Genomic DNA, 128,795 nt, shown 5'->3' with positions numbered 1-128,795 from the left:
TAGCTCAAAATCAGAAAGTATGTTTACTCCAGCTTTGTTCTTTTTCAAGATTGCTTTGCCTATTCAAGGATTTTTGTAGTTCCATCTGAATTTTGGGATTGTCTTTTTCTATACCTGTAAAAAATGCCATTGGGATTTTGATAGGGATTGTATTAAACCTATTGATGACTTTGGATAGTATAAATATTTTAACAATATTCTTCTGATCCACAAACATGAGCTATCTTTCCATTTATTTGTGTCTTCTTCAGTTTCTTTTGTTAGTATGTTACAGTTTTCAGTGAAGAGATTTTTCACAACCTTGGTTAAGTTTATTCCTAAGAATTTTATAGTTTTGACGCTCTGATAAATGAGATTGTTTTCTTTATTTTTTTTAGATATTTCATTGTTTCTGTATAGAATCACAACTGATATCTGTATGTTAATTTTGTATCATGTAACTGTTTTTGTGGAATGCTTAGGATTTTCTATATATAAAATCAGATCATCTGCACATGGAGATAATTTTACTTCTTTTTCAATTTTGATGCGCCCACGCTCTCTCCCTCCCTCTCTTAAGAATAAATAAATAAGATAAAGATTTGTCAATATCATTTACCTTTACAAAAAAACAACGCTTAGTTTTATTGATTTTTTTTCCTATTGTCATTCTAGTCTTTATTTCATTTATTTCTGCTCTAATCTTTATTATTACCATCCTTTTGCTAACTTTGGGCTTAGTGTGTTCTTTTTCTAATTCAGTGAGATGTAGTTAGGTTATTTGAGATCACTTTTTGTCTTAATATGGGCATTTACTGTTACCAGTATCCCTCTTAGAACTGCTTTCGCTGCATCCCATAAGTTTAAATATACTGTGTTTTCTTTTTCTTTCTCTCTCTCTCTCTCCATCTCTCTCTCTTTCTTTCTCTTTCTCTCTTTTCTTTCTTTCTTTCTTTCTTTCTTTCTTTCTCTCTTTCTTTCTTTTTCTTTCTTGTAAGCTCTACACCCAACGTGGGGCTTGAACTCACGACCCTGAGTTCAGGAGTCACATTTTTAATTGTCTCAAGATACTTTCTGATTTCCCTTTTGATTTCTCCTTTGACCCATTGGTAGTTCTGGAGCGTGTTGTGTACTTTACATGTATTTGTGAAGTTTTCAGTTTTCCCCTGTGTTACTGATTTCTGATTTCACACCATTGTTGTCAGAAAAGACAGTTGACATGATTTCAGTTTTCTTAAATTCGTTAAGACTTGTTTTGTGGGCCAACCTATGATCTGTCCTGTAGAAAGTTCCATGTGTGATTGAGAAAAATGTGTATTCTGGTGCTGTTGAATGTTCCATATATGTCTCTTAGGTCCATTTGGTCTATAGTGTAATTGAGGTTTGCAATTTCCTTATTAATTGACTGTTTGGATGATCTTTCCAATTTTGAAAGTGGGACATTGAAGTCCTCTGCTATTATTATATTGCTGTCTACTTCTTCCTTCAGTTCTGTTAATATTTGCTTTAAATATTTAGGTGCTCCAATGCTGGGTGCATATATGTTTACAATTGTTATATCCTCCTGATGAGTCAATACCTTTATTACTATATTGTGACCGATTTGTCTCTTATAGTTCATTTTGACTTCTGGAAGACTGTAGTTGGGGGATGGGCTAGAGCCAAGTATAGGGCTCTTCCAGGACCTCCAGTAACACAGGTAGGAATGTCTCCAGCGGGGTCCCTGTGCCAGCAGACCTGCTCATGGACTATGGCTGAGACAGGCTGGGATCTCAGTTTCATGGCCCTTTCAGAATCTACCAAAGTTTGGTAGACTTATCTCCAGGACCTCCCAGAGTGCAGCTGAGATGGGACAGAGCCAATTCTGGGTCCATTTCAGAGTCCATAACTGGGACTAAGATTTGTATACCTATTACCTGACATATAGAGGGGCATTACTTCTTCTGGGCCTCTTGGTATACAGTGCTGGTGACAGGACAATAGTCACATGGGGCTGTGGCTAAGTTCTTGAGATTATGGAACTGTTTCCGGGTTTGCAGCCAAGACCAGGTCTGGGAACCAGATGTGAACCTGCTCTACTCAGTCCTGGACTGCATGGTGTGTGTATGGGATAGGGGTTGCTCACAATCTGCTACCTGGATTTCAAAGTATCTTTCATCCATGGATGAAAGTGCCAAAAGATTATTGTTGAAGAGGGGGATACAAGTGACGGACACCCTATTCAGCCATCTGACCCAATAAATGGTTTTAATTAGGGGCTGAATATAGATATCATCTCAGACACCACACTGATAATGGCTGTCTGGTTGGGGCTCTGGGAAGGTTTCTGAGGTTGTTTCTGGGCTTAGAGGGAGTGCCATGATCAGTTAGCAATGTCTGCCATGGACGTGACATAGGGGAGTGGCAATACAAGTGCCATGTATTTGTCATCCTGATCTGTAACATAAGCCTCAGCCAGTGGGAGTAGTTGTAATTTTCTGCTGGGTCATGCCCTCACATGGCCTTGGCAGGCTATTCAGATGTCTTGGTAGCAGTTGGTAGTTTTGTTGTTTACTAAACTAACTTAGCACTAATTAAATTTGTATTTTAAATAACTAATTAATGAGCATTTTGTACACATGTATTTGGAGCTCTCATGAGGTGTTTAAGTTTTTTAAATATATTTTGATGCCAAGAAAGATGGGAAATCTATCAAGATCAATGCAAGAAATACATTTCTTTTAGATCAAAATATACTACTGATTACCTTAGTTCTATTTTTTCCTGAAACTTTGAAAACATTCTCTCTTCATTCTTAAAACATTCATTTTGGAAAAAAAGGGAAAATCTTGGTAATAGAAATTACACATGCCATGACATATAAAAAGCCTCACAATTATTTTTTTAAACACTACAGCAGAATGATTTCTCTGCTGAAATGAATGCCTCCATTAACATTAAACATTCAAAAACCATGTGCCGGTAGCCTTGCCTCTTTCCCAGAGCCTTGCCCTTTTATGCCTTCAATTTCTGGGTGGTTGTTAGCGTAAAGACACCATCTGACCCTCTATAATCCCCAGATTGCATTTCAGTGGATTGCAGTTGGGCAGAGGCAGAGAAATATTTTTTTCAATTTTAGAAGCCTCCATCATACCTACAAGTATTTTCTGAAGTGATGCTCGTTTGTGTTACATGGAAACATTGGCTGAGCCAAGTCAAGGACTGTCTGGCAACCAAAGACAGTGAGCAATGGCTAAATCGATCACTTGGTGTTGTTTATCAGGGGAAAAACTGAAGCCAATGGTGTGAAATTTGTTTTAAAGCATTTAGCATGTGACACTTTCGTTAACTTAAAAATAGAACCCACAAAGCATGTGAAGTATGTAGGGAATGACATTGGTCATAGGATTAGGGAGCCAACCTCACTGTGACTAAAAACAATGGTGGTGGTCAGGAGACCACAAGTCAGTGCCCAGTTGTAATTCTCCTAATAGGTGGGTGGCTGTTTCTCCTTTGTGGATGGGTTAAATTTATCTGAGCTCGTGGAAGAAAACATGTGTTTTCAAATAGGGAATTCTGTAGACAGTAAGAACTGTATTGCTAAAAAGATTTCATGGCCCAGTGAAAATGGTTTACTGAGGAATGGAATATGAACCAGTGAAGCCAAAGAGCTCTGAAATTATCCTGGGTATCGGCTGTGCCTTAAAAACCGGGAAAACAGCACCTGACTCGCTTCTGGTCATCTGTGGCACTCTCGCACCTCTGATTCCACGCTTTGGTCTCGAATCATGATCGCTCACCAAGGAGAATTGATTGGGACTTGGAGTCACAGCTTGAGCTATACTACAGTATAGTTGGCTCTTTTGAACTACAATTGGTTCAAGTGTTTTCAAAGTTGTCACACAACCTCCAGCAGCCTTGTTATGCAAGCTGACACTCTGGTTTCTCTCCAGGCTGCATACAATTGCAAGGTGATGATATCTGTGTCCTGAGAGAGTGGGAGGCAAAATTCCCTTGTGTAAGCTCTGTTCCACACCAGAGACTCTGAAAGAAAGGTCTGGTCCAAACGTCAAGCCAGAGAGGGGCACATATGAGTTGTGGCTTTCTTTGTGTTCCTATTGACCTCATAAATTTAGGAAATTGTTATTGGTAAGCACTTGTGATACTTTGATAAACATTATATGTATCTTCCTTTCCTCCCCAACCACGTAAGTGGCTCATAGGTTCGCTTCTTAGTTCACTCACACAAAATCCTTGATAACTTTGTGTGTGCACTGAACAATGGAAATACATAAAGAACGCTGATAGCCCTTGTTCTTACAAAGCTTTCTGATGCATGAGACTTTGGCATATCTTACGTTAAAAAGAATGCAAAGGAAAAAAAAGGAATGCAACAAACAACCAAGTAAACCTTTATTCTTTTTGCTTTTTTAAATTGAATTATAATTCACATACAATATTGGTTTCATGTGTATAACATACTCATTCCATATTTTATACCTTATGAAATTATCACCTTCAGAGGTCTAGTTACCCTCTGTTGCTATACAAAATTATTTCATTCACCAAGTAAATTTTATATCATCTTACTAATAGTTATCTTTTTGATGTTAGAATGTCCTCTCCCTTTTACGCAGCAAAGAAAGAGAAAAAAATAGGTTAATGGAAAACATTAGTTTGGTTAACTAACTACTGGCATATCCTGCCCAGCAGCTTCCCAGCCCCTTACTGGTAATCCCTCTGGTCAGACTGCAGTAGCAGATGTTAGCATTCATGAGAGGTAACAGCGTATCTCAAATATAAAGATGAGCACACACACACACAAAACACTGAACAGATGAGAAAACTAACAGGAGAGGAAGGCGAAATCATGAAATGGAGGAATTAATGCATGGAGAAATAGAGTTAATAACAGAGAACCTTGCGTCCTTGAAAGAGTACAGTGTGACACGTGTTCTGATAGGGGTAGCACAGGTAGCTGAGGATCCAAAGAGGAAGCATCCTACACAGACAGAGGAACAGATTCAGGTTCTTTGAAGAGATGATAATGAAGCTGGTTTGTTGGGTTTTTTTGTTTTTTTTTTAGATTGAGGGAAACTCAGAAAATAGGTCACAGAATGTATTGCAGGTCAAATGTGTAAATGAGGAAGAGTAAGACAGAGAACTTGATAGGAAATTCGAAGAGGTTAGGATTCCTGATTTTGAAATAATCTGCATTAATCATAATTGACATGCGTATAGTTCTTCACAATTTTCTACATGCCTTTCATCTGCAACCTGTTACTTGTACACATTTGATAACATTTAACAGATGAAAAAAAACTTCACTTAAGGAGAAAAAGCAAGGGACACCCAGATTGTGCAGTCGATTAAGCATCTGATTCTTGATTTTGGCTCAAACCATGATCTCACAGTTCATGGGTTCAAGCCCTGCATCAGGCTTTGCATTGGCAGTGTGGATCCTCCTTGGGATTCTCTCTTTCTCCCTCCCTCTCTGCCCCTCCTCTGCTCACATACTCGGTCTCTCTCTCTCTCTCTCTCTCTCTCTCTCTCTCTCTCAAAGTAAATAAACTTAAAAAAAAAAAAAAGGGTAAATGGTTTGCCCGTGGGAAAGAGCTTATAAGAGATAAGCTGCAGCCTTTCGATACCCAACTAATTGTTTTTTCTACTTTACAGCTGTCTCCACCTTGTGTTAGCTGGCATAATAGAAAGTGTCATGTATAAGGCTGGCTATGGAAATAGAATGAGATGGAGAAAGCAACCGCTGGTGTGCTCTAAAGAAAACAGGATTTTATCATTGAACCTGGAGTTTTCATCTGAATTCTGGAACGCCTACTAGAATGTTTTCAAATGCAACAGAAGGGACTCAAAATTTTAAAAGTTAGCACATTCTTGCCACTTTGAAGTTGACTTGGGAGGAAGCACAGGTGTGAGAGAAAAACATTAATGTCCAAAGTTGTTTACACGGCTATTTTACTTGGGTCTTGCACTGCTGCTTTCTTTATTAACTAGTATTAATATGTGCAGTAACATGCTATGACTTTGCTCAGCAAAGAATCATTGATGTGGTTATAAATCTAGCACCACATGTAGGGGATGTCTATTGTATTTTTGCCAATCCAGCCACTATTTCTTCTTCTCCAGATAGCAGCACACCAGTAATTCTTGGGGCAACATCCTTTTCCTCACTGGATGTGACTTTTTGTGGAGTGCCCGGTCAAGGTGCCCCACCCTCCCCATGGCGTCTAAGCTAAGATAATCACATGCCCATTCTCTGGAATTTTCATCTTAAGCTGAGAAATCAGAAGACTGAAATTGTAGGGATTCTTGTCTGCATAAAGGCACATGAAAGGCACTGCTGCTTCGTTCCTGCTGACTAGATCCCTGCAGCCCTGTCTGATCTCCCCCCGAAATGCGTTCAGAAACCATTCACTTCTCACCACTGATACGATGGCCTCTCTGGCTCACACTGCCATCTTCTCCCTTACGGGTTTCTGCAGCAGCTTTTTCAATATCTCCCTGCTTCCACTTTTGCCCCCATAAAAATCTATTCTCCTTGTGTATTCAGAAGGATCTTCTAAAGACACAAATCATCTTATTCCTTTGCACTTCTCTTGCAGTGGCTCCCATTTGCATTTAGAATAAAATGTGAACCCTTTACCATCTAGATGTTACCTGACCCCTGCTTACTTCCCCAGACCCACTCCTATCACTCTTGCCCTTACTCATTAATCTCCAACCTCACTGAGAAAAGAGAGGGGAGGGGAGGGGTCCTCTTAGGAGACTATATATTATTGCGGCAATCAAGCAACCCTCAATCAATGAAAATTCGTTACCATTCATTCAACATACCAGTTCTGAGCTAGGCAGTGGGGATAGCAAAGCAGATGAAACAGACATAGTCCCTGATTTTACATCGCTTGTATTCTAATGGAGAATAGTCAAATTGAAAATATTTAACAGAAGCCACCATAGGTTAATGGTTGCTCTCAAAGAGACATTGCAGAGATGCTTGGATGAATGGCAGAACCGTTTAAATAAGTATACATCCTACCGAAAAGACTGTAGATAAGAAAATTCTCATTTGGACTTGTAAACGTTAGCGTGTTCATTCAAAAAAATCATGTTTTATAGCTATTTATAGTCACATTTCATACACAAGTATACGTAATGGTGTTTTTATATTTGTAGGAAGAAATCATTCGTGGAAAAATACCACTACTTTGAAAGTAGAGTATACATTCCAAGTATTAATGGTAACATTTGAAAGACAAACTTAATTTCTCTTAGAGGACAATAGACCCATTAAAAAAAAGAAACTGAGAAAAACACTTTAAGAACACACAGTGAGTGTAGGGGCAAATATGATTAATTACATGATCAAACTGTTGGGTTCTCCCCAATAAAGAAAGCCACAGGTTTTTGCAAAGTGGGATTTACAAAATCTCACTTACATGGCCAAAAAGATAGGAAACATTTTTTTAAATGTTTATCTCTTTTTGAAACCGAGCATGAACAGGGGAGGGATAGAAAGAGAGGGAGAGAGAGAATCCAAAGCAGGCTCCATGTTGTCAGCGAAAAGCCTGACGCAGGACTCAGACCCACAAACTGTGACATCATGACCTGAGACGAAGCGGGACACTCAACTGACTGAACCACCCACGGACCCTGAGATACAAAACAATATTAACAGAAAAAGTTACAGCATTTCAAACACACACACACACACACACGATATGTTAAGAGTAGTTTTCTATTATTTCAATCTTTTATTTCTGTTGATCTGTAGTTCCATTTTTTTCTCTAATACATGTGTATGATTTATATAATTAAAATCAATTTAATTTTAAGCGAGAAAAAAATTAATTTTCTCCAATGACCATATTCTTTAGCCCTTTCTTTGGAGAGTCATGTAAGAGGAGGCTTGTTTGTACCTTAGTAAGATTTGGTAAAATTGTGGAGACACTGAACGTGGTTTCAGGTTATGCTTCTAAAGTTTCCTGAAGCTCTGGCCTTTTCTCCAATGTCCTGGATGCTTCTTGAGTAACAGAATTGTGATCTCTAAATTTCTCCTTGCATTTCAATCAACCCCAGTGCCCTTTGTCTCGTATCCTCAGGTGTTTGATGCCACCAATGTTGCGGTTCTTTTCTCCACGTGTAAATGGCCTGGCTTCACCTTTTGTTTAAAGTTTTATTTATTCATATATTGAGGTGAAATGAGCATTGAGTGAAATGCTTAGATCTTAGATGTACAAATAGGTGAGCTGTGACAAATGTATTCCCCAGTGTCGGCAACAATGCAGTCAAGATAAAGCTGTCACCCCAGAAACTCCCCTAGTGCCAACTTGCTGGTCAATCCCCACCCTCCAAAAGCAAATGCTCTTTTGATTTCTGTCTCCAAAGGTTTGCTTTACTAGTTTTTGATCTTTTTAAAATATAATCTTATCGCATGTATTCTTTGGTATCTGGCTTCTTTTGCTCACCTGATGTTCTTTTTTTTTTTATTTATTTCTTTATTTTGAGAGAGAGAGAATGCTCACGCATGCACTTGAGCTAGGGAGGGACAGAAACCGAGAGAGAGAGAGAGAGAGAGAGAGAATCCCAAGCAGGCTCACGCTGTCAGCACCGAGCCTGACTTGGGGTTTCATCCCACAAACCGTTAAGATCGTGACCTGAGCCAAAACCAAGAGCCAGATGCCTAACCAACTGAGCCACCAGCTGCCCCACTGATGTTCTTGAAATTCGGTCCTGTTGCTATGTCGATCAGCAGTGGATTTTTATTGTTTTGTGGTCTTCCTTTGTATCTATGTTTACACCACAATTTGTTTATCCATTCTTCTGGTAGACTTAATACCCTCAACTTTTTAAACAAGTGACTTTTTATTTTGTAAAATGCAGGAAAAAAAGAAATAGGATCTTTTTTTTCTTCCTGTATTGGATATGTTTATGTGAGATTCCAAACGATCTTCATTTCTTTCCACTTGTATTTAAATTTCAGGTAGTTAAGATACAGTGTAATATTAGTTTCATGTGTACACTATAGTGATTCCACACTTCCATAGAGTACCCCGTGCTCATCACCACACTCTTTAATCTTCGTCACCTATTTCACCCAATCCCTCAACCACTTCTCCTCTGCTAACCATCAGTTTGTTCCCTATCGTCAAGAGTCTGTTTCTTGGTTTGCCTCCGTCTCTGTCTCTCTCTCTCTCTCTCTCTCTCTTTTTTTAACCTTTGCTCATTTGTCTTGTCTTTTAAATTCCACACGTGAGTGAAATCGTATGGTGTTTGTGTTTCTCTAACTTATTTCACTTAGCATACTACGCTTTAGCTCTATCCACATGGTTGCAAATGGCAAGTTTTCTTTTTTATGGCTTACAATTCTAATCATGGAATAATATTCCATTGTAGGTATATGCCACATCTTCTTTATCCGTTCATCAGGCACTGGAAACTAGGGCTGAGTCCATAATTGGGCTGTTGTAGTTAATGCTGCTATAAACATCGGGGTGCATGTATCCGTTTGAGTTAGTATTTTTGTATCCTTTGGGTAAATACCTAGAAATTCAATTGCTGGATCATAGGGTAGTTGGATTTGGAACTTTTTGAGGAAGCTTCATATTGTTTTTGCCAGTGGCTGCACCGGTTTGCATTCCCACCAGCAGTCCAAGAAGCTTGCCCTTTCTCTTCTTACTCACCAACATTTGTTGTTTCCTGTGTTGTTGCTTTTAGCCATTCTGAAAGGTGTAGGGTGGTATCTTCCTGTAGTTTTATTTACATTTCCCTGATGATGAGTGATGTTGAGCATCCTTTCATGTGTCTGTTGGCCATCTAGATGTCTTCTTTGGAAAAATATCTATTCATGTTGCCTGCCCATTTTTTACTTGGATTATTCATTTTTGGGTGTTGAATTGTATAGGTTCTTTATATATTTTGGATACTAAACCTTTATCAGATATCTCACTTGCAAATATTTTCTTAATAAACAATAGTGGGCACATCTTTATCATCAAGTTACTTGCTTTACATATTTTTCACTCAACGTTTTTTCAGATAATTTTTAAATTGTGGTAATAAGCACATAACCTAAAATTTATGACCTTAATCATTTTTTATCACCTTATTCATTTTAAAGTGTGCATTCAGTAGTGTTAAGTATTTTAACATATTTGGCCATCTCCAGAGTTTTTCATCTTACAAAACTGGAACTCAGTATCCACCAAATAGCTCCCCACTTCCTGCTCTCCCCAGTCGCTGGCAACGACCATTTTACCTGCTGACTCTATGAATATGACCACTGAAGATGCCTCCTATAAGTGCAATCATACAGTATTTGGGTTTTTTTGTGACTGGCTTTTTTTCACTCAGCATAATGTTTTCAAGTTTTATCTATGTTGCGGGACATGACTTTCCTTCTTTTTGGCTGAATAATATTCCATTAGATGTATATACCACATTTTGCTCATCTACTTACCTGTTGATAGACATTTGGGCTGGCTCAATAGCCCCCTTTGGGCTATTGTGAATATGCCTGCCATAAACACTGATGTGCAAATAACACCTTGAGATCCTGTTTTCAGTTCTGCGTATACATCCAAAAGTGGGGTTGCTGGATCATATGGTAATTCCATTTCTCATGTGTTGAGAAACCGCCATTCTGTGTTCCATAGAGGCTGCGCCATTTTCCATGCCCATCAACATTGCTTCAAGTATTTTTTGAACAAGTCACACATCATAGTTGGCATTGAGGTCCCAGGTTACCTTTCCTTTTCACTCCTCTCTCTCTCTGCCCAAGGACAGCCATTCCCCTGAATTTGGTGCTTCTCTTGCCTGTGTATCTTTTGATATTACTCTATTGACTTTTTGCACCCATTAGTATGACTAAGATGTCTACTGTCACTCTGAGTCTTTGTTATTCTGTAGATAATGACTTTTCTCTCTCGTGGCTTCTTTGGAGTTCTCTAGTTTTACTAGTTGTCTAAGTATGGCCAGATGCAGATGTTTTAAAATTGCAGATGGTTTTAAATGCTTCAAAACCTATTTTGCTCAGTATTCAGAAAACACTTTTATGCAGAGGATGTAAGTCTTTCTTCAATTCTGGAAAATTAGCGATAATTTTCTTTCAGATGCTGCTTCTTCATCATTCTCTCCACTGTTTTATTCTGGAATTTCTGTTAAACAAATGTGGGAGCCTTAGAATCATCCTCTGTACCTTAGCTCTTCTGTAATCCTACCATACTCTGAACATGTCAGTTCTATGTTCCCATTCAAAAATGCACTCTGTGTCCAGGTCGGCTTTATCCTACTCATTGTATGGTTTATTCCCATAACCATATTATTTATTTCCAAGATTTTTATTTTTTATATTTTATTGTTTGATAATTTATAATTATTTTGAAAAAAGTTCTATTTTCTTTCTCTAAACATATTAAATAGGATTATTTTAAAAGTTTGTCAAAATCTATAAATTAACTTAATCTGGAGTGAACAAATTTTCAAAATACTGATTTTGCTGAGGTTCCCCCCCTATAATTTGACTCCCTGACCCATGTACTTATTGTCTTCCCCTTAAAAAATATTGCCTCCATTCTTTTTTTACACTTTATTTTTTTTATGTAAGTATAATTAATCTAGAATGTTCTATCAGTTCCAGGTATAACCCACTCTTAAGTTTTCACTTAAACATAGTAAAACAGGGGGCATGCTAGCCCTTCCATGATCAGGCCTGTATAGAATAGTCTACATTTTATTTTTTTAATTTAATTTAATTTTTTTAATTTACATACAAATTAGCATATAGTGCAACAATAATTTCAGGAGTAGATTCCTTAGTGCCCCTTACCCATTTAGCCCATCCCCCCTCCCACAACCCCTCCAGTAACTCAGTTTGTTCTCCATATTTATGAGTCTCTTCTGTTTTGTCCCCCTCCCTGTTTTTATATTATTTTTGTTTCCCTTCCCTATGTTCACCCATTTTGTCTCTTAAAGTCCTCATATGAGTGAAGTCGTATGATTTTTATCTTTCTCTGACTAATTTCACTTAGCATAATACCCTCCAGTTCCATCCACGTAGCTGCAAATAGCAAGATTTCATTCTTTTTGATTGCCGAATAATACTCCATTGTATATATATATACCACATCTTCTTTATCCATTCATCCATCGATGGACATTTGGGCTCTTTCCATACTTTGGCTATTGTTGATGTGCTGCTATAAACATGGGGGGTGCATGTGTCCCTTCGAAACAGCACACCTGTATCCCTTATATAAATGCCTAGTAGTGCAATTGCTGGGTCGTGAGGTAGTTGTATTTTTAGTTTTTTGAGGAACCTCCATACTGTTTTCCAGAGTGGCTGCACCAGCTTGCATTCTCACAGAATAGTCTACATTTTAGTGATAAAAATTGACCCCTATCAGGATATCATTAAAATAGGGTTTACTGTTTTTCTAATCATAAAAATACATGTATCCTTGCAAAATATTCAAATAATTTGGGCATGTTTATTTTATTTAAGTTTATTCATTTATTTAGGGAGAGAGGGGGGAGCCAAAGCAGGGGAGGAACAGAGAGAGACGGAGAGAAAATCCCAAGCAGGGTCCATGCTGTCGGCACAAAACCGGGCACAGTTGAACACAGGGCTCGATCTCATAAACTGTGAGATCATGACCTGAGCCAACATCAAGAGTCAGATGTTTAACCATCTGAGCCTCCCAGGTGCCCCTAATTTGGAAATGTTTAAAGAAGAAAATAAGGATCCCCATTTCATATTGGTATAGATTCTGCCAGGCTTTTTTCTATGTTTATATATAAAATATATGTGGATTATATTTACATGCTTTTTAAATTTAAAAAATTATTCCACTTAATATTAGGCATTTTCACGCGATAAACTGTAGACAAGATTCCATAGTAAAACAGCTTTATATCAATTTTTAAAACAGGTTTTGTGGTATTAAGTGGTAGGAATAGGATATAGTTTAATTAGTTCCCCATTGCTGGGCATTTAGGTTGTTTCCAGGTCACTGTAATAAATTTTGTGAACACATTTTTAAATATCGAAAGTTGTAAGGATCTTTCAAAATAAAATATGCTACCTAAATGTATTGCACTATTCTTAATTTTTGTTTATTTGGGAAAGTACACGTAACATAAAATTTACCAGATTAGCCATTTTAAGTATATCGTTCAGTGGCATTACGTACAGTCACAATGTGGCACAATCACCCTTGCTTGGTGAATGTACGTGAATGCGTGAATGTACTTAAATCTGCATTGTGAGTCTGCAGCTTGATTGGAGAAATCTTTTTACGGCAAAATGTGTTGTAGACATCTATCAAGAAATCTTAAGCCTGGGGCCCGTGGGTGGCTTAGTGGGTCAAGTGACTGACTCTTGGTTTTGGCTCAGGTCATGATCTCAGAGTCACGAGACTGAGTCCTATGCAGGCTGTGGTAGGCATACAGCCTGCTTAAGATTCTGTCTCTCTCCCTCTACTGCTTGCACTCTCTCTCACTCTAAAAAACAAAACAACCCAAAAGAAATCTTGAGCTTGCTCTCAGTTTTTAATTTTTTTTTTTTAGTAACTCTGCCTTTGAGAATGTGGACTTTAATCAAAGGAGTTGGGGAATGTCATGTTGGTGAAGCATCCAAAAAGAAAATCTTGACATTGCCTGTTGCATTTACACATGCCATAGAAAAGTATGAATGGGTTGTTTTAAAAGACACTGATGATTGAAGGGTTAAAGTATTTTGTTCTGCATGTCTGATCAGACCTGCATTTATTTTTTCCCTGTTTTAGCAGGATACTCATGGCCCAAATTAGAAGACTAAGGCAGTTGTTCTGAAACTGACTTAAAGATTATCTGGGGTTATTCCCTGTGTTTAAAATGTAAACGCAGCCATTTATTTGTTATTCTGGAAATGTGGAAAAGGCTGGATCAAAAAATGAAACATGGGCACCTGGGGGGCTCAGACGGTTAAGCTTCCGACTCTTGATTTCGGCTCATGTCATGATCTCACAGTTCCTGGGATTGAGCCCAGAGTCAGCACAGAGTCGGCTTGGGATTCTCTCTCTCCCTCTGTCTCTGCCCCTCTCCTGCTCAAGTGCCTGTGTGCTCTAGCATGTGTGCACTCTATTTCTGTCTCAAAAATAGATATTTTTAAAAAAATGAAAATAAAAAGCATTGGTAATGCCTCCCCTCGGAGTTGGAACATTTTAAAGAATTTTTTTCCGGCCTGTTTTCCTATGGAAACACGTATATCCTGTTTTCTTTCTTTTATGTGACCTGGTTAGATCAACATGTCACAAAATGAATTCTGAGGAACATTACTCTTATAATACGTCCTGTGCTAAAAAGTTTTTTGTGGGCATCAGTTCAGAAAAGACAAATACCTTCTCAGTCGAGAGATTCACAATTCCCATTAGGGAACAACTTGGGGCTAAGTAATCTCTCTAGCTTTCTTTAACCCAGCCTTCTCCAGACCAATTTGATCCAGGAATCCTTACAAAGTCAACATTCTGATTGAGTGTTTGGGTTGATGATGATAGCACTGCTGTTGATGGTTATATGACTTGGAACCGACCAGTGGTCACCATTTTTAAGTTGCACCAACTAGCAGAACAATTGCTGTCTGTGCTGTGTGACTGCAGTCTACCATGAGATGTCACTTCTGCGGGACTGAATAAGGAAGTAACAGAGTACCAGAGGACACTGCTTAAGAGCCCCGAGTTGAGAGGCAGTCAGTCTTTAGCTCAAGTGCCTATGCCTCGGCTTCAATATTCGTAAAATGAGATTCACAAAAGTATCCATCTTGCAGTATTAGTAGGAATCATGTCCTCACACCCTTCAGAGATAGAATTAAGTCATCACTGAAATTAAACCGAAATCCGATGAATTTAATTTCACAATTTTGAGATCGCTTCTAAAAACAATTAAGATAAAATAGTAAATACCCTCCTGTAACTCGAGCAACTCTGGGGCCTGGTAAAAATCAAGACAGGTTGGGTATTTTGGCTGTAGAGAAACAAGGGCCTCCCAAATCTGAGTCCATCCTGAGGCAATGCAACCGTGAGTCAGGCCAATTTGAGGAGAGAGCTAGCCATTTATTTCGCACTCGCAAAATCTTCGGGCAATTTGCAGCCAGCGAGCAGAATGTTGGCGATCCAGATGAAATTGCACAAGAGAATAGCATGCCACAAACAGGACAGAACTGATTTATTTAGTAACACTTGGAAACCATTTATAGAAGTCAGGTTCGTTAACACCTAGGGCCTGGGGCTGTGGGAGGATGAGCCTTATCCACGGTGTTCCCCATCCCCAATGAATGTGGGATGGAAAAATAAATGGATCAGAGCAAGTGCTTCCTCTTACCATCAGGACTTTTCATAAATGTAGCCAGCTTTACATCTTTCTTTTTTTTTTTAATTTTTTAATATTTTCATTTATTTTTGAGAGAGGGAGAGAGAGCAAGAGAGCAAGCTCAAACAGGGGAAGGACAGAGAGAGAGAGGGAGACACAGAATCCAAAGCAGGCTCCAGGCTCTGAGCTGTCAGCACAGAGCCATGCGGGGCTTGAACCCACAAACAGTGCGATCCATTGTCAGACACTTAACTCAGCCATCCCGACACCCCTACATCTTTCTTTTACATGTATTCTATATACTGTTTGGAAAGAATAAAATTGAAAGCCATTTATTTCTCAGTCTTGAACAATATTTCTTAGGGATTGGGCACTTTCTAGGCAGAAAAAAAATCCATACAATTTATTTGTGAAAATGTAATCATAACTAATGTTAAGTGTTTACCACAGATTGTGTCTTTCAGGTTTTTCAAAAATCCTAAAGTAGGTACCTTATATTATCCCACTTTTACAGATGAAATAACTGAAGCACAGTGGCCCCTGGGTGGCTCAGTTGGTTAAGCATCCAACTTCCGCTCAGGTCATGATCTCATGGCTCGTGAGTTCGAGCCCCGCATCGGGCTCTGTGCTGACAGCTCGGAGCCTGGAGCCTGCTTCGGATTCTGTGTCTCCCTCTCTCTCTGCCCCTCCCCCACTTGTGGGCATGCTCTGTCTCTCTCTCTCTCTTTCTCTCTCTCTCTCTCTCTCTCTCCAATAAATAAAAAACATTAAAAAAGAGAGAGAGAGAAAGAAAACTGAAGCATAGAGCCGACATGACTAGTGTAAGTGAGGAAAAAAATATTTTCTTCCTACTTTCAAGGTTCTCCAGCTACAACCTTGTAAACTGACAAAAGACAGATTAACAAAAGAAAAGCATACAAATGTACTGAATGTAAGTTTTACATGACGAGCCTACAAACGGAAATGAAGACCCCAAGAAACATTAAACCTGAGTGATTTTATGTTAAGTTTAATGAAAAGTAGAAAATGATGGAAAAACAGCACCCGACAAAAGGATATGAGCTCAAGGTAGTAAACTGGGGGAAATCTAGCAAGTCTTGTCAGTTTGGATTCCTCTTGGAGTCCTTCTGTCTTCTGAGATAAGGGTGCTCCTTCCCTTTGGGTAAAGGGAGATCACCTCTCATGGGAGGGACTTCTGACCTGTTGGGGGCAGGGAGGAGGTCAGAGAGTCCCTCCTATCCCTGCCTTTTCGCAAGCACCTTCAGGTTAAACTATTCCATATTCCCAGGTGCTGTGTTTTGGGGTAGTGCGTTGTGAACTTCATCGAATGCAGTTCCTTAAGCTCTCTGAGCCTGATCTGTAAAATGGGTGGCTTGCAATAGCACCGTGATTCCCAGGCTTATTGACACATCACATTCACCTGGAGAGCTTTCAAAAAATACAGATTCCTGAACCCAAACCAGAGAAGTCTGAATCAGTAGCTTCTCTGCGGGCCACAGGGCGTCAGTGCAGTTAATAACCTCTGCCAGAGATTCTGATCTCCGATGCCCTACCTGACTATAAAACTGAGTTGTGGCACAGCTGGCTGCTCACTTTTGGTATGGTGGTTGGATTCTGATGTGAGAAGCTGCTGAGGTGGCAGCCGCGCCACATCATTAAGAGAAAGCACGGCTAAATCATCTGTGTGTCAAATGAGGCTAATTACACCAGCGAAACCCTCTCAGTCAGCATGTGAGTAAAATGCACCCTGGAAGCAGCTGGGAAAGACGTACTCACTTCCTAAACTCATTCAGCAAGACTGAAGGTAGCTGAAACAGTACCCTTTACAGCAGTTCCTAAATCTGCTTTTGATCATCAAAAACGTTTGGTCACCAGAACGGAATTTCCATCTGAGAGCTTATAAGCCACAATTTCAGATCGTTTTCCTTGGGAGAGCTTTATATTTACATGCAGATGGTGTTTTTCTGTTTTCCTTATACACAATCCCATCTAAAAGCCCTTTGCTTTCTGTAAAAGCAACAAGATGTTTTAAAGCCCTTTTGTTTATTGCCATTAATATAATGGTTTCTGTCACTGAAATGGTTTATAAAATGGATTAAACTTAAAATTGCCTTTGTTTTTCTTTAAATGTTTCTGTGGTGATCCATGAAAGATGAGACTAGTAATATTTAACACTTGTTGAGGGCTTGCTCTGTACCATGGACAATCCTACTTAATTTACGTATCCGTATTTAATCTCATTTGTTTCTCTCAATAATTGCATATGGTAACTATTTTCAGATCCTTTTCTTAATGTTTATTTATTTATTTTGAGAGAGACAGAGAGTGACAGCACACAAGCGAGCAGAAGGGAAGGGCAGAGAGGGAGAGAGGAGAGAGAGAATCCCAAGCAGGCTCTGTGCCATCAGCTCAGAGCCCCACGCTGGGCTTGATCTCATGGACTGCAAGATCATGATCTGAGCAAAAACCAAGAGTTGGAACTCAACCAACTGAGCCACCCAGATGCCCCTCAGATCCTTTTTATATGATGAGGCAGTTGGGCTAAGTAAGTTGTCCAAGAGCACATCGTTACTAAAGAGTTCAGCTGGAATGTGAATCCAGCCGGCTGTTGCCAGATCTTCCTCTTTCATATTTAGACCAGTATTCCCCAAAGTATGCATTTTAGAAAGTTATTTGCACAGGATATTAATAAATGATTCTTGGGGTGGTAGCATGAATTAGGTTGGGAAATACTGGGTTAAACAAGTTGGTTTATTTTGTGCGTGATTTCTCCGAGGCTTCAAAAACCCGGGTGCTGTACAAATCTGTAAAAGGCAAAAGCAGAATTTCACGTTTCCCAAACTTCCTTGAGCACAAAACTCTTCTGGGTCAAGTGTCTTTAGACCACTGTCAAACTAAGTCTATGAAATAATGGTTTGCAAATCAGTTATGTGGAAGCTGGTCTACTTCCCTGCCCACTTAAGCTAAATGTATTGGTCCCTTTTATAGGGATGATGGGAAGACCTGCAGGCAAGAGGCCAACAGTGTGTTGCCACTATGTGCCTGTGTTCTTGACTTTACAAGTGATCATTCCAGTAAATTGGTAATACCTTTCTTGGGAATAATATAGCCACGTCTATGAAAAGCTTCTCAACCTTGGGGGTTTCAAAATAAATCCCTGGGATGGGAAGAAAACATTAGAACATCCATTTAAAACTTCTCATGTTTGCCTTTTTTGCATATGTTTTGTTAAATAGTTGTATATGTGTGTGTATATGTGTATATATGTATATGTCTGTGTATGTATATTATATACATGAAACATGCCAAAAATCAAGATTTAGAAATATGATAAATATATATATTTATATTTAAGAATATTTAAGCAGGGGCGCCTGGGTGGCTCAGTCGGTTGAGTGTCCGACTGCAGCTCAGGTCATAATCTCGCAGTCCGTGGGTTCGAGCCCCGCGTCGGGCTCTGGGCTGACAGCTCAGAGCCTGGAGCCTGTTTCGGATTCTGTGCCTCCCTCTCTCTCTGACCCTCCCCCGTCCGTGCTCTGTCTCTCTCTGTCTCAAAAATAAATAAACGTTAAAAAAAAATTTTTTTTTAAAAAGAGGTTAGAGTGGGAGAGAGCCAAAGCATAAGAGACTCTTAAAAACTGGAACAAAATGAGGGTTGATGGGGGGTGGGAGGGAAGGGAGGGTGGGTGATGGGTATTGAGGAGGGCACCTTTTGGGATGAGCACTGGGTGTTGTATGGAAACCATTTGACAATAAACTTCATATATTGAAAAAAAAATTAAAAAATTAAAAACATTTTTTAAAGAATAATCATATATATTATAAATCTAATATCTATAAATGATAGAATAGTAATATATATAGCTGGCAAATAATGGAATATATATATGTACTGGAGATAATTTGACAAATTATTGAGCAGATCACTTAGTCATACGAAAAGCCTTTCATTTCTTCGTATTCTTGGACCCAGCCATTTCATTTCTTAGAATGGATTCACTTTATCCTAAAGAAATAAACTTACATGTGTGTAATGATTTAACTATATGAGATGTTTACTAAAGAACTCCTGTGCTGTGAGCACTGAAAACAATTCAAACAGTGGTGCCTGGGTGGCTCGATCGGTTAAGTGCCCAATGTAAGCTCAGGTCGTGATCTCATGATTCATGGGTTCCAGCCCTGCGCCAGGCTCTGTGCTGATAGCTCAGAGCCTGGAGCCTGTTTCAGATTCTGTGTGTGTGTCTCTCTCTGCTCCTCTCCTGCTTGTGCTCGCTCTCTCTCAAAAATAAATAAATAAACTTGAAAAAGAAAAGAAAACAGCCCAAATATTCGACAGGTGGGGATAGGTTACATAAAGTATGGTATATCCATATAAAAAGTCTTAACAGACTGCTATTCAAAATTATGGTGGCATGTAGGTGGTTCAGTCAGTTGAGCATCTGAGTCTTGATTTCGTCTCCGGTCATGATCCCAGGGTCGTGGGATTGAGCCTCCTATTGGGCATGGAGCCTGCTTAAGATTCTCTCCCTCTGGCCCTCTCTCCCACTCCCATGCACTAAATACATAAATAGATAAATAAAGTAGTAATAGTAGTAGAAAAAATCCTATGGAAGAAATCCTGATTTTGTAGGTTAAAAAAAAAAAAAAAAGATGACAAAAGATTATTTAGTTCATATGCCTGGAAGAAAGGAGTGGGATGATGAACCAAATGTTAATAGTGGTAGCTCTTAGTGATGCCCTAAGGGGAAAATTTTATTTTCTTTATACTTCCCTGTGTCATCTTAACTTTTGTACAATAAATGCACAAATAAGCAACAAATAAGCATTAAATGCTTGACTAAGGATTCCATTCATAAAGTCCCAAAGTTGGAGATTATAGAAGGGTATACAGTAGCAAAGTCTTTCCTAGCCCTGTCTCCCAGACAAGGAGCTCCTCTCTCCAAAAGTATGGAGGGTAATGGTTTCTTGTGTATCTTCCCAAGGATCTGTTATGGTGATAAATTTTTTTTACCCTTTATCATACAAATAACTGTATACAAAAGTTCTGTACTTTGCTATATTAAGTAAGTCTGTGCACCTGTCGCTTCACCCACATCTACAGTCTATGTGTAGGATCCAACTCCCAAGAGTGGAATTGCCGAGTCAAAAAAATGTGCATTTGTCATTTGGGTAACTATTGCCATATTGCCCTCTGAGATTTAAAAACAAAAAATCGTTTCATCGTTTCTTCCAGTACTGGAATGGTTTGGGTGTTGTTTTTGTTTTTTGTTTGTTTTGCTTTGTCTTTCATTTGTGATCCACTTTAATTTATCCCGGCTTGATGGATACTTAGTAAGAAAAACAAATCATGTAAAATATTAAACTCCTCACTTAGAGGTGGAAATTCAAGTGCTGGTTGCCCCCATCTGTTTGATCACAGGATCTAGATGCAAACAAGGACAGCTTGCGAAGGTTCAGCTTACGCAGGGAACGAGGAACACAGCCAGACCTCTTCTCTGCTGTGTGCAGGGTTGCATCCAGAGTCACACTGTAGCGAAGAGGGAAACCCTGAGAGCTCCCGTTCCACCTTCAAGTGAACTTTTCACTTCAACAGAACTCAAGTCGCTGGTTGGATCTTCCTTCCAAAATACTGTAAGTTGCTTTCATCCTCTAAATACAAAGAAGCGGTGTCCCCCTGTGGGGTTGGGGTATGTGTTTATGGGCTGGCGTGCGTTTGGCTATGACCGTGTAAGAGCACACGGGAAGAGCGCTAATTTGATTCCTGTAGAGGTTGTCTAGACCGGTTACTCACTGGCAAACCTAAGCAGCTGCACTGAAATGTCAGATGGATTTGCACAGCTGACTCAAGTTGCCAAAATGAGAGCGGCAGAGTAGTTCCATAAACTGACCCTATCCAGTCAAGCCCTGCTTAATATAGATACGGCATAAGCTTAGCTCCAGTCACCCCTAGCTGCTCAGCACACGCTGCTGGGATTCTCAGGGGGGAAAAAAATCTCTCAAAGCAGCGTTAACCTGGATTGCTTGTTCACTGGGGGAACTCCTTGAGAGTCGATGATTTTGAGAGTCTTTGGTTATTTCTCCTTCTCTAGTAACACAGAGAAATATCGAGAAAAACAATCATGTCAGAACACAGCAGGAATTCAGATCAAGAGGAACTGTTTGATGAGGAGATTGATGAAGATGAAATCTTGGCCAACTTGTCCCCTGAAGAGCTAAAGAAACTGCAGTCGGAAATGGAAGTCATGGCCCCTGACCCCAGGCTTCCTGTGGGAATGATTCAGAAGGATCAGACCGACAAGCCACCCACGGGAAACTTTGACCATAAATCTCTTATGGATTATATGTATTGGCAAAAGGCATCGAGACGCATGCTGGAAGACGAACGTGTCCCTGTCACCTTTGTGCCATCCCAGGTAACCAGGGATTTGTGTACAACAGAGAAACGGCTGCCTGGGCCTGAGCGACAGGTGTCCATGTTGCAACTGTCATTTCTCAAGACTCCATGTTTTTCTCTTGTTGTGTTGCCTCTTCTAGGTTAAATCCATAATGTTTAATCATATGCCAGATTGAAACTTCCTGAAACACTTACATGGTAGAATTGGGAAGAAAAAGTGGTAATTGCTTGTCAATGTCTCTTTTTTTTAAAAAAATTACTATGGGGTTCACCGTGTAGGAAAGCCTGTATTCTGCAGACATGATACTTAATGAATTAACTCATAACCCAGAAGCATTTGTCCTTGACTCTTTTTTTTTTTTTTTTTTTTTGGCTCACAAGCTGTTTTAAGAAGCTGGTGAAAACTCTGTACCCCTTCTTCTGCATATGCATTCATATGCAGTATTTCACGTACAACGGCCAAGGTCTTAAACCCCTCTGAAGACCCACCACACAACTTACAGTTAACCAAGTTAAATAACTAAAAATTCAATATTAACACAGCTTATTGGCTATCAGTAATAAGTTTAGAGACTGATAGCTATGACAGAGTTGTTTTAAGGATGGTTCTTTCTTAAATATGTTCTTTATATGAAAACTAGAATTTATGGTTGAATCTATGAGACGATTGTATATTAGCATACTTTTTTAAATATTCCACTTACAAATGACATAGAAAGAAGAAGACAGAGATCCCCGCAGGTAAAGTCTCTTTTTGTTATGCCTGCTTATATAGATATCTTGTCTCATTGCTCTTATGCAGGCTGTAATTAAGGAAAGTTATAAACTATCTTCATGGTTAGGAGAGTTTAAACATGTACTAAACTTAAGAAAATAAATTGCTTGCTTGATCAGATTCCAGTTTCAGGTATAATCTCCAGATATTTTACAACTGTACTAGAAGACAATTCTATGTGAATGTGAATTTCAGAAAAAGAAAAATAATTGAGTACTTTGAACACTTTGTTCCCTTGGTATAATTTAAACAGCTTGATGATTGGCTCCCCCTCCTGGGAAAGATGAGAAATGCAGTGGTGAAGGCTTTAAGTGGTTTTAGGATAACTGTTGTCAGTTGTGACTTCCAACCAACAATGTTAGAAGCGATAAGAAAGTTACTGCTTGAAAATGCTACATGAGCTTTTGAAATGACACCAACGAGTTACACATGTGGTATAGGAAAGCACCCTGATTGTTGGGCAAGAATCTAATAAACATTATTGATTAAAGGCTGCCATTTTCTTTTCTACATTAAGCAATTGTTGCTAAATATCTAAATAATCCAGCCCTCTTTTGTAGCTGGCTCTGCCTCTAGATACATTGTTTCAAAAGAAACTGACTAGCAAGCCTGTCCTTGGAGTAGCCAGGGCAGTTACAGAGCTGAGGAGACCAAAAAAGAAAAAAAACAAAAAACCAAAAACCCAAGTCTAGGTCTTTGATATATTTCAAAATACCAAGGTGCTCTCATTTTCCCCACAATATGTTACATTTTCAGGATAAGTATGTGATGTACACATTATATTAGGTTAGCAAGAATTTAAGGAATGCAAATTTTGTTGAAGGCAATAGGTAAATTATCCTGTAACCCAGGACTATGAGTACAAAAATGCCTATTCAGCTATATATAAAACCAAGAGTTCAATGTATTGATAGATAAGCCTGTGAGGTTTTCACAGCAAATCATTTTTGGGTCACTTCCAGAATTGAATACCATTTTAAAAAACAATACAGAATCTGAAAACAAAATTAGGTTTCAGTTTAATATATGGGATGGGATAAACACAACCGAAAAAAATGTGTGTTTGTATGTGTAGTATGGCTATAAAAATTCATCTTTATTTAGGTTATATTTGCTTACAAAATGAGTATGCATACTTTGTTTTAAAAAGGAAACCACTCAAACACTTGAGAATTATAGAATGTAAAAAGTAAAAATCCCCCAAATGCTTCCCTTCCCCAGTTATCTTTTTAAAAATTTTTTTAAATGTTTATTTATTTTTGAGAGAGACAGAGACAGAGTGTGAGTTGGGGAGGGGCAGAGAGAAAGGGAGACAGAGTCCGGAGCAGGCTCCAGGCTCTGAGCTGTCAGCACAGAGCTTGACGCAGGGCTTGAACTCACAAACCACGAGATCATGACCTGAGCCAAAGTTGGACGCTTAACCAACTGAGACACCCATGTGTCCCTTCCCCAGTTATCTTTTTCTTTTTCTTTTTCTTTTTCTTTTTCTTCTTCTTCTTCTTCTTCTTCTTTATCTTTTTCTTTTTTTTTAAGATTTTATTGTTTGGGGTACCTGGGTGGCTCAGCTGGTTAGGTGTCTGACATTAGCTCAGGTCATGATCTCACAGGTCATGGGTTCGAGCCCCACATCAGGCTCTGTGCAGACAGCTCAGAGCCTGGAGCCTGCTTCAGATTCTGTGTCTCCCTCTCTCTCTGCCCCTCCCCTGCTAGTCCTCTTTCTTTTTCAAAAATAAAATAAAAACATTAAAAAAATATTTTATTGTTTAAGTAATCTCTACATCCAATGTGGGGCTTGAACTCACAACTCTGAGGTCAGGAGTCCTGTACACCCCCCCCCCCCTTGATGAACCAGCCAGGTGCTCTTCCCTTCCCAGTTAGCTCTCTTTCTAAGAGATAACTACTAATTTGGTAAACATTACAAGAGACTTTTTTTCCCAATATTTTATAAACTTGATATGTTGTATATGTGTTTATATACGTATACACATACAAACGGAATGCTATACATACAGTTCCTTTGTTTTTTTTTCCCCACTTCATAATAAACCTTTTTCTTATTTCTAGTAGCTACTGCTCTGCTTCATATCTCTCCACTGCCCTGTGTTCTAACCCTCCTAAAACTCTCTTTTAGGTGGACATTCAAGAGCAGCATGAAGAAGGAGGCACAGGTAATAGACACGTGTCCCACTATTTAAAAGAAAAGCTCAACAATGAAATCACAGCCAATAAAAGAGAATCGAAAGGCAGCGACGATGTCCAAGAACCAGATGAGGAAGATGGTGAAGAAGATGAAGGAGATGAAGATGATGAAGATGATGAAGATGATGAGGATGATGAGGATGATGACGATGAGGATGAGGATGATGAGGATGAAGATGGCAGGGAAGATAAAAAGCCGCAAAGAGGAGAGGAAGGTGAGGGAAAGGAGCAAATCAGAAACGGTGAGAGCCGCTCCCCCCAAGTAGCTAAGAAAGCATTCGAAGAACAGAAAGACAGGCCAGAGGTCCAAGAAAAGAGCGAGAAGAAAGTATCAAAATTAGATCCTAAGAAGTTAGCTCTAGACACCAGTTTTTTAAAGGTGAGTGCAAGGCCTTCAGGAAACCAGACGGACCTGGATGGGAGCTTGAGGAGAGTTAGACAGAATGATCCCGATATGAAGGAGCTCAATTTGAACAACATTGAAAACATCCCCAAGGAAATGTTACTGGACTTTGTCAACGCAATGAAGAAAAACAAACATGTCAAAACCTTCAGTTTAGCAAACGTGGGCGCTGATGAGAACACCGCGTTTGCCTTGGCTAACATGTTGCGGGAAAATAGGAGCATCACCACTCTCAACATCGAGTCCAACTTCATCACAGGTAAAGGAATTGTGGCCATCATGAGGTGTCTCCAGTTCAACGAGACGCTCACTGAACTTCGGTTTCACAATCAAAGGCACATGCTGGGCCACCATGCCGAAATGGAAATATCCAGACTGTTGAAGGCCAACACCACCCTCCTGAAGATGGGCTACCATTTTGAGCTCCCGGGCCCCAGAATGGTGGTAACCAACCTGCTCACCAGGAATCAGGATAAACAAAGGCAGAAGAGACAAGAGGAACAAAAACAACAGCGACTGAAAGAGCAGAGGAAGTTGATAGCCATGCTGGAGAACGGGTTGGGGCTACCGCCCGGAATGTGGGAGAAGTTGGGAGGACCCATGCCGGATGCCAGGATGCAGGAGTTCCTCCAACCTCCTCCTCAGCCTCCCAACCCCCAGGCAGTCCCCTTCAGTCGGCAGAACGAAATGATGAAGAAGCCATCACAACCTCCGAAGTACAGGACGGACCCTGACTCCTTCCGGGTGGTGAAGCTGAAGAGAATCCAGCGCAAATCTCGGATGCCAGAGGCCAGAGAACCCCCCGAGAAAACCAACCTCAAAGACGTCATCAGAACACTGAAGCCAGTGCCGAGAAATAGGCCACCCCCGTTGGTGGAAATCACTCCCAGAGATCAGCTCTTGAATGACATTCGTCACAGCAATGTCGCCTACCTTAAACCCGTAAGTAGAGGGAAAGAGAAATGGGGAGCAAGCACCAGCCAGTGTATCCCACCTCTATTCCCTGCTCGTTTTTGTTTTTGTTTTTGTTTTTAATGTTTGTTTATTTTTGAGAGAGAGACAGAGTGTGAGTAGGGGAGGGGAGGGGCAGGGAGAGAGGGAGACGCAGAATCCGAAGCAGGCTCCAGGCTCTGAGCTGCCAGCACACAGCCCGACGCGGGGCTCGAACTCACGGACCACGAGATCATGACCTGAGCCGAAGTCGGACGCTTAACCGACTGAGCCACCCAGGCGCCCCTCCTTGCTTGTTTTAATGCGAGGACATTCTCATAAGTGTGACCAACTGGAAGAAGCCCATCAACATTACCAGTGGACCTAAATTACTAGCTGTCCTCTTGGACATACATACATCTGTACACCTTAGTAATAATAATACTAACAGCTAACATTTATTAGGTACTTACTATGGGCCAGATTGATGATCTGAATTATCTTATAGGGCTAGCAACCCTATAAGGTGTTATTAGTCTCCACATGTTATTAAAAAGAAACTGAGGCTTAGAGAAGTTAAATACCAAGTATAGGAGATACAGGTAGAAAGTGGTAGAATTGACGCGGATACCCAGTTCCAAGTTGAGGATGAAGCTTTTATTTGCCCCAGCCATAAAGTGGACCTTCAGAGATCTTGAGGAACCTGTTGCAGGAATAAGTAAGAATGAAGCCTAAATCAGGCCCCTTATTTGTAAATAACTGAGGGCTTCCACAATGTTTAAAGATAGTTGGTACTTTTTTTTTTTAATTTTTTTTTTTAACGTTTATTTATTTTTGAGACAGAGAGAGACAGAGCATGAATGGGGGAGGGTCAGAGAGAGAGGGAGACACAGAATCGGAAGCAGGCTCCAGGCTCTGAGCCATCAGCCCAGAGCCCGACGCGGGGCTCGAACTCACGGACCGCGAGATCGTGACCTGAGCTGAAGTCGGACGCTTAACCGACTGAGCCACCCAGGCGCCCCAATTGGTACTTTTTTAGTAGATGAAGAGAGACTACGTACAATTGCATTTATATATTCTTCACTTTTTAGACAGCCAGACAAATGGCAAACTTCAAGTTAGTGTCTCCATGAATTAATGGAGTTTTAACTACTATTTCAGTTTTAATATTTACAATGATTCACTATTGTTGCTGCTGATACATGAAAGTATTTTATTCCTTGCAGGTTAAGTTGAGGCAATAATTTTTTTTGGTCATTACTATGATAGCATTTATGGAATCTGAGAGGTGTGTGTCCCAAGGTCACGGGTAGCTGATAATTAACTGTATTATTTTAAAATTTTTCTTTTTTTTAAATTTTTGTTTATTTTTGAAGGAAAGAGGCAGAGTGTGGGTGGGGGAGGGGCAGAGGGAGAGGAAGACACAGAATCAGAAATGTGCTCCAGGCTCTGAGCTGTCAGCGCAGAGCCCAACATGGGGCTCGAACTCACAAACCGTGAGATCATGACGTGAACTTAAGTCGGTCGCTTCACCGACTGAGCCACCCAGGTACCCCAGTTTTAAATCCTAGTGTGTAATTCAGCCAGAATAGTCTGTACATGATTTCATCATAGGGAGCCTCAATTTTTTCAAGATGTGTTCTACATATGTATGTTCCTTTTTTCCCATCTGCTAGTAATGCAGAATTGACAACATTCCATTCCTCCAAATCAAAGATGACTTTCCTCTGTGTGGTAGGATTCTGGTTCTTCCTAGGGCAGAAGCCAGGGTGAGAACACTAGAGGTCCCATGAGGTCAGGCAAGAGTTCTTTGCCTGCCCTTGGGTACCACATCAAGACTTGCTGCACCTGCTCCTCTCCCCGGCAGCCAGACCTCTGTAGGGGGTGGATTGGGCTGTTGTTTTGAGAGAAACTAGCTCTGTTACTGTGCAACCAATCATTGGCAAAGCATCTGGGAGCTGCCTGGGAGGCTGTACCATCAGAAAATAACAGTCTAAAAAGAGTGAAGGGAAGTCTTTTTACAATCTACATTAGAGGTGGCCTGTGGATTCAGAGTAGAAGAGATAAACAAGTTCCAATGATCATCTGACCCAATTCCCTGCCTTCCCAGGGAGTGTTGTAGTGAGCGAGTCTGCTTTTCCTAGAGTCTGTTTCATTCTACCCATTCACTTATTCATTAATGCTACACATATTTACATAGTACTTTTTACATGTCAGGCACCATCCGAGGGGTCAGGAATACTGTGGTGAATAAGACAGGTGCAGTCTTGGCCTCATGGATCTTAGGGTCTTGGTTTTGTAATTTCCATAGTCAGGACACTCTGCCTTTTGGTCAGCTGAAACCAATCCAACTCTGAGTTCAGATTCCAGAACAGAGGGCAATAAAATAAATTCCCAAGGATACTTATAAAAGCGCAACACCCTGCTAAGTACTACACTTTCCCCTTTTGATCGATTCTAGGAAGTTACCAGTTTTAAGCTGTGTTTTGTTTTTACGGTCCACTGAGAAGGAAACATGCTTCAAAGTAAACTCTGACATGATTTTTGAATGATGCCCTTGCACGTTGGCCTCTGCTTGGAAATGTCTTTTATCTGCTCCAACGGATTGGCAATTCCGCCTGCTTTCCGCTGCCTGGTTTGGCCAGCAATAGGTACCTCTTTGCATATATTTAAGATACAAAATGTCACGCAACTTCATCCACATAGTCCTGGAAAATGCTCTGCAAAAATGTGAAAATGCATCATTCCACTGACAAACCTTCACTCCACTAATGTCCCTTTGCTCCCCGCTGATCAAATTTTGTGCTTTGCTACATGCACGATAAATCTCTGCTTTCATGATGAATCATAGCGTGATCTTAAAAGCTATTCTTGTTATTTTGAAATCATTTTAGGCTTGCGGAAGTTCAAAAATAGTGCAAAGAACTGGTACATACCCATCACATTTTGTCAACTTTGACATTCTTCAAAAGCTACTCTATTTATTAAGTTTCATTTAGGTAATCTACACCCAATGTGGGGCTTGGGCCCATGACCTCGAGATCAAGAGTTGCTTGCTATCCCCGCTGAGCCAGCCAAGCATGCCCAAACAGTCTTTTGTTTAAAGTAGGCTCCCCACCCAGTGTGGGGCTTGAACTTGCGACCCAGAGATCAAGAGTCGCATGCTCTACTAACCCAGCCAGCCCGTGTAGTTAATGGAAGCGCTAATAGGGTTCAAGGCCATGGTGTGTTCGTGCTTGTTTGCGCAACCAGCTATTGTAAAACATCATGGCATGCAAGACGCTTTCTGGTCTGGGGACTGTGGAAATGTCACTGAAAACGCCCCTGGTGATGGTATCACAAAATCTGAGCAGAAAGGGATCTTTTTAGCCAGCCAAAGGAGACATCACAGCATTCATTTTGGAGAGCTTAAACTAAAGGTTTTTAGGTTTTTCTCCCCACGCTTGCGTTGGTAGATAGAGATGCCCTCCAAACCCCTGGATTTTCAAATAGGAGGTTAAGATGAAAGAATAATTTTGAAATGTGATTTTTTTCCCCGTGTTCCTCACTGGAATCTTGAGTGTCCAAAAGCATATGTACAAATTATTTAGTATTATTATTTAGGAAACTTGAAAGGGAAAAACAAGACTAGCTCTTTTCCTCTCGTGGACTTGGAAATCCTCTTTTTGCATTTGCCAGAGGAGATCTCATCAAGTAGTCAGTTTGTATTTTTTAATCTTATTTTTTTCATTTCAATGCCTATTCTGTCCCCATGCTTGCTTCTGGCCTGGGAACTTTGAAATGAAGTTGCTAGCAAAGAATAAAAGAAAACCTGTACACTTGCTCGGCTTAAATGCTACCTCTTCCAAGAAGCCGCCCATTTAATTCAGCTTAAGAGGAATGTATGTGTTCTGTGGGCCAGGGATGGAGAACTGACAGATTGTCAGCCAAGGCTCCAGGCCTATATTGTTTGGCTTGAGTATTGTTGTACAAAATTTAAAATACCACACAATAACATCGAGACATCTGGCACCCCTGGAAGCCTCAGATCTGGCCACAGTGGGCTCGCATTTGCATGTACTAATCAGGTGGATCTGGGATTGGCTTCTCCCTTGAGATAGATGATGGACTCTTGAGTCTTTCTGTCTCCACCATTCCCTACCGCCTAATACCTGGCCTGTTCCACTCATTTGCATGACTTAGTTGGCTCCAGTAGAGTTTTTTAGGTTCTTCTCTTCTTGTTTTTAGCTGTGCTTTTAAACTCTCTGTCTTGTCTAGCAAAGTGAATTTATTAGATAATCACTAATTCCTTTCCCTATAAGTTAATAACTAGTCAGTGTGATACCAGCCCAAAACAAAGATGTTAGGCTTATACAGGCTTATCCTTCCCTGGCAAATGTATGATTTTTTTTTTTTTTTCATCTTGAAAATTTTGTGGACCACTCACTGCCTACCATCCCAGATGGGTCTTTGTACTTCTCCCTGAAATAAAATTCCATCTGCGACAACAATTTAATTCACCGAGGCTAAATGCATTTATATCTTACACAAGCTTCAGTGCCAATCGGAAAAGGCGTTTTAGGGGCGCCTGGGTGGCTCAGTCGGTTAAGCATCCGACTTCAGCTCAGGTCACGATCTCGCAGTCCCGTGAGTTCAAGCCCCGCGTCGGGCTCTTGGCTGACGGCTCAGAGCGTGGAGCCTGCTTCCCATTCTGTGTCTCCCTCTCTCTCTGACCCTCCCCCGTTCATGCTCTGTCTCTCTCTGTCTCAAAAATAAATAAACTTTAAAAAAAAAAAAAAGGCGTTTTAACATTAACTCAGTTTCACTTTGGGCTCACCTATGTATTTCTGTATTGCTTCCACTCAATTGCCTAAAAACACAGCTAAATTTCTCCTTCGGAAAGACTTCAGTTTAATAATATCCTAAGCAGCCTTTGTTAGCCAAAAGTCTCAATGACGCATTGGCAGTTGTGATTATAAGATGCAACATTATAGACTCTTGAGTCTTTATCTTTATTTCTAGCCATTTCTTCTTTGCCTCATTAACAAGATCTTTTTTCTCTTTAGGATTTCTGGATTCTCTCCTTTCACAATTTTCTCCTTCCTATTTTTATCTTTTCCCTTTGTTTCAATTGTCACATAATCTGGGACACTCCCTGGATCTCTCTTTCCCCTTAGATCACTGGGGTTTTCTTGACTACTTCGTTCAATTTGTCCCCAAGCCAAGCTCTTGAGTTTAGATCTACTTGTGTTTCTGGTTCCCAGTGTTCCATGCTCTCTTCCTTCTCTCACGAGTTCAGGTCTAGAGCCCCCAGCATTATCTTCAACAACTTTTTTCCTGCCTTATTGTTTTTGCTCCTTTAGAGGATACCTCTCTATACGAAAAAGCTATGTCACATCTCAAACTCCCCTAGAAAGAGCCTATGCTTACAGAATTACTTAGTCTAAGAGCTGCCATTTCCTAATACCTAGTGTAGAAAAGAATCTATGGTATACAACGTTTCTGAAGTCTGTGATAGTGATTGTTAAAATTTAGCATGCATCAGAATCACCTAGAAGGCTAAATACGGATTGCTGAGCCCACCTCTGGAATTCCCCATTCCATAGGTTTTAGATGGTGCCTGAGAATTTGCATTTCTGTCAACTTCCTTGGCGATGCCGATGCTACTTTTTTTGACGCCACACTTTGATGGTCACAACTCCGTGACCTCCACGACAAACCACATCTTTTAACAGTTCCCCTAAAGGAACTTCCTTCCTTGCCTCTATACCCTCTACTCAAATGACCTTTAATTCTATTTCTATCTGTTGAAATCTATCCCAACAGGCTTGACTCAAATACGACTTCTTACAACAAAAGAAACCAAACAAGTTACCAGTAGTGAATACTTTCCCTTTCTATTTCCATTCTCCTTAATCTGCACCTCTCTTACTGAATCTCCCACATTCTGCTTCAGGTTCAGCCCTCCTAAGTTACAGTATAGGTCTCCTAGGGGACTGTGAATTCCTCAAACTAGCCTTTCCTCTTCTCTGTCCTGGATACCCACTGAGTTGTTGACTGAGAGCAGGAATTCACATCCATATGCCAAGTTAAATAACCCCTACTGAGATGGATCTTCTCTTCTGGCCCAGTCTCTGTGAGTGTATGTATGTGTATGCCTTATGTAATGCTCTCCACACATACTTTTCTTAAACTAGTTTTAACCAACAAGTAAAGGGGGGAACAGGACCCCTAACAGTACTACATGCTGATTCTCATGTGTTTGTAAGTTTTAGGTATTTATAACAGCAAGACTAGCTATCTTTTCCTTTACAGTTTCTGTCTTTTGTGTTCTGCTTAGAAATGGCTTCTTTTGGAGATTACTAAGATACTTGCCCATCTTTTATTCCTGCATTTGTAGTTGATTTTTTTTTAATTTTCTAATGTTTATTTTTGAGGGAGAGAGAGAGAGCATGTGTGCGCGTGAGATGGGGGGGGGGTGGCAAAGAGAGAGGGAGACACAGATTCTGAAGTGGGCTCCAGGCTCTGAGCTGTCAGCACAGAGCTGACGCAGGGCTTGAACCCATAGACGGCAAGATCATGCCCTGAGTCAAAGTCAGACGCTTAACCGACTGAGCCACCCAGGTGCCCGTGTAGTTTTTGGTTTTAAAAAAAGATTCCATATTACAGATGAGTTAAAGGGTTAAATTTTAGAAGTAAATAGAGAGCAAAAAGCCTCCTTTGTTATTTCTTTTCCAAAGAGCTGACCAATGACAGCTAACCAATGACTCATTCTTTTTCACAGTGAATTGCCAACGTGGTCATATTTTAAATATATCAATATGTATCTGGGTTTACTCTGTTGGGCCAGTGCCACATTCTGCTTTTTAAAATATTTTTATTAATTTGGAACCCTCCCATGCATAACATTATATAACATTATGTAAATAATAACATTATGTAAAATAATTTTTTCCATTCAACAATACAAAGAACAGGGGCGCCTGGGTGGCGCAGTCGGTTGGGCGTCCGACTTCAGCCAGGTCACGATCTCGCGGTCCGTGAGTTCGAGCCCCGCGTCAGGCTCTGGGCTGATGGCTCAGAGCCTGGAGCCTGTTTCCGATTCTGTGTCTCCCTCTCTCTCTGCCCCTCCCCCGTTCATGCTCTGTCTCTCTCTGTCCCAAAAATAAATAAACGTTGAAAAAAAAAATTAAAAAACAAAACAAAAAAAAAAAAACAATACAAAGAACACACTGTTCTAGTTATTTGTTGCAACTTTGTAGTCACTTTAAATACTGGGCAGTGCATTTTCTGCTCACTGGTGTTTACTGTCGGTGTCTCCATGGTTGAGCCCTACCAAAGTGCTGTCACAACTGTCGCATCCTGAAAGTCTGACACCAGGAGGGAGAGGGCCAAAGCACATGGAGAACCCCTTGGTTTGAAGGCTGGGCAGGCAGAAGCAACCCATCAGAAGTCTCCCCAGGAGGCAGGATGTTGGGAAATTTCCAGCCAAAGGTCATGGGCAGAGAACTGCCTGTAGGAGGGGCCATAGCAGATGGCCAAGATGGCTCATCACGCTGGCAGGTGGACATGGGGAATAGGAGGAGGAACATTCTTAATCATTATTGTACAAACTCTGAATGTCCTCTGGAAGGTACATGCATGTGAGGTAAGTCACCCTCCTAAGATGTAACACCACTTGAAACTGTTTAACAACTTGCCTTGTATTTAAGTTGTTCCTATGAAGCAAAACTAAAATAGCAGTCAGACTTTTGCTACTCTTTTGTAATTTTTTTTTTTTTTTTGCCTTAGGGCTTCTCCCAGTGATGTTTTATTTTTAAAATTTAATTGAGCTTCAAATTAGAAATGCATTTCAAGAAGGAAAGACCAGTTTTTATTATTTTTTATTAAATTTTTTTAAATGTTATTTATTTTTGAGAGAGAGACAGAGACAGAGTGCCAGTGGCGTAGGGGCAGAGAGAGAGGGAGACACAGAATCTGAAGCAGGCTCCAGGCTCCAGGCTGTAAGCTGTCAGCACAGAGCCCGATGCAGGGCTTGAACCTGTGAACCGCAAGATCATGACCTGAGCCAAAGCCGGATGCCTAACTGACTGAGCCATCCAGGCGCCCCAGAAAGATCAGTTTTTAAAAGAATATATGTTTTATACTTTTGTGGTGGTATTTTTTTGTGGTTAAGGCTTGGGTACTGATATCAGGCAGATCTCGATTCAAATCCTGCTCTGTCACTTACTAGCTGCGGGGCAAATTGTTTCTCCTCTCTGAGCCTGTTCCCTCCTTACAAGGCTATTGTATGATAGCCTTGCTTTTGAAGTGTTGATCTTGACTACTAGCTTGTATTATATCCCTTCATCCTTAAAATAGCCTTGTCTGTTAGACACATACTGTTACTGTCGTTTTACAGTGGAGAAAACGCATGTTTAGCACCACACAGCTAGGAGTGCCAGTATCAGGATTTGAACCAGGCGGATTCCAACATCTGCCCTTTTGTTTTTATAATATGCTTCACCATGTGCTTCAAGCCCTTAGATCAGTCCCTGGTATCAGTAAATGCCCACTGAATGGTGATTGTGGTTGTTACTGTTGTTTTATTATAATCTGAGTGGCTCTCTGGCCCCAATTTCTCATCCATTCTGTAACTTTTCAGACACATAGTAAGTTTTGTCATTTTTGCTGTAAAACTCTTGAATTTCCAAGATTAATTTTTTTTCTCTTTTCTTCAACTACTTCAATCCACAGGTGCAACTGCCAAAAGAGCTGGCATAAGTGGCAACAGAATCATCTAGAAGAGCAAGGATTTGAGATAATGACTCTCGTATCAGAGTTCGGAGACTCTTTGAGCAGCATACTTCTGGAGCCAGGTGGTGGAAGCGGGAATGGGCTGACATCTGATAGGAGCATTTTGTAAATGCAGAGGCAAAATAGGGGCTGAAAAGGGAGGAGGAGATAAGAAAATTACTATTCTGGGACACCATTCTCTATGTCCAATCAGTTTGCGTGACTGAGATAAAAATGCAGTCACGCTTCCAGCAACAGAAGTTTCAAAGAGGTTTTTGTTTTCGTAAACGTTTGTTTTGCTTTCTTCTGGAAAATAACAATAAATACTATAGAAGTGTTAAGTATTTCTCCCTCCATCTCCTGCTGTAATTCATTGCATGGTATCTTAAAGGGCACAAATCATGTTTCACTCTCTGGATATGTGAAGGGTGAATTGGGCTCCAGGACCTGCTGATGCTTTGAAATGGAAGAATGGTGAATGAGCTCTTCTCTGGAGAATCATGTGAGGATTTTCAGTCCCCAGCCCTGTTTAGCTTGCTCTCTTGGTCATTCCCCTGGTGGATCTTACTTCAGAAAGGGGTGTGTGTGTGTGTGTGTGTGTGTGTGTGTGTGTGTGTTTATCTGTGAGGAGCAGAGCAGTTAAGGCATAGGACATGGAGAAAATAGTGTTTCCAGGAAAAGTAATGGGAAAAACAAACCGTGTATGTATACACACACATAAATATACATACATACTCATACACGCGTATACTTCCCTGTTTCCATATGTAGAGGGAGAAAGGCAGAGAACATGTTAGTTTTGTTTTGTTAAAAGTTTTGTATAAATAATGATTGATAAATTTTTAGTTTTAGCTAATATATATAAAACATATACATATATACACACACATATATGTGTTTAGTCTATGCATCTAATTTGATCTTGTTGCTCTCCTCAAAAATCTTCTAAAGGAAATTTGCTACAGGGTTAGCTTTTAATTTCTTACTGTATTAGTCAAGGCCCTCCACTGTCTGTTTCCGATTTAGTCATATTTGCCACAGATTCTTTATGCTCCTCTTGATAAGACATCCTCATGCACAGCCTATGCCTTTGCTCTTGTTAGCCCTTCTGTAGAACACCTTCAAAACACTTCCCTCCTGCTCTCCATTACAAAAGGCCTACCCATCTTTAAAGACCAGATCAGGTCATAATCCTCCATAAAAACCTTCCAGACAACTCCAAACCCAGTGTTCTTTCCTCTTTCCAAGTTCCTAGAGCCCTTAATTATCCATTCTAGTCACTAGATGCATAGAATCTGACTTCAAAACATTTTTTAATGTTTTTTTATTTTTTGAAGGTGGGGGGAGGGGCAGAGAGAGAGGGAGACACAGAACCCGAAGCATGCTCCAGGCTCTGAGCTGTGAGCACAGATCCCCATGCAGGGCTTAAACCCACCAACCATGAGATCGTTACCTGAGCTGAAGTCAGACCCTCAAACAACTGAGCCACCCAGGCACCCTTAGACTCTTTTATATAGAAGTGGCGTGAACATTAGAAATTAGAAAACCACACATTGATGCCTTTTCTCTCTTCTTTACCCAAGTGAATAGTTAGTTGTGCCTGCCTTCTTTCTCCTTTTATATAATCATAGGTGGTACATAACAAGCAAAACAGGCTAGGAGAGAATAGGCCTAATTGGGAAAGTTAAAAAATAACATTATTTAGAAGGACAGACCATGGGAAAGAAATATGGTGTTTACATTTTTTAAAGATAGTTTAGTGTGTGCAAAAGTATCCACATTTGAATAGCTGTAGTTTCAATCAGGTTTTACAATAGCCAGTGGCTGAGAGGTTTTTTCCTCCAATGTTACTGTTTCTATAAAACATCCTTGCATGCAAAGCAGGTTAAGAAAGGGCTACTGTAAATAAAACTTTGTGTCTAGCATATTCTACATCGAGAGGCTAAATGCTGTTGGGCAAAGTGCTCTAAACATGTTTAAAAGCTTACTGTTAGTAGTTGAAACTCTTGAAAGCCCGGTGCCTTTGTTTGTATAGCCACAGTATTAATAAAGTCAGGAATTTCAACGAGTGCTAATAGTCCTAAAAGAGGTGTTTATTCTTAGATGTGCCAAGGGAAAAGAGGATTCAAATTCATAGCTTACTGCTTCAGTGCACAGATTTTGTTAAGAGACAGGTAAAGCAGCTTACTTACACTTTTTCCATCAACTGACTCCTACCCTAAAAATTAGGTGAAGATTTTAACTTCTTCAGTGTCCTCTGGAAGGTATGCACGTAGATAAGTCACCCTCCTAAGATGTAATATCACTTGAAACTTGGTTTTTTCAATTTCTAAAATTTTATTTTTAAATAATCTCTCCACCCATTGTCAGGCTCGAACTCACAACCTTGAGATCAAGAGTGGCATGGTCTACCAACACAGCCAGCCAGGTACCCCTTAACTTGTTTTTATTTTATTTTTTTTAACGTTTTATTTATTTTTGAGACAGAGAGAGACAGAGCATGAAAGGGGGAGGGTCAGAGAGAGAGGGAGACACAGAATCCAAAGCAGGCTCCAGGCTTCGAGCTGTCAGCACAGAGCCCGACCCGGGGCTCGAACTCACAGACTGTGAGATCATGACCTGAGCCAAAGTCGGACGCTTAACCGACCCAGCCACCCAGGCACCCCTTTAATTTGTTTTTAAAATGCAATAATATATAGCACTTACATGCTACATGTGTATATCGTTATTATTCTAGAATTGACCACCAACCGTTAGTAATTATAATGAGTATAGTTTTTATTTAAGTTGTCACTTTTTCCAAATAGATTGCATTCTTTCTACAGAATTCATGTAGAAAGTGGAAGGGGCTAAAGTGTGTCAGGTTTAGAACAGGATCCCATTGGAATTCGATGTTATTCAGCTAGAAATTAATAAAATGTTAAAGTTTTATTAAACAGTACCATAGTCCCCACCTAATCCAGTGGGGATATGTCCTAAGACCCCCCCTTGGATGCCTGAAACCGCAGATAGTACAGAACCCCCTATATATACTGTTTTTCTCCTGTACATACTAGGAGAATGTTTAGCTTCTAAACCAGGCACAGAGATTAACTACAAAAATCATAAACTAGAACAATGATGCTGTAATAAAAGTTACGTGAATGCAGTCTGTCTATCAAAATTAACTTATTGTACATACTCACCCCTCCTCTGTGATGACGTGGGATGAGAAATATTCTACGTGATGAGATGAAGTGAGGGAATGTTGTAGGCGCTCTGATGTGTAGTGTTTAGCTACTGTGGACCTCCTGACGATGTGTCACAAGGAGAATCATCTGCTTCTGGACTGAGGCTGACAGCAGGTAACTGACGTGTGGTGGGGGGACCTAGCGTATTTGAAACACGAGCAGAGCGGGTCGTGCAGTATAGCACATCCTCGTTGTTTAAAGGGTTGTCACCGAGTCTCCCAGATATTTAGCACAGATGTGCATTAATAAACAACGTCTCTCACACACAGAAAATCTTTGATAAATTTTATTCTCCATATTTGGGTAAGGGTACAAACTCTAGACCATGGCTGTGAAGTCACGGTGGTAACGCTGTGCTAGAGATGATGGCTGCAGGTTGGCTGAGGAATAAAAATGCAAGAAAGATGGGAATGGCATATGCAGTTGCTTCTTATCTTAGGATGTACAGAGAGTCTCTCCAGTAAGTACCACTCCAGTTGTCTTCATAATTCAGTGTTAGGGAAACCCAAGTGTTTTCTACCCATCTATGAAATCACCCAATTGGCAAGCAAAACATTTTTGTATAACCTATTTCTAAATACATGAGAAATAAAAGGAAGAAAGTAAAAGGATATATAAACTCATGCTGTCGTAATTCTAATGCCTATCTGTAAAAACATGTGGTCGTAACAATTGCTATCTAAAATTTTCATGATTTGCAGAAGCCGCTGATCACTCCCACGTTCATGTCTTTTTGCTTGGTCATCTAAAGATGCTTTTCAGATTTCAAAAGATTAGCCATTATTGTTCTCTTTGTGCCCCTAAGGAATTAATAAAATGCACATTGATTTCCTTCCTTCTCAATGTTCCAGTTAAAAGCTAAACAGTGAAAAAAATACAAGAAACATTATCTTGGACACCTTCTTGCCATAACAACAAGAAATATGCAATATAAACAGAACTCAAGTTTTATTTTTTTGTTGTTGCTTTTTTTAACAAGACTGTCAAGAATAATACAGGTTCCGTAGCTCTAACCTCCTTAAAGAAGATGACATTTAATTTGCAACAAATACCTGCTAGTGAAAAGGCATTACTAGCATTTTAAAAATTTGTAAAAACTTGACAAAATATCTCCTAAACAGCAATCTTTCTATTTGTAAACAAAATAAAAACAACTGGTTTATCCAGTTTTCACTGCACGTCAAACGGGTGGTAAAGTGATACAGATCATCTTTGATTTTAAAAGAAGAATAATAAAAGCTAAACTAAATTAGACTCCACATATTACAGTCCCAGGGAATATTTTTGGAGGAGAATGATGCGGGTGGGGGCGGGGGGGGGGGAGGAGGGTGGTGCTTAAAACAGGCTAACACATGACATCTATTTTAACAGTCTTTTTTCATTTACTCATATTGCCTTGATACTTTACAATTATTTTTTTTCCTACAAGTTAACTGTACTGTTGCTGTACAATCCATAATTCTTTTTATTTCTCTAAAGAAGTAAGTGTGATCCATTTCCTATCAGTTGCATAAACACACTTGAAACTTCAGGCATAATAGGAGGGTAGATTCTTTCAGTTTCTGAGGGCTTCCCTCTGTCACATCAGAGATGTTAACAGCTTGGCCTATACATGCATGCTGCCAGAGATACTTGGGTGGTACAGGCACCTCCTATTTCAAGAACACAAATGGAAACTAGGTCTGCATAAGGACAAACCACACCTGGATGTCCGTGGCAGCCCTTATATTTATTCCTTCACTTTGCTGATATAGTCAGCGAATTTGGAGACATTTTCTTCCTGCTGTTCTAGGGCATCTAGGACAATGCCCATTGGTGTCCTCTTCAGGCCTATTCCCTCCATTTTATTCTCCAGTTTGTTCTTGAGGTTCCGAAGTCTCAATGACGCGTGGATGAACATCACTACAGAAAAGAGAAACATGGTTAGCACGGAAGCAACGGCTCTTTGCCCATTGCAGCCTTAGGCTCCCCATCTTCACACTTTGGGTCAACTGCCACGGTTAGCTGTAGTCCAGTCTGGTTCTCCAATTTACCCAAGTCCTCACATGGATCCTTGGACTTGATATAAAGCTGTTTAAGTCATATATTAAGTGTTCTTTGTGTGTGAAGGAAAACACAGCAGGCAGGACTGTCATCTGCCAACCACACCTTCTCTTTTTCACGTCCATATTGTTACCTTTTTAGCTGCCACTTAAATGGCTTGAAATTCAAAGTGAATCAGTGTGATTCCAATTTACATAAAAACCTTACACAAAGTTTTCGAGAAAGGAATTCATGCTCAATTCAGGGATTATCAGGGATGATCAGGTGAAGTCCTCCTTGGAGGCACCTCCTGAGGCATTTTTCCAAAGTGATGGATATAGATGTATAGATAAAAACTAAAGGTTTTACACATGCCAGGTACCCTAAAGTTTCCCGAATTTGCTTGATCATTTAGAATTACTCATGTTGTTTATTGAGAAACATTCCCTGGTCCCTCTCCTGGACCTCCTGAACCAGAACCTTAGAGGGATGGGCCTGGGATCTGTATTTTAAATAGGCATCCCACGTGATCTACCAGGAGCGATTTTTCAAACTGCTGTGTACATATAAATTGCCTGCAGAGCTGTTACATAGGCAAATCCTAGGTCTCCACCACCCAAAATTCAGACCAGTAAGACTGAGGTAGGTTTCCACAATGTAAAATGCTAATATTCACTCTGGATGAATCTCATATAGGTGATCTTGGACCATCATTTTAAGAAACACTGGTGTGCATTTTATCTGGAGGCTCCCAATCTAGACTGGCCATTGGAAACATTTGAGGAGCTTCCTAAAAATACAGGTTTTGGGGAGGAGCACTGTCAACTCACAGACTCAAGATCTCTAAGGGATATGGCTGGGAAATTTGTGCTTTTTACAAGTGTCCTACATGATTCTCAAAATCATCAAGGTCTGGGAGTCACTAATCTTGTCTAACTTCCTTATTTTATAGATGAGTGAACTACAGCCCATATAGGATACCTGGTCCAAAGCACACGGCTGGTTTCCAGCATGTCTAGGAAGAAAAATCTGGACCCTTGATCTCTACCTATGATACATTTCATTACACTGGCCTGTCTCAGGCCCTGATGTAGAAAGGCACTGAAGTTAACAAGCTGTGTGTCAAAGCAGAATCTTTGAAATACTGAGCCTCTAGTATATAGGGTAAATGTGAGGAATATTTTTGAAAGTCTTGACTTTGCTGATTGAAATATTTTTTCCAATAAGGTGTGGGATCCATCTATAAATATTCTGGGCTTAATCTCACATATCCCCAAACAAGCAACTGATTTTATTTAATGGAAAAAATACACATGTGAAATGCTATTAATAAGTTAAAAGACTGTTCTTGTCACTTAATATAATCGAATTTTAAGTAGATTTCTGCTGATGAGACTGGAACTATATCTGTTTTCTATTTCAGGTTTCGAGTGTTTGGGATCTCAGCAAACAATGCATGTAAAATTTAGAAAATATCTAGTTCTCTTCACCAGAACTGGAATACTTGGTAACTATATTCTGGGCCAATTATTCTTACAGACTTAGGAAAGTTGGACACTAAACACGATATACTGAGTAACTAGAGAGTAACTAGTTTACTTCCCAATGAAATACATTCATTCTTGCATCAGTATGAATGCATCAGTATGAATGCATCAGTATGAATGGCACTTAAAGATTGAGAACAGACTTGAATATCAGACCAATCTGGAGGTCAGTGGAGGCTGTACAACTTTCTTGCTGTGCGACTTGGGATTTGTACTTCTTTTGTTTATTGTTGTAGCCCCAGAAGAGTGTCTGGCACAGAGCAGGCACCCAGTAGACATAAATCTATGGACTTACTGCACCATTAGCCTTGATCTGCTGTTTCAGAAACTTGGGGTAATTTTGCAGACATGTCAACATGTGGAAGAAACAGGGTAGGATATTCCCAATGAACAATTGCTCCTACATTTTTTTGTTTAAGGCACAAGAAGACTGAGGTTCACTTACGCAACAAAGGAAAAGTGATGCCAAACACAAAGACCATGACTCCCCCGAACATGGATATGAGGAAGTAGCTGGCCAACATGACCACCATGACAAATGCTGTGGGGTACTGCTTCTTCATCCGGCGGAGGATGTCTTTGTTGTGTGCTGCCCACACAAACCCCGTGAACACCAGCACCACTACAATGCCTCCAAGGATCATGTTGAAGGGGCTCAGGAACCTGGAATGCGAAAAAATGAGGGAGCCTGGGTCAGCAGTAGTGGGAGCAGGAAGGGAAGATCAGAAAGGTAAGGAAGAGCAAATCAGGTGTTGAGTACTTACTCGGCATTCTATCTAAACTGGCTCATTTAATCCTCATAACCCGATGAGGCAGATGCTATTAATTTATTTCTCAAATGAAGAAAGTGAGGCACAGAGGTGAGAAAACGGTGGAGCCAAGATTCACACTTGGGTAGTTTGACTCCCACCAAAGCGGTCAGTCCGTCTCATTAGAGGTCCACAATTTTCAAAGACTCCCCCCCCCCCCCCCACCGGCCCCAAATCCATACATGGCTTTTATTGCATCTGTAAAATATCACAGATAAGTCTGAGGACACTGTATGTCCCTGCAGCGTGATGTTGACATTTTCTGAAATGTCAACAGTCCTATGGCCGAGAGTGGTCCTCATTCTCATAGTAATGGTAGCGAAGAGCTAAAAGGCCTTTTAAAATTTAAAAGAGACCGCCTCTTTTTTTTTTTTTTTTAATGTTTATTTATTTTTGAGACAGAGAGAGACACAGCATGAACGGGGAAGGGGCAGAGAGAGAGGGAGACACAGAATCGGAAGCAGGCTCCACGCTCTGAGCCATCAGCCCAGAGCCCGACGCGGGGCTCGAACTCACAGACCGCGAGATTGTGACCTGAGCTGAAGTCGGAGGCTTAACCGACTGAACCACCCAGGCGCCCCGAGACCGCCTCTTTTGAAGGGGCTGTTTCACTTTCATTATCTCCTGGGCTCTGGTGCACATCCAGTACAGTGCTCACATATTTTCTGAGCTCTGCAGGCTTATTCAAATCCTCATAGGAGTTGCCACAACAGACGCAAGTCATGTGACGGCCTCCGTGGGCCAGATCCAGCCTACTGTCACATATGTGTTTGCATTGGATGGTGTTTACAGAACTTTTATTTGAATTGCGCTGTTCAGAAAGTCCATAAAACTTGGGATTTCTAACTTCTCCTATAAACAAGAAAATTTAACAACAGTAGGCCCACTTTTCCACATGTCAGCCACTGGCTGGAGCACCTTCTCTTTCAGATAGAACAAACGCTCTCCAATTAGCTCTTGTCCTCCCACCATCTCCTGCATTTCTGACACAGAGGCCCCCATTGAGCTGCCATCGATCGTTGTTTTTCTAACAGCTGCCCTGCATTCTCTCTTACATAACCTGCCTGGCCCATGGAGGCATTTGAGTATATGACTCTTGGCAAAGAGAATCCATTATAATTCTTTAAAAGGGCTGAGAGTATCATTAGGGGATGGGTTATCAATGGAGATTTCCAAGCACAGAGCCTCTGGCTTCATTGTTACAGGAGTCAAAGGTTACATTACTGTTGATAATAAAGAAGAAAACTTAGATCCAGTATTTCATAAGAGAATGACTGGGTGTTACAGCCCCCACTCTTAACCAAACCCACAGTGAATACAGAACCCTGAATGTGACATTTGTGATCAGCAAGTCCCATGAGCTACTAACTTCTTACCCTCACAATAGGCTTGATGCGTATTTTACTTGGGAAGGACAATGAGGGTCAGTGTGTTTTCATCATGCTCTGAATATCAACATGACAGATTTGGAAATGAGGGACAGAAGCAAACGGGGCAATGGAAAGTGAAGCCAAGAGCTTACTTTCACTGAAATAAAACAGACGAAGGATTCATACTCAGAGCAGGATTCATATTCAGGATAACTAAGATTCTTTTTTTTTTTTTTAATCCCTTTAAATTGTAGCTCTGATTCTACCTTCTGAAACATAAAAGCTATCTGAAATAGTTTCAGATAAAAGTATCATATGCCTTAATGGGTGAAATTGGGGGTATAATCAATGTGAAAGTGCTTTGGAAAAGTTAAGAAGGTCTATTAAAATGCATGCTATTAAACAATGGTAAGAGTAGTATAGGAGTACATAATTTAAAGTTAAATCCCATAATAGTAAGTTGCTTATTTCATTCAAAACTCTTGCAAATACTTATCCTCCTACAGGCCATAAATCTCTTCCTCAGAATAGAGTCTACAGAAATAAACAAAAATGCCAAGATTGAGTTGTAACAATATTCACAGGAGTGGCATATGATTAAAAAGTTTTAGAAATAACGTGTATGGCCAACAATTGCCTAGAGGTGGTATATACAGCTATTTTAAATAATAATAAAAGAAGACACTAATAATATATTGAGTGGGCAAAAGCAACTGTAATTCTGTTAGGTGGAGATAGATATATACGTGTGATAGATATATATACATATATAGATATATACATGCGATAGATATATATACATATATATGTGTGTGTATATATATATGTATATATATGTATGTATGTATGTATATACATATAGTATAGCTCAGAAGTAGAAAGCTTCATAATTAGTATATTATTTTGTAATTAGAAATAAAATGAACATGCAACAAAGGAAAATATAAAAATATAAAAGCAACTGCTCCCTGATCCCAACCCAGGCTTGGCACAGGCTTGCTACAACAGCCTATCTTTACTTCCGTCATCTCTCCAATAACATGAATGCTATTTAAATTGATACTTCATAGCGAAGCTCTTCCTTCTCCGACCCAAACCTTGGTTCCCTACTCATTCTGCAGATCTTCTTCTGGCCAGGGTTCACCACCCCACTCCTCCAGGCTTTTCCAGTACCCAGAACATGAACTATTCTGTCTGTCTTTCACCACTTCCTTATCATCTGGGGGCCACAAGTCACTCTGTACTTTTCTCTCTTTTAAAATTTTATCTGGGTTATGCCCTATCTGCTGATTTAAGCCCAGAATCTGGGAAAGACAATTATAGGCCTGGAGAAAGGAAGAATTAGGACAAAAATAAAATCTTTTTCAGCAGGCGGTGAGGAAATGGAGTGGAGAGGCCCAGGAACTGTCACCGATTAATAAATCTCATTCCTAGCTCTCAAGAGATTCCAGAAGAAATTATCCTGAAAGACTACATTGGTTATACAGGGGTAGTAGCATCATGGGTAGCTTACACCCATTTGTTTATTAGTTTCACCCAAATATTTTTCAGCTGTAAAGAAAAGCAAAGATCCACATTAACTCAAAAAACTACAGTGGAGGGTTCAAGTTAAAGGAAACACTTTGCATAAAGTGCAAATAAAAGATGGATGGTTGGATGGTTGGTAGCAAAGTAGCAAAGGTATCCTACTCAGTTCTTTACAGAACACCTATTAAAATGATTCATGAGGTGAAGCATAAAATAAAGAGTATGCCAAGCTTTGTCTATTTTTCTCTGTTGAAGTAAAATAGGCATCTATGCTGAATGTCTAAATAAAACCCAGGACAAAGAACAACAAAAAATCCAGGCCTGACTCAAGCAATTCCAAATCTGCTTGTCACCTGTTCCTGTTCTTCATAGTCAAGGGAAAAGAACAGAGCACAGAGCCCTATAGAACTGGTTTTAGCTTACAACACGCCCAGCCACACAGTCTATAATTAGAAAGTAACCAAGTTTCCAAGCTGGAAAAAAATGAACAAAGTTACTCGGAGCAGAAACGATTTCCCCCCTTCTTCTGAAGTGCCATTCCATTCTAACAAAGAGTAAAATTTGTACCGCTCCAATGCCTTGGCGCCTCCCTGCACTTGGAGGAAAATAAAACACCTACACCACCCTCTAGAGTTTAATTTCATTTTCCAATGAGTGCAGGAACTGGGGAGCCAGTTCTTGTCTGAGATGAGCAAAGCTTTTAGTCAACAGCGGGGCTCTTAGTCACAGTGACCCACAAGAAAGCCCAAGAACCTTTAGGAAAAAAAACTTCCATAAATATGCTACCCCAGCTTTCATGGGCACAACTGCCACTGGGCTCTGATGGTGGAGTTTCACTTACAGGTAATCCCTGAAGGAGGAAGGGAGGGAGGAAGGAAGGCAGAGCGGTAGAAGGGAGGGAGAAGGACAGAGAGGAGTGGAGAGGACAAAGGGAGAGGACAAATGTAACTTTCTGTCCTTGGTGGAAATGGGACCTAGTTGAACAAGTCAAAAGCATTCAGTATGTTTTCCTCTTGTGGGATAAAAATATATACCTATATGCATACACATCCTATTCCATAAGTAAGTCAGTAAATAAATAAATGTAATGGTTAAAAATTCTAGTGGAAACATCCACGGTTGTAAAGAGGTTTACAATCCCATCACAGAATCCTGTAGCAGCGCGTTCAAAAATAAATCAGTTCAGTCCCGTTGCACAGATGAATAAACCAAGGCCCAGAGAAGCGAAGAAACCTATTTCTAGGGGTCTAGGGGAGAGAAAAGGGTGCCAGCTGATGTAAGTGTGACAGCAATTCATACTATAACCCGTTGTGCATTGTTGAGCAGCTTCAGGAACCTCCCCCACGCCTTCTCAGTATTCTTCCAGTTGGGGTCAGCAATGAAGCATCGTTCTGGGAAATCCCGTGGCATTCTCACTTCTCTCTGAAAGAAGGTTGCTGTAAGCAGATGTGGACACATGTCCTCAATGTACCAACATGAATCAGGTAGCTATAGCTATGGTTTTAGCACAAGTCCCTGAAGGGGGAAGAAAAATCTTGGCTGGTCACAGAACTTCAGAGCTAGGACACATCTTGAAAAATGCATCTCATTCTACATATAAACAAGCTAACGAACGGACAGGTTAGTAAGTACGTCCTCAAACCCATCAACTATAGAGTTGGCGATAAAAGTTTACCAAAACAGAGGTTCTCAGATCGAGTCAAGGGCACACCTGGTGACTCCTGTCACACTACAATGCCAACAAGAGTCAAAAAGGCAGTGAAACACTTTCCGGGCAGGGGAAGAAGCTTCGCATCGAGTTCCAATTTTCTAACCCAAAAAGCTATTTTTGTAGTTTGGTTCCTGAGGAAGCCTGACTCACCAAGAAAGGGAGGGAACAATTTACTCACAGTGGCTCTCTCTAAATTGGTCATGTTTTGCTGTGGTCCTGAAACAGCCAGAAGAGTCACTGCAAATATGAATCCACCCATCCATTCTCTTGCTTCTCCTTGCTCTTAGAATAAAAACACAATTCGTTACACATTCTCCAAGGCCCCACAGGGTCTGGCTCCTGCCTGCCTGTACCTCCAGGGCTGCTACACACAGTTGTGTAGTTTGAACCCAGCACACGGAGGCGGAGACCCAGCTGAGGTAAGCAGGGGGGCGCCAGTCCAGGCCACAGTTCACTCACTACACAATCTAGCTTAGACTGCATCTGCCAGGAGTAAGGGGTGTTTTTAATAATGAGTATGAGGGGACCAAGGGCTGGTAGCCCGGCCTGTGCTCTCCTCGTACACCGCCTCCTGATTCCACACCCCGTCCTCTGGGGTTTCTCGAACTCGCCCTGGGTCTGGCCCCCACAGGCCTGCACACAAGCCATTCTTTGCCTGAGTCACTCCTACTGCCTTCAACTCCCAGCCTAATCCATCTCGCTGACCACATGATAGCACCATAGGCCTCACTTTCATTGCCCTGATCACAGAGGTGGTTTTACATTTACCTGACTGCGTGTTGGATGAATGTCTCGCACTAGAGATGAAGCTCTCTAAGGGCCGGGACTGTAACGTTGTCTCCCTGGCACCTGGTACAGGGCCTGGCATACAGTAGGTATTCAATACGTGTTTGTTGAAAGAAAGAAGAAAGGTAAGTAAGGATCTAGCGTACTTTCATGTTATTTAAAAGAAGCCCAGGAACTTTCCATGGCCACGAGTGAAGCGATGGGAGATTTGTCTTGGACGAATCACTCTTACTCTCATTGTACACTAAGTATTACTGGAGAAATAGTCCCTGTCTTTGTACCTTCACAGAGTTGTGATGAAACAAACAGAGGAAAAAGAAAAACAGGAAAGTTTATGTGAATGCCCGTGCAGGTGGGAGTTCTAATGATCATGACATGTTCGGATGGGGTGACAGGGCCCTTTGGCTGGCCGGCAGGAGGAACTTGGTAAGTCTTGCCACGAGTACGGCTGGGGGCCAGGAGGGAGAGTGGGGTGGCGCAGAGGGAGACTTGTACTCCCGCACACCTGTCTATATAGGCCCCTCTTGCTCTGTGACTCCTCTGATAACCCCGAGGGTCTCCCATGGTTGCTTTAGCTTCCCTACCTGGCTTCCATCTTGGCAGGAAATATTTCTGACTATAAAGTATAAATGGAAAGGTACAAATCAGTTTCGAGTCAACACGATCAGTGTCGCCTAGGCCTAATAATCACTAGGCAAAGGAGCCTTCAGGGCACTGAAAGTGGGATGGGAGCCTGTCTCTTTTGTCACAGAAAGGGCATAGTAACCTAACGTTGAGATTTTCTTAACCAATTGAAGTAGGAAGACCCATAGTATTTATTGCATTCTTGCTGTGTATGTATAGCTATTGCATCCTGGGTACTTGGCAACATGAAACTAAACATTCACATCCAAATGATCCATCGTCTTTGCAGCAGTTGGCATGTCAAAAGTATTCACAATAAGGGGCGCCTGGGTGGCGCAGTCGGTTAAGCGTCCGACTTCAGCCAGGTCACGATCTCACGGTCCGTGAGTTCGAGCCCCGCGTCAGGCTCTGGGCTGATGGCTTGGAGCCTGGAGCCTGTTTCCGATTCTGTGTCTCCCTCTCTCTCTGCCCCTCCCCCGTTCATGCTCTGTCTCTCTCTGTCCCAAAAATAAATAAAAAACGTTGAAAAAAAAAATTAAAAAAAAAAAGTATTCACAATAAGACATATCTTATGAACCTCCATGTTTTCTTTTGTGTTTATGAAGCTAATGGCTTATTTTATTTTTAATAAGTAACAAATTGGGCCTGGTTTAGAAGCCATACATCTCATACTTCCCTCAGTGATGCAGCTTCAAATAACAGCGTACAAGGCTCTGATTAGATGGCCACTAATCCCTTTTAAACGTTGCATCACGGCAAATTTCTAACATATACAACAGTAAAGAGAATAGTATAATGGACTCTCGTGTATACTAATCATTGCTTTCAGCAATTAGGAACCTATGGTTACCCTCACAACAAATAATGCTTTTAAGCTGCAGTAGAAAGATATTTGTTTACAAACTGTTCTTTCTGAATCCTTTTAGTAAAGTAAATTAAATCGCCTTCACATGGCAGGTTCTTACAGCGCTGGCTGAGGAGGCTGGGGTTGGGCAAATGCAAATGAGTCTGGTGACACATAATCTTCCATCTTACAAGTAGGCTCCTGTCCACCTCCCACCAACACCCAATTTCTGCCTTCCCTTCTGTTTCTCTGAGGGACGAGCCACACTCACGGCACACTGAAGCAGATAAGTAGAAGCAGGAACCAAAGCCTCAGTTTCCCACTCCGGATGGACTTTCTGCCATCTCGGTGTCCCCATTAGTGAAGGCTCCATCTAAGAGCAGGGTGAGAAATCCTATTTATGGTAAACACTTGCAGAACAGAGAGGCAGCCTGCAGCTTTTGTCCAAGATCACAGGCTTGAAAGTGTTCTCTGAAGTAAGAGAACAAGCCCAACGCAACAGACAGAGGAGGATCTTACGGGTATGTATTCTGAAGCTGAGTGATAAAGGAGAGAATTCATTTGCCCAAAAGAAAAACAATAAGAAATTCCCAATAGTGCTGCACAAATTTGGTATTAAGTGGATAGGTCAAGTTCATCTTTTAGAACTCAATTTCTTATACAGAGGTCTTGGCCCCTACTAAGTAGATTGAGAGCTTTTGCCTTCTACAAAAGGGGCCAGGAATCCCAAATATGCTCATTTGCACACTTATCCAGAATCACTGTAAATCCTAAAGTAGGAAAGGAGACAGAAACAACCAACCCCCGACTGATGGTGGTGGGAGTGTTTTTTTTAAAAAGTGTGTGGGGAGAAGCCAAGAACAAGGTTGCATAAATGGTGTCCAAGGATTTAATGAAAGACAACCCTTATTAGATGAAGAATTTTGAGATTAAAATTTTATTGGGTGTTGACAGACCTCGTAAAGTTCTGTACTCATAAGAAGCACATCACCCGTCAGGGAAAGACATGCCAACATTGCATGTGCATACCTCAAGTGTAGATAAAAAGGTATGGGAGAGCAGGAGAAGATGAATTCTAGGAGGATTAGGAAGGCAGGGTGGAGTTGTATTCCTGCTCATATCCTCAGGGCCTAGACACTGTATGACACGGAGTAGGTGCTCAGTAAATACTTGTTGAACTGAGTAAAAGACATGTCAGCTGTAGGTGAGGAAGAGAAAATTATAATTACCCTTTCCTCTGTCTACATACTCAATGCCTTTCCCATTTTTAATACCTGAGTTTTGAAATTTGGCATCATAATGTACAGGAGAAATGAGATAAGTCGGGTTGAAAAGAATCTGTTTGGGGCACCTCGGTGGCTCAGGAGGTTAAGCTTCTGACTTCAGCTCAGGTCATGATCTCGCAGTTTGTGAGTTCGAGCCCCGGGTCAGGCTCTGTGCTGACAGCCTGGAGCCTACTTCGGATTCTGTGTCTCCCTATCTCTCTCTGTCCCTCTCCCACTCGTGCTCTCTCAAAAATAAACATTAAAAAAAGAAAAAAAAAAAGGAAAGAATATGTTTGTGTAGGTATTTCTGCACACTTGCTATGCTTGTATAAATATTAATTATTATGTGTGTAGTTTCATCTTGCAGCCTCTAGATACTACGCATGATGAAGGTAGGGATCACAGATTCTTATTCTGCACTGTATCTCCTAGCACAGTGCCTGAGAAGTCAGTAAATGCTTCATACTCTGTGGAGTGAATGGATAAAACAACAAAAATAAGAGTAATATTGTAGCATTGGTGTTGAAGCTGATTAATCTCAAAAACCTTTCCACCAGGTTTTGGCATAAAAGCACTGCAATTGATTTCATCTACAAATGTTTTAATACATTCCAACTCAGAGCATCCCAGGGCTCTCTTACCCTGATCTTCCCTTACCATCTAGAAACTTGGGGTTTTCATCCTTGCAGCATTGAAAGGTATAATCCATCTGACCATTTTTTAATACCAAAGGCTGTAGCCAGAAGGCTTAGAACGTATTATAGGACCACACTCATTCCGAAGAGATTAAAGCAATGCTCTTTTCAAACAGAAGTACCAGCCTTCCAGAAATCCCTTGCCATTTCAAACAACGGGTAGCATAAAGTGGCAGCTGCAGGTTTCACCCTCTGGTAACACCTCCACAGGCCACATGGTGGAGAGGTGCTTCAAGAAAATACAGGCTCATTTGTTCAGCGGCTACACGGTGCTGTCTTAAAGGGGAGGCCTGAACGTACACAAATGAAAATAAATGAGCCTGTTGGCTACAGATGCACTGGAGTCATTTATATGTTTGAATATTCTGTGTGTGGTTGGCGCTTCTGATGCCATGCCAGGAAATAAGAGTCCCGATGGCAGGGGGGATTTTGTGAGAATAAGACAGGCCAATAATTACAAATGTATGAGAGTCAGCTGTTCAGATGAATTAGGTTAAATAGGAGATGCAGAATATTTGCAGGATGATTTAACAAAAAAAGTACTTCATATCAATAAAAGAAGCTACTATTTAATAGCAGTTTTTGGTTCTAAGTAGCCACATGAACTCCAGCCTTTACATTGGTGAAATTGGGGGTTCGATGGGATCATTACTTCTCAACTTCCACTTGGGGATGTATATCAGAAACTACTTGGGGAGTTAAGATCCTGGACCATTCCAAAAATGATATATGTAGAATTTCTGAAGTTAACACCTGCACATATGGGTACATTTATTTAAATTTTCTCAATGTTTCTTTTGAACCAGACCAGACCAGTGCTTCTTAAATTTTAATGTGCCTATGAATCATCTGGGAGTCTTGTCGAAAAGCTGGCTCTGATTCAGTAGGTCCCAGCAGCTGGGAAGAGGCCTGAAATTCTGCATTTCCAAACTCCCAGAGTGAGAGATGCTGCTGTTCCATGGCCCGGAACAGATTTAGATTTCTCCAGCTCCACTCTTTTGGCATTCTATTAAGCACAAAGCAATTTCCATCCACAATCAGACTGTATCCCATACTGAGCATTTAAACTTCAAGTGTAGTTAGGTGTTGCCTTTGCATTTCACTTTGAAAATAGAGGCAGAGACTTGTATTGCTGTGTGTGAGGTAAGAAGAGTATCTAGGGGTTCCTGGCTGGCTCTGTCAGTGGAGCACTTGACTCTTGATCTTGGGATTGTGAGTTTGAGCCCCATTTTGAGCATAGAGATTACTTAAAAAAAGAATACTTAGTGCCAAGATGTATCGTGTCAAGGATGGAGACGGTAAGTTAGGTCCTCTTCAATCTTGATTTTAAAAATGCAAAGCCACTTTCAGCAAAATACACATTTCCCAGCTTGTTATTTATGCTATTCCTTTTAACCTCTTCTGAAGTGATGCCTGAATCTCAAAAGGAAACTGAAGTCTTCAAGGAAAGCAACCCAAGTGTTTACAAGAAGCACAAGTTGCAATTATGTCAAAACCACTGAAGTGTATTCATCCTCTAATACTTCTAAGAGAATACACAAGTTGTCAGAATTTCAAGTATACCTATAACCTAGAATGTAATATAATAACAGCAGCTAATGTTGAATTGTTATCACTTGCTAGGTCTTAATGTACTTTATATTAACTAAAGTCATACAATTCCTATTTTATAGGAATTCCAGAGCAAGTGAACTTTTGAGCAGAAAACTAAAAAAGCAACTGCCAGAATTCTGTCAAAAAATAAAAAGTCTGAGTCGGTGGAATCAGTACAGTCTTCCAGGCAGATTAATAAAAGAATGATAGCATAACAAATTTAATAAATCAAGGATAATCATCAAAGCCGTGTAAGTTTCAAATCTGCTCCATTCTTAGGTTTGAAAAGTCAGAAGCTGGGAGCTAAAACCAAACTGTTTTGCTAAGTAACTGCCAAGAACTCTGTTTTTGTAACTTGTTATAAACCAACTTATTTAGTGAAGGTGATCACTAAATTATCATGATTTTCCTGGCCACAGAAACTTGAGCAGGTGTAGTTCAAGGCCAAGGTTACCACCCCTGTGATTTCAACCAGGGGTGATTTTGACCCCCAGGGGACACCTGGAGTGTCTGGAGGCATTTGTGACTGTCACAGCTGAGAGCCTGGTTGCTAGTGTCATTCAGAAGGTAGACAGCAGGGATGTTGCTAACTGTCCTACAATACACAGGACAGCTCTCTACAACACAGAATTATATGATCCAAATTGTCACAGTGCTGATGTTGAGAAAACTTGCGGGAGAGTATTTCACCGAAATTCGACAAGGGCAATAGGAATTAGTGAAGAGCTTGACTTCTGATCTTTTCTAAATTGAATGTTTTACACGACAGTAATCCTGACCAACGGGTAGCAAGTGCTGTCAGCAACGACCCAGTTGGAATCACTTTAGGAGCATCTCCTTGCTATGTACTAATGTGCTGCTGTATGCTTCAAAATAATTTGTTCCATTAGGTAGGTTAAAAGCTGCCCCCGTGATTACGTTGAGGCCTTCTGTTCATTTATTTACATTTGCATTCACCAACTAAGCATCTGCTATATAGTAGGCCTCAGGGATACAGCGAATAAAAATAATGATAACCACAACAAGAAAAAGAAGAAATAATCACACACTAAACCCACGGTCTCTGACCTCAAGGAATTTATAGTCCAGAGTAGAGACAAGGAAACAGACAACTTAAAAGCCTGTGAGGTAACTACCAGGAAAGATAAAGGCACAGGTGTGTGGCCCAATTAACATAAGAGAGTGAGGGGAAAAGGGAAAATATTTCCTCAAAGAGATGGTACCAACCCTGCATCTTGAAGGAGAAGCAGGAGCAGGTAAGTTGGCAGCTGGAGCTTGGGTGGATACAGCTGCTGGGGTAAAGATGCTGTCTACGTGTTTCAGTAATCTCCATGATCATACCAAATGATGAAAAAAATAATAAGTAACACTTGTGGAACAAAAACTAAGAGCCGGACACTATTCTAAGAACCTTGTTTGTATTAACTCAGGTAATCTTCATAGAAGCTCTATGAGGGCAGGTATTATAATTAGTCTCATTTATAGAGGAGGAGGCTGAGGACCAGGCGTAGTTCAAGTCCACGCTTACAGAGCTAATGACTGGCAGCTGGGATTTAAAATTCACTTAATCTGGCTCTGTTGCTTGCACTCTTAACCGCTACTTTCTACTATTTGAAGAGCCAGGAGATAGGACGCCTTCAACAAGGGCTGTTAGCTAAGAAACTTACTCAAAACTAATGTGCTAGTTTAGTGCTAGAGTAGATCTACTGAGAGGAAGTCACATGCCTGGTAAACCATGCTTTTAGAATGAAGACAGACCTTATTCTTTTTTTTTTTTTTTTTTTCATATGGAACACTTAACAAATTTGCACGTTGTCCTTGCACAGGAGCTATGCTAATCTATATATCATTCCCATTTTAGTATATATGTTGCTGAACTGAGCATGAAGACCAAACTTCTACCCATGGATTATGAGGCCCTGCCTGATCAGCCCTCATGTACAGATTTATCTCTATCCTAATCCCTCTTACTGTCCATTTTTACCAAGGTAGCCCTTTGTGTCTTCTTTGGAGCTAGATGATAGGTGTTTGGTTTTCCTTCTTCCTTTCTGCAATCCGCAAGAACGGGCTCTCTCCATCCTCACCCAAGCCAGTTTTCAACACAGGAGCATTCACAGTTGAGGCTGGAGCCTTCTAACAATGCCCTGAGGCCCCTCCTTACTCTTAGGGGACAGAACACCCTTTGAACACGGTTCCTTATCCAGTAAACACCCAGGTGACATTTTCACACACACTGTACCAAGATGTCATAGGAAACTATCAGACGCCTGTAGAGGATCCAGATAAACAGCTTCTAATACTGCTCTGACCCACCCATCTACTGACATCATCAAGAGAGGAGAGTTCTCTTTAGAATGAGAAATGTTCCAAAATCAACTAAGCTCTCTGACCCTGAAGATACTTGGTTTCTTCCAGGTTTAAGAGATTATAATTCTAAACCTCATGACTCATAAGAAGATGGCATAGTAGTTAAGAGCACAAGACTGGGTCTGTGACTTTAAGCAAGTCATTTATACTCTTTGAGCCTCAGCAACAATAATAACAACGATAATAATATCATGTCATGTCACCTCATTGGGTTGTACAAAATAATACAGGTAAATTACTGAACAAAGTACCTGGTACACGGAGACCTCGATAAATGGTTGCTTTTGTTGTTATTAGATTATAAAGAAAGAAAAAAGTCATTTGTGGAAAAATTACCGAATGTGTGTTTGTGGACACAGAAAACAGTCAAGGATCATATACCAAATTTTTACTGCAGTATGGAGGAAATCTCCTATTTTACACGCATGTAATTTTCAAAACAATTTACTTCTGGCCTGCATCTTTTGTATGGCTTTAAAAATAAGGTCAATAAAAAATAAAGATGGCTCTTTTTCACTTTTATCTTCAAAAATGTCACTGCCAACCAACATATCCTATTTGAAAAGGAGAATGGGAAGGCCAACACTCCAAACTGCCTGAATTAGTAGGCTAAGGCACCATAATGAGGGAGCTATATTTAGCCAGGGGGCTGGACCCTGACCTTCACAGTGAAAAATGGATTCCATCAAAGCCTGTGTCTGGTCTGGGCAGTACACCTCTCTGAAAAGCAACAGTTTTCTTTGAACATTTGATGAGTCTGGGTCAAACTTTGCCCGATTAACAAAGTTTGGGGGCTACCTCAAAAAAGCCTCACCTCTAGATCACCAGACAAAATGTCTGGATTGCTTCTTTCCCAAGAGGGAGCAAAGAAAAAGAAAGCAAACCAACGGATACAATCCTATGTACTATTTGGTTTTTGTTTTAAAGACATTTTTTAGCATTCTGACAAAGGAGCCTCAAGCATAAGGTTAGGGAAAGGTTCTGGAGGCAGCTGCCTCAGGCCTCTTGGCAGCCACCCTCCCTCAAAGAGGGCTCAGAACCTGTGCCCTCCACACACTAAGCCATTCTCAGAGTTGGTGATTCCTCAAGCAACACAGAATGAGGGCCTGTGTCACTGTCTACCAAATCCCACCAATGAGCGTTCTCTTCCGCATGGGGGCAACTACTCTGAACCACATCTGGAAATTGCGAACTCTCTCTCTCCTCTGTGCTGGGTACTTGGTCCTACGGCTGGCTTCTCAACAACTGCCACCTGTCCATCGGCTAGAATTCACGTCTGATTGATCTTGTTGTGTTCCGAGCCTGGCACAGAGAAGTGACTCAATAAGCCAAAGACCAGCAAAGCAACTCAAGAAACCACCCTCTTTGGCCTTTCCCACCCCCGCCAAGTTTGGCTCTCTCCTCTTTCTCCCAGGCCAGCTTGCACTTCCCCTCTGTAATGGCAAGCGCGTTCCTTTATAAAGTCTGAGGCTGCCTCTTTAAAGGGGCGTAGAATCAGTCAGATCTAGAATATCACCATCCTCCAAAAGTAAGAGAAGCATTTCTTAAGGGGTAAACTACAAGAAAATGTGGTTTCTAGTAAAGCAGGTGCGTCTGCTGGAAGCTGTGGAATTCTATGTAACACAGAACACTTTCAGATCAGGCACTGAAAAGGCCTTGAATACACCGACACCAGGAAGTGAAAGCAGCAAGAGTGACCACACCTGACAGCTCCTGGATGAAAAAGCAAGAGAACCCCATTCCTGGGGTCAGCGCAGCCGTCACCCCACACCGGGAGATGCGTCACCAGGGAACACCCACCCTCTTGCTCCCAAGCTCAGATTCCTTGTACAGTGTGGCGGGCACTACGCAGAGAGATCGACAAAACACGTCCCTTCTTTGGTACCCTTTTTACACTAACACCCCAGAATGCAGAATCCGGATCCACACCCCGTCGCCCAAGTCTCCCAGGGCGGCGCCCATTCCCTCCAGCCCCAGGATAGGGTTTCACCACCTCCCTCTTTCTTATTTTTACAAGACAGGGGCACTGCGAACATCTCCTTCAGCAAGTGCCTAATCAGGGTACAGAGAGGAAAAAAAAAAAAGTCATTTTTCTTGTCCGAAGCTGGCAAAATGTCCTCACCCCTAGGAATCCCCCCACTTCTGGGCCCGAGGCGCGGGATGGAAAAGGGGACCACAAGACGGCTGCGGCCTCGCCCTGACAAGTTTCCACTGGCTTGACCGCTTGCGCTTGCCAGGGCGGAGGCTGGGTGTGGAGAGCTTTTCCACATCCAGGGATCTTGTGCACCGGAGTCCCACAGTACCGCCCTCGATCGGTGCCCCGGAGGGGGACCCCACTTACCCCACAACGGAAATCATCATGGCAGCCACCACCAGGTAGTTGGTCTGATAATAGAGCAGGTTGCTCACCACGCGGTTGTTCCATTTGGAAATGTCCCTGAAGTCCGGCCGGGCAAAGCGGTCAGAGCCAGGGAAGAAATCGTCCCAGGCACGGAGCGGAGCGAAATTCACGTCCATGTCTGGTCTCTCAGCTTCTTGTTCTTCCCCCTCTGGAATCTGGCGGCGGCGGCGGCGGCAACCGATCAGCTGAGCTGGGTTGGAGTTGACAGCCGCTCTGGCTCAGTCGGCTCTGAGGTTGGTGAGCAGCGGAACGAAAGAAATTGGGAGCGGGCGGGCGTTTTTCCTCTTCTTTACTTCTTGATTGGCTCTAAGAGGTTGGTGGTTAAAGGAAAAGTGGGGTCTCGCGGCAGAGCCAGGGGCAGAGTGCAAAATAGAGATGAAATGATAGAAAGAAACCAGCGGAAGTCCCCAGGCTGAAGCGAGATGGCAATGACTTCCCTACCAGTCCGAATACACACAGCCTCCTTTAAAATATCCCTTTTGAGTCTTTAACCTAAGAATGTTCTAGACTTTAAGGAAATTTTTTGCAGCTGTTCAGATGCCAGTCTAAGAGAAATGGAATGGAAGGCAACTATAGTGTTACTGAAGATGAGCTGTTTTTGAAAACTAACTAGTTACTAACCTCTGCACATCTGAATGCAATTCTCATGCTTTCTGTTTCACCATGAGTCACTGAGTGAAATCAGATTGGCAAAATGGGAAAGAAGGACGTGTAGAATGGAAAGGCTGGCTTGTTTTTTCACTTCTCTCTCTCTCTCTCTCTTCTGCAACTCTGTCTTTTCTGGACAAAATTATTGAACTTCTGTGCTATTCTGATACTGCAGTCACTCGAGTCACATCAGCCTTGAGCTGGGAGGTCATTCACATTTGAAAGCAAACAATGGTCTGCAGTGACCAATAGTGTACAGTAATCGCTTACAATTAGATATTACTGCTATTGTTATTAATAATAGCACAGTCCATGATTCATATGTATGGTATTAATAGTGCTTTAACCTGATTTATTCTCAGTGCTTTATTATGAACATCCTCTGATTTTTCTCTATCTTGCAGTTTTATTGGTGTGGCTGTATCTGAGTAGGCTTGATAGGGCACTAAAAGTTTGAAAACTTCAGTAGGATGCCAACAGATAAATTTTAAGTCCTTTCAAGGCACTATAAAAACACTGTGGGGGATTTTTAAAAAGGTAAGAAGAATTCAGCCTTGCCCTGCCTTCAGGGATCTTGCAATGCAGTGGAAACTAACTTAAATATATTACAGTAAGAGGAGTGCACCGTAGAGATGTGCCAGACCTTGGTGATCAGTTACAGGAAGTAGGAGGGTGTGGAGGAATTCCCTGGGGCTTAAGAATTTCAAGAGGCAGCACTGTGGGCTAGCTGAAAAAATGATCTTGGTCGTGACCAGCATACCAGCCCCATTAGGACCCTGCACCTGTTGGAGAGATCAGTGAGCATTTGGAGCTGTGACCAAGACCCTTCCAACTGCTCAGGACTGCATGATCATAAGCTGTCACATGTCTTTTAGTAATAGTATGATTCCTCATTGATCATAGGCAATTGATATGCAGTAAACGTTTGTTCAGCATATATTTATTTATTTGTTTAGGGGCACCTGGCTGACTCAGTTGGTGGAGTGTGTGACTCTTAATCTCAGGGTCTTTAGTTCAACCCCCTCCCCCCCCGCCCTCGACATTGGGCATGGAGCTTACTTTATTTATTTTTTTTAATTTTTTAAGGTTTATTTATTTTTGAGAGAGAGAGAAAGAGACACAGTGCGAGTGGGGGAGGGGCAGAGAACGAGGGAGGCACAGAATCCGAAGCAGGCTCCAGGCTCTAAGCTGTCAGCACAGAGCCCGACGACAGACGACGCGGGGCTCAAACTCACGAACCGTGAGACCATGACCTGAGCCGAAGTCGGACTCTTAACCGACTGAGCCACCCCGGCGCCCCAAGCATGGAGCTTACTTTAAAAAAAGAATGAATTTGTTTGTTTAAACCTCCAAAGAGGTTTAAAAATAAACAACAACAAAAAAAGCTGGATATGACTGTATTTACCATGATTTCCTTCTCCCTCTCTCATAAAATATTAATCATGCTTCTCTCTCTGGCTGCATATGATTTTTTTTTCCACTACACATTTCTACCTTTGTCAAAATCATTTCAAATAAAAATGGACAGATGTGGAATCCTTAATTTATGTCAGGTACTATTTGAAATGCTATTAGTAGCAGCTTTTTGCCACTTTTCATTCAGGGGGTCAAATTCAATGTAAAGGTTTTCCTGGGGCTCTTATGTCCACACTTATGCTTCTAGACAGGGCCACCTGAATATTTATCTGTCTGTATACAAACCACAGTGGATAGTCTAATAGTTTATGATATATTCCATTCCAATGAAAAAAATCTGTTGCATGTCTGTTACTTTCATTGCTGGCTGTCTCTAATTGGTCAGTCTGAGCCAGTGGGAGTGCCTGGTGTCATGTACCAAAACACCACCACAGGAGTCTAGGTGTTAGATCCAAGGCACACAGATGCCGGGCTAGATGCCTCTGCAGACCTCTTCTCCATCCAGCAGCACCCTGTTCCTGGACCTCAGCTTCCTCCCTGTGAAATAGGTAGGTTTGGACTAGGTGATTTCCAAGGCACCTGTTGGTTTCTATTATCTGAGGGGGCTGTGGTGTTTGCTGCCACTAATCAAAAGATCTCCTGAAAGTAGCATTGCCGGGGTCCAGCCCACATGAGCCTGTTTTGAAAAGCACCGGTTTAATCTCAGTGGTTTCTACCTGTAGAGTAGTCTGGAGGGGGAAAAAAAGAGCTTTCTGGGTTGATGTTGAGACACCTGACCTGGGAAAGTGGCTGGTATCTCCTGCTACTGACTGTGGACTGTGAACTCTGTCCTCTCCCATTTACTGCCTGGCACTAATTTTCAGCTCAATGAATGCTATTAAACTCAACCTGATTGGGGAATAATAAAGGACAAAGAGGAGACAATATCATGATTTATTAACAGCAGCTACATTTACTGAGTACCCATTAGGCTATATGTATTCCACGTCAGTAGTTCTCAAACTTTATTTTGAATAGAATCATTCAGGGCCTTGCAGAAGGTTGGGGGTGAGTGTGAGAACTTGCATTTGTAACAAATTCCCAAGTGATGCTAATATGGCTGATCAGAGATTATATTTTGAGAACCATTGTGTTTTATTCAATTCTCAGTCTTACAAAGTAAATATTTTACAAATAAAGACCCAGAAGTGCCGAAGGTCTCATAGTTCATAAGTGAAGAGTTAAGGATTTATTATTTTTTTAATGTTTATTTATTTTTGACAGAGAAATAGAGTACAAGCGGGGAAGAGGCAGAGAGAGGGGGGACACAATCCGAAGCAGGATCCAGGCTCTGAGCTGTCAGCACAGAGCCCAAGGCAGGGTTGGACCTTACAACCCTGAGATTATGACTTGAGCTCAATTGACTGAGCCACCCAGGCACCCTGAGAGTTAAGGATTTAAACTGTATTCCTGAGTCTATATCTCATTTTTCCAACCTCCCGCTCCAAGAAAGGATACATATATGTATGTATATATACATACATATATGTATATTTTAATATAATCTTTTTGTATTCATTCAAACACACATGTGCGTGCACACACACGCGTGCGCGCGCGCGCGCGCGCACACACACACACACACACACACACACACACACAAATGTATCTATCCATCTATCAGTGTATGTCCGACTGTGGAAGAAAATAGCCCCAAATTTTATTACCGTTTATCTTCAGGTGATGAGATTATGGGTGTTCTAAAGTATTCATTAATTTTGTGGTTTTTTTTCCTTTGTACTTTTCTTTTGTCTAAATATATATTTTGCCCCCAAAAAAGTGTTTTTTCAATTCAGTTCCATTGCCGCTTAACTTCTTATCTGACAGAATGATGTGACATTAAAAGATTACCACTGATATTCACAAAGGAAGAAAATAATCTCTCCATCCCACCACTATAAACCGATTTAGATACGTTTTATTCTTACAGTGAGTACCCTTATGCAAAAATGTTTCCTGAAAAGTAAAAAGTGAAAATTACTCCGATGCTTTGCGTCAGGGAAAAGGTCAGGCGTATGAAGATGGCTCTTTCAAAGAGTTTTTTCATAGAATATACCATTTTATATAATTGTTTATTAACATAAATTGTACAAACATATAATGTATTATATGTATATTTTTACTCAGCATAACATTACACACTGGGTAAGATTTATGTAATTAAGTGTAGTTAATCAAGATTATAATTACAAGAAAAGGCTTTAAAACCCGTCGTAGCCTCCGCGCAGTCAGCCCCACCCCTTCCTCTGGCCCCGCCCCAGTGCCCCTTTCCGCCCCATTGCCCCTTTCCGCCCCATTTCTTTCGACCGCGTTGACCCCGCCCCTTCGCGTCGTCCCGCCCCTCCGCCCCGCCCGCCGTGAGGGCACCTGGGAAGAGGCGGAGAACAATATGGCGGATGGCGAGGAGCCGTAAGTACTCGGGCTCAGCAGGCGTGCCGGGCCGGGCTGGGTTGTGAGAGAGCGCGGCGGTGGGCGGTCACCGCCGCTACCCGGGGTCCCCCAGCCCCCCGCCCCGTCCCCTCGCCCCCCCATCCCCTCGCGGCGCCCAATGTGTAGCGTGATGCTGACCCTTCTTTTATTCTCTCTTTCTTTTAGGGAGAAGAAAAGAAGGAGAATAGAGGAGCTGCTGGCTGAGAAGTTAGTGCTGCCGGGAGGCCGGGGCCCTCTCCGGGGACCCCCGCCTCCCCCGACCCCAGGCCTAGGGGACCAGCCGCAGCGGGCCCGGGGGGCTGGGAGGGGGGCACCCGGAGCGCAGGCCGCGCGGCCTCATCCCCTGACCCCCATCCCGCAGCCCCAGGGGCCTGGCGGGCCGCTCCTCGTCTCAGTCTCGGGCGGGCGCCGGGCCCGGGGTCTACCGCAGCAGGTCCTGCACCGGCCCGCCGGGGTGGTACTTGACCAAAAGTCTTGCGGAAGGACCCTTGAGCCCCAACCCCTCCTCCACCCCAATTGTCAAAGCCGTGACCTTGTGAAAAGGGAATCTTTCTTAAACAACGTGAAACGGACCGTAGGCCTGTTTGGCCTTTCGTAAATACTGAGACAGTAGTATTAATTGCAAACTTTTTATGAGAACTTTATGCATAAGGTATTGCAGTAAGCACTTCAATCATTTTTGCAGAATAATTGGTTCTAAAAGGAGAGCGTTGATTCCAAAGAGCTTATTTTCCCCGGATAAGTTTTTATCAGATACTTAATTCTGTGCTGATGAGACAGATTTAAACAAAATGTTTTCCACCCTGGCCCACACCACTTAATGTTTCATCTCCCTACACGGGAGGGGAGGAACGTACTCTTGCAGTGGGTGTGGTGAGTTAGTAATTTCTGTGCCAGTTCCCGGTAGCAGTGCTTTAGAGTCTCTACGAATCTCCTTCGGAGAGTTTAATTGCAATTGCAATTGGACTGGAATATCCAGCTTAATTTCACATTCCTTCCCATCTTTCATTTCCTTTCCACTTTTGTTTAAAATGACAGTTAAGAATTGAATGCTTACTATATGCCATGCATTTTACTAAGTCCTATATGTGGATTATCTCTTTATCCTCGTTCTGACCTTAAGATGTAGCTACCACCTACACATGAGGTTTATGGCTGTTAGGTAATCTGCTGAAGGTCACAATGTTGTGGAACCAGACCCAGCTGAAATGTGACATCAAAACCTGTGGGCTTTATTGTTAGGCAGTACTTATTTGTCCCTTCGTAAAAATTGGGTATTACTAATACATTTGAAGGTAGCAACTGTGGGTTTATAGGAAATTTGAAAATTAAAAATAATCAGAACCAAACATGTATCTTGCATAGAATAGGAAATACATTTTGTATTTTGTTAGAGGAGTCCCTCTCTACTCAGTTGTATGTTCTAAAAAGTTTTTAGATAGTAATGCATATCTGTAGTGTAGTTGTAACCCCAAACTTTTTTTGTGTTGAGTGGAAACAACACCTCATAGTTAAGAGATTCTTTCTTGAAAATTGGGACCTCTTTCAGAGAAAAATGTGTAACAGTTCCTGTCATCAGAAATAATCATTAAATGACATCTTTCAAACTTGGAAATGACACATGAATTAGATTTGGAGCATCACACATCTGAAAGTGGTGTTTTTTTGTTTTCTGTTTTTCATTTTCCTGGTATAATTGTGTTGATGGAACAGACTTGAGGGGTTTGCAGTAATCTTTTATAAATTCCAAATGTAGAAAAGCCCATTTCTCACCAATTGACCAAAACCCCAAATTTGATCTTGGTTTGCTTTAGGATCCCAGAAGCACGTAGAATGATATATTTCGTCAAACGTGCTGTTCCTAATTTGAAATAAACTATATAATAGCCAAGGGAAAATTTAAAAGCATAAGCCTAATCATACTGATACTTCCCTTTTTATTTGAGCAGGTCTGGTGTGGTTACTTTTTCATTTGGGGAAACCATAATAGTTGTAGGTGTGGCTTTTTCCTACTGATCTTTGCAGCTGAATTTACTGTGTTCTGTGCAGAATGGCTGTTGATGGTGGGTGTGGGGACACTGGAGACTGGGAAGGTCGCTGGAACCATGTAAAGAAGTTCCTCGAGCGATCTGGACCCTTCACACACCCTGATTTCGAACCGAGCACTGAAGTGAGAAACGTTTATTTTTAAGTAACTCCTCTAATAGTTTTATGTTTCAAAAATAATAAAATGCTTTCTTTCTAATTTGCTCTTTAATAAAAAAATACTAATACAATTGTGTAAGTTATCTTGAAATACTAAATTGAATATTTGCAACTGATTTTATTTGAATGACAAATATTTAGTAGTTTTCACATTTCTCATGTAATGTGTTGAAAATTCTCAAGAATAAAATAACTTTATAATCTGAATTAAGATTCTAAGTTATACTTCACTTAAAATTACAGTTTAAAATGACTTCTGAGACACATTCCCCATTTTAGTCCTACTCTGAGGAATTAAATTTGATAGAGATATACATGTACTTGCTTAAATTTTGAAATTTAGTTGAAATGCGCATCTTAGAATTGAGTATAATTGCATGTTAAAAATTATGACTGCTCTATAATAGAGGAATAGAATTTTGGACTGGGAGTGTTTAACTTAAGGCAAGTATTCAATTAGATACAACTTATTTTTTAATACAAGGTAGAGAATATCTTCTTTATAGTTAGTTTTTATGTCCTTTGTGTTTATAAAGAGATGTTGTTGAAATAGAAATATTATGCTATTCCTAAAATTAAGGTACAGACTCTTGGGTTTCAGTATAAATTTTCTCTCCTTTCATCTTAGAATTGCAAGTATTTTGAATTTCTTTGGATAATCTACCTTTTATTTTTTTGCCTGATAATTTAAGATACTGGTGTTAAATGATTGTTTTAAATTGTATTTCTGCTGATGTACAATTTTCTAAGAGTTTTATCCATTTTTTTCTTTCTGTTTTCTCTTTTTTTATAAATACCATTATTGTTGTTCTTACCTTTTTAAGACCTTTAAACACCTTGTGCAGTGCTTGATCCTCTGTTAAAGTTTTTACAAACTTTTCTCTTCTTAGGAAGTCAGTTAAATAAGTAAATTTGCTGTTTTCCATCCCCTTTCAGAGTTTAAAAAAAAAAAAAGATGAGTCTTAATTAACTAGGTATAGTAGTTTTTCTTGTTGGACATGAACTTTTAATTTCATAAAATGAAAATGAATTTAAAAACACTAAAATTGAAACCCGCTGAAATCATTGGGATTATAGAATTTCTGGTTCTACCTTGTTCATGAATTTAAAATAATTCATTGAATACAAAGTCTGCTCTTTATCTTCAGTTGCTTTTTTCACGGAAACATTAGAAACTTTTATGGCGATTGCTTTATTGATGGTACTTACAGTTATTATCAACCAGATTTTAATAATGCCTTTTCATTCTTTACAGTCTCTCCAGTTTTTGTTAGATACATGTAAAGTTCTAGTCATTGGAGCTGGCGGCTTAGGATGTGAGCTCCTGAAAAATCTGGTAATTTATACATATATGTATGTATATATGTATATATATATATATATATATAATGTATTTTTTTCCTCCTTGTGATAATTAGTCCTTTATCTTTTTCTGTTCTATTACTAGAAAATTTCTTTATTATGATTGTTAATCTTTTCTCCTGAGACTTTGTTAGATAAATTTAGCAGGTCAGATTAGAGATAGTAATTAAAATGATGATATAACTGTGGAACTTTTTACAGTCTAAAGTTTTCAACTGTAAAGTCATTGATAGAAATTCTTCTGTTTTCTTCTCTGGTCTTTATTAAACAAATCTTTGTGCTTCCTCTTGCATAGCAGTCATTAATTTCAGTGAAGTAAATAACAAAACTGGTAATTCCTATTTTAACATGTAATTTCAAAGAATTATTTCTTCTTTTCCTCAAAATAACCCAATTAGGTGGATAGGATATTGTCCCATTTTACATATAGGGAGAACTGAGGTTCAGAGATGTTAAATGAATTGCCCAAGTTTTTCTGAAGAATAGTGATGTGCTTGGAACCTAATCCAGGTCATTAAATCTTAGTCAAGTGTGCTTTTCACTGAGCCATTAGGTCATTACAGGACTTAATCAAACAGTAATTTGTGATGGCCATAAAATAGTAAACTCATGAAATTTCAGAGAGCTAAGCCTTTTTTTTTTTTTTTTTTTTTTGTCAATTTGTTTTCACAGTATCATCTTAAAAGAGGGTACTCTGTAGTGAAGCTATTTCTGTATACTGGTTTGAAATCCATAATATGTGACTTGAGAGTTTCGTTGACTTTTAATAACCACAAAGTAGCTTTTTATAAGGCCTTATTGGCTTATTTAACAAAAATGGTGAGGGGAAGAATTGATTTAAAGGTGTTGTGTGTCAGGTGTTCGTTGGTGTGTCAAAAATTGGAAGTGCTAGAACAAACTCTTAGACAATGAGTAAAGTCACATTCACTGGCCAAATGAAGGACTTAAAAAGTTGGTCTTGGAGCTACAGTTTAAATGTAAACAGCCATATACATTTTGCTAAGAAAACACTAATGTCACTCCTAGTGGCACTGCAGAAACTTAATGCGCTTCATGGTACTTACTCCTGTGCTCAGTTCTGAAGGGATTGTGGGTCATCATGGTCTATGTCCCTAATGAATTTGAAATTTCATTGGAGGTACAAGTCGTACACAAAATAAATAGAATTATGTATGATGTACTATGTGATGTGGTGCCAAAATGACAGTACTTTCTTAAACATAAAAACCCTATTGCGGTACCAAGGAGTTCTAGAAAGGAAGGATTTATGGAGGATGGGTAGTGGTTTTGGTAGGCATTGTATGCAAAAATCTCCTAATGCTTAACTTTTTCTCTAATGAAGCTATTACCTGCAAATGTGACATATGGTAATTTTAAATGTAAATTAATTGGAGATTAGATCTAAGGAAGTCACCAAACAACTTTGATGCCTTGTAATTTATTGTTGTAATAACCTCTTAATAGAAGAAAACTAAAGCTTTTACATTACCACTTGTTGCTTTGCTTATTTCAGACATAAATACCTAAGAGGTATACATGGTTTTTTGAATTGACTATAAGCCTTCTAAAGACTCATTCTAAAAAAAAGGCTATGACATTAATATTAATGATTGATCAATAGTTATTTAACCTCTTCACCCTCATATGCCAGGCATCATTTTGGAAGCTAAAGATACAGCCTTGAATAGTACTGACGGGTGTTTGTATTTGTGGGGCCTATGTTTTAGCGGAAGGAAAAAGACAAGTAAAATACATAATATATCAGATGGTAATAAAAGCTGTGGGGAAAGGAGGAATGCAAGATTGATAGCTTGGTAGATAGCCTGGTGAGAATGGAAGTGGTTTACAAAAAGGTGTTATTTGAGCAAAGGGGTGAGCAAGAATTCTTTAGGCAGAGAGAACATTTGGTGCAAAATCTGTCAAGTGGGAGCATGACCGTTACTTTTTAGGACAGCCAGGAGGTCATTATAGCTAAATCAGAAGTGGGAAAGGGGGAGCATTTTCCCATAGGGTATCAGAGAGGTAGTGGGAGGTGGAGGAGCTCAGAGTGAATATTACAAAAGGCTTTACAGGCTACTGTAAGAACTTTGCCTCTTACTGTGCGTCAGGAAGTCATTGGATGGATTTAAGCAGATGAGTTGACTTAATCTGACTTTTAACCTGGTTCACTGTGTCTGATATACAGAGAAAAAAGCTCAAGGAAGAACAGAGCAGGAAGCTGAGAGGCTGGTTAGAAGGTTGTTGGAGTCACCTAGGCAAGAGATGACAATGACTTGGAACAAGATGGTAGCATTGGCAGTGGTAAGAGGTGGTCAGGATGATGAACATGTTTTGAGATTGGAGTCAACAGGGTTTGCTAGTGGATTAGTTTGGGGACATGAGTAAAGGAGAGTGAAGGATGACATGAAAAGCTTTTCTCCTGGGAGGATGGAGTTTGCATTCACTGAAATGGAAGACACTGGGAAAAGAATAGATTTAGTGGTGTTGGTGAGCAAGGATGAATGAGTTTGGTTTTGGAAACTGTTAAGTTTGACAGGTCTGTCAGATGATGCTTTATCTTCCAAAATTGCCTGGGATCACAAGCACTAACGAGAAGTAAGCACAAGGGCACTCCACCTTCTGGCCAGTAAAGTAGGGGGAAAGCTCCTGAGTGAGATGAACTGGAAACCAATTTTTAGTGTTCAGATTTCTCATGAGTGTAGCAACCAAGTGGAGAATGTATTTTAAAGAGGAGGAATTGGTTCATACCCTGTCACATATCTCAGGTGGGTATGATTAGAGAGACTGAAAATTGTCATTGGAGGTAGCGACATAGGAGTCACTGGTTACCTTGACAAGGGCAGTTTTCTGTGAAGTGGTGGTAGTGAAAGCTTGTTTAGTATAAGTGTGAGACAGGAATATGAGAAAGCAAGTATGGACAGCCCTGGAGGACATCTTGCTATCTAAGGAGGGGCCCAAAAGTAGGAGAATTATTGACACCCGATTTAATCTATTTCACTGACCAAGACCAGAAAAGCATGGTTAATTATTGAGACTTGGTTTTTTTCGTTCTGTTGCTTCTGCTGATAAATTTGAGCAGTGGTTGTACTGTTAGAATATGTGGCCTTATTGAAATGCAACCATTTGTTGCTTTTCCTTAGCTTTTTTGATGGCTTGTTCTTGACTCAATACTTCAAGGACACTCCTTTTACATGTGCTGTGTACGTATGTGTGTTGGTAATATGTAACTATGTAATAGTTATTTCTGAAGCACGACATACTTAATGTTATGTAAACTAAGATAAAGCTTGTAGGAATATTATTAACAATATTCTGAAAAAGAACAGCAAATTCAATTAATTAGTAAGACTAGTAAAATTAAAATAGCTGGCAACAGCAGCAAAGCAACAAACTTTACAAATGTGTTTACGGGATTATAAAACCGCTGCAGAAATGTCGAGTTGTTCTCTTTTGGTTGCAGACTATTTAAAGTTGAGTAGTTACACATTTTTGACCTTTACAAGAACTCTGAGTTTTATGTACCTTGTAAGACTCTTTAACCACTGAATACAATTATGTAGAATTTATTATTGAGCATTTATAAATTTAGAACTACATGAAAACAAATCTTAAAATTTCAAATGTGAGGAAACTTCTGCTTAATTGGATTTTTTTTATTCCCACAGGCATTGTCTGGTTTTAGACAGATTCATGTTATAGACATGGACACAATAGATGTTTCCAATCTAAATAGGCAGTTTTTATTTAGGTAAGTTTTAAGATCTTAGTTTAAAATGCTGATAATCACTTGAACTTGAGTACATTACAGTTTAATCATCTTTAAAAACTATGAGAGGGTCACACTCATTTTATTTAAAAAATAACTACCACTCCCTTTTTAGGTAAAATTTTGCAAGAAAATTTGAGCATTCTGGTGAAATTAGTTTTGTAAACAAATACATGATTTTGTTGTGTTTTTTAAAGAGATTTCCAAATGGTTTATGTGATTCGGGAGGTGATTGTGTTCTGAAGACGTGGAGTGCAGCCTTTTTCCTCCTGTTGATTTCATGAGAGAATAGTAGCCAGAATATTAGGCCCTAATGACATACATTGGTGGGAATTTATAAGCCAAGAGTTGTATGGTGACTCTGGGGCAATGAAGTTGTGACAGAGTTGGAACTTTGTTAATAGAAAGAAAAAGAAAATGGACAGTTAAGGAGAGAAGACCCAGGAACAAAGGGGTAATTACCTTCGACAAACATGAAATACAGAAAGCGTCTAGAAATGGATTGTTAGAAATGACTTTAAAAACTGGAAGTAGGCCATATATGCAGTCCTGAGGAAAGATTCATTAGTCAGTTTTACTATGTAGCATTTAGAGATTTGATTAGCTTAGATAGAAGTATCATTGATCAAAAAATTATACATATGGAGAGATAAGGACTTTCTATTTTTCTTTCTAGGGATTAGATTACTAGCAGAGAGTACTCAAATAGTTGTAGATATGCCGAATAAGCTTAGGTTAGCAGAGAAGGTAAAATTAAATTTTTGGATAGGCCTAAAACCTCTCTCTTTGTGGAAGATATTAAAGAGATTGAGGGATGGGTTAAAGTCAAGTTAAGGAAGTGCTGTAATTGCGATGTAAACTGTACATTTAACATTTAGGCCTTATCTTTTTGTTTATTTAGCCCTTGAAATTATCCTTCTTCACAGAAAACTTTGTGGATCCTTCCCGTGTGACACATTCTTAGTACATGAATGCTCTAAGAAAGATCCCATTGAATTCATTGGTTAATGATGATAGGCCATGACCTTTAGTTTGTAGCTAAAATAATGATTGAAAATCATAATGATAGTTAACATTTGTTGAGTACTTAAGATGTAGTAAACACTTTCTAAAGTCTTTATATTACCTCCTTTAATCTCAGAGCAGCCCTCAGGGCAGGTCATTGTTTTCCAGAATAAGCAATTAGGCCAGGGTGTCCTGCAAAGTTGATACCTGTATAAAGCCTTTTTGTTCAGAGGGCAGTTTTTAGGTGGAGCGATCTGATCCCCTAATTCTGGAAAGGCAAATTAGCAGTTTCTACAGAAACTGTCTAGGAGTTTTTTTATTTGGGTTCTACTGTGGAAGTGCATATAATCCACAACATTAAAGAATCAAGTTTCCTTTATCCCTTTTATCTAAAGAGCTCTGTCCAGAGTAGTTGAATACAGTACTGAAATCAGGTTCCTTGATTTGTACAGTCTAGTTCTAGGACAAAGTCAGAATAAAACTCTTATTAGAAGTTTTGAATCAAGAAAAGCACACTGCTTTATTGGAGAGGAAAAAATTGACCTGTTAAATTATTTTTCTTTAAAATTCCCATTTTAGGGGCACCTGGGTGGCGCAGTCAGCTAAGCGTCTGACTCTTGATTTGGGCTCAGGTCATGATGTTAGGGTTTGTGAGATTGAGCCCTCCGTTGGGGTCAGCATGGAGTCTGGTTAGGACTTTTTCTCTCACTCTCTTTCTCTGTCCCTCCCCCACTTGTGTTCTCTCTCAAAAATAAATAAACATGAAAAATTTAGACTTCTAAAAAGTAAGTAATAAAAAGTAATTTTTATTAGGAACATTGATTTTTAAATTTTCATTTATTTTTAAAGTATTCTGTGCTTATATATGAAGGAATACAAAGATATAAGAATATGGTCTCTTTCTTCCAGGTGTTCATAGTCTAATGGGTATGATAGATCTCTGTGTATAATGAAAAATATGTTGTGAAAAAGTAGTAACGAAGCTCTTACTATGCATGTGTGAGGGAGTGATTTATGTCTTTGAGGAGAATAAGGAAGTAGAAAGAAGATACCATTCGTACTGAGATTAGAAGAGAGAATTCTTTGTGTCCTTTTGTATCTATAGCTATGGTTCTTAACTAGGAGTTACCTTTTTAGGTCTTCTGTTTTTAGCTTCTTAAAAATGTTGGCAATATTTGCAATTTTAGATAATGGCTTTGGCATTGTCTCTTCTTCGAACACATGCATATGACTTCTTACGGGACATAAAATTTCCTATTTAATCAGCACACATGGGAAGAAGGGGATAAACGAAGGTTCTTGTATCCCCAGAATAAATCTCATGTATATTTCAGCCACCACCTCCATAGTAGCACCTTGAGGTTCTGGGGTTCAGGGCAGATTTGGAATGCTCTGAGTGTGGGATAATATTTTACATTAGGAAATGCCAGAGTGAAAAGTGGCCAGGAAACATGCCATTGTTATGCTTTATATGGAAAAAACAAAAATAAAAAACAAACACTTTCTATTTTCATTTAAGAAATATTTGATTAGACTTGTCAGTGCTTGTGAATTTTACAATTTTACAGTTGTATTGTAAATACAATTTGGAACATCAGCAAGTGTTGCCATTTGGTGTTAGTGTTGAATGCCTAATCACTCATCAAAAGTACTTCGATAAAAGTATTCCTTCTAAATATCCTCTAAATAAACTCACCATGAATATTTTTTATGTCTGAAAGTAAATTATATAGATCATCTAGATTTATATGATGAATGATAATTTAAATATAATTTTTCCTGTAGGCCTAAAGATGTTGGAAGACCTAAGGCTGAAGTTGCTGCAGAATTTCTTAATGACAGAGTTCCTAATTGCAATGTAGTTCCGTATCCTTTTGACAAAAAGGTTAACTTTCAAAAGCATTTGTTTTTTATTATAAAAGAGATGTTTAACATAGAGAATACAGATAAGCAAAAAAAAAAAAAAAAAATCAGCAGTAAGTTTATTACTGAGGTATCTGCTGGTGACGTTTTGTTTTATATTGCTTCCAATCTTTTCTTTAAGGTTATATAAATATTTTTTGCCCTAATTTTTAAATTAAGCTTTCACAGCCAGCGCCATTGTTTATTTTGCATTATTGCCCTTGATTTCAGTTTGAATTACATATCTCTTTTGCTAGACTGTAAGTCCTTGTCTGGCTATAGTTAATGTTTATATCTCCCTAGAGTAGCAGGCTGAATAGACAGTTACTGTATTATTAACCAAATGGAAGGTGTGTCAGAGTAAATTCATTCTTAGAAGAAATATCTTTTAAAAAAGTAGTGTTCTGTAGGTTTGGGGACCGTTCAGTATTTTATAGAAATTCAGGAGGTGAGCTTTGCTATTTGAGAAATGCCACAGGATACAAAATGAACAAAAAAACCAAATCTGTTTCTCTATACTAGCAGTGAAAATGTAGAAAGTGAAATTTAAAATACAGTGAATACCATTTACAGCCACTCAAAAAAAAGAAGAAATACTTAGGTATAAATCTAATAAAATAAGTATGTGACTTATATGCTGAATACTGCAAAATGCTGATGAAAGAAATCAAAGGTCTAAATGAAAGGAAAGGTGTTCCTTTTTCAAGACTTGGGTGATTTGACAGAGTAAGGGTGTCATGTCACCCTACATATGTACACAAGTTTAATACAATTTCTATCAAAATCCTGTATTGTTGGATTTCGTTGTTGATACAGATGAGATTCTAAAATGTATATGCACAGGTGACGGGACACTTAAAACAATTTTGAGAAAGAATACAGTGTGAGGAATCACTGTATCATTTCAAGACTTAATACAGCTACAATAATCAAGACTTTGTGGTGTTAGCAGAGAGAGACACACATTAGTAGAACACAGAAACCAGTAATAGCCAGAGGCAAATACGGCCAATTGGTATTTGACAAAAGTGCAAAACTAGTTCAGTGGAGGAAAGGATAATCTTTTCAACAAATTGTGGAGACTTGATAACCGTATGCAAAAAAAATGAATCTCAACTCAAACCTCAAAATTGAAAAAAAAAATAACTCAAGATGCATCATAGGTTTAAGTATACAATGTAAACTAAAACTTTGATGGCCGTCCGTGTACGAGAAAATCTTTGTGATGTAGGACTTGGTGAAGAGGCCTTAGACCACATCAAAAAAGTGTGATCCATAAAAGAAAAAAATTTGAACTATATCAAAATTAAAAACTTTGTTTTGTGAAGGGCCCTGTTAAGAAAATGAGATGTAATTATGAGAATGGGATATAATTATGAAGTAGGTATCTGACAAAGGACTTGTCCAGAATAAATAAAGAACTCTGAAAATTGAGCAGTAAGAAAACAATGCAATTAGGAAATGGACAAAAAATGTGAAGGGACATTTAACTAAAGAAGATAGTTCAAAAAGCACATGAGAGTATGTTCATCGTTGCTAGCTATAAGAGAAATCCAAATTATGACCACAATGAAATATTACTACATACTTGACATAGCCAAAGGAGAAAATAATAAAATCAAATCCTGGCAAAGCTACAGAAAAATTGGGTCACAGATACATTGCTGGTGGGAAATGTAAAATGGTATAGCCATCTGGAAAATAGGCTGTTTCTTAAAAATGTGAATATATACTTTCTGTATAACTCAGTAATTTCATTCCTCGGCATTTACTCTAGAGAGACAAATACTTAGGTCTACATAAAAATTATTCTCGAATGTTCATAGCATCTTTATCTGCAGTCTGCAAAAACTGGAAACAATCCAAACATCTGTCACTAGGTGAATTGTTAATACTGGTATAACCATGCCGTGGAGTAATACTGAGCAATAAAAAGGAATTAAGGAAACATGCAACAAGTTAGGTGGATATCAAAGGCAGTATGCTGAGGGGCACCTGGAGGCTTGGTTGAGCATCAACTCCTGATTTCGGTTCAGCTCATGATCTCGCAGTTTGTGAGATCAAGCCCTGTGTCAGGCTCTGTGCTGACAGCAAAGAGCCTGCTTGGAATTCTCTCTATCCCTCTCTCTGCCTCTCCCCTGCTCTCTCATGCGCACCTTCTCTCAAAAAAAAAAAAAAAAAAAAAAAGACATGGTGAATGAAACATGCCAATCTCAAAACATCATATATTGTATGTTTCCATTTAAATAACATTCTTCAAATGACAAAACTACAGAAATGAAGAACAAATTCCTGATTGCCAGGGATTAGACACGGATTGGAGTGACTCTAAAGGGTTAGCAGGAGGTAGAGCGTTGCCTTGATGGAATAGTCACATGTCTTTATGGTGGCAGTTCCACAAATCTACATGTGTTTGAATGATAGCTGTACATACTCATTTTTATCAATGTCGTGTTTTTGGTTTGGATACTATGCTATAGTCTCTAAGAGGTAACCACTAGGGGAAACTGGATGAAAAACACGGGACCTCTTTGTACTAGCTTTGCAACATTCTGTGGATCTGTAGTATTTCGAAATAAAAAGTTTAAAAAGGCAAATACAGGCCCCTGTAGGGAAAAGGATGAAGAAGAATATGCATACTGTTAGATCTGTGAACTTTGAGTATTTTGTAGAAATCTAGGGCATAGAATTTCTTAGTGTGGATCCTGGGTCCCCCTATTGCTGTTTCTCCAGTGTGTGCTCTGGTTCTCTTATGACCTCCCTGTGCTAGCTGCAGTTTATGCCTCCTGTTTGCCAAGCATTCAGAAGGAATAGAGGCCTGAATGGGTGAGGGCTAGAATTGAATTTGTTTTTTATAGCTTTTATAGTCCAGAATAAAAAATCTAGGACAAACATAATTTATATTGTCCCGTTTTTCTCCATTTTGCTTTTTAAAAATATATGATGGATTATTATAATTTAGAGAAGTATAATATATATTATTAAATAGAAAATTGCTCCGTTAGAAAACTTAAAATATTTTGTACACGTGTGCTGTTAAAATGCTACCTACTATGATTGATTAACACCAACAGCCATTTTTGAATGGGGTTCTCTTTGCAGCATCCAGACAGGGAAGGACTGCTGATAGAATTTTGTAGGGTAAAAAAGAGAGAGACTTGGAAAACTGACTTAAATGAGAGAAGAACAAGGATTTGTTCCTCCCCCCCGCCCGCCCCACTTACTCCCAAAATAACAAATCACATTAGTACCTGAAAAAGCTATTGGAAACCTGGTTTTTTAAAATTAGCTTCGCAGCAGTAATTCCTATTTTTAATGGAAAATGTTTGATATATAACTTCGTATAAATTCAAGGTGTACAAGGTGTTCATTTGTCCTAAGTCTTGTAATCGTGTGCCTCAATGGGAACTGTAATGCGTGTTTCCTTCACTAAAATCCATATTGCCTCTTTGCTTAGGGCTAATGGTGTGTTTGGGGCTAAAACACACAGTCTGCTTTCCCAGGATGTATGGTTTGATATTAAAACTGAAGTCTAGTAGAGAGTATAACAGAGACATAAATATAATATGGGAGTTCAGAGATGAGAGAACTAAGTAGTTAAGGAGAGGAATGTTTAGAAAAGAGGTGTTGTCATGAATTAGGATTGTGTTCATTTTGTCACATTCCCCGGAACATTGAAGACTTATGTCTTGTTAAATACATTTATAATTTGTTCCTTATGGCATTGTTAAATTCACTTTATAAATTAAAAACTTAACAGCTTAAGTTCCTTTACTTATATCCAGACATTTCAACAAGATTCAAGATTTTAATGACACTTTCTATCGACGTAAGTTGTCCACTTGAAATTAAATTCTCACTAAATTCTTCCTGTATTTTATTGCTATCTATTTGAAGGTTGCTAGCTATTTGAGGGCTGTTTCTTCATTTGTTTTCATCTCTTGGTGTTTGCTTTTCAGTAAGGTTGACTGAACAGAGAATGCCACTGTTGTAATTCTTAGTTGATATCATTAGCTGCATTTTTATTTGTTGTCTTGAGTAAAGATTACTCAAGAATTAGGAGCTGTGTGTGTTTGTGTTGTAATAAAAGGCAGGGCTTTATTGTTTCTTAGAAAGTGTGAATTATTTTGTGCAATGGCATTTTTAAAAGCTAAACTTGCTTTTTCTTCCATAGAATTTCATATAATTGTATGTGGACTGGACTCTATCATAGCCAGAAGATGGATAAATGGCATGCTGGTAAAAACTTTAGTGTTGTTATGATTCTTGGAAGTTCTTGCTGCTGCTTCTAACATACCAAAAATTAGAATACCATATCATATTTTTGAAAAATCATTTTAATTTTCACTCAAGTAGTTGTGCTTCATTATTTATTGCCAGTCATTAATTTTCAGGTGAGAATATAAATTGCTAATATCATAATCCCTTGATTTGATAATCTAGTGCTCAGTAATGTGATTGACTTGTGAAATTACTTGACAGCATGTTATCTTTTTTTTTAATTGTTATTCCCCTCTCCTACCTTCAAATAATTTTCCTAGATATCTCTTCTAAATTATGAAGATGGCGTATTAGATCCAAGCTCCATTGTCCCTTTGATAGATGGGGGGACAGAAGGTTTTAAAGGAAATGCCAGGGTGATTCTGCCTGGAATGACTGCTTGTATTGAATGCACACTAGAACTGTATCCTCCACAGGTAATCAAAAAAGCACCTGCATTTGCGTTTGTGTTACAGTCTCTTGGGGGGTAGAGTTAGGATTAATTATTAAATCTAGTTCAGTATTTAGGATTTTTAATTACGGGTGACCATATTTTAAAAATCATGCTAAGAAGAAATATAAGAAATTATGGTCTATTTCTAGAAACATAGGAACCAAATATCACAGTTTGATACTATTCTCTTTTCATAATTCCTTTGTATTCATTTTTTCTTTTGGAGAGTAGGGATCAAGGGCCAATTCTAAAGTTATATGTTGGGATAGAGCTATACCGTGTTTTCTTTGGTTTTTGCCTGTGATTGTTCCGGGGAAATAAAGATACCAGGGATGAGAATGATCCTTCCAAAGATGGGCCTCTTTAAGCTACATACCCACTTTAAGGAACAGTTAGAATTTTGATTTAAAAGTAAAAATGATTTTAGGGGCACCTGGCTGACAGTCAGCAGAGCCTGTGACTCTTGATCTCAGGGCCGTGAGTTCCAGCCCCATGTTGGGTGTAGAGCCTACTTAAAATAAAGGTTAAAAAACAAAAAGAAATAATTTTATTAGTGTTTACTTGGGATTGATTTAACTCTGTGAATTTGCTTTTGTCTTGGTTTGTTTTATACCGTCATATTTAAATATGCAAACATAATGAAGTGCTCATATTTGAGAAATTATTTGGCACTTTTCTTCTCATGATCTAACAAAGCTTAAATTTTGTACATGTAGGGCAAACCTATTGTTACAGGAAGATGAATCTAAGGCAGGTGACTCAGATGCTCTTTTAGTTTTAGAATTATTAGTGGTATAAAATGTTTTGTTTTTATAAGAGGAAAGCTAAGATGAATTAAAACCTACTATCTACTTTTAGGGAGCAGTCCTAATTAGAAGTTACATTTTAAAATAATTCATTGTTTAAAATCCACTAAAAAAGGTAAACTGTGCTTTCAGGTTAATTTTCCCATGTGCACCATTGCATCTATGCCCAGGCTACCAGAACACTGTATTGAGTATGTAAGGATATTACAATGGCCTAAGGAGCAGCCTTTTGGAGGTAATAAACTGAATTTCATAATCCGGAATTATGTAAGATATATATTTGTTTATATTATCCGTTTGTGTAATTACATTAAAAACAAGTTGATTTAAGTTTACATGTTTCTGTCTTCCTCTCCTGCTTATTTTTTCTTTTTCTTTTCTTTCTTTTTTTTTTCCCCACTAACAGAAGGAGTTCCATTAGATGGAGATGATCCTGATCATATTCAGTGGATTTTCCAAAAATCCCTCGAGAGAGCATCACAATATAATATTAGGGGTGTTACCTATAGACTCACTCAAGGTAAGTCAGTGAATTGTCATGAATTATAACCTGGGGATGATCCCATTTTCAAGGGTTGGGATGCTCTGAAAGAAATAACGGATAAATGATTTCAGATAGTACCAGCCATTTGCGGCTCAAAGTACCATGGAAATAATAGTTTCCAGGTGTCCCAAATTTGGTTGGAAGGAACAGAGTTTGACAGAATCCATACTACTTATTAGCTAGAGGAATTTAATAAAATCTTACTGGAATTGGAAGAGGCCCTGAATCATCCAATTTGAACCATTCATTTTATCTTTCACTGAAGAGGAATGTGTCACATCCTGGGACCATCTATGTCACATTTGGATAAGACTGTCAAGACAATTATTTTGTGTATTGAGCAGAAATCTCCATCTTTAGTTTGGTCTGAGCATTGCCCCAGCATACACCATAGATAAATCAGTTCCCTTTTGAGTAATAGCCTTTAACATATTGACAACAGTTATCATATTGCCTGCAAATCACTGTCATCAGCCTTTCTAGTTCCTTCAAAGCTTTGACATGTTGCCTGATGTTAAGTTCCCATCGCGTTGTTTTTTCTAACCATGTTCCAGTTGTCCATATTTCTCTTAACTATCTAGGGTAGAATGCAGCATTCTAGGTTTGGTCTTAAAATAAACTTGTGATAATTGGTGCAGTCTTAGAGGAGAGCAGGGTTTTTTGTTATTTCTTTGCTTGTTATTTATGTTGATGGTATACTTCTGGTTCTTTAAGGTTACTGTCTACTAAAATCTGAAAGTTTTCCTACATGCAGTTGCTAAGCCCCATCTTCCTACTATAGGTTTGGCAGTTTTTTGGGGTAGTTTTGTCTTTTAATACACAAGTGTAGGCCTTTACAAGTTTATTCTTTAAAAAATTTTCTTAATGTTTATTTATTTTTGAAAGAGAGAGAGAGCATGAGCAGGGGAAGAGCAGATAGGGAGAGAGAGACACAGAATCTGAGGTAGGCTCCAGGCTCTGAGCTGTCAGCACAGAGCCTGACATGGGGCTCAAGCTCACGAACCGTGAGATAATGACCTGAGCTGAAGTCAGGTGCTTAATCTACTGAGCCACCCAGGCACCCCTTTACAAGTTTATTCTTAAACCTGCTGTTACCTCTCTATATGTGCTTTTATGCCTGCCAGGTTGTCTCTTTTTTTCCAGCATCTTTTCATCTGTTGTTTTGATAATCATTCTCTATCTCTTTTCCAAATAGTTAAAAATTTTTACAAGACTTAAGACATCCAGGTGGCTAAAAGACACATGAAAAAATGCTCAACATTACCCATCATCAGGGAAATACAAATCAAAACCACAATGAGATACCACCTCACACCTGTCAGAATGGGTCAGATTAACAACTCAGACAACAGATGTTGGCAAGGATGCAGAGAAAGAGGATCTCTTTTGCACTGCTGGTTGGAATGCAAACTGGTGCAGCCACTCTGGAAAACAGTATGGAGTTTCCTGAAAAAGTTAAAAATAGAACTACCCTACGACCCAGCAATGCATTGCGCTACTAGGTATTTATCCAAGGGATACACGTGTGCTGTTTCAAAGGAGCACATGGACCCCAATGTTTATAGCAGCACTGTTGACAATAGCCAAGTATGGAAAGAGCCCAAATGTCCATCAACAGATGAATGGATAAAGCAGATGTGGTATATATTATACGATGGAGTATTACTCGGCAATCAGAAAGAATGAAATCTTGCCATTTGCAGCAATGTGGATGGAAGTAGAGGGTATTATGCTAAGTGAAATTAGAGAAAGACAAATATATGACTTCACTCGTAAGAGGACTTTAAGATACGAAACAGATGAACATAAGGGAAGGGAATAATAACAGGGAGGGGGGACAAAACATAAGACACTCTTAAATGCACAGAACAAACTGAGGGTTGCAGGAGGGGTTGTGGGTGGGGGGATGTGTTAAATGGGTATGGGACATTAAGGAAGACACTTGTTGGAATGAGCACTGGGTGTTATACGTAGGGGATGAATCACTGGAATCTACTAAAATCATTGTGCTATATGCTAACTGACTTGGATGTAAATTTAAAAAAAAAATTGTTTTTAACAAGGCTCAAGTAGCTGAGAACAGACATTTGAATCATACTTCTGGTTAGGCCCTTTTAGGTTTATCTCATTCTTTTGATCAGGCTTTCTTGAGTACTTGTTATTTCTTTGTCTTATTCACAAGGATGTCATGAAAGACCTTTCCAACTGCTCTGCCGAATCCTGGATATACTATCTTCCATGTTTCCCTGGGTTACCTAGTTACTTATCACAGTAACTGAGTCCAACATGACTTAACTCAGTGAACAATCTTAATGCTCAGTCTAGTGATCACTGCTTCCTAATGTAGGTACTCACAGTTCATCCTTCCAGAATTTTGTTCCAAGTTCATCACTTAGTTCACTAGAAAAAAGGCTTTGCCATCTTTTTGAAAATCTGTTTCTCTTCTGTGATTATTTCCTTGTATTTACTGAGGTCCTGGTAATGTCATTTAAAAATTCTATTACATGCTCCTTAGTGCTTCCTGTACTCCCCCTACTCTAACCATTCCAACCTGCTGTGTGTTCTTTTTAAAAAAAATTTTTTAACATTTATTTTTGAGAAACAGAGACAAAGTGCATGTGGTGGGAGGGGCAGAGAGAGAGAGGAAGACACAGAATCTGAAGCTGCCTCCTGGCTCTCAGCTATCAGTACAGAGCCTGACATGGGGCTCGAACCCACGAACCATGAGATCTTCACCTGAGCCCCCCAGGCGTCCCTGCTTTGTGTTCTTGAACACACCCAACTCATTCCCACCCTGGAGCTTTAATACTCCTAATTCTTTTTTTTTTTTTTTTTTTTTTTTAATACTCCTGATTCTTATACCGGGAATGTTCTTCTTTGGATCTCCTTAGGGTTGGCTGCTTATCCCTCAGGTACCAACTTAACCGGTTTACTCCATCATTCAACTGATAATGACCTCGGAGCCATTCACTATCAATGTTCATATAATTTCTCAGAAATAATGGTAGTCTTGTTTTCCTATGCAAAGAATATTTCATACTTAACACTTTGATACATCCTTGCCCTGGAGCCTTTGCCCTTACTATTTATGAAAATGCTCTTTCCACAGGTCATTGCATAGCTAGATCTTTCTTCTGCTTTAGGTTTCAGCTCAAATTAATGACCTTCCTGAGGAGGTCATCCCTGATGATCTACTTTAATGGACCTCTTCCACCATTGTCAACTCTACCATATACCTTGTTTTACTTTCTTCATAAAGCTCTTCAGTGTATGAAAGCAGAAGGAAACTCTGTAAAAGCAAATACATGTTTTCACTGCTACTCACGTAGAATGGTGTCTGGCATATAGTGCACATTTGGCAACAGTTTGAATTAAATGACTTAATTTTGTCCTGATCAGGAACTGTAAACTCATTTCAATATGCAGCCTCTTTCATCCTTCCATATTTAGCAAGGCTTGGTGTGTGCTTTTGAGCCTGATGATTGAGAGCCTTGACAAAGTACAGAATCAAAATTGGAAGTAAAGGGGGTGGGGACAAGAAGTGAGGAGTGGGCGATGAGAATCATTTTGGCTCTTATTGGGCAATGTGTCTTACATTCCTCACTGTGACTACCTGTTCTTCCTTTCAGTACATCCTGCTGTATGTGGTTCACTGGAGAGCTTCTAGTTTAACCATCATGAAGTTAGTTCCTCCCTACTTCCCCTTCTCTGAAATTATATGTATTCATACAGTCAGAGTTAGCTTTTTAAAAATTAATTAATTTTAAATTTATTTCTTTTTAAAAGTTTATTTATTCTGAATGAGAGAGAAAGAGCACAGGAGAGGCAGAGAGGGAGAGAGAGAGAACCCCAAGCAGGCTCTGCGGTCACAGCACAGAGCCTGCTGTGGGGCTTGAACTCATGAACCATGAGATCATGACCTGAATCGAAACTAAGAGTCAGTCGCTTAACTAGCTGAGCCACCCAGGCACCCTAAGTTTAGCTGTTTATTTATTTTGAGAGTGATGGGGAGAACGTGTGAGTCAGGGAGGGGCAGAGAGAGAGGAGACATCAGATCCCAAGCAGGCTTTACACTGTCAGCACAGAACCTGATGTGGGGCTCAGTCTCACAAACCGTGAGATCATGACCTGCGCTGAAACCAAGAGTTGGTCACTTAACTGATTGAGCCACCCAGGTGCCCCCAGAATTAACTTTTTAAAACAGGTTTCCAAACTTTTTCACTGTCTTTGCTCCATGTCTTCTTAGATTGTTTGGCCTTTTTCTCAGTTTTTTGAAACCTGCCTGCACCTAAAGTCTGGGAACACATTTTTAAATTCTCCCTCAACTCCCAAGATAATATGGCTACTTTTTTCTGAAGTTTTTGTGTTCCAAAATGAACAATTCAGATATAGTTAGGGAATATTTATTTTGTACTTAAAAAAATGGTAGAGGGTGGGGCTTTGTTCATTCCTAATCTGTGAATACTGATATGCAAAACATGAGACAGAAATAGAGTACAGTTAAATATTTTGCATAGTCCATATTATAGAGGGAAATGAGACGATGAGGGGCAGTTTCTCTGTTTGTTGTAAGTTTCAGGGAATCAATAAAACTATTGTATGAGGAAAAATTAGTTAACTCTTGTTCTTTATACTTTATTCACACTTCACTGAGGATAGTATAGTAAACTGTAGCAGTTAAGATTATGCCCTGGGGAGCAGATACAGGTTCATATGCCACTCCTATCACTTTATTAGATGTATAGTTGTGGATATTTGTCTCAACTTCATTTTCCTTACCTTTAAAATCAGAGTGATAAGACTAATAACAAGGATGTTATGAAAATTCTGTCGTATCTTAATCTTCATACTGTACCTGAAATACAATAAACACTCTAATTGTGAGCTGTATTATATTGTGTCTTTTTTATTTGAAGCTTAGTAAAGAGTTTTCTTTGATACTGTAACTGGTTTAAGATTCTGAACATACAACAAAGTGATGGGAATGTGAAAGAAGATCATTTCATTGTTAAACTTAAGTCTATTTTCTGACTTGAATGCCTGAAAAATCAAGTTGTAGAAAATGATATTTAATAATCAGATTGTCAAAGACACTTTTTAGAAGAAATGACCGTCTTTTAATCAATATATTTTTCAGGAGTTGTAAAACGAATCATTCCTGCAGTAGCTTCTACAAATGCAGTCATTGCAGGTAGGGGAAAATGGCCATACTTAATTTTGTTTTCTTTCCTTTAGTTTTGATTCATTAAATTGACATTATTGCAGCTACTTGATTTCAGAAAACTAGTATTTTAGAAATTTGGTATCTTCTTAGGGAGGGAGGGTGTAACAAAACTGCAAAAAAGAACAAGCTATTGGATCTGTACATATTTTGTTTTAAATTATGTCATAAAGTGCTCTGTTGTAAGGGGATATTATATACCTTTCCTTTTTTTTAAAAATTTTATTATTATTTTTTTTAATGTTAATTTATTTTTGAGAGAGACAGAGACAGAATGCGAGTGGGTTAGAGGCAGAGAGAGAGGGACACACAGAATCCAAAGCAGGCTCCGGGCTCTAAGCTGTCAGCACAGAGCCCGATGCGGGGCTCGAATTCACGAGCTTTGAGATCATGACCTGAGCCGAAGTTGGACGCTCAAGCGACTGAGCCACCCAGGCCCCCTATATACCTTTCCCTTTAATCGGTGTAACAGATTGCTCATTAATCTAAAGAAGAGGAAGGAAAACATGCAATGCTACTCTCTTACTTGGATTATATAAAACAAATATACAATTTGTTACTTTCTCAGTGTTTTAAAGAGTGTGTGTATGTATATATCTATATTTATCTGTTTTTTAATCAATAGCCTTAAATGTTTATCTGTTCTGATTTATAACTGACTTTTTAAAAAACTTATAATTTTAAATGTCTAATTTTCATTGAGTTGAGGCACCTTTATTTTCTCCCCTCTTCAGCTGTGTGTGCCACTGAGGTTTTTAAAATAGCCACAAGGTAATGGATTTCATTTTTTAATATCTATGTAAATCTGTATTTTGACTTGGCTCAATTGTATAAAGATGAACGTTTTTTCATTACAGTGCATATATTCCTCTTAATAATTACTTGGTATTCAATGATGTAGATGGACTGTACACGTATACATTTGAAGCAGAGAGAAAGGTAAGTACTATTACACTAATGAAAACTTGTTTGATCATGCATAGTTTGATGTTTACGTATTAATTACTGGTTAGAAATATGAGTGAAATTGCCCACATCCTATGTATTCTTTAACTTCCAGAAACCTACTTACTATATATCTTTTGCAGTGTAGCCCAAAATAAATACTGTGTAGCAAAATAATTTAGGAAAACAGGTCTATTATGAAAAACAGATTTTAAAGCATGAAAATTTATTTGTAGGAAATATTATAAAACAAGTTGATTTTCATTTCATATTTATAGATTATTATTGGTGTGTATGCCACTATTATATATTATGTTTTATGTGTTTAGGAGAACTGCCCAGCATGTAGCCAGCTTCCTCAAAATATTCAGTTTTCTCCATCTGCTAAATTGCAGGAGGTTTTGGATTATTTAACCAATAGTGCATCTCTGTAAGTGTTCTGGATTTTTGTTTTATTATAGAAATAATTTTTCTGATTTTAAAACTTTAAAAACTAGAATTGTTTTTTAAGAAGTGATCTTTGATTTTTTAATTTTATTTTGTTTTCCCTATCATAATTTAGGCAGATGAAATCTCCAGCCATCACAGCTACATTAGAGGGAAGAAATAGAACACTTTACTTACAGGTAATCAGTGTTTGGTTGTTTTTTTGTTTTGTTTTGTTTTTTTGTTTTTCACAAAACTATATTACAAGTCTTTTTTCTCATTATATTACAAGTTCAATTTCATTTAATGTGCTTTACATTAAAATAATTTTGTTTTCTAGTCAGTAACTTCTATTGAAGAACGAACAAGGCCAAATCTCTCCAAGACATTGAAAGGTATTTTAAAGATTAAAAAAAGAAAATGTTTATTTATTTTGAGAGAGAATGCATGAGCAGGGGAGGGACAGAGAGAGAGGGAGAGAGAAAATCTGAAGCAGGCTCCGTGCTGTCAGCACAGAGCCCGATGGGCTCAAACTTACAACTATGAGATGACCTGAAACTAAATCAAGAGTCTGTTGCTTAACCAACTGAACCACCCAAGTGTCCTGAAAGCTATTTTGAATGAATATATTTACTAATCATTTTCTTCTTTTTTTCTCTTGGTAAAAGTAATGAATCCTTATCCTAGGTAATGCCTTTAAACGATGGTTTCATTATAATTATATCTTTAGATATGATAATAGAATTGTTCTTTCAGTAGAATATTAAAAAAACTCGAAGAAATCAAAGATAGTATCACCTTGATTAAAGAGAATTGGATTTTGATGTTTATCTAGACCTTAAATGTGTACTTTGTATGTGTGTGTGTGTTTTGCTTCTGTTGAGATTTTTTTGCTTGGGTTAATTATACTTTTTCTATTATAGAATTGGGACTCGTTGATGGGCAAGAACTGGCAGTTGCTGATGTCACCACACCACAGACTGTACTATTCAAACTTCATTTTACTTAAGGAAAATAAATCTGCACATAATAGAAAACTGATGGAAATATTATATATTACATGTATGCTAAGAAATTTAATGTCATTTTTAGCGTTAGTGTTGCTAGAATTTGACTTTTTTATATAAAGAACCACTCTTTTTTTAAATTTTTAACTTACCTTGAAGACAGAATTTTGGGGTTGGTATTTGTAAGCATTTTCATTAATAATATGGCAAATGATATCTGGAGAGAGAGATAATGAGCAAATGTATTTCTTTAGAGGAGGAGGCAAACACTCTGATGCGTGACTTCTGTTATTATGGTCACAGAACGCATTCCTCATTTTTCATTTGAGCACCCCCATATAGAAAAGATACCCCTTTAAAGAAAATTAGAAAATAAAGTTTTAAATAACATTAAACATTACAACCTGACATCTAGAGCATATTGAACATAGCCTACTTCTTGCTTGATTTAATATTCATTTAATTGTGGTTGTCCAAATGAATATTAATTATTGCAAAGGTTACCGTGTCCATAATAATTTGTAAATGGTGTAATAGCTGAATACCTGTGCATGGAAATGGGAACTATTTTCATGTTTACTTGTAGTGCCATAGAGGCCAATATGCACAATATTAAAGCCAAGACATGGATGTTTAAAAGAATCTAATGTTCAAACAGTTATCACTGATGCTTTCACACTATTTATTAATAAAATCATATATTGTCTACTTTTCTCACTGAAAATTTTTAAGGTATATTAAGGATAGTAAGTTCCATAGTGATGTACATTGCAATAATTTTTAAATGTGTAGCAGGATTACTAATACAAAACTTTTATGGTACCACAAGAAATAGCTACTGATTTAATTTGCTCTCACATAATAATGTAATGAAATGGAATCTTTTTATATTGTCCTTAAAATGCCCTTTTCTTCCCTAAAAAATTAAGCCTTTAGACAAAATTAAGTGTAAGTATTGAAAAATTAGTTTTAGTGTCTCAATGTGGGAACATGCACTATGTGTTTTTCACTTAGATGGCAGTGTTCTATTCAAAAGCTTTATGATTACATGTCACTAGGTTAAATTTTTATTTATTCTTTTTAGCTCCATACCAACGTTTGTTTCATTATAAAATCATATAATGAGATACATAGTTATAGGTACTTAAAAAGTTACAGATTCAGGGGTACTTGGGTGGCTCAGTCAGTTAAAGCATCTAATTTCGGCTCAGGTCATGATCTCAAGGTTCCTGAGTTTGAGCCCCACATTGAGCTCTGTGCTGGCAGAAATAAACATTTTTTTAAAAATTTAGAAAGTTACAGATAAAGTTTGAATTTCGGAATATGAAGGGACTAACATTTAGCACCTCCTTTACACGGGTGCTCTAATAATTCTCAGAGTAGCCTTGTGTGAGAAGGTGTTAATATCTACATCAGAGAGCTCAATCCTTTTAGAAAGTTTACATCATTTATCCCAAATTGTACAATTCGAAATCTTGGAACAGCGATTCCAACACCAGTCTGCCCCCAACCTCCTTCTCAGTCTACTTGTTTAAGCTGTTTTAAGTTAGTTACCTGAATTATTTAGTACTACTTGTGTAGATCACTAAATATTACGAGTTTTAACATATAAATTTTTACTGGTTAGATGAAACTATTGGAAAATCATAAATAACTTTTCAAGGGCAAAGTTTAATTTTGTTTTAAATTAAAAAAAATGGCTTTAGGACATAGTTGCTTGCAGTGGGATAAAATAAAGGCGGGAAACCTAAATAACCACATTAGGGAGATAGAAGAGGTTTAATAGATTTGTGGCAAATTGGAGTGAAAATTACTTTTGTAAAGTGGCAAGTACCACAGCTGACTGTTCACTCTTGGTATCCATATTTTTCAAAGTCATCTGGAAATCGGAATTTTTGTATGGAATCTGGCTTCAAATGTTGACAGAATTTTGCGTTTAACATTATGGAGTCTAAATCCCTTAGCCACTGACCGGATTAGGTAGGCCACCAGTTTCATTTTTTCTCATAACGAAATGTTTGAAGAGTGAATGCAGAAAAAGTTGTATTTTAAATAGTATGCACAACACACGTTAATCGAGTAATAGTTTTAGTGCTTTTCAGGTTTGTTTTGAATGGGGCGAAGTGCGTACTTGTGAAGGGGAAGTTGTGCCTCAGAAATTCAGACTTGTAACACCTTCAGATGATAGCTTTTTACTTAGGTCATCAGGTGGGCTGGACCAGGCCTTTTATACAAAATCCAGTATTTTCAGGCAAACCCAAACCCAGGGTTTCTCAGGTCCAGTTTAACACAGGACTGATTAAATATCTGAGACAAAGCGCTAATGGAAGGGCGAGAGCCAAAGTTTTGTTTGCAGTTGTTTTGTTTTGTTTTGTTTTTTAACGGTTTATTCATTCTTGAGAGAGCAAGCGGGGGAGGGACAGAGAGAGGGAGATACAGAATCCAAAGCGGGCTCCAGGCTCTGAAATGTCAGCACAGCGCCCCGGGGCAGGTCTGGAACCCACTAGCCTAGAGATCATGACCTGAACAGAAGTTGGTTGCTCAACCTACTGAGCCACTCAGGAGCCCCTGTTTGCAACCCTTACTGGCAAGACGCTTTTAGTACCTGAGCTATTTTCTAGGAGTGAAGCCACGTGAAAAGTAGCATTTCCTCCCGGAAGAAGCTACCTCTGCTGGCAGCCACAGAGCTGCTGGTGGCTTAGGATTTGCGCCTTACGCTCGTAAGCACTATCAACAGAAATAGTTCCGCGTTCTCCGTAACTAAAGGGAAGCTTCGGGTACCGGATGTGACGTCTAAGTTCCTCTTTTTCTTCCGTCTATTGACGGAACTCTGGGCTCCCGGATTTGGTGGTTGTGTACGTGGAAGGAGCCCGCGCATGCGCGGCTTGGGCCTTTTCGTCTCAGCTGTGCGCGAAGGGCCGAGGGTAACATCCCGGGCTCGGGGGGGATTGTCAGAGTCATGGCCCGCCGCTGACCGGGCCCGCCGTTTGGGGAAGGGGGCGAGGCCGTTCCGCAGCACCCCTCCCCGGGCCTCAGGCTGGTCGGCCTGGCCCTCCGCCTTCCCGCTTGGTGCTGCCGCCGCCACTGCCGGCTGAGGAGGGGAGATGAGTTGGTTCAACGCCTCCCAGCTTTCCAGCTTCGCGAAGCAGGCCCTGTCCCAGGCCCAGAAGTCTATCGACAGGGTCCTGGATATCCAGGAAGAGGAGCCGAGCGCCTGGGCCGAGACCATTCCGTACGGAGAGCCGGGTAAGGGAGAGAGGGGCGGGGGGTCCCGGGGGGCCTGGGCTCGCGGAGGCATCTCTCCTGTGGCAGGCGAACGGACGAAGAGGTGTAGGCAGCGCTCCTTCCCCGCTGACGGCGTTCTGAGCGAGTTCTCTCTCCCTAGCCCGTCCACGAATGCTCGTTTGCCTCCAAGTGGGTCTTTGTTGTTTTCCGGAGGGAGATCCCAGCCCCGGTTCTTCCGTGCCTGGGGCCCCGGGTGGGTCCTGCCGTCCTCGGAGGCGCGGGTGGCGATTTGTTGGGCTTGTTCCCCGCCCTCGTTCGACGTAGCTAGCTGCAAGCACGAGCAGACCAGAAAACTGGGATTGCTCCGCGCTCCGGGCACTGGGGAGCCGTGACGTGTAGGAAATCAGCAGGGACGGGAGGCACCGTGCCCAACGCTTAACGAGCGCTCCGTGCTCGGCAGCGCGGAATGTGCTTTTTTATGGCTTTCTCATCTCCCAGACAGCTCCTCGAGTTAGGTTCCTTGTTGTCGCCGTTTTACAGAAGGGGAAATCGAGGCCGAGTAACTTCCTCTGGGCCATCCCGCAGGTGAGGGGTGGAATATGTTGGAGATACCACCCGTGGAACCCGGCCCAGGAGTTTGGGGTTGCATCACGTTGTGTTTTCAGAGAGCTGCGTCTCTCTCTGTCGGTTTCCTGGAGCCCGATCTTTTCAGGGATCTTTACTTGCTTTGGCTCTAAGCCTAAGGAAACAGTTGAGCATTTTAGTGCGAGGGGTAAAAATTTGTCTATTTGGGAGCTCTGAGTCTGTGTGCAAAAAAGAAGGAAGTTATTCTTGACTACTTCTGTCTGGTTTCTTGTTTTAAATTTTACATCTTTGAAAAGGACCTAAGTTTGAGGTACTTCATTTTAAGATATTTTTGGCCCAGGCCTGTGTGTCAGGATCTTAGTACTTTTTACAAGATGCTATAGTGACCTTGTGGGAGTAGCTGAGCTTCCTTTTTCTTAGATACCCCACATTTTGAATTACTAAACCTAGAGTAGACAGCATATAAATTTTAAACATAAGGATGCTCGTTTTTTGAAGTTTGGGGCTTGAGTCATGTATATAATTTTTTTAAGAGAGTTTATCCAGAATAGACAGATTAATGAAATATTTACTTACTGAGTATTTATTGATTGCCTATGTTCTACATTGCCTCCCTCGAAGGTGACCAGCCTTTAGAATGGGGCAGTTGAGGGAGTTATCACATAACCTTGGGATTTGTGTAAAACATTCTTCAGTTTCTTCAAGCGGGACATTTGACTTCTGTCATTCATTAAGGAGACCTGCTAAATTCAGCTAATTGGCGGACTTAATCTTGCTTGTTCATTTGTTCTTCTGGTTTTCTCCTTTTCTCATTGTTTTTATATACTGAACCAATAGATAACACAACTGTGCCCCCAAACCGAAGTGTTCTACATACTTCTCAAGTCATATTATAGAATAGACTTTAATAGAGGGCCAGGTAGTTTTTAGGAGCTTTTAGGTGCTTGTTCTCGCCCCACCAACTTGTTTGTTTGTTTGTTTGCTTTTGTTAAAGTAGCCTTCACTCTGGGCATGAAGCCCAACACTGCGCTGGAACCCAAGACCCTGAAATCAAGACCTGAGCTGAGATGAACAGTCAGAGGCTTAACTGACTGAGCTAACCAGGTGCTCCCGTCCGTATCTATGTAATTGTGCAGAATTTGTGATGATTCTGCTCAGCCACTTTTGAGTTTAGAAAAGGAATTTTTTTTTTTTAAAGAAATGCTTTAATATTTTAGCAAATAGGCCATTTTTTTTTTTTTTTTTTTTATCATTGGGTTTTTTAGTATCATGTGTTTCTGTGACCGAATTACCTTTTTTACCCAGAAGATAGTTATTTTCTCTTTGGTGTTTTGAAAAAGGCCTAGTGTAAACTACCATCGGTATAAAAACATAATAATTCTTAAAAAATGCCCATCTTTGAAATTCATAGCACTTTTTTTTAATTTTATATTTTATTTTGTTAAAAAAATTTTTTTAATGTTTATTTATTATTGAGAGACAGAGACAGAGCTTGAGCATGGGAGGGGCAGAGAGAGGAGGAGACACAGAATGCGAAGGAGGCTCCAGGTTCTGAGCTGTCAGCACAGAGCCCTACGTGGGGCTAGAACTCACATACTGCTGGATCATGACCCAAGCCGAAGTCAGATGCTCAACTGAATGAGCCACCCAGGTGCCCCTAGATTTTATTTTTAAGTAATCTCTACCCAACATGGAGCTTGAACCCACAACCTTGAGGCCAAGAGGTACATGCTCCAGTGACTGAGCCAGCCAGGCACCCGTGAATTTCATATGACCTTCTAATTGCTGACATAATTTGTAATTTAGGAAGGGAACAAAACTTTCTCATAGAGTGGGTTTGGATAATGACTCTTGGAGAATGAACTTGTCATTAAGTGCATGAAAATGAATGTGTCCTTTAGAAGTTACTGTTCCCATCAGTTTACTTTGATCTTTGGAAAAGGACATTTGTTGCCAGTATGTTGGGTTCAGTTTTTGAGTGTTACCCTCTTTCCGGCTCGGCTCGTAACTATGTTTTATTACTGATATTATGACGAGAATAATTACTAAGAAACTGAACAGAAGGTCAGGTTAGTTTGCTATGACTGCACACGATCTGTAAGTGAGGGTACTGCCTCTTGTTGTGAGATGCATCACAACATGTTGTGAGATGTGTATCTTAGACTGAGCGTGTTATGTAACTACCATTACTTTCTTAATTTGTTGTGGGAGGGAGTAACATATTTGCTTCTGGTAGGCCAGGCCCATTTTGATCTCTTACCTTTGTTCCTGGTTCCTAGTTTGGACAGATCCGTACCAGTTTTCTTCTTTAAGGCCTAAAGTTCAACAGTGAACTAATTAATCATATAATAAGCAGGTAGCCTAATAGGTGCAAGTTATAGGTCGTATTCTATAGGTTTCCTGTTTTTAAACTGTGTATTGACTTACGACGATTGTAATAGTAACATAAAACGAATATATTTTTTCTTTTGTAACATATATATGTATGTATGTGTATGTGTATATATATATATGTATATATATATATATATATTTTTTTTTTTTTTTTCGTCAAAGGAATAAGTCCCCCTGTCAGTGGAGGATGGGATACTTCAACCTGGGGGTTAAAATCAAACAGTGAACCTCAGAGTCAGCCTGTAGCCTCTCCTAAAGCAATAACAAAGCCAGTTCGGAGAACTGTGGTAGATGAATCTGAAAATTTCTTTAGTGCCTTTCTCTCTTCAACGGATGTCCAGACCATTCAGAAGAGTCCAGTGGTATCAAAACCACCAGCTAAATCACAACGACCAGAAGAAGAAGTAAAAAGCACTTTACAGGAATCCTTGCCCACTGGACAGTCAAGAACCTCGGAAACAACTGAGTCAAAAGTGAAAGACTCTACTCCATGTGTGTCAGGGGAAACTCTGGCAGTAGATACTCTGTCGCCAAAAACTGAGGGCAAGCATGAAGAAACTGTTAATAAAGAATCTGATATGAAGGTATCAACTGTACGTTTGAAGGTATCCGAAAATGTAATTAATGTGAAAACAACTAGGGAAAACATACCTAATATGTCAACTGCAGAAACAAAGGACGTGGCTTTGGAACCTAAGGAACAAAAACATGAAGACAGACAGAGTAACACACCTTCTCCTCCAGTTAGTACCTTCTCGTCCGGTACTTCTACCACCAGTGACATTGAAGTCTTAGATCATGAAAGTGTGATAAGTGAGAGCTCAGCAAGTTCGAGACAAGAGACTACAGATTCAAAATCAAGTCTTCACTTGATGCAGACATCTTTTCAGCTTCTCTCAGCATCTGCTTGTCCTGAATATAATCGTTTAGATGATTTCCAGAAACTCACTGAGAGTTGCTGTTCATCTGATGCTTTTGAAAGAATAGACTCGTTTAGTGTGCAGTCATTAGATAGTCGTAGCGTAAGTGAAATCAATTCAGATGATGAACTGTCAGGCAAGGGATATGCTTTAGTACCTATTATAGTTAATCCTTCAACTCCAAAGACTAAAGTAATTGAATCTGTTGAAGGAAAATCTGAAGAAGAAGTAAATGAAACATTAATTGTACCCACTGAAGAAACGGAAATGGAAGAAAGTGGACGAAGTGCAACACCTGTCAATTGTGAACAGCCTGATATCTTGGTTTCTTCTACACCAGTAAGTGAAGGACATACTGTCTCAGACAAAGTGGCCGAGCCGCACGAAACTGCTGAAAGGAAGCCAGAAGCACATTCTGAGAAGGAAGATGTTTGCAAGGTAAATCTAGAAACTGCAAGGGGATTTTTGGATATGCTTTTCAGAAATGAAATCATTGTTTATTTATTTATATTTTCATTGTTTATTTTTAACATTCCATATTGCATAGTGATTTGTGCTGATTAAAAAAGACAAGCATTTTGGCCTTTAGGTGTGGCATTAAGGATTTTAAAATTGAATTATTGATATTAAATTACTTGAAATTCCTCTGAGACATCTGTGATAACATAAGTTGATATTTCAGCATAACTAAGAATGAAAAGGTTATCTCGCGTCGTTACTTTTGAGTCCTTTCACCTTACAGTTCTTGTATGCTGTGCTCATTTGTCATTTTGCAAAGGATTGGCTTATGGTAACATACGTCTTCAAAGCCTTTGCAGGTAAAGGTGCTGAAACGAATATAAACACTGTATGGGTTTTTTATGTCAAAATTTGTTTTGCATGTTCACATTATTTGTAGCAAATCTTAAATGAAAAATTTAGTCTTTAATTACTGATGTGTTTCTGTTGTTATTAATTACTTGTTTGTTTTCTCTTTTATGTTATTTTGATGTTTCCCTGCTAGCTCTCTTAACATGAATAAGAATGGGAAATGTCCAAGAACAAAGGCATTGCTTAGGAATGACAAATTGCTTCTATCTAATACATATAAAAGGAAAGTGGTGTAAATTCTTTAAGTCACGGTTTTGATTTTTCCTATGATTTTTAGATATAGAAATTGAGTTGGATTTGGCATCTTTAATAGACTCCTCTGAGATATAGGATGTCTTGAAGAAATGTCCTGTAAGTGCCATGTATTGAATTATTTAATGTAAAAAAAAAAAAAAAAAGTTCCAGATTCTGTTACCTAGGTTTAATATTATTCACACACACAAAAATGCCATGCTATAGCTATAATAAATAGCACTTTGAATTGCTGAAATCAGCACTGTTTCGTATCAATAAGATATTTTTGAGCTACTTTCAGAAGGTAAGTGATATCTAAATTAATCTAAACCTCAATCAGGTAAGACTTTTTTTTTTTAAGTGCAAACAGCATCATTCCTCCCCTCATACACAAGTTTTTCACAGCTTCAGCAAGGCCTAAGGAGTAAGATACTGTTATCATACCTTTTTGTTTAGCTTTATACTGATACATCCTGGAGATTTTAAAGTTACGTGTATATGAATTTTTTTTAATGTTTTTATTTTTTGAATGCAATGTATCATACTAAAAATAGTTACATGCTACATATTTGGATTAAAGAATAATATGGAAAAAGGGACACTTGCGTATCTACTACCCAGCGAAGATACAGGATATTACTAAAGGCTTTGAAGCCCCTGTGATCTTTTTAAAAATTTTCTTTGTCTCCATTCCGCTTTTGTTGGACATGCAAACCTTTTTTTAGATTTTACTATAACAAACTGCTGTAAATATCCTTGTATAGTGATGCAGGAGTTTTCTCCTCTAAAGTATGTCTAAAATAATTTTCTGCATTCAATGGTGTGTAGATTTTCAACTAGATATTAAAGTGGTTTACTAATTTATACTCCCACCAACTATGTGGTTGTACTGATTTATACTCTTCTACCAGCTATGTATGAGTTCTTGTTCTGAATCCACTATGTTCTCATTGTTGCTAAGTCTTTTTATGAGGTAATGCTGTTTTAGTTACTATATTGATTAGATTACCTTTACAATTCATCACCTGCATGTAAAAATGGTCTTTTCAGTTAAATGTTTGACTTTGTGTATTCTTCTTATTCAGAGAGTCGAATTTCTGAATGAGAAACTGGATAAAAGGGAGGCTCAGTTATTATCTCTTAGTAAAGAAAAAGCACTTCTAGAAGAAGCCTATGATAATCTGAAAGAGTAAGTATTTTAGAAATGTCAATAATTGTATGTTTTGTAGAGGCCCAAATGGTTATTATTTAAGAATTTTTTTAAAACTAAAATGTCTAAAATCTAACTTGTTTACAATAATTGAAAATGGAATAGCATTTCAGTTATAAATGTAGAGATTTTTTCCTCAAATTATCTGTACCATATTACCTTTGGCATTTGAAGAGAGGTGTTTTGCAAAAACAAAACAAAACCAAAAACCTTTTTCCTTTTAGTTATTAGATATTTAAAACATATATTTAAAGAAAACTATGATATCAAAAAAAAAACCCCGACAATATTTGTTTCCTTTAAGGAGGTGATTCATAAAATGTAACACAGATTCAAAATTTAAATATTTTACTGTTATTTTTATACACCAAATAGGGGTGACATTTTCGATTTCTAATTGGTTGTCATTGAGGTGTTTTAAAATAAATTAAGCCTGTAATTTTTCTTTTAAATGTTAACAGACATAAAACTAACCAATTTTAGTAAGTTATGTGTTGAAGACAATGTTATTTTCCTTTTGCAAGCTGAACTCCTCTTGTTACCCTAGGAACATGTAAACAAGTACCTCTCTCTATTATTTTTAATTTAGTGAAATGTTTAGAGTGAAAGAAGAAAGCAGCAGCATTTCTTCCTTGAAAGATGAATTTACTCAAAGAATTGCAGAAGCAGAAAAGAAAGTTCAGCTAGCCTGTAAAGAGAGAGATGCTGCTAAAAAGGTAATGGAAATTAAAAATAATATTACTTAAGTTCTATACAGACATAGATTTTGAGGAATGTATTCATAATATTTTGGTATGGAAAAAAAGTAAGATTAAAGGATACCATACAGTAGGGGTGCCTGGGTGGCTCAGTTGGTTGAACTTCTGACTCTTGATTTCAGCTCAGGTCATGAGCTCAGGGTCATCAGATGAAGCCCCACATGGGGCCCTGTGCTGGGCGTGGAGCCTGCTTAAGATTCTCTCCCTCTGCCCCTCTCCCCCACTTGTGTGCTCTCTCAAACAACTCTTTCTCTCTTTCTCAAAAATAAAAAGGATACCATATAGTATATTAACACTTAAATTATAAACTTTTATTTAATACCTTTAGACTTAGATTTTTGAAACTTTAAAAAAAAACTAAGCATATATTTGTATAATTTATCTGTAAGTCTTTGTAAGATACATAGCAAGGATCATTAGAGTAGTTTCATAAATGAAAATTTTGTCAAAATAAATAACAATTAAATCTAAATGGCACTTGGGGCGCCTGGGTGGCTTAAGCCTCTGACTCTTGGTTTCTGTTCAGGTCATGATTGCATGGTTTGTGAGTTCCAGCCCCACGTGAGGCTCTGTGCTGAGCTTGGGATTCTCTCCCCCTCTCTCTCCCTCCACCTCTTCCACTCATACTAAATAAATAAATAAAATAAACTTTAAAAAGATCTAAATGACTCTGTATACATTTTTTTGAAGTATTACTACCTTCATTTGTTACTTTCCAGCCACTTCAAACATATTATATATACCTTTTCAAGTCAGAGTGATTTTAAAATAAAAAATTGTAGGGTCACTTGAGCGGCTCAGTTGGTTAAACGCCTGACTCCTGATTTTGGCTCAGGTCATGATCTCACAGGATTGTGAGTTCAAGCCCCTCATCATGCTCCACACTGATGGTGTGAGGCCTGCTTGAGATTCTCTTTCTCCCTATCTCTCTCCTCCTCCCCTGCTTGCTCTCTGTCTCTCTCAAAATAAACAAACATTTAAGTAAAATAAAATATTGTCATCGTTAGCAAGTCTTGTGAGACATAACATTGATTTATTCTAATATAGGATTTCTTAGCACGTTTCACATTTTGGGCTGCATAATTTTATGTTGTATGGGATTGTACTCTGCATTGTGAGATGTTTACCACTATCTGGGCCCCTACCTACAAGACACCACTGTCAGCGTTATCTCCCTATCTCCCACTCTGCACCCACCACCCCATTCCTCGAGTTGTGATAATTAAAAATGTTGGCAGACATTGCCAAATGTCCCCTTGGGAGCAAGATCACTCCTGGTTGGGAACCATTGTTCTAATTCTTATAATTTGTAGCAATTGGGTATTTCAGAAATTGGTAACCAACTAAGGTTAGTAATTCTATCTAAACTATTATTAATAACGTCTCTCAGCATTTGCCCTTCTCAGTTAGGTTGGTCTTCTTGACCAGTGTTAATGTTAATCTTTATTTTTTGGTATACTGTTAAAGAGGAGAAATAAGTCATATACTTCCTTTGCTTGTTTGCTTTAATTAGCTAGCTCATTTCAGACACTAACAATAACCTCAGACTACCTAACCAGTTTACCTCTTCTTGTCCCTACTATATTCCGTCTGGACAAGTTTAATTGAGAAATTAGATTTTAAGTAACGTAATGTTTATTTTCTGTAATGTAATTTGAATTATAGATCTAAAATAGACCCAAATGATTAACTATAGGTGGAAAAAGCTTGGACCCTAAGTTTTTTTATGTGTACATATGAAGTTGGGATCCACAGGAAATTCAAAGCAAATTGGATTAACCTTAAGAGTTTGCTTTTCTAGTGATGGAAGATAGATAATGTCAACACCTATATAGTACAAGGCAGAATGAAGTAAATTACAGATCAAGACGAATAAGCAGTTTGGAATGGTATCATAGAGGATGAATTCTGACCAGGGGAATTGAGGAAAGTTTCATGGAAGGCAGGATGGTCTTATTGGGCCTTGATGGATGAATCAAGTTTTGACAGTTGGAAGATGCAGAGTAATGTTGTGGGTGGCTCAGTGTATGGGCTTTGGGTACTCATAAACCTGGTTTTCAAGTTAAACTCCCATCACTTAGTAGGTCTCTGACCTTCAAAGTTTATTCAGTCTTTAATTGTGTAGTTAAAGTACCTCCTTCATAGGATTGTTGTGAAAATAAAATTATAATGGATACAAAGCATAGTTTAAATACCTGATGTTAGTTGTTTTTAGCTGTTGTTTCAGATCATTGCTTAAAACCAAATTTTAAATCCTGAGCACTTTTCACATCACCATACTTCTCCATTGTGGTTTTAAAGGATAACTGTCTTGACATATTTCTGCTGAATCTCTACTTTATTAAAGTAGATTGAACCTTATATAATCATGCTTTTATTCATTTCACAATGCACTAGCAAGTGCAGCAAGTTTTAGATGAGGAATGGAAATAAAATGAAAAATGGAGACATGTATTGTTTGAAATGTTCCAAATAAAATACTTGATCTGAAGAAAATGTGTATACTTGTATTACCATATTAAAACCTCTTTATTTCTGAATTCAGGTTTTTTATGTTGTTTCAAAGCTGTTTACTTAATTAACTGAGGTAGTAAACACAGGTTAACAATACAACTTAAGGATCTTTATTGAGAATTTGATTATTGACTTTGAATATGGAAAAAATTGAAAAATATGCCCAGAATGAAAGTAATTCGTTATGGTATTCACATTCCTTTTTTTTTTTTTTTTTTTTTTAATTAGGAAATCAAATGTATAAAAGAAGAACTTGCTACTAGATTAAATAGTAGTGAAACTTCAGAACTTTTGAAAGAGAAAGATGAGCAGATCCGAGGGTTAATGGAAGAAGGTATGTAAAATATTTAGTTGATTATGAAAAATACTGTCAACACAGGAAAAATGCTTGCCACATGATTAGCTACTGCTTCCCAGTAAAAAATATTGGAAGCAAGAAGGCTTTGTGCTTAAACCTCAGAAATGGTAGGTGATAATTTATGGAAAACTGGGGAGTAATATGTATAGAGGCAGAGACATTTGCATGTAGCCTTTTATACTACATACACGTACTTGCTAAAATAACTTGCTGAAAAATAAATGTTTGTGCTTCCATAAAAAAGTTTTTAACAGATTTTACAGCCTGTCATTTAAACCAAGATATTTGAGGTTATTATTTTGGAGTTTATATAGTATCTCAATCTCTAGCTTGGGTACTCTCTGGTATCATCATATTATTTGGGCATTTGATAGTGAATTTTTCATTATATTCTTATTTTAATTTTTCAGTTATTAAGTACTCTATGAAAAAACTTATTAGCAGGGTTATAGAAATAAATATTTTTCATTAGATAAGTTATTACAAATTGACACTGGACTAATTTCTTTATGTAATTTCATAGGAAAGAGGTAGTTTTTGAAAAGGGGATTAAATGAATTTTTTTTCCTCTTTAATTTATATATTTGTATTTTATTTTTGAGAGAGAGAGAGAGAGAGACAGTGCAAGTGGGGGAGGGGCAGAGAGAGAGAGCACGTGCGCAAGCAAGACCCAAGTAGGCTTCATGCTGCCAGCACAGAGTCCCATGCGTGACTCCATCCCATGAAGCTGCAAGATCATGACCTGAGCCTAAACCAAGAGTTGTAGACTCAACCTACAGAGCCACCCAGGCACCCCTCTTCTCCTCTTAATTAAAATTTTCCTAGTTGTAAAATTAGACTTGCTACTTGCAGAAATTTTTTAAGTTTTGGTAGGTGTAGGAAGAAAAAATACATCCTAATCGACTTTTACAAGAAACTGTTAATTTCTTCTAGTCCTTTTTTAGTGCATTTTTAATACATTGTTAAGCATAATTAAGGTCACATACTTTATTTGTAATTTTCCTTCTTTTACAATTCCCTTGCTACTAAATAATTTTGCTAGCATTATTAATGGCCGTATTAAAGTCCCTTCTAGGGGCACCTGGGTGGTTCAGTTGGTTAAGCATCCAACTCTTCACTTTGGCTCAGGCCATGATCTCATAGTTTGTGAATTCGAGCCTTGTGTCGGGTTCCACACTGATAGTGCAAACCCTGCTTGGGATTCTTTCTCTCCTCTCTCTGCCCCTTTCTCTCCCTCAAATAAACTTAAAAAAAAAAAAAAAAGTTTAAAGTCCATTATTTGGCTATATATACCACTATTTATTTTACTGTTTTCCTCATATTGTGTATTTTTTTCTAAAATGTTAATATTGTAAATGGTGGGATGAACATTTCTGTACTTAAATCATTGAACTTAAGAGGGTTTCCAGAGGGCTTGTAAACAACATGGAACAATCACTTCATTTCAAAAAATTAGTTTTATCCAGTTTTTATTTTTCATTTATTCAACTAATATTTAACAGTGTGTCAGACACTATATTTAGTATAGTAATACATTTGACATGCTCCCTATCCTTTAGGAGCTTACAGTTCAGTGAAAAGGAACTAAAAGTACTCAGATAATTGTAAAACACAGTCTAAGCACTACAATAGAAAATGGAGAATTGATAAATCACATAATCATTATGTCAAATCATCTTGAGGTCATGAACTGCCTTTATTACAGCACTAGAGATTGAGGGAAAGGCTGTGTGCATGGTTTCATAATTTTAAAAAATTATCTTAAATATTTATATCAAGGGGCATTTGGGTGGCTCGGTTGAGTGTCTGACTCTTGATTTCAGCTCAGGTCATGATCTTAGGTTTGTGGGATTGAGTCCTGCTTTGGGCTCTATGTTGATCATGGAGCCTGCTTAAGATTCTCTTTCTTCCACACCCTCCCCTGTTTGTTTTCTCTCTCTCTCTCTAAAAAAATAAAAAAATAAAAATATTTCTATCAGATGTCACTGTTTGGGTTTTATTAATTTAGTGAGGGGGTGGGTTGATGTTTTCTTTTGCTTAATGAAATTCTTTATACTGAAAATAGAATGATTTCATATGGGATCATTTATTCACTGCTTCTGTATCTTCCAGAAGTATTTTTAAATTCACAGCTAAAAAGCTGAAAGACTCAAAGCTGAAAGCACACTACAGTAAATAACAGATTACATTATTACTTCACTTCGTCATTTATTAACATCTGGGCACACCTGATTCATAGCTTTCTGCACACACATATACTTCCCTTTTGCCAAAGCATTTGAATGTAGGCGACAGATATGAGTCCACTCATAAATTCTTTTTTTCCTCAGTTTTATTGAGGTATAATTGGCTAATAAAAATTGTATATATTTAAGGTGCACAATGTGATTTTTTTTGGCTAACATATATATTGTGAAATGTTTACCACAGTCAAGCTAATTAACATATCAATCACCTCATGTACTTAACTTTTTTTTTTTTTTTTTTTTTTTTTTTTTTTTTTTTTACATTTTTTACATTATGTCTGAAGAACTTACCTCTGTAACTGAAACTTGGTCCCCTTTATCTCCATATTTCCCCTGGTAACTAGCATTGTGCTCTGTACTTCTATAAATTCAACTTTTTTATATTCCACATCAGAGTGAGATCATGTATGTTAGTATCTGAATCTGACTTATTTCAGCCTCCAGGTTCATCCATGTTCTTACAAATGGCAGGATTTCCTTTTTCAAGGCTAAATAATATATAGCATGCTACTTCTTTCTTTTTTAAAAATTTTAAAATTTTTTTAATGTTTATTTATTTTTGAGAGAGAGACAGAGTACAGTGGGGAAGGAGCAGAGAGAGAGGGAGACACAGAATCTAAAGCAGGCTCCAGGCTCTGAGCTGTCAGCATAGAACCCGATGTGGGGCTCGAGCCTACAAATCATGAGATCATGACCAGAGCTGAAGTTGGATGCTTAACCAACTGAGCCATCCAGACACCCCTTCTTTTTTAGAATTTTTAATGAATTGGGAAAATATTCACAATTTTAGATAGCAAAAATAAATTACACATTTGTATATACAATATTTTTTATTGAAGTATAATTGCATACAATGTTATTATATTCCAGGGGTACAAGCTGCATAGTGATTCACAAATTCTGTATATTATTCAGTGCTCACCATGAATACAGTCACCATACAACATGATTACTATATTATTGACTATATATACTGTATTGTAATTTTTATCCCTGTGACTCATTTTATAACTGGAAATTTACACCTTTTAATCCTCTTCACCTATGTCACCCCTCACACTCTCCCCATGTCACCTTTGGCAACCACCATTTTCTTTCTGTATTTAAGAGTGTGTTTTTATTTTCTTGTTTGTTTTGTGTTTTAGATTCCACATATTAGTGAAATCATATGGTATATCCCTTTCTTTTTCTGATTTATTTCACTTAGCATAATACCTTCTAGGTCCATCTATGTTGTCACAAACGGCAAAATCTCATTCTTTATTATGGCTGAGTAGTATTCCATTGTATGTATGTGTGTATATACACACACACCGTATTTGCTTTGTCCATTTATCATTGTATGCTTAGATTGTTTCCATATCGTGGCTGTTGTAAATAATGCTGCAATATACATAGAGCATTATATTTCTTGGAATTAGTGTTTTCTTTTTCTTTGGGTAGATACCTTGTAGGGGGATTGCTGGAACACATCGTATTTCTGCTTTTAAATTTTGGAGAAGCTCCATGTTACTGGAGTTTTTAATACTTAAAATTTCTTGTCTTTTCGATAATAGCCATTCTGACGTGTGTGGTAATATCTCATGGTGGTTTTCATTTGCATTTCCCTGATGATTAGTAATGATGATTAATGATGGTTAGTGACCTTTTTACGTTTCGGTTGGCCCTCTATATGTCTTCTTTGGAAAAATGTTTATTCATGTCCTTTTTCCATTTTTTTAATCAGATTGCTTTTGGGGGAAGGGTTGAATTGTATGAGTTCTTTATATATTTTGGACATTCACCTCTTATTGGCTATGTCATTAAAATATGTCTTCAATTCAGTAGACTGTCTTCTTGTTTTGTTGATGGTTTCCTTTGCTGTACAAAAGGTTTTTATTTTGTTGTAGTCCCAATAGTTTATTTTTTCTTTTGTTTTTCTTGCCTGAGGAGACCTATTCATAAATATATTCTAAGGCTGATGTTCAGGGGATTACTGCCTGTGTTTTCTTTCTTAAAAAAATTTTTTTTTTAATGTTTGTTTATTTTTGAGAGAGAGAGAGTAGGGAGTGTGTGTGTGCGTGCGGGGTAGGGGCAGAGAGCGCAGGAGACACAGAATCCGAAGCAGGCTCCAGTCTCTGAGCTGTCAGCACAGAACCCAATGTGGGACTCGAACCCATGAACCATGAGATCATGACTTGAGCTGAAGTCGGATGTTTAACCAAAGTCGGATGCTTAACCAACTGAGCCACCCAGGGGCCCTGCTGCCTATGTTTTCTTTTAAGAGTTTTATAATTTCGCATCTCACATTTCGGTCTTTAATCCATTTTGAATTTATTTTTGTGTATGGTGTAAGAAAGTGGTCTGGTTTCATTCTTGTTCATGTAGCTGTCCAGTTTTCCCAACACCACTTAACGAAAAGAATATCTTTTCCCCATTATGTATTCTTGCCTCCTTTGTCCTCAGTTATTTGACCGTATAAGTATGGGTTTATTTCTGGGCTCTCTATCCTGTTTTATTGATCTATGTGTCTGTTTTTGTGCCAGTATCCTACTATTTTGATTACTGTAGCTGTAATCTAGGATTATGATACTTTCAAGCTTTGTGTTTCTTTCTCAAGATTGTCTTGGCTATTTGGGGTCTTTGTGTTTGCATACAAATTTTAGGCTTACTGCTTCTAGTTGTGTGAAAAATGCTCTTGGTATTTTGATAGGGATTGCATTGAATCTGTAGATTGCTTTGGGTAGTATGGACATTTTAACAATATTAATTCTTCCAGTTCATGAGCATGGTATATCTCTCCATTTGTGTTGTTTTCAATTTTTTTCATTAGTATCAGAGTATAGGTCTTTGATTTTCTTGGTTAAATTTATTCCTAAGTATTTTATTTTATTTTATTTTATTGGTGCACTTGTAAATGGGATTATTTCTTAATTGTACTTCCTACTACTTTATTATTAGCATATGGAAATGCAACAGATTTCTGTATATTTTGTATCCTGCAATTTTACTGAATTCACTTACTCTAATAGTTCTTTGGATGGAGTCTTCAGGCTTTTCTAGCTATGGTATTATATCATCTCTAAATAGTGACAATTTTACTTCTTCCTTACTACTTTGGGTGCCTTTTATTTATTTTTCTTGTCCATTTGCTGTAGTTGGTCTTCACTACAATATTATATTAAAGAGGTTAGAGTGCACATCTTTGTCTTCTTCCTGGTCTTAGACGAAAAGCTTGCAGTATTTTACCATCAAATATGATGTTAAGCTAAGAATTTTTTCTGTGTTGCCTTTATTATGTTATGTTCCCTTCTAGCCCACTTTGAAATTTTTATCATGCCCAGATACAGTATTTTATATAAAAATGCTTTTTCTGCTTCTATTGAGTTGACTTATGGTTTTATCCTTTTATTAATGTGATATTTCATGTTGATTGATTTGCAAATATTGAACCACGTTTGTGTCCTTGGAATAAATCTCACTTGATCGTGGTGAATGATCCTTTTAATGTATTGTTGAATTCAGTTTGCTAATATTTTGTTGAGTATTTTTACACCTGTGTTTATCAGGGATATTGGCCTCTCATTGTCTTTCTTTTTTTAAGGGTCTTTGGTTTTGGTGTCAGGGCAATACTAGTCTTATAGGATAAATTTGAAAAAGTTTTTTTCTATTTGTGGACCAGTTTGAGAAGAATAGGTATTAACTCTTCTTTAAATGGTAGAATTCACCTGTGAAGCCATCTGGTCCTGGGCTTTTGTTTGAGATGAGGAGTCTTGATTACTGATTCAATTTTGTTACTAGTAATCGATCTGTTCAAATTTTCTTGTTCTTTCTGATTTAGTTCTGGGAGATTGTTTCTAGGAATTTATCCATTTTTTTTCTAGGTTGTCCAGTTCACATATATAATCATCATAGTATTCTCTTAAAATTCTTTGCATTTCTGTGCACACCACATTTTCTTTATCCATTTATCCATTGATGGACACTTAGGTTATTTGCATAACTTGACTTTTGTGAATAATGCTGCAGTACACATGGAAATGCACATCTCTGAGGTACTGATTTTATTTCCTTTGGATGTATACCTAGAAGTGGGACTGTTGGATCATATAGTAGTTCTATCTTTAATTTTTTGGGAATCTCCATGCTGTTTTCCATAGTGGCTGTACCAGTTTACACTTCTGCCAATAGTATATACCAAGGTTCCCTTTTCACTACATCCTTGCCAATTCTTATCTTTTGTCTTGTTGATAATAGGTATCCTGACAGTTGTGAGGTGATATCTCATATAGTTTTGATATGCATTTTTCTGATGATTAGTGATATTGAGCACCTTTTTGCATACTTATTGGCCATTCTTTGTCTTCTTTTGAGAAAGTCTATTCACATCTTTTTTTTTTAAAGAAATTTTTTTTAAATGTTTATTCATTTGTGAGAGACAGAGAGTGAGTGGGGGAGGGGCAGAGAGAGAGAGAAGGAGACACAGAATCCAAAGCATGCTCCAGGCTCTGAGCTGTCAGCACAGACCCGCAGTGGGGCTCGAACTCACCAACCGTGAGATCATGACTTGAGCTGAAGCTAGACACTTAGCCGACTGAGCCACCCAGGAGCCCCTCACATCTTTTACCCATTTCTTAATTGGCTTGTTTTTTGCTGTTGAGTTATTGGAGTTCTTTGTTTATTTTGGATATTAATCCCTTATCAAATACATGGCTTCCAAATATTTTCCTCCATTCTGCAGATTATCTCTTCAGTCTGTTGATTTGTTTCCTTTGCTATGCAGTAGTTTTTAGTTTGATGTAATCCCAGTTGTCTATTTTTGCTTTTGTAGTCTATGCTTTTGGAATCTATACCCAAAAAATCATTGCCAATACCAATGTCAGAAGTTTTTTTTTCCCTATTTTTTTTTCCTAGTAATTTTACACTTTCAGGTATATTAAGTGTTTATTTTGAGTTGACTTTTGTATTTGGTGTGTGATCCTATTTCATTCTGCCTATGATTATTCAGTTTTCCTGGTATAATTTATTGATGAGACTTCCCTTTCCCCATAGTGTGTTCTTGGTCTCTTTTTTGAAGATCACTTGGCTGTAAATGTATTTCTGAATTCTGTGTGGATTTTCTAGGCTGTTTTGCTCTGCTGGTCTATGTTTTTGTTTTTTTTTTTTAACGTTTATTTATTTTTGAGACAGAGAGAGAGCATGAACAGGGGAGGGGCAGAGAGAGAGAGGGAGACACAGAATCCAAAACGGGCTCCAGGCTCTGAGCTGTCAGCACAGAGCCCGATGCGGGGCTCGAACTCACGGACCGTGAGATCATGACCTGAGCTGAAGTCGGATGCTGAACCGACCGAGCCACCCAGGCGCCCCTGGTCTACTGTTTTTATGCTAGTACCATACTGTTTTGATAACTCTAGCTTTGTATCATGTCTTAAAATGAGGAAATATGATACTTTCAGCTTTGTTCCTGCTCAGGATTCCTTTGGCTATTTGAGGTCTTCTGTGGTTCCATATGAATTTTAGGATTTTTAAAAAACTTTGTGAAATGTGCCATTGGACTTTTGTTAGATATTGCATTGAATATGTAGTCCGCTCCTAAATTCATGAGGCTCCATTTCCCAGTAGCAAGTACATTTTGCTTCACAAGCACAACATCATAACCATACCTAAAAAAATCAGTATTTATTCAGAAGTATACTCCAACATACATTTTATCATCCCATTGTCTCTAAAAAGGACTTTTATACCTGGTATTTGTCCTGCCCCAAGATCCAGTCAAAGTTTGTGTATTGCATTTGGCCATTATGTCTTTTTGGTCTTTCATCAGTCTAGCGATAGGTCTCTCTTCATGACTTTAAAGACTTCGTAGAATCCAGGCCAGTTTTCCTATAGTATGCCCCATGTTCAGGAATTTGTCCTTCTCATGATTAGATTCAGATAAAATTTCTGGTAAGAAAGATCACTGGTGACTAACTAAATGGTTAAGATGGTAATAGCCAGATTTCTCCATTGTATTACAAGTAGATTTTTCCATTTGTAATTCGTAAGCAATACGTGGGAATGAATTTTAAAAAATTTATTTATTTAAATTCAAGTTAGTTAACATACATTGTAGTATTGGTTTCAGGAGTAGAACCCAGTGATTCATTACTTACATATAACACCCAGTGCTCATCCCAACAAGTGCTGTCCTTAATGCCCATCACCCATTTAGCTCTTCCCCCCATTTACCTCCCTGCTAGCAACCCTCAGTTTGTTCTCTGTTATGTAAGAGTCTCTTATGGTTTGCCTGTGGGAATGATTTTAAGGCTAAGAATATTCTGTTACCTATCACCCTTCCATCTAGTAATTTTAGCATTTATTGATGGTTCTTGTCCAAATCAATTTAATGTTCATGGTTATAATATTGTGATTTTAAAAATACTCTATCATTTTATATCACTGGTTAGATCCAACACACTATCCAGATTCTTAAGGAATCATTATTTGAAATTTTTTTTTTTTTTGCCATTGCTAGGAGAAAAACTTTCAAAACAGCAGCTGCATAATTCTAACATTATTAAGAAATTAAGAGCTAAAGACAAAGAAAGTGAAAATATTATTGCAAAACTGAACAAAAAAGTTAAAGAGCTAGAAGAAGAGTTGCAACATTTAAAACAGGTGAATATTAACTATTATCTAAATATATATATTGTTATTACTTCCTATATGAACAATTAGCCATGGTTTATAAAACATTTAGAATAATTTATTGGGATATATCATGGGAAGAATTTGTCAAGCAATTTAATAGATGATAGTTAAGATTTTTCTTCATTACTGTAACACTCAAGATTCCTGGAATACAATTATTTACCATGGTGTTATTAATTGAAAAATACTTTTGTCTGTATTATAGGTCCTTGATGGCAAAGAAGAGGTTGAGAAACAACATAGAGAAAACATTAAAAAACTAAATTCTGTGGTAGAACGCCAAGAGAAGGATCTTGGCCGACTTCAGGTAGACATGGATGAACTTGAAGAAAAGAACCGAAGTATTCAAGCTGCTCTGGATAGTGCATACAAGTAAGAAAATGAACAAATATACAACTCGTTTAAAACCAATTATCAGAACAGGATGTTGAAGAAATACTTCTTCTGTTATTTGATCACTAACAATATTTATAAACTTGGCTATATATGGACTTGTAATTGGTCAGAGCAAGTTCAACAGAGAGTCCTTACTGTGGTCAGTGTTTATTATGGGGTGAACTCTCCCTTCTTGTGTAGTTCCTAGGGAAATCTATATGCAGACTTCCTTAACTTGGTCACGTAATTAACTATTTTAAATAAAAATTATCAATCCAATTTTTTAAGAGAACTTACTGATCTCCACAAAGCCAATGCTGCAAAAGATAGCGAGGCACAGGAAGCTGCTCTGAGTCGTGAAATGAAAGCCAAAGAAGAACTTTCTGCAGCACTAGAGAAGGCCCAAGAAGAAGCCCGTCAGCAGCAAGAAACGTTAGCGATTCAAGTAAGAAGAGATAATAATTAAATTAGTCTTTAAAAACTTTGTGCTTTTACAAATTAAAGAATACATTAGCTGGTTTGAGTCAAATTTTATGTAGTGGTACAGGTGTTATATTTTGTTTCTAATCTTGTTGGACACTTTTTTCTAAGAGTACTGTATTGTGCCAGTCTTGTGTGTTTTTTTTTTTTAATTTTTTTTTTTTAACATTTATTTATTTTTGAGACAGAGAGCATGAATAGGGGAGGGTCAGAGAAAGAGGGAGACACAGAATCTGAAACAGGCTCCAGGCTCTGAGCTGTCAGCACAGAGCCAGACGTGGGGCTTGAACCCACGGACCGTGAGATCATGACCTGAGCCGAAGTCGGCCGCTTAACCGACTGAGCCACCCAGGCGCCCCCCCTTTTTTTTTTTTTTTAATTTTTTTTTTAACATTGTGTGTTTTTTTAAACCATTGTTAAAGTGATACCTACGTTATTCTAGTACTGCTTATTTTTGGTGAATTTCAGACTTACTACAGAATATTGTGAAAGGCAAAGACTGTGTTACTGCACCTATGCAGATAAATACTAGACATTGTGTATAATTTTAGGAGAATCCATATAACTCCTGAGCTTATTCATAACAACTGGGGGAGTCCATACAGTTCAGATAAGGGAGGAAAACCAAAATTTGTCAGGCTTTGTCTTACAAAATCTTCAGTTGATGGATACTTGGGTTATTTTCACTTTTGGTTATTACAAATAATACTACTATAAACATTCATGTACACATTTTTGTGTAAACATTTATTTTAAATTCTCTTAGACATAGGGCACCTGGGTGGCTCATTCGGTTAAGCGTCCGACTTTGGCTCAGGTCATGATCTTGCAGTTCATGGGTTTAAGGCCCGTGTCGGGCTCTGTGCTGACAGCTCGGAGCCTGAAGCCTGCTTTGGATTCTGTGTCTCCCTCTGTCTCTGATGGCTTCATTCCCTGTGCTCTGTCTCTTTCTCAAAAATAAATAAACATTAAAAAAAATTATTAAAAAAAATTCTCTTTGACATATATTCTTAGGTTAGTTTGGTAATCCTATATATAACTTTGTGAAGAGCTGCCAGACTTTCCACAACACCTACACCATTTTACATTCTCATCAGCAATATGTGAGGGTTTTAGTTTCTATCTTTTGCCAGTGTTTGTTGCCGCCTTTTTTTTTTTTTTTTAAATAATTTTTTTTTTTAACGTTTATTTTTGAGACAGAGAGAGACAGAGCATGAACGGGGGAGGGTCAGAGAGAGGGAGACACAGAATCTGAAACAGGCTCCAGGCTCTGAGCTGTCAGCACAGAGCCTGACACGGGGCTCGAACTCACGGACCGCAAGATTATGACCTGAGCCGAAGTCGGCCACTTAACCGACTGAGCCACCCAGGCGCCCCTTCTTTTTTTTTTTTTAATAGCCCTTTTAGTGGGTATGAAATGGTATCTGATTGTGGTGTATTTGTTTATATTTCCTTAATGACTAATGATGTTGAGCATCTTTTTATGTGCTTACTGGCCATATATATATTTTTGCATCTTCTTTGGAGAAATTTATTCAAACACTCATATCCTTTGCTCATTTTGAAATTGTTGAGTTGTGAGAGTTGTTTATGTGTTCTGCATATTAGGTCTTTATCAAAGGTAGGATTTGCAAATATTTTTTCCCATTTTATAGGTTGTCTTTCATTTTCTCAATAGTGTCCTTTGATGTATAGGTTTTTTTAATTTTGGTGAAGTCCATCTTTATTTTTTCTTTTGTTGCCTGTGCTTCGGGCATTGTATTTAAGACACCATTGCTTAGTCCAAGGTCATGCAGGTGTTCCCCTGTTTCCTTCTAAGAATTTTATAGTTTTAGCTCTTGCATTTAGGTTTTTTGCACACGAATGTCCAGCTGTCACAGGACCATTTATTGAAAAGACCATTCTTTCCTCATTGACCGCAGTGCAATTTTGATTTAATTTTACATAAATATGTAGAACATTTACATGATTCCAAAGTGAGAACTATATAACTGTATATTGAGACAACATTTGCTTCCAACTTAGCTCCTCCCCGTCCCCTTTCTTTGCCTATAAGTAGCCATTTTACTAGTGTTTGGTTTGTTTTTTCAGTGTTTCTGTTTGTAAATGAAAGAAAATATACAGGTCTATAAATTTACCTATATACCTCTGCATATACACTAGCATAATAACAAAAAGTAGGGGAATGGGAGACAGAGAGCATATGGTGGTACTATTTATAAAATTATCACCTTTTGTAAATAACGTCAGTTTTGTGTATTAACTTCTTCTTACCTTTCTATGTATTTTTAAGTAATTGATACCATATATATTAGTTTTTTCATTTAAGATTTAATTATAAATTTTTACATATTCTTCACATTCATCATAATTTTTTTTAAGTTTATTTATTTAGAGAGAGAGAGAGTATGCCCACACACGTATGTGGGAAAGAGGCAGAGAGGGAGAGAGAATGTATGCTGTCAGCTCAGAGCCTGACACAAGCTCAGTCTCATGGAACTGTGAGATCATGACCTGGGCCAGAATCAAGAGTCGGATGCTTAACTGACTGAACCACCCTGGCGCCCACATTCATCATAATTTTTAATGGGAATATTATATTCATGTATCAAACTTTGCAAAAATAGATTACTGATGGATATGTGGAATATTTCCTGTTTTGTCTATTTTGCTAGTCTAGCTAACAGCAAAGGCGGGGGGGTATCTTTTATATTTATATTTGCTTTTGTTGAGTGAATTCTCAAGACTAGGATGACCAAGTGAAAAAGGTGAAAAATTTTATGATCCTTTAAACATGTTTTCATAATGTTTTACAGAAACACTGTAGCAGTTTACATCTGCAGTTGTGTATTAGGAATAGCAGCTTGCTTTTATAGCTATCACATTCTGCTTTACATTGTGAATATTTATAGATGCATTGTCTCTCCTTCTGTATTGTACAGTGGCTGTTGCCTTGTACCTGTTTATATACTGTTTGTTTTTTTTTTGGGGGGGGGGGCCTAACAGTGGTTTTCTAAGTATATATTGGGTACACATACAGTTTAGAATTGCTTGATGAATGGGATGTGTGCTAATCATGTGAAAAAGCTTATTGGATAGTAGAAGTATTCTACATAAACAGCAAGTGCGCACAACACAGTATGCAGGTAGGAAGTTGTGGGTAATGTTTTGTTACCGTCTGTGCTAGTGTGTACGGGTTCTCATACAGGTGGGAGACCTCAGGCTGGCACTGCAACGTGCAGAGCAGGCGGCTGCCAGAAGAGAGGATTATTTACGCCATGAGATCAGTGAACTCCAGCAGGTACTGTCACAGTTTTCCTAAACGCAAATCCAGGATGTGTTTTCCTAGAAATAAAAAATGGCTCGGTGGGGATACTGTTCATGGAATTGAGATGATTACTACCATACTTAGCATTTGCTGTATTGTTTTGTGCCTTATATGAATAAAATCAGAGGGGGCACCTTAAAAAAATAAACATGAAAAGCCCTAGGTTTTTTTATGGAAAATAATTTGTGATAGATTTATTTCTCAGTATTGTCTTTTCATTTGTTATAACTAGTTTATTATTATCAGTCTTCGATTACTGTTAGGTAGATAGGAGACCACTCTGTTAATTTTCAATAAGCGAACATGAATGGGAAAAGGGAGAGAAAATGCAACTCAGATTGATCTTTCTGTTTTTATAAATACTTAGAAATATTTGGGTGATGAGACAATTGCTGGGAGGTTTGGATGATAGTCTCTTTTACCTTCAGGTAATCAAAAGCTATCTTTATGTTTGAAAACCTTATAAAGAAGCACTTATTTATATACTGTTATGCTTCGTAACTCTAATTTAAAGATTGAATAATTGGAAAATAATGTAAATAATTTTTTCTTGGGAAAACAATATTTTCCAGAAATCTCTCATAAAGTTTGTTTGCTAGTGTTTTTAGAGTTTTTATTGCTGTTAGTGGTAATGACTTAAGAATTTCACCATTCAGAGACTTCAGGAAGCAGAGAATCGAAACCAAGAGCTGAGTCAAAGTGTTTCATCAACAACAAGACCATTGCTTCGACAGATAGAAAATTTGCAAGCAACTCTAGGGTCCCAGACATCATCGTGGGAGAAGTTAGAGAAGAATCTTTCTGATAGGCTTGGTAACTGATTTCTTTAGTTCTTAAGCTCAGTGTAGAAGCTTGTTTATAGAATTAGAATAATGGCATAAAATTGAAATTCTTGATCTGATAGTTATATCTTATGTCTAAGTTGTAGATTTTTACCTCTTCTCTTTTTTTACATTTATTTTCTAATATCCTAATTGACCCTTTCAAACCACTTGTTTTCCCTTACACAGTGTGTCAGATACTGTCCCAAATACTAGCATGCCATCCTTTCATTTTTACAGACTGCTGCACTCATTTTTTTCCTTGTCTCTTGCTAAATCTGACCCCTTTCTAGCTTGTCTACAATAATGTAGGATGTAGAAATCAGGATTCTAGTTGTTGGTAGAATTCCAGGAGCAGAGATAGACCTAAGGAGGATCCCAATCAAACTCTACTAGACAGATGATGCGGAGTCTTTAGAGTCTTTTTTATAGAAATGCCCCAGGTTGCCCTTCTGTGATGTTATTAAGAAAATTATTCTAAGATGTTTATGCAAGCATAGACTAGTACATATGCATATATATGTACATGTATGTACATATACATATATTAGATATCCCAGAAGCTGGCAAGTTCATGAAAAATTCATGTGTCCATTCTGTGCCTAAATATAACTGTCATTTGAGACACTGTGGTCTAGTGATAAAAGCAGGCCTGAATGGGTGTCCTTGTGAGCCATGAGGGGTAAACTAGATTAGTGGTTTTCAAACAGTATTTGCTAGATCCCTTAGATGTCTTAGGACTAGCTGTCATGGTGAGAGGGAAGCTCTATAAATGAGAGGTGCTCGATGTATCTCTCTAGGCTGCTGTAATGGGAGTAGTTTCTCCTTTGTCTTTTTTTTTTTGAGTTCCATGTGAGATGATGTCTGGAAAAAGATTCATCTGCTTAAACAATCAGTGAACTTAATAAACCCTTATATGTTGTGTAATTTGTAGGTATAAGTTTTGGGGTCCACCAATTGTTATTGAGACCCATTTGTTATGAAAATAAGACATCTGAAAATGACACCTCATGAAAAGAATAATTATTTTGCAGTAAATGAAAAGTAGAAGCTGTTATTTTTGTGGTTTTTAAACTGAAGTCTACATACACTCGATATGTGGTATTGTGCTGGAATGTAGGCAAAGCCAAGGGACAGGTGTAGTAAATAGTATTTTTTTTTTAAATGTTTATTTATTTTTGAGACAGAGAGAGACAGTACATGAATGGGGGAGGAGCAGAGAGAGAGAGGGAGACACAGAATCCAAAGCAGGCTCCAGGCTCTGAGCTGTCAGCACAGAGCCCGATGTGGGGCTCGAACTCACGGACCATCAGATCGTGACCTGAGCCGAAGTCGAACACTTAACCGACTGAGCCACCCAGGCGCCCCGTAAATAGTATTTTTAATAGGAGCACAGAGGGCCACCTGGGTGGCTCAATTGGTTGAGCATCCAACTCTTGATTTTAGCTCAGGTCATGATCCCAGGGTCGTGGGATCGACCTCCATGACCGGCTCCGCACTGAGCTTGGAGCTTGCTTAAGGTTCTCTCTCTCTCTCTCTCTCTCTCTCTCTCTCTCTCTCTCTCCATCTCTCCATCTCTCCATCTCTCCATCTCTCCCTCAGCACATCTACCCGTCTCACTCTATCTCTCTCAAATTAAAAAAAAAAAAAGAAAGAAAGAAAATAGCACAGATACAGTATGTAACAATATAAAGTGAAAAATAGAGACGGTGTTAAGTCTATTTTGGTGGGGGGGGGAGAAGTAGAATTTTTGGTTAAATCTTAAGAGTTGTATGCACTAATCTTTTTTTAATTGAAAATTTTTATCGAGATAATTGTAGATTCACTTGCAGTTATAAGAAATTATACAGTTGGTACTTTGCATGCTTTATCCAACATCCCCAAATGTTAACACTGCAAAATTAAAGTATAATATCACAACCATTATGTTGACTTGATACAATCTACTGATTTTAATTAGATTTTCCCAGTTTTAATGGTACTCATTTGTGTGTGTCTGTATTAAGTACTGCACAATTTTGTCATTTGTGTGGGTTCATGTCCCCATCTCTGCACTCAAGATGTTGAACACTTCTAGCACCACAAAGACCCTTTACGTTGCCCTTTTAAAACCTCACTTTGCCATCCTCGTGGCCTTTCTCACCTGTCTCAAATCTTGGCAATCACTAATCTGTCCTCTGTCTAAAATTATGGAATTTCAAAATGTTACAGCAATAGAATTACATACTGTGTGACAATTTGGGATTGGCTTTTTTTTTTTTCTCTTGCAGCATAATTCCCGGGAAGTTTGTTTAAGTTACTGTGTGTATCAGTGATTTAGTCTTTTCATTGCTCATTGTGTTTCCATGGTATGTGCATAGCGCATTTTCTTTAACCATTTACCTAATGAAGGATATCTGGGCTCATTCTAGATTTTTTCACACAAATAAAGCTCTGGTGAACATTCTTGTCCAGGTTTTAGAGTGAACATGTTTTCATTTCTCTGGTGAATGCTTAAGTGTTCACTTACTGGGTTGTGTGGGTAGTTGTACATTTAGTTTTTTAAAAAAATGCCAAACTGTTTTTCCAAAGTGGCTGTAGATGTGACAGGAATCTAGTCGCTCCATATCCTTGCCAGCAAGGATGTTGTCTTTTCCCTGTTTTTCCTTAATAGTGGTTCATACAGGTATGAGTGATATCTGTGATTTTCATTTTCATTTCCCTAATGACTAATGTTGAATATTATTTCATGTGCTTATTTTTCATTTCTATAGCCTCTTGACTGAAATAACTTTTAATGTCTTGTCCATTTTCTAACTGGATTGTATTTATTTTCGCTACTGAGTTTTGAGATTTTTTTATATATTCTGGACACTAGACTTAGATGATGTGTTTTGCATTTTTTCCCTCCAACTTCGTAGCTTGTCTTTTTATCCTATTCGCAAAAGCAAAAGTTTAAAATTTTGAAGGTGTCCAATTTATCTGTTTTTCTTTAATGGCTCTGCTTTTGGTGTCTAACAAATATTCCTTGCCTGTCCCTAGATGCTGAAGATTTCTCCTGTGGTTTTTTTTTTATTGTTTTACAGTTTTGTTTTACATTTAAGTTTATGATCCATTTTGAGTTAATTTTCATTTATGGTAGAAGTTTAGTTTGAGGTTCCTTTTTTTTTCCTTTTGCCTGTGGATATCCAGTTGGTCCAGCACCATCTGTTGATACTTTAAAATATGTGACTCCACATACAAATTAAAAGATTTTGGGAAAAAGTAATAAAGCAGAAGCTGAGATTTGTTCTTTTGTCTGTTGGAGGCAGTCCTGCTTTTGGCAATAAACTGATTTCAGTATGGCTCCTTGAATCATTAACAGTTTGAAGTCAGAATCTACTTGATATTTTGGCCTCTTGGATATATGTGATTTTTCTTTTTTACCCTACAATCAGGTGAATCCCAGACCTTGCTGGCAGCAGCAGTTGAAAGAGAACGTGCAGCTACAGAAGAACTCCTTGCCAACAAAATTCAAATGTCCTCCATGGAGTCACAGAATTCTCTCTTAAGGCAGGAAAATAGTAGATTTCAGGCCCAGCTAGAATCAGAGAAAAATAAGCTAAGAAAACTGGAGGATGAAAATAGTAGGTGAGCATGTTTCTTGAGTGTCATTCTTGGTATTTTGTGCCATATTAAAGCATGTAAAAAAAGAATGTTAACGTGTTTCAAGTCAGAATCATTAGTAATAGAATATTATAGCCAGGTGGTTTGGGGATTCACTGAACTTACATAGATAGGTTCATGAAATTGTGTGGCATGTTCTGTATGTATTTGCATTTTCCAGGGGAAGGATTCATTAATCGGGTTTTTTAAAGGAATCTGTAAGTACAAAATAGTTTGGAGACTATGGAGTTATTTTTATAGTTTGATATTTTACAAGGGTCTTAGCAGTATTCCAGTCTTTCTAAATAAATGTCTGGCTTCTTTGGAACCATAAGCTATAAAAGCCATCTCTCTGAGTTTTTATTAAGACTGTGATTAGTGTGGTTTTACTCTCTTTTTTCCTTAGAGATTTTAATTAGAAAAAAGTGGTGAAGTAAAAATGATTTATGAAATAAAATACCTGAACTTCTATAAACATTTTCAGAGAACTCCCTAACAAGCTTTTGCAGAATCTGAACCTGTTATAGACTGGTGGTATTCAAAATTCTTTTTTTTTTTTAAATTAAATCCTAGCATAGAGCAGCAATACACTAAAATGCACAAAAGTAGTAGCTTAGCTTCTGAATGTAAAACCCACATCATCTGGAAAATATGGTTGGGAAATCAAGCTGGAAATAGAAATGACTATTAAAGAGTTAATAAAGTAGTGAGTTTTCAGTAGTCTGTACTATCATCTCCTTTTTTTTGTTTACTTCTCTCTGGCTTACTAGGTACCAGGTTGAATTAGAAAACCTAAAAGATGAATATGTAAGAACACTTGAAGAAACAAGGAAAGAAAAGGTATTTAACAATGTTTGTTCAAAAAAAAAAAAGAAAAAAACCAATGTTTGCTCACCTCTAGGGCTTCCACCCGAGAATGGTTGGGGATGGTAATGAACTAATGAGATGCCATGATGAAATGGGTGATAAGACTACTTTTGGAACTTGGTCTTTAGTAGTAAAACAAATGGGAATATATGTTTTATGTTCTTGACTTTAAAGTTGACTTACAATAATGATTTAGCTTCACAGAAATTACCTAACTATATTTTTCTCCATTAGACACTATTGAATAGTCAGTTAGAAATGGAGAAAATGAAAGTTGAACAAGAAAGGAAGAAAGCAGTTTTCACCCAAGAAGCAGTAAAAGAAAAGGTATTGAATTTTGGTTTTTGTTTTGTTTTTGGTGTAACCAGTTAGTGCTGTTGTTATTAAACGTTGTTAGATAATTTTAGTTATCCTTCATAAATACCATTTCTAATGTCTAACATCAATAGAGTGATAAATTCTAATATTCAGTAGCCTGTCAGGGTAGATCCAAAGTAACTTGAGTTTATCCAAAGAGATCTGTGATTTCTAGGATTTGAATCACAGAACCTCTTGCCCATTTTTAAGTGAATTTTGTGTTCTCTCACTGAAACTAATATACCTCGTTTGGCCCCTAGGCACTGTGGGAATAAAACTAGTTTATTCTCTTTATTTCTGGTTAATGAAAGTAATTTTTTTAAATGAGTTTCCTGTATAGGATTAGACTATACTTGATAGATAGCATGGTATGTTAAAACTACCTACATGTATATGGAGATTACCTTTTGAATTTATTTGGAATTCTATTTATTTATTTATTTATTTATTTCAAAAAATTTTTTTTATGTTTGTTTTTGAGAGAGAGAGAGAGAGAACAGAATATGAGTGGGGGAGGAGCAGAGAGAGAGAGAGAGAGAGGGAGAGAGAGAGGGAATCTGAAGAAGGCTCCAGGCTCTGAGATGTCAGCACAGAGCCCGACATGGGGCTCAAACTCTCAAACCGTGAGATCATGACCCGAGCCAAAGTCGGACACTTAACCAACTGAGCCACCCAGGCGCCCCAAATTTATTTGGAATTTTAAAAAATACATAATAAAAATAAAATGGGGAGGAACTGGGTGACTCATTCAGTTGAGCGACTGACTCCTGATTTCGGCTTGGGTCATGGTCTTAACCCCAATCGTGAGTTTGAGCCTTGCATTGGGCTCTGCGCTGACAACATAGAGCCTGCTTGAGATTCTTACTCTCCCTCTTTCACTGCCCCTTCCCTGCTTGCACTCTCCCTCTATTTCTCTGTCAAAATAAATAAATAACATTAACATAAAATGGATAAGCCAGAAAATTTGTGGTAACACTCATTAGCAACCTGATTCTAAAGAATTAGGTTTAATTGGTGGTTATGTTATACACATAATGTATAATCATATGAAGAAGTTAGTTCATATACTTGCTAGAACAAAAACATTCTCATTCCATTAAAAGTAAATTATATTGTAATATAAATGGTTCCTTAGATGATTTGACCAAGTCTGTCTAGTTTTTAAGTTACTAAGTATTTGTGCCTTTACTAAAGACGTCAGATATCCTATCTGTAACATTTTTTGAGGAACTATGAATGAGTCTTTGTTGTCATTTATCCTAAAAAAGTTTACTGGTTTTTTTACCATTTTAGTTTTTAATGTGATCTGAATTTTTTTTTTTTTTACTCCCTAAGGAACGGAAGCCATTTTCTGTTTCTAGCACTCCCACAATGTCACGATCAAGTTCAATAAGTGGAGTTGATATGGCAGGGCTACAGACATCTTTTCTGTCTCAGGTGGTATTTTATTTCTTACATGTGCCTAGTTGCTAAACTGAATGATGATGGGATTCCTGGGTGGCTCAGTTGGTTGGGCGTCCAATTCTTAGTTTTGACTCAGGTCGTGATCTCAGAGTTTGTGGGTTTGAGCCCCACGTGAGCTCCACACTGACACTGTGGAGGCTCTTTGGGACTCTCTGTCTCTGGCTCTCTCCCAGCTTTCTCTGTCTCTGTCTCTCTGTCTCTCTCCCTTCCCCTCTCCCCCTCCCCCTCTCAAAAGAAATAATACAATTTAAAAAAATAAACTGAATGATGGTAAAGGAAATTCAGGTAGCATTTTGGCTATCAACTATGACCTTGCCATTCCACAGGCAACTCATGTGAATATTCTTGAAGAAGTGCTAATTGGACTGAGGAACTGTAGATGATTTTCTGCCTTTGAAAAAGTTACAGACATTTTAAAGCAAGAATTAACAACCATTTTGTTTTGGAACTCAGTCTGTAGTAACTAAATAACTGTATGTGGTTTGTTTAATATAGGATGAGCCTCATGATCATTCATTTGGACCAATGTCTGTATCAGCAAATGGAAACAATCTTTATGATGCTGTAAGAATGGGAGCAGGATCCAGCATTATTGAAAATCTACAGTCTCAGCTAAAGCTAAGGGAAGGAGAAATTACTCATTTACAGGTATTGGAAAAATTAAATGTGCTACTGAAGTCACTGACATTTTGGGGCCCAATAAATAGCACCCTTCATTTCCACCTCAAGTCTAATAAGCACATTGAGAAATAAAGTGAAATGGTTGCATATGAAGTTTAAAACGTATCACATATATTTATGCTATAGACTGGAGAAATTAGCCAAGGATAATGAGCCTGCTAATGGACTGCCAGAATTAGGAATGCTGACCTGCTCCACATAGCACAGGCAGTGCTGGACCGTAGTGGGCCTCCCCCTGTGCTGTAGCTTGCTGTAGCTAAGACTTGGAAGCATCTAGGAGAGCAGAGAGCTCCCTGCAGGCACCTTTTTCCAAACATTAAAAAGAGGGGAAGTTGCTTATCTGAACATCGCCATTTTATTCTTCCCAAATTTACCATTTAGTTTAATCGCTCCCCCTTGTGAGGAAGGAGTTGAGAATATGAGCGAGATGAGAACTATAACACCTGCACATGAAAGGAAACCTCATGAGTAGGGAAGGAGCACCCTCCCGTCTTACCTTGCTTTTTAAAAGTTTAATATGGTGAGAGATGTATCTGATTTCAGTGTTAATACACTCAGAAGTAAATCTTTCCTCTTTTATTTTCATTATATACTTTAGGTATATTGAAAGGTAGTTGAAAATATTACTCCATTAAAGAAGAAGTGTTTGAATTGGGGGGAAAAATCAGAATAATTTTAATACATGTTATATTTGGGTAGCCCAGTGTGTTATGCTTGAGGGCCCATATTAACTTCTTTGGTAGTGATGATAGATGCTTTCAATATGACCTGCACAGCTGGGCCTACATTAAAGTATGTTTTTATTTCTCTGAGTTTCTGTAGTAATTTAGAATAACTGAAATACATGCTGCTTTTCTAGAGAAAAATAAAGTATAGGGCTGCATATTTCAAACAGAGTGAATTTTCTTTAGTTCTTTTTCTTTCATAGTAAGCCCTGTAAATGGTTACCTCTGAGGAAAGCAGAAAGCCTTATTTTTGCCACCATTTCCTTAAGAAAGAGTTATTTCATGGTTATTTGTTGACATGTCTATTTTTTCAAAAATAATATTGAATTTGTTTATATTAGTGGGACTATTAGACAAGATACGTATTTATTTAAATTTGTTTCTGGTGATGTTTCTCAGCTGGAAATTGGCAATCTAGAAAAAACCCGCTCAATAATGGCTGAAGAGCTCGTTAAATTAACTAATCAAAATGATGAACTTGAAGAGAAAGTGAAGGAGATACCCAAACTTCGAACTCAGCTAAGAGTAAGTATTCTTCACTTAGGGATAAGTCTAAGATATTTTTATCCAGTTGTACTAAATCTCATATTTTTAGCTTACATAAAATGCATATTTATAAGTTAATGATTTGTTTAAACACTGGTATTAATATTTCAGTAAAGAAGTTTAAAGAATCTTCTAGCTTGTCACATTACACAAAGTATTTTTCATAATCATGTGTAGCCCTAATATAGGAAAATAACTAGATTTTATTTGACCATTGCTCATTTATAATACAGCTCTTTTATAAGATCTTACTAGTATTTTGTTCATTGATGTTATATGTGTCATTGCTATTTGCATATTTGGCATAAGGAGTCACAGTTAAGCCATATATGAGAATATATTTTCTTTCAGCTTTTTTTGTGGGGTAAATGCCAGGTAATAATTAAACTGCAATGAACCAGAAAGACTAAAATTTTATCACATGTGTGTTAATGGGAGAAAAGACAGATTAAGCTTTATATAGGGAGAATTATAGAATGGTGGAGATATATGGCAAAATTGATAGCCATTTGGCTTAGATTTTTTTCTTTCCTTTTTTTTAATTCCTTTACTTGCTGTTTATTCCAATGGGTTGGAGTATCGGTTTAATTTTTATAAGAGATGACTATATACCTTTATTTAGATTGTAATGTGTTTACTGGTCAACTAGTGACTCATTTATAATAAAAATATAATATTAAAGATGTTTTATAAAGTTATTTTAAAAATTGTGAACACATTTTTTGTAGGATTTGGATCAGAGATACAACACTATTCTGCAGATGTATGGAGAGAAAGCAGAAGAGGCAGAAGAGCTTCGATTAGATCTTGAAGATGTAAAAAATATGTATAAGACTCAAATAGATGAACTTTTAAGACAAAGACTCAGTTAACTTCTAAAAATTACATTCCCATCAAACTGAATGTAAACATTTAATATCTAAAATGTAGACTTCCAATAAATTCTTTTATAGAATTAGAAAGTGGAATTTACTGTAGAGTTCAAAAACTGAAAAAAATTTGTTTTATAGTATATAGTAATAATTGCAATTAAATTATTTTGTGCAATATTTGAACTTTATTTTTGAAACTATTCTTTAAAGATTTATTTTTTAAAGCACCCTTTTTTTTTCTTTTTTTCTTTTTTTTTTGTCTTGAAAGCACAGAGATTAACTACTTTTCCTCATATCAATATGGGTAGGGAAAGAGAATGGTGTTCATATGGTGTTCATATGTGGTATTGTAAATATATAATTGTGTCTCTAATTTATATGTGTTTGTATATATTAAGGACATTTAAAGAGTGGTATTAACATACTGAAACTTTGAAATCTTCCACAATTCAATATGTCTAATTATTACTTGCTGAAAATGAACATTTAGTCTTCAGGTAAAAAAAAAAAAATTAAACCTGCAATTACTAAATTTTGAGCTAATTTTTTTTTTTTAAGTAGAAGTCACGCTGACACTGTCTGAAGTTTAAAGGGTGAATGATTTAAACTTAAAAATTTTTGTGGCCCGTGAAATTATTTCACCCAATTCTATAATTAAGTCTGTGCAAAGTTTACCTCTCTGGTAAAAGCTATACCTATTCAGTTAGTTATATAGGCATGATTGGATAGTGGACAAATTTTACTTACAATGATTTTTTGATGGTATCAGTGACATTTAAGTGATTTTGAAGAAGTATTGTTTTACTACCCTATAAAATGAATCAAAAGTGATAAAATAATAATAACATAATTTTCTCTTAAAAATTAATTGTTCACATTTTGTAAAGCCTTATTTTTTGGCACATTAAAAATCAATGTTTGATATTACAGAATATTCATAACAAAATAGAGAAGTTATAGGAGTTAATTTAAATTTGGCATTTTGCAGTTCTGTGTAATTTATCATTTTACTTTTCCTCAAAACTTAAACACAAAAATAGTGTGGAAAAAGCTTTAAAAACAGCTATGCTTTCTTTCAAATGTTATTTTGTTTAAAAGTTAACTAGGCTGTGTTTTAGATTTGTGATATATTTTGATACATTTTATTACTCAAAGTCATTTAGCTGCCTTTAGGTGGGAATAAAAACTCGCATTTAAAATTTAGTTTAATTTTAAACACTAGAACTTGGGAGTATAGCTACAAGCAAGCCATGTTGAAGAATTTGGAATGCTTTTCAGGGCAATTCAAGTGACCTCATTTTTATTCTTTTTGTATTCCAGACAGTGTTTCTGTCATGGATCTCTGATTTGTAGCACTAATAAATACTCTTTCAGTGTGAACCAAACTCATAAAATTAATTTTCTATATATTAGTGGTAAGAAGCAGTGTAATAGCTTTTTGTCAGCTTGGATTTTTTTTTTTTTTTTTTTTTTATTCGGGGGCTGACAAGGAAAGACAAGACTGATAGCAATAAAAAAATGTACAGAATTAGAAAATATAGGAAACTTAAGTTGCAAAATTCTGTCAAGCATTTGAAACTAGCAGTTTAGAAATTATGAAACTATTCTTTTAAAATATCTATTAGTGAGAAAATAAAGTCTTCAGTTGTGGAGAAAAGATTGAAATAAAACCTATACCTTTCAATTTCAAAATAGTAAACATTCTCTTTTCTTCTTATTAACATTAATAAAATCAATTCAACTTAAAATTTTAAAAGTGTTTTCAGTTTATTTAACTCATAAATGATAAGCATTTATTTAAAGCCTTGGCTGTATATTACCCTATGTTCTTTATCCAAAAATTAATAACAAATAGTCATACGTATTTTATTATACACTTAGATCTCTCAGTACATTTTTATAAGTTTGAGAAGGTGTAGGGAATGAGTTTCTTGAAAAATTCCACTAAGTGGCAGAACACCTATAGAATTTTGGTTGCTGTATTTTGTTGTGTGTCATTAAAACTTCTCCATCCATATTCTAGTAAGGTAATGTTTATAATAGTTTGCAATCAGATGTTTCTAATCTTGAAAGAAAATAGATATTACAAATGATAATAATTTCAACAATATAAAAAAAGAGTAGAAGAGGTGTGAACCTTGTTGATATGTAGACAGCTGAATACAGACTAGGTGTTTTTCCAACTCCTGGGAAGCTAAATTGAGACTACCATTTCTTTCTTTTTCATTTCCTCTTTTTTGAGAAGTTCCAGTTGTATACTCCTTAGCATATGGGAATGTACCGAATGTATCTGTATTATGATTTGAGGTATTCTGAATATGAATAACTTCTGACCTGGGGAAACATGAGTTTTTGGAGTTAATTAAGTGAATTTTTTTTCGCATGATCCCTCAATTGGCATTTGATTTCTTAATTGAAAATTTATGCAGATGTGTATTAAAAGTATATGATTTGTAGTATTTAGAAAATATCCACAAGAAAAAAAAGAAAGTGACTATAGATATCTTTATCTTGTTTTACTATTTGTCTAATATATATACATTTTTTTCTAGTGTATTATAATTTTTTTATTTTCCTTTAAAAATCTAATCACCCGTATTTCATTCAGTTTTACACTGTAACTTTAATTTCATATTTTGTAAAGGGCTAAAAGTATGATTTAAACTACAGATTGACATAATATTTTAATTCTAAATGAAAGGTAATGTAAATAAGCATGGATCTGATTTTAATAAAGATTTTAAAATATTAATAATATATTTCATTGTTAACATAATTTAGACTGGCCAATGACTAGTAGTATTGTTTTATGAAGATAATATAACTTGTATAACTTTGGAGTTCGTTTTTTTTTAAGTTTATTTTTATCTGTTTTGAGACAGAGAGAGCGAGCGGTGGAGGGGCAGAGAGAGAGAGGGAGGCAGAATCCCAAGCAGGTTCAGGGCTGTCAGTGTGGAGCTGACTTGGGGCTTGAACTCCTGAACCTTGAGGTCATAACCTGGCCAAAACCAAGAGTCAGACACTTAACTGACTGAGTCACCTAAGTACCCCTAAAATACATATTTTAAAATGAGGATAAGCCCAACTTTTCTGTAACTTACATTGTGAAGACTGTTAATAGTATTAAGGATAGTTTTTCTAACGAAGATATGTTTTTGGAAAACAATTCTGAGAATTTCCTTTTGCCACTGAATTACTGTAAGGGTGATTAGTCTTTTAAAAATCACACTGTCGGGATATTCTTCTAAAAGTCTTACAACAGTTATGTATTGAAATAATAGTAGATAAAATAAGTTGTCCTGTCTTCCTGAGTTACCTACCCTGAATTCATACTGTTTGTACTATTGAACTTTGCAACTTTGATCCTTAGAAATACAAGCTTTTGCCCTAACATCTATCCGTTCTACCTTTAGCAAATCAAGATCTTTTAATAAGACAGAAGGGAAATTAGTGGTTTTTTCTTCTTAATACTAAATACTTCTCAAAACAAATAAAAAGCCCCAAATTCTTCAGTGGTCCACGATTGCGACACAGAGAATTTGCTATTGGTGCTATCCAGAATTTATTCCCTATTCTGCCCTGCTTCTAACTAAGCTAAATTTAAATTTAGAAACTTCAAATAATACTAAGCAAGGGGTATTAAGAGGTGTTGCTGTTTGCTTAATATTGAGCTCTCTTGTTGCTTTTACATGTAGTGACGAACAGAGGTGTTCTTTCAGTTTTATACAACACCATGCCCATTTGTCTCCTGAAATTTCAATCTTCATTTTAAAAAATACATAACTGTTTACAAATCTGTGGTCATGTTGATTATAGCAAACACTGTGCTTACTTACTTTGTTACTGTGGAAAGAATTAACTGAAATGTGCTCATAATCCCTTATCCACTGTTTTGAAGTCTAGAAAACTCCGAAAACTAATTGGTATTTTTATAAGTTTATTACCAGATCTGCTTTGGTGGTAAAGCCTGACCTTTACTGACATGGGGCTATTTAGAGGCTTTATCTCATTTGATGTGAGTAATCATATATTTTCTGCAGAACTGTGTGGGATTATGGGGTGTTAACCCAGGGCACACTGAAGGTGTTAAGTAGTAAACTGTGCAACAACCTATTCTTTACAAAAAAAATTCAGGAACACATATGGTTCCAAGGATTTTGGAAGAGGGATTGTATACCTACCTGCACTCTTTACCTTCAGATCAGCCTTTAAAGTCCACACCATTATTTCCATTTATTTTTATTTTATTTTATTTTTTAAAATTTACATTCAAATTAGCATATAGTGCAACAATGATTTCAGGAGTAGATTCCTTGATGCTCCTTATCCATTTAGCCCATCCCCCCCCCACAATCCCTCCAGTAACCCTCAGTTTGTTCTCCATATTTATGAGTCTACTTCTGTTTTGTCCCCCTCCCTGTTTTTACATTATTTTTGTTTCCCTTCGCTTATGTTCATCTGTTTTGTCTCTTAAAGTCCTCATATGAGTGAAGTCATATGATATTTGTCTTTCTCTGACTAATTTCACTTAGCATAATATCCTCCAGTCCCATCCACGGAGTTGCAAATGGTCCATTTTTAAAATGAAGAATGGTCTACTTGCTTAGGGTCATATGGCAAGTAAGTGGCAATGATGGGGTTCCCATTTGTGCTGTTCGGCTCCAGAGAGCATGCTCTGAACCATTAAGTGCAGTGTCTTGCTCCTTTTCTGTAAACCCATAAGCATATAGATCACTTTAGCATAAGACCAACTTTTGTCAAAACTTATTCACTTAAAACTTCAACCTTTGAATTACAGTTTAAAGCAGCTGGATGTATCAGAGAGCCAATCAGCTATATGCTGATAGTTCAGCATTTTGCTGACACTATGAGCCAGCCAAGTGTCACTATGTGTGTAGCAAGCTTAAAACATATAATAAAATTGCAATGCACTATAAAAATTATATAAAATTTCAAACCTGTACAAATGAGAGAACAGATTATGAATCCCCATACACTCGCTAACATACTCTTTAACAGGGTTCAACAGTTCATGGCCCATTTTGTTTCATTTATAGTCCGTGTGTGCTTCATCTCAATCCACACTTTAAAAAAATTTTTTTAATGTTTATTTTTGAGAGCGACAGAGACAGTGAGCAGGGGAGGGACAGAGAGAGAGGGAGACACAGAATCTGAAGCAGGCTCCAGGCTTTCAACTGTCAGCACAGACCCACACGGGGCACGATCTCCCAAACCGCGAGATCATGACCTGAGCTGAAGTCGGACGCTTAATCAACTGAGCCACCCAGGTGCCCCTCAATCCACACTATTTTGAAGCAAATTTCAGACATATGATTTGATTATCATATTTAAGTATGGAAAGTTTCTGTAAAAAGTACCTCATCATTTGATTACGTGCATCATGCATGACTCATAGGAAAGATGGGATAAATATGTTTGATTTGTTTACTTCATTTACCAGTTTTCACATGAAGAGTTGGTTCCCTTCTGCCATCAGAGATGAACAGTGAGGTTTTGGCTGATGTATTTGGTTGATTGGTTGGAACTTTTTGAGTATAATATTTATAGATGCTTTAATCCATTACAGTTACCTTTATTGATGATTTAAATTCTTCTGTCTTTGGCCAGAGGGAGCCTTTTTAAATTGGTTCCTGAGTCTTTTTGATATGGCCCTTATAAACTTTAATTACTTCCCTGCCCCCTCATGTAAGATCTTTCAGCTTCTTGTACATTTCCTGCCCCACATCTAAGATGATCCATTTTTCTTTGGAACCCATGTTCCTTTTAATGAGAAGAGGTTTGCAGAGATCACATTCTGGGTACAACAGGTGCTTCTTGCTACAGAGTTGGTTGTTTATAGGCCTTTTCAATGGATGATGGAGGAGAGATTTGTTTTTAGTAATAAAGTATGTTAACTTATATTATCACCTCCAAATTCGTAACTACAGGATTTTTATATAACCTTATCAGGCTTATATCTATACCACATGTCAAAAAATTCACCTTCCAAGATACTGTCTTAATTATTTCTATTTGGTTTATCCTAACCAATATTCCCACCAACAATTGGGTTCATGAAAACAGTTTATGATTTTAAAATTCTTTTAATCCTGAGGGTACATCTACTGGGATGTACTATGTTTCAAAGTCACTTGGGGTAGTTCCTTCCTTGTGGACTACAGCACAACTGGACAGTGTTTAAATGCACTTAGTTTCATTTTATTTGTAATTTTGAAGGATTACTTTTAAAAAATTTAATTTTGTTTCATAATGTAAAATATTCACATGATTCTAAAGCCACTTCTATATAATGTACATCTAGGGAAGTTATTTTCTTTGTCCCTATACCCATATTCCCTCTTCCCCCCTATAGATAATCATTTTAAATGTTATGCTATTTGTAAAATAACATATATATCCTCTTTCCTGGATAAATAATAGTATATTACCATCTTTTCCCCGCTCAATACACCCTGCAGTGTATAAAGATATTTCTCGTTTCTTTTTTTAAATTTTTTACACCTGCATAGTACCTTGTGTGGATATACCACAATGTAGTCATTCTAACATTAATGGACATTTGAGTTTATTTTAATGTCCACTTAAAGAAATTCAAAATTAAATTTTAAGATTGGGGGGGCTCCTGGGTGGCTCAGTTGAGCGACCGACTTC

At 38.2% G+C, this 128,795-nt stretch overlaps 4 protein-coding genes and 1 non-coding gene across 7 annotated transcripts; 3 read left to right on the top strand and 2 right to left on the bottom strand.

Moving 5' to 3' along the window:
• The first annotated feature begins 20,818 nt into the window (after window positions 1-20,818).
• LMOD3 (leiomodin 3) lies at window positions 20,819-35,038 on the top strand. 2 transcript variants are annotated; one of them, XM_007096333.3, is made up of 4 exons: window positions 20,819-20,949; window positions 21,408-21,731; window positions 24,619-26,031; window positions 34,735-35,038. In XM_007096333.3, the coding sequence occupies exons 2-4, from the start codon at window positions 21,438-21,440 to the stop codon at window positions 34,759-34,761; spliced, it is 1,734 nt and encodes a 577-aa protein (XP_007096395.2). In that variant the 5' UTR covers window positions 20,819-20,949; window positions 21,408-21,437; the 3' UTR covers window positions 34,762-35,038. The 2 variants fall into 2 exon arrangements, 1 of the variants encoding a protein (XP_007096395.2); XR_006214459.1 differs by lacking the exons at window positions 20,819-20,949; window positions 21,408-21,731; window positions 24,619-26,031 and adding an exon at window positions 33,334-33,646.
• A 4,277-nt stretch (window positions 35,039-39,315) lies between these two features.
• On the bottom strand, window positions 39,316-58,002 carry ARL6IP5 (ADP ribosylation factor like GTPase 6 interacting protein 5). The gene is made up of 3 exons (XM_007096335.3): window positions 57,505-58,002; window positions 42,018-42,235; window positions 39,316-39,905 (listed from the first exon to the last, which is right to left on the bottom strand). Exons 1-3 carry the CDS (start codon window positions 57,678-57,680, stop codon window positions 39,733-39,735), a joined length of 567 nt encoding a protein of 188 aa, XP_007096397.1. The 5' UTR covers window positions 57,681-58,002; the 3' UTR covers window positions 39,316-39,732.
• Window positions 54,578-54,681, bottom strand: LOC122236802. Its single transcript, XR_006215053.1, has one exon. It is a non-coding gene; the product is annotated as a U6 spliceosomal RNA (small nuclear RNA).
• A 4,008-nt stretch (window positions 58,003-62,010) lies between the features above and the next one.
• Window positions 62,011-86,706, top strand: UBA3 (ubiquitin like modifier activating enzyme 3). 2 transcript variants are annotated; one of them, XM_042979392.1, is made up of 18 exons: window positions 62,011-62,076; window positions 62,263-62,304; window positions 64,147-64,267; window positions 65,558-65,638; window positions 69,330-69,412; window positions 72,221-72,301; window positions 76,123-76,166; window positions 76,512-76,576; window positions 76,879-77,034; window positions 77,990-78,092; window positions 78,264-78,377; window positions 83,539-83,592; window positions 84,357-84,393; window positions 84,480-84,561; window positions 84,897-84,997; window positions 85,130-85,193; window positions 85,334-85,388; window positions 85,917-86,706. In XM_042979392.1, the coding sequence occupies exons 1-18, from the start codon at window positions 62,057-62,059 to the stop codon at window positions 86,000-86,002; spliced, it is 1,389 nt and encodes a 462-aa protein (XP_042835326.1). In that variant the 5' UTR covers window positions 62,011-62,056; the 3' UTR covers window positions 86,003-86,706. The 2 variants fall into 2 exon arrangements, with proteins under 2 accessions (XP_042835326.1, XP_042835327.1); XM_042979393.1 differs by lacking the exon at window positions 62,263-62,304 and having other exon boundaries at window positions 62,015-62,076.
• Window positions 86,707-89,101: 2,395 nt separating this feature from the next.
• Window positions 89,102-124,798, top strand: TMF1 (TATA element modulatory factor 1). The gene is made up of 17 exons (XM_042979391.1): window positions 89,102-89,246; window positions 92,367-93,562; window positions 95,314-95,417; window positions 96,028-96,154; window positions 98,939-99,044; window positions 107,808-107,950; window positions 108,189-108,355; window positions 108,647-108,803; window positions 112,047-112,139; window positions 112,823-112,979; window positions 116,404-116,596; window positions 117,382-117,451; window positions 117,713-117,805; window positions 119,171-119,272; window positions 119,795-119,947; window positions 121,105-121,230; window positions 121,980-124,798. Exons 1-17 carry the CDS (start codon window positions 89,105-89,107, stop codon window positions 122,121-122,123), a joined length of 3,273 nt encoding a protein of 1,090 aa, XP_042835325.1. The 5' UTR covers window positions 89,102-89,104; the 3' UTR covers window positions 122,124-124,798.
• Window positions 124,799-128,795: the final 3,997 nt, after the last annotated feature.

Source organism: Panthera tigris, chromosome A2 (assembly GCF_018350195.1).
Source record: "Panthera tigris isolate Pti1 chromosome A2, P.tigris_Pti1_mat1.1, whole genome shotgun sequence".
In the NCBI taxonomy this organism is placed as follows: domain Eukaryota; kingdom Metazoa; phylum Chordata; class Mammalia; order Carnivora; family Felidae; genus Panthera; species Panthera tigris.
The sequence above is the reverse complement of the archived record's forward strand: the minus strand, read 5'-3'. Positions and strand labels throughout refer to the sequence as shown.

Excerpts from the sequence above, each read along its gene's own strand:
- LMOD3 (XM_007096333.3), top strand. The coding sequence starts at position 21,438 with ATGTCAGAACACAGCAGGAATTCAGATCAAGAGGAACTGTTTGATGAG. Across the intron at positions 21,732-24,618 it reads TCACCTTTGTGCCATCCCAG|GTGGACATTCAAGAGCAGCA; the intron begins GTAACCAGGGAT and ends ACTCTCTTTTAG. Across the intron at positions 26,032-34,734 it reads ATGTCGCCTACCTTAAACCC|GTGCAACTGCCAAAAGAGCT; the intron begins GTAAGTAGAGGG and ends TTCAATCCACAG.
- TMF1 (XM_042979391.1), top strand. The coding sequence starts at position 89,105 with ATGAGTTGGTTCAACGCCTCCCAGCTTTCCAGCTTCGCGAAGCAGGCC. Across the intron at positions 96,155-98,938 it reads AGAGAGATGCTGCTAAAAAG|GAAATCAAATGTATAAAAGA; the intron begins GTAATGGAAATT and ends TTTTTTAATTAG. Across the intron at positions 108,804-112,046 it reads AAGAAACGTTAGCGATTCAA|GTGGGAGACCTCAGGCTGGC; the intron begins GTAAGAAGAGAT and ends GTTCTCATACAG.
- UBA3 (XM_042979392.1), top strand. The coding sequence starts at position 62,057 with ATGGCGGATGGCGAGGAGCC. Across the intron at positions 72,302-76,122 it reads CCTAATTGCAATGTAGTTCC|ACATTTCAACAAGATTCAAG; the intron begins GTATCCTTTTGA and ends ACTTATATCCAG. Across the intron at positions 85,194-85,333 it reads ATAGAACACTTTACTTACAG|TCAGTAACTTCTATTGAAGA; the intron begins GTAATCAGTGTT and ends TTTGTTTTCTAG.
- ARL6IP5 (XM_007096335.3), bottom strand. The coding sequence starts at position 57,680 with ATGGACGTGAATTTCGCTCCGCTCCGTGCCTGGGACGATTTCTTCCCT. Across the intron at positions 42,236-57,504 it reads ATGATGATTTCCGTTGTGGG|GTTCCTGAGCCCCTTCAACA; the intron begins GTAAGTGGGGTC and ends TTCGCATTCCAG. Across the intron at positions 39,906-42,017 it reads CATCACTTTTCCTTTGTTGC|TGATGTTCATCCACGCGTCA; the intron begins GTAAGTGAACCT and ends TCTTTTCTGTAG.